The sequence below is a fragment of the Arachis ipaensis genome, chromosome B9, assembly GCF_059453495.1.
Source record: "Arachis ipaensis isolate K30076 ecotype BB chromosome B9, ASM5945349v1, whole genome shotgun sequence".
In the NCBI taxonomy this organism is placed as follows: domain Eukaryota; kingdom Viridiplantae; phylum Streptophyta; class Magnoliopsida; order Fabales; family Fabaceae; genus Arachis; species Arachis ipaensis.
The window spans coordinates 135,862,453-136,006,631 of NC_142444.1; the positions used below are offsets into that span (position 1 = coordinate 135,862,453).

At 35.1% G+C, this 144,179-nt stretch overlaps 10 protein-coding genes and 2 non-coding genes across 17 annotated transcripts; 5 read left to right on the top strand and 7 right to left on the bottom strand.

Moving 5' to 3' along the window:
• Nucleotides 1-2,149: 2,149 nt before the first annotated feature.
• Nucleotides 2,150-2,257, top strand: LOC148546455 (small nucleolar RNA R71). Its single transcript, XR_015900790.1, has one exon. It is a non-coding gene; the product is annotated as a small nucleolar RNA R71 (small nucleolar RNA).
• Nucleotides 2,258-13,845: 11,588 nt separating this feature from the next.
• LOC107616078 (putative LRR receptor-like serine/threonine-protein kinase At3g47570) lies at nucleotides 13,846-14,721 on the top strand. Its single transcript, XM_016318078.1, has one exon. The coding sequence runs from the start codon at nucleotides 13,846-13,848 to the stop codon at nucleotides 14,719-14,721; it is 876 nt and encodes a 291-aa protein (XP_016173564.1).
• Nucleotides 14,722-28,599: 13,878 nt separating this feature from the next.
• Nucleotides 28,600-28,707, bottom strand: LOC148546456 (small nucleolar RNA R71). Its single transcript, XR_015900760.1, has one exon. It is a non-coding gene; the product is annotated as a small nucleolar RNA R71 (small nucleolar RNA).
• Nucleotides 28,708-50,776: 22,069 nt separating this feature from the next.
• PTAC5 (plastid transcriptionally active 5) lies at nucleotides 50,777-53,661 on the top strand. Its single transcript, XM_021112709.2, has 7 exons — nucleotides 50,777-51,512; nucleotides 51,657-51,752; nucleotides 52,120-52,248; nucleotides 52,449-52,689; nucleotides 53,302-53,339; nucleotides 53,434-53,529; nucleotides 53,624-53,661. Exons 1-6 carry the CDS (start codon nucleotides 50,907-50,909, stop codon nucleotides 53,527-53,529), a joined length of 1,206 nt encoding a protein of 401 aa, XP_020968368.1. The 5' UTR covers nucleotides 50,777-50,906; the 3' UTR covers nucleotides 53,624-53,661.
• Nucleotides 53,662-58,176: 4,515 nt separating this feature from the next.
• Nucleotides 58,177-65,522, bottom strand: LOC107617909 (glutathione reductase, cytosolic). The gene is made up of 17 exons (XM_016319785.3): nucleotides 65,054-65,522; nucleotides 64,544-64,721; nucleotides 63,924-63,988; nucleotides 63,599-63,668; nucleotides 62,871-62,942; nucleotides 62,000-62,203; nucleotides 61,539-61,612; nucleotides 61,375-61,458; nucleotides 61,072-61,159; nucleotides 60,871-60,952; nucleotides 60,587-60,660; nucleotides 59,841-59,948; nucleotides 59,643-59,707; nucleotides 59,431-59,544; nucleotides 58,819-58,918; nucleotides 58,632-58,685; nucleotides 58,177-58,453 (listed from the first exon to the last, which is right to left on the bottom strand). Exons 2-17 carry the CDS (start codon nucleotides 64,685-64,687, stop codon nucleotides 58,358-58,360), a joined length of 1,494 nt encoding a protein of 497 aa, XP_016175271.1. The 5' UTR covers nucleotides 64,688-64,721; nucleotides 65,054-65,522; the 3' UTR covers nucleotides 58,177-58,357.
• Nucleotides 65,523-68,258: 2,736 nt separating this feature from the next.
• Nucleotides 68,259-92,234, bottom strand: LOC107617754 (Beta-glucosidase, GBA2 type family protein). Of its 3 annotated transcripts, none has more exons than XM_088499457.1 (19): nucleotides 92,072-92,234; nucleotides 76,140-76,244; nucleotides 75,686-75,796; nucleotides 75,485-75,541; nucleotides 75,227-75,303; nucleotides 74,750-74,849; nucleotides 74,587-74,660; nucleotides 74,127-74,236; nucleotides 73,930-74,033; nucleotides 73,629-73,682; nucleotides 73,490-73,545; nucleotides 73,348-73,386; nucleotides 71,919-72,060; nucleotides 71,628-71,812; nucleotides 71,439-71,506; nucleotides 71,173-71,245; nucleotides 70,777-70,838; nucleotides 69,367-70,654; nucleotides 68,259-68,826 (listed from the first exon to the last, which is right to left on the bottom strand). In XM_088499457.1, exons 2-19 carry the CDS (start codon nucleotides 76,218-76,220, stop codon nucleotides 68,565-68,567), a joined length of 2,943 nt encoding a protein of 980 aa, XP_088355583.1. In that variant the 5' UTR covers nucleotides 76,221-76,244; nucleotides 92,072-92,234; the 3' UTR covers nucleotides 68,259-68,564. The 3 variants fall into 3 exon arrangements, with proteins under 3 accessions (XP_088355583.1, XP_088355582.1, XP_088355584.1); XM_088499456.1 differs by lacking the exon at nucleotides 92,072-92,234 and adding an exon at nucleotides 76,663-76,797; XM_088499458.1 differs by lacking the exon at nucleotides 92,072-92,234 and adding an exon at nucleotides 76,399-76,486.
• Nucleotides 79,713-88,133, bottom strand: LOC148546457 (uncharacterized). Its single transcript, XM_088499219.1, has 4 exons — nucleotides 88,053-88,133; nucleotides 85,473-87,347; nucleotides 81,554-83,428; nucleotides 79,713-79,814 (listed from the first exon to the last, which is right to left on the bottom strand). Exons 1-4 carry the CDS (start codon nucleotides 88,131-88,133, stop codon nucleotides 79,713-79,715), a joined length of 3,933 nt encoding a protein of 1,310 aa, XP_088355345.1.
• A 5,741-nt stretch (nucleotides 92,235-97,975) lies between the features above and the next one.
• Nucleotides 97,976-100,237, top strand: LOC148546458 (protein FAR1-RELATED SEQUENCE 5-like). The gene has a single exon (XM_088499220.1). The coding sequence runs from the start codon at nucleotides 97,976-97,978 to the stop codon at nucleotides 100,235-100,237; it is 2,262 nt and encodes a 753-aa protein (XP_088355346.1).
• A 6,853-nt stretch (nucleotides 100,238-107,090) lies between these two features.
• Nucleotides 107,091-109,953, bottom strand: LOC107616618 (RNA-binding protein). 2 transcript variants are annotated; one of them, XM_016318573.3, is made up of 5 exons: nucleotides 109,697-109,953; nucleotides 109,451-109,583; nucleotides 108,608-108,848; nucleotides 107,524-107,658; nucleotides 107,091-107,428 (listed from the first exon to the last, which is right to left on the bottom strand). In XM_016318573.3, the coding sequence occupies exons 1-5, from the start codon at nucleotides 109,789-109,791 to the stop codon at nucleotides 107,304-107,306; spliced, it is 729 nt and encodes a 242-aa protein (XP_016174059.1). In that variant the 5' UTR covers nucleotides 109,792-109,953; the 3' UTR covers nucleotides 107,091-107,303. The 2 variants fall into 2 exon arrangements, with proteins under 2 accessions (XP_016174059.1, XP_016174057.1); XM_016318571.3 differs by having other exon boundaries at nucleotides 109,451-109,589; nucleotides 109,697-109,862.
• Nucleotides 109,954-110,609: 656 nt separating this feature from the next.
• LOC107619554 (PB1 domain-containing protein tyrosine kinase) lies at nucleotides 110,610-116,698 on the bottom strand. Its single transcript, XM_016321844.3, has 9 exons — nucleotides 116,421-116,698; nucleotides 113,558-116,242; nucleotides 113,173-113,472; nucleotides 112,667-112,822; nucleotides 112,260-112,423; nucleotides 112,034-112,181; nucleotides 111,653-111,772; nucleotides 111,435-111,522; nucleotides 110,610-110,942 (listed from the first exon to the last, which is right to left on the bottom strand). The coding sequence occupies exons 2-9, from the start codon at nucleotides 115,835-115,837 to the stop codon at nucleotides 110,764-110,766; spliced, it is 3,435 nt and encodes a 1,144-aa protein (XP_016177330.1). The 5' UTR covers nucleotides 115,838-116,242; nucleotides 116,421-116,698; the 3' UTR covers nucleotides 110,610-110,763.
• Nucleotides 116,699-130,519: 13,821 nt separating this feature from the next.
• Nucleotides 130,520-143,365, top strand: LOC107616077 (holliday junction resolvase). 3 transcript variants are annotated; one of them, XM_088498251.1, is made up of 7 exons: nucleotides 130,520-130,667; nucleotides 130,866-130,966; nucleotides 131,690-131,822; nucleotides 131,947-132,036; nucleotides 132,387-132,536; nucleotides 133,176-134,752; nucleotides 134,900-136,070. In XM_088498251.1, the coding sequence occupies exons 1-7, from the start codon at nucleotides 130,614-130,616 to the stop codon at nucleotides 135,801-135,803; spliced, it is 3,009 nt and encodes a 1,002-aa protein (XP_088354377.1). In that variant the 5' UTR covers nucleotides 130,520-130,613; the 3' UTR covers nucleotides 135,804-136,070. The 3 variants fall into 3 exon arrangements, 1 of the variants encoding a protein (XP_088354377.1); XR_015899351.1 differs by lacking the exons at nucleotides 130,520-130,667; nucleotides 130,866-130,966 and adding an exon at nucleotides 143,273-143,365 and having other exon boundaries at nucleotides 131,638-131,822; nucleotides 134,900-135,919; XR_015899350.1 differs by lacking the exons at nucleotides 130,520-130,667; nucleotides 130,866-130,966 and having other exon boundaries at nucleotides 131,638-131,822; nucleotides 134,900-135,919; nucleotides 135,994-136,098.
• Nucleotides 136,241-137,384, bottom strand: LOC107619272 (putative glutathione S-transferase). The gene is made up of 2 exons (XM_016321530.3): nucleotides 136,937-137,384; nucleotides 136,241-136,850 (listed from the first exon to the last, which is right to left on the bottom strand). The coding sequence occupies exons 1-2, from the start codon at nucleotides 137,243-137,245 to the stop codon at nucleotides 136,485-136,487; spliced, it is 675 nt and encodes a 224-aa protein (XP_016177016.1). The 5' UTR covers nucleotides 137,246-137,384; the 3' UTR covers nucleotides 136,241-136,484.
• Nucleotides 143,366-144,179: the final 814 nt, after the last annotated feature.

Sequence of the window (144,179 nt, forward strand, 5' to 3'; positions counted from 1 at the left end):
GGGAAGAGTGTTATGGAAAGGTGTGAAGAGGAGAGAAGAAGAGGTGGAGATCCTGTGGGGTCCACAGATCCTGAGGTGTCAAGGAATTCTGCTCCCTGCACCATTCTGGCGTTTAAACGCCCTCTGTGTGCCAATTCTGGCATTTAACGCCAACTCTGCTACCTTTTCTGGCGTTAAACGCTAGTCTGCTGCCTCTTTCTGGCGTTTAACGCCAGCCAGACACCCTTTTCTGGCGTTAAACGCCCAGAATGCTGCCAAACTGGGCGTTAAACGCCCATTCTGCTATCCTTACTGGTGTTTAAACGCCAGTAAGCCTGTCCTCTAGGGTGTGCTATTTTTTATGCTATTTTTCATTTTTCTTTAATTCTGCAGTTGTTTTTGTGACTTCACATGATCATCAATCTAAAGAAAACATAAAATAACAATGGAAAACAATTATATAAATATAATTAAATAACATTGGGTTGCCTCCTAATAAGTGCTTCTTTAATGTCAATAGCTTGACAGTGAGCTCTTAGAGAGCTTCACAGAGATTCAGAGCTTAATGGTGGCCTCCCAACATCAAACTTAGAAGTTGAGTGTGGGGGCTCTGTTTGACTCTGTATTGAGAGAAGCTTTTCATGCTTCCTCTCCATGGTTACAGAAGAAGATCCTTGAGCCTTAAACACAAGGTAGTCCTCATTCAATTGAAGGACTAACTCTCCTCTGTCCACATCAATCACAGCTCTTGCTGTGGCTAGGAAGGGTCTTCGAAGGATAATGGATTCATCTTCATCCTTCCCAGTGTCTAGGATTATGAAATTTGTAGGGATGTAAAAGCCTTCAACCTTCACTAAGACATCCTCTACAAGTCCATAAGCCTGTTTCCTTGATTTGTCTGCCAATTCTAGTGAGAATTTAGCAGCTTGTACCTCAAAGATCCCTAGTTTTTCCATTACAGAGAGTGGCATGAGGTTTATTCCTGACCCCAGGTCACACAGAGCCTTCTCAAAGGTCATGGTGCCTATGGTACAAGGTATTAAGAATTTTTCGGGATCCGGTTTCTTCTGAGGTAATTTCAGTTGAGCCCAAGCATTCATTTCATTGATGAGCAATGGAGGTTCATCCTCCCAAATCTCATTACCAAATAACTTGGCATTCAGCTTCATGATTACTCCTAGATACTGAGCAACTTGCTCTTCAGCAATATCTTCATCCTCTTCAGAGGAAGAATACTCATCAGAGCTCATGAATGGCAACAGTAAGTTCAGTGGAATCTGTATGGTCTCTGTATGAGCCTCAGATTCCTTTGGTTCCTCATTAGGAAACTCCTTAGTGGCCAGTGGACATCCATTGAGGTTTTCCTCACTGGAAATCACTGCCTTTTGACTTTCTCCAGGTTCGGCCGTGTGGGGTATATTGATGGCCTTGCACTCTCTTTTTGGATTCTCTTCTGTATTGCTTGGGAGAGTACTTGGAGGGAGTTCAGTAACTCTTTTACTCAGCTGACCCACTTGTGCCTCCAAATTTCTAATGGAGGACCTTGTTTCAGTCATGAAACTTTAAGTGGTCTTAGATAGATCAGAGATTATAATTGCTAAGTCAGAGAGGCTCTGCTTAGAATTCTCTGTCTGTTGCTGAGAAGATGATGGAAAAGGTTTGCTATTGCCAAACCTATTTCTCCCACCATTATTATTATTGAAGCCTTGTTGAGGCTTCTGTTGATCCTTCCATGAGAGATTAGGATGATTCCTCTATGAAGGATTGTAAGTGTTTCCATAGGATTCTCCCATGTAATTCACCTCTTCCATTCCAGGATTCTCAGGGTCATAGGCTTCTCCTTCAGAAGAGGCTTCTTTAGTACTACCGGATGCAGCTTGCATTCCAGTCAGACTCTGAGAAATCATATTGACTTGCTGAGTCAATATTTTATTCTGAGCCAATATGGCATTCAGAGTATCAATCTCAAGAACTCCTTTCTTTTGAGTCATCCCATTATTCACAGGATTTCTTTCAGAAGTGTACATGAATTGGTCATTTGCAACTATTTCAATGGGTCTTCTTCAGGCGTCTTCTTCAGATGAAGAGATCCACCAGCAGAGTGATCCAATGATATCTTGGACAATTCAGACAGACCATCATAGAATATACATAGGATGCTCCATTCTGAAAGCATGTCAGAAGGACACCTTCTGATCAATTGCTTGTATCTTTCCCAAGCTTCATAGAGGGATTCACCTTCCTTCTGTCTGAAGGTTTGGACTTCCATTCTAAGTTTGCTCAACTTTTGAGGTGGAAAGAACTTGGCCAAGAAAGCATTGACCAGCTTTTCTCAAGAGTTCAGGCTTTCTTTAGGTTGTGAGTCCAACCATGTCCTAGCTCTGTCTCTTACAGCAAAGGGGAAAAGCATAAGTCTGTAGATCTCAGGATTAACCCCATTGGTCTTAACAGTGTCACAAATTTGTAAGAACTCGGCTAAGAACTGATGAGGATCTTCCAATAGAAGTCCATGAAACTTACAATTCTGCTGCATTAGAGAAACTAATTGAGGCTTAAGCTCAAAGTTGTTTGCTCCAATTGTAGGGATTGAGATGCTTCTTCTATAGAAGTCAGAAGAGGGTGCAGTAAAGTCACCAAGCATCTTCCTTGCATCTCCACCATTGTTATTATTTTCTGCTGCCATAACTTCTTTTTCAAAAATTTCTGTTAGGTCCTCTCAAGAGTGTTGTATTTTAGCTTCTCTTAGCTTCCTCTTTAAAGTCCTTTCAGGTTCAGGATCAGCTTCAACAAGAATATCTTTATCCTTGTTCCTGCTCATATGAAAAAGAAGAGAACAGAAAATAAGAAGAATCCTCTATGTCACAGTATAGAGATTCCTTTATGTGAGTAGAAGAATAGAAGAATGAGGTAGAGAGAAAGTAAGAAGAATTCAAATACAGAGAGAGGGAGAGGGTTTGAATTATAAGAAGAGAAGTGTTAAAAAATAAATAAAATAAATAGAAGGAGATGAGAGATGGAAGAATTTCGAATTTTAAAAGAAGCAGAAGAAAAATATTTTTATTTTTATTTAATTAATTAAGCTAGAATTCAAATATTAAGAAAGGAAATAAAAGTAATATGAAAACTAAGTAAATTAAGTAATTAAAAAGATTTTTGAAAAAGTTGTTAGTTGGTTTTCGAAAATTAGAGAGAGAGAAAAGGAGTTAGGTGGTTTTGAAAAAGATAAGAAATAGTAAACTTTTAAAATCAAATAAAAAAATTAAGTGGTTAATTGAAAAAGATTTGAAAATCAATTTGAAAAGATAAGAAGTTAGAAAAAGCTTTTGAAATTAAAATTTTAAAAAGATATGATTGAAATTCATTTTAAAAAAGATTTGAAAAGGAAATTGAAAAGATTTGATTTTTGAAATTAAAGTTGATTACTTGTCTAAAAAGAAACTAAAAGATATGATTCTAGAATTTAAAGATTGAACCTTTCTTAATAAGCAAGTAACAACTTGAAATTTTTTTACTCAAAACATTAAATGTTAGCAATTAATTTCGAAAATATGAAACAAAAATAAGAAAAAGATTTTGAAAAAAATTTTAAAATTTTCCAAAATATTAAGAAGGGAAATGAAAAAGATTTGATTTTGAAAAAGATTTGAAAAGATAAAATTTTTAAATTAAAATTTTGACTTGACTAATAAGAAACAACTAAATTTTAAAACTTTTTAACCAAGTCAATCAAAATTTCGAAATTTATGAGAAGAATAAGGGAAAGATATTTTTTTATTTTTTTATTTTTTAATGAGGAGAGGGAAAAATAACTAAAAGACACAGAACATAAAAATTTGAGATCAAAACAAAAAATGCATGCAAGAATACTTTGAATGTCAAGATGAACACCAAGAACACTTTGAAGATCATGATGAACATCAAGAACATGTTTTTGAAAATTTTTAAGAAAAGAAAAACATGCAAGACACCAAACTTAAAAATTTTTAAACTTTAGGCATTAAGAATTCAAAAATGCATATGAAAAATAAGAAAAGACACAAAACAAGAAAATGTAAAGATCAAATAAAGAAAATTACCAAGAGCAGCTTGAAGATCAAGAAAGAACACAATGCATGTATTTTCGAAAATTTAAAGAAAAATTAAAAAGATGCAATTGACACCAAACTTAAAATTTGACACTAGACTCAAACAAGAAACACAAAATTTTTGGTTTTTATGGTTTTATTAATTTTTTTGGATTTTTCGAAAATTATTTTGAAAAAGAAAATAAAGAAATTCAAACTATTTAATAAGAATTCCAGGATTCGTGCAATGTTAGTCTAAAGCTTCGGTCCAAAAGAATTAGACATGGCCAAATGGCCAGCCAAGCTTTAGCAGAGCAAGACATATAACAGCCAAATTGATGGGAATCCAAAGGCTCCTGCAATGTTAGTCTAAAGTTCCGGTCCAAAAGATTAGACATGGCTTAATAGCCAGCCAAGCTTTAACATAACAAAGACAGGCATGTCCTTTTTGCAATGGAAAGTGAAGACCTCAGTCCAGAAGATTAGACATGGCTTAATAGCCAGCCAAGTTCCAACATATCTCATGAATCTCTAGAAGTCATTCTTAAAAACTCTGAAGAACAAACATTTTTTTTTGAAGTTTTCGAAAATAAAATTAAAAGCTTTAAACATAAAATAAAGTTACCCAATCTAAGTAACAAGATGAACCTTCAGTTGTCCAAACTCGAACAATCCCCGGCAATGGCGCCAAAAACTTGGTGTACGAAATTGTGATTCACACTTTTCACAACTCCGATGCAACTAACCAGCAAGTGCACTGGGTCGTCCAAGTAATACCTTACGTGAGTAAGGGTCGATCCCACGGAGATTGTCGGCTTGAAGCAAGCTATGGTCATCCTTGTAAATCTCAGTCAGGTGGATTCAAATGATTATGAGGTTTTGATAATTAAAAGATAAATAAAACATAAAATAAAATAAAGTTACTTATGTAATTCATTGGTGGGAATTTCAGATAAACGTCTGGAGATGCTTTGTTACTTCTGAACCTCTGCTTTCCTATTTTCTTCTTCCAACCATGCATGCTCCCTTCTATGGCAAGCTGTAGGATCCTCTCAGTGAAAATGGTCCTCTACGGTTTCTGCACGGCTAATCAACTGTCGAATTTCTCGTCTCGGATGAAAAATACCAGGCACAGCTACCGCATGGCTAATCATCTGTCGATTCCCGCTAGCGTCGGAATAGGATCCATTGATCCTTTTGCACACTGTCACTTGCGCCCAACATTCGCAGGTTTGAAGCTCTTTACAGTCATCCCTTCTCAGATCCTACTCGGAATACCACAGACAAGGTTTAGACTTTTCGGATCCCAGGAATGCTGCCAATGTTTCTAGCCTATATCACGAAGATACTAATCTCACGAACTCGGTCCATGTACTAGATATCCAAGAGAATATACTCCGGCTATCGTCCAATGACTACGTTGAACATCATGTAGACCGCTTGTGGTTGTCAGGCACGCGGATCTTGGCTAAGCGAGTAACGAAGATAATGGGTGATTGTCACGGGTCACCCCTTCATTTTGACTTAACTGAATTAAGTACAAGAGTATATCTTGGAGAAGAAGTAGGCGTGAATTGAAGGAAAAACAATAGTACTTGCATTAATTCATGAAGAACAGCAGAGCTCCATACCTTAATCTATGGGGTGTAGAAACTCCACCGAAGAAAATACATAAGTGAAAGAATGTCTAGGCATGGCCGTGAGGCCAGCCTCCAAACATGTACAATAGTCTATGATAGCATAAAGTCTCCAAAATAAATCTCTAAAAGTAGTTTTTATACTAAACTAGTAACCTAGGGTTACAGAAAATGAGTAACTAAGTGCAGATAGTACAGAAATCTACTTTCGGGGCCCACTTGATGTGTGCCTGGGCTGAGCATTGAAGATTTTTTGTGCTTAGGCTGTCTTGGAGTTAAACGCCAGCTTTGGTGCCAATTTGGGCGTTTTACGCCAGAAAGTTTTAGGCTAATTTTGAACGCCAGTTTGGGTCATCAAATCTCGGGTAAAATATAAACTATTATATATTTCTGGAAAGCCCAGGATGTCTACTTTCCAACGCAATTAAAAGCGCGCTGATTGGGATTTTGTAGCTCCAGAAAATCCACTTCGAGTGCAGGGAGGTCAGAATCCAATAGCATCTGCAGTCCTTTTTCAGCCTCTGAATCAGATTTTTGCTCAGGTCCCTCAATTTCAGCCAGAAAATACCTAAAATCACAAAAAAATACACAAACTCATAGTAAACTAGAAATGTAATTTTTGAATAAAAACTAATAAAAATATAATAAAAAGTAACTAAAACATACTAAAAACTATGTAAAAACAATGCCAAAAAGGGTATAAATTATCCGCTCATCATCTAACTAAGCCTATCACTCAATTATTATTGCTTGATCCATCAATCCTTGTGGGATCGATCCTCACTCACCTGAGGTATTACTTGGTACGACCCGGTGCACTTGCCAGTTAGTTTGTAGTTTATAAATTCCGCACTAAGTTTTCGGCGCCGTTGCCGGAGATTTACTGTGATTAACAACTATCAGTTGTTTGATTGCTTAGATTAAGCGTTGTAATTTTAATTTTATTTAAATTTTGTTTTATTATTTTCAAAAAAAATTAAATAAATAAATAGCACTAATATTTTTCTTAATTTCTGAAATTAAGTTTGGTGTTTCCTAGTTAGTTTTATTTTAATTTTTCTTATTTTAATTCTTAGAATTCTGTTCTTTCTTCTTTGCTTTCCTGTTTACCACATGGTACGTTTAATCCTTTTTGATGTTGTGTGCTAAGGAAGAATAATGGAGAGAGATCACATGGGTTACTACTCACACCCAGTGAGTGATTCTTATTATTGTGGATGGAGAAACTACCCAAATTTTGGTGGGCAAAGTCAAAACCAAAGAAACTTCAATGCTCCATGTTCCAACTATCAAGAACCACCATCTCCATATTCATATCAAGAACTACCAGCTCCATATTCATACCAAGAACCACCACCTCTCTATCCATATCAAGAACCATCATCTTTCTACCCATATCAAGAGCCACTATCTCTCTATCCATACTAAGAACCATCATCTTTTTACTCTTATCAAGAATCATCATCTCCTTCTTATTAATATCAAGAGTCACCATCTCCTTATTCATCTCAAATACCATCAGATCTTGAGCTTCTCATGAAAGAATTCATACATGATATAAAGACGAGTGTCAAAAATGTAGAGAAACATATGCAGTCGATTATCAAGTCACAGGAAGAGGAGCAAGTAAATTCCTTCCCAAGAGATATAATGCAAGATCCTATAGAAGAAAGTGATAAAATCAATCAAAGGAGTTTATACTCCAATGAAATAGAGAACTTTCCACCCGCACACATGGAAGAAGAGGAAGATGAAAAAATAAAGGAGGAAGATGCACAAACAAAGGAGGTTGTAAGGGATGAAAATAATTATGGGAATTTACACTCTAATGAAGCAGAGAGTGGTATAGGGGGTGAGTTTATTGAACCACCAATTCAAGAAGTTCTTGATGAAGGGTACACTCTAACCATCACACAACACCCAAAGTTTGAAATCAATAAAGTGAAGGCAACCAAGGAAAGCACTAAAAAGAGGATTGTGACCAAGAAACAGAAGAAAATATCCATGAAAAAGAGAAGGTTAGAAAAAAACAATCCAACCTCTACACCAACAAGCAAAGCGAATCAAACTAATCACAATAAAAGAAACCTTGTTAGGAGAAAATTATATTAGGGGGCACTAATTTTCACCTCTCCCCCCTTGGAGACATTTCTTTTAACCAACTGGAAGAAAAGGAAGAAACTTCAATAACCAAATGTCAAGCTAATGACGTTAAAGAAGCGCTTGTCGGGAGGCAACCCGATAATTTCGTATCCTTAGTTATTTTTCATAGTAGTAGTTTTCTTACTTATTTGATTTTTATTGAGTTTTTACTATTTTTCTGATCATGTAGCTATTTCAGAACAGGAACCGGATATTTAAAAAAAGGGTAAAGTATATTTTTTGTCCTTGATGTTTGCTAAAAGTTTCAAAAATATCCCTAAGTTTTAATTTGTTTCAATTTTATCCCTTAAGTTTTCGATTTGCATCAATTTTATCCTTATAGTTAATTTTTTGATAATTAATATTTTTCTTTCCAATTATACCCCTCTCCTATCCCATCATCTTCATCATCATCATCTCTTTCTCTTTTCCGTCTTCACCATGAGCTCCACCACCATCATCATCAAACAACTACTATCAACTTCCTTTTCCATCCATACCTCTCTTTTTCCTCCTCCGACTCTCCATTACAACCATTATGTAAGAGTACTCATTCAATTGTATTTAACATTAAGGAGCATTTCTTTTCAAGTTCCCATAGAATATGAAGAGTACTCATTCAATTGGAATAAGCATTATTTTCTCTTTTCTAATTCATGCTCTGTCCTCATGGCTATTGCTGGTGTTAATTATAAAACTGCAAAAATAAATGTAATATTTCACCACCACAAGCCACAATAATATTTATCTTTGTCAGCGTTCAAGCTCAAATTTGTACCCATCAATGACCATTTCAGAAAAAAAATTTTCATTAATTTGAACTAAAAATTGACATGAAATTTTGAAAAACCATACCAACTCCACGACTTTCCCTAACCCTATTGCTCCTCACAGAACGCAAAATTCTCTTCGAAGCTCCGTTTGGCTTCAGTGCTCCTAACCCTATTTCATCTCCGTCCATCTCCTCAGACCTCCTCTGAACGAACGTGACCACTTCAGATCGATGGGTCCCGATTTGGCGAGCCACACGAGTTGTTCAATGAAGTAATAGACTCCCTCGCTGTCGAAGTCGACGACGGAGAGAAAGAAGTTGAAATCGGAGGAGACATGCGGTTTGTGTAGGACTTGGAGTGCGTTGAGGTCTTGGACGAATTTTCCAAGGCAGAAGGACTTGCGGCTAATGTTGACGCTGGTGGAGATGGAGGGTCGGAGGAGAAAGGAGAAAGAAGGAAAAAGAGGGGTATGGCCGACGATGATGGAGAAGGAGGTTGATAATGGTTATTCACGATGGGGGAGATGATGGTGAGAATGGGAAAAAGAGAGAGAGAAAAAGAGAAGGGAGCGTGATGATGATGATGGTGGGGGGATAGACGAGGGGTATAGAGAGAGAGAAAAACAGAGGGGAGTGTGATGATGATAATGATGGTTGGGGGATAGACAAGGGGTATAATTGGAAAGAAAAATATTAATTATCAAAAAATTAACTATAAGGATAAAATTGATGCAAATCGAAAACTTAAGGGATAAAATTGAAACAAATTAAAACTTAGGGATATTTTTGAAATTTTTAGCAAACATCAAGGACAAAAAATATACTTTACCCTTAAAAAAAAATGAACACACGACGCGCAAGCATCGCTGACGCGTACGCGTCATATGTGTGTGCGTGAAAAATAAAAAGTGAACAGAGAATTGCGCGGGAGTGGCGCGGGAAGTGTGCTTCGCGCACAAACATGCTCACGCGTACGCGTCATTTGTGATTTTGGCACTCCACGCGTACGCGTCAAGCACGCGCACGCGTGGATGAGTAAAATCGGCGTAAAAGGTGTTTGGCCAGAGAGTTATGCTGGTGTGGGGCTGGAACTATGCTGGGCGCACAAGCCCCACCACGCGCACGCGTCCCTGACGCACTCGCGTCGTTTTCCCATCCTGGCCGTCCACGTGTACGCGTCGCTTGAAATTCGCATGATCCATGTGTACGCATGCCTTACGCGTACGCATCACATGCGACGCCCAATCAAACCACCTCAGCACCTGATTTCAAATCATCCACCCCCCAATCCTAATTCTCTCTTGTTCTTTTATCCTTTTATTCTTCTTTCATCATAATATTTATTTCTTTTTGTTTTCAGTTTTTCTTTGCTTGAGGACAAGCAAACCTTTAAGTTTGGTGTTGACGCTTCGCTTATGGGTTTTCTGTTTATTCTTATGGCACCAAAGGGAGGCGAATCATCTTCACGGGGGAGCACAACCTGAAGAATAAAACGACCGCTAGGATAACTAAGGTGGTTGAGTTCCTTTCATTTTTTATTCATTCCCACTTTTACTATGTTATGTTCTGGTTTTCTGCTATCTTGCTTTGTTTACTACATGATCCTTTATTAGTTAGATTCCTAGATTCTAGTTTAATTTTCTATTAATTTGCTTTAATTTTGAAAGATGCCTCATGTATAACCCGCTGAGCTTGAAATCAAAAAGAAAGAAGAAAAGGGGGGTGTAATGCATGAGAAATTGAGTTAATTTTAAGAGTAGTCTTATTTACTTAAATGTGGTGGTATTAAGTATAATTTTGAATGCATTATATGAATAGTGCATAGTTCAATTTGAATAAAAGAATGTTAATGTATAAGGAACAGAAATTTAGAGAACTATTATGACTTCTCTGAAATTAATAAAAGTTTAATTCTTGAAGCAAAAGAAACAGCAAAAAATAAAAACAAGGTCCAAGGCTCTGAGCATCAATGACTAGGGAGGTCAGACATGATTAAAAGCTCAAAGAGTTGTTTCCCTAGTCACATGCTTGTGGTATTCTTGTGTCAAGTAATCCTTGAGACAAAACATTTAGACTCGAGATCAATTGCAATTAAACAGAGTATGCCAAAGACTTTGAGCACCACTGTCTGGGAGTAACTAAAAGGAAAATTAGAACTTAAAGAGAGTTCCCCAGTTAAGTGCTTGTGGTGTTTCTGTGTCAAGTAAAGCTTGAGACAAAGCATTTAAAGTCACGGCTAGGCTCAAGGTACAAAGCATAAAAAAAATTTGATGTGTTCAAGGGTTAAATTGAGTTACAAAAGATCAGAGAATTCATAATATTATCCATATTCTAATTCTGAATGACAGTGACATCCTTCTGATTCAAAGGAGAGTGAGATGCAAAAATTATTCAGGATTGCAGTTGTAAACCCCGCTTCAAGAAGAGACATGAGCTAATTGAACTCTCACTCTCATGCAAATTCACATCCTAAGCTTATATTATTTTTGTTGCTTGAGGACAAGCAACAATTCAAGTTTAGTGTTGTGATGCATGAGCATCTTTCCTATTTTTTCCTAGCGAATTTACATTTAAATTGTTGAGTTTAATCAATAATTAATTATCTTTTAGCCACTATGGATGCTACTTTGAGTCTTGTGTAATTTTGTTTATTTTAGGTAGCATTCTGGATTTGATGGAGTTTCTACAGCACAAGAACTAAAGGATATGACCAGTGAAGAGCAACGCGTGCGCGTAACTGACGCGTACGCGTGATTTGAAGATTTCCATGGCGACGCGTGCACGTACCTGACGCGTACGCGTAAAAAGCGAAGAAGACCATCGACGCGTACGCGTGACTGACGCGTACGCGTGACATGCGCCACGTGTAGAAAATGCAGAAAACGGTGGGGGCAATTTCTGGGCTGTTTTGACCCAGTTTCCAGCCCAGAAAACACATATTAGAAGCTGCAGAATGGACAAAACAAGTGGTCCCCATCCATTAATTGAAGACTTGCTGATTATTTAATTAATTCTGATTTAAATTCAAATCTGATTTTAGGAAAAGATATTATTTTAATTTTAGAAATTAGATTTTAAATTTATTAGGATTAGATATAAAAAGAAGAAACTTTTCTTCTGTAAGGGGGAATTAGTTAACTTTTTATTCCACCTCAACCTAATTTACAATCCTAGTTTTTTCACTCTGAAACCTTAACTGTTTCTCTATATTTTATTCCCAACTTATTCACCTACCTGTCTTCAAACTCTGAATTTATTATTTAATACTTTTTGAACTCTCAAACACTATTTTCTGTTTGTCTAACTAAGCCTATCACTCAATTATTGTTACTTGATCCATCAATTTTCGTGGGATCGACCCTCACTCACCTGAGGTATTACTTCGTACGACCCGGTGCACTTGCCGGTTAGTTTGTGGTTTATAAATTCTGCACCAACGGATCCATCCAACATCTCATTCATTAGTTTTAGTTTATTTTTCTATTTATCATGAGTCACTAAACCCCTTTTGTTAGGGTTAGAAACTCTGTTTGATATTTATGGATTAGTAATTTGATTGTTTATTTTATTTTGATTAATGCATTGATACTTTTTCAAGAATTGAGTTTCGTTCTTCATCTTAATGGTTAGAAGTATTGAGAAATATTCTATTTCTGTTTTGGATCTCTTTATTCTCTTTTGAGAAAGTTAATATCAGGATAAGCTTGAAACTCTTATAATTTTTGAAACTGACTAGGGATAGCTTTCGAAAGGTTGTGTGACATTAAATCGGAATTGTGCTTAACCTCTTTTTCTTAAGGGTAAAGTATACTTTTTGTCCTTGAAGTTTGGCAAAAGTTTTAAAAATACCCTTAAATTTTATTTTGTTTCAATTTTGTCCCAGAAGTTGTTTATTTGCATCAAATATACCCTCGACGGCTAAATTTTCAAAAAATTTAAGACCAATCTAACAATAATGCATGAAAATTATGCTTGATTTGCTTGTGTTGAGGGTTATTTTTATAAAATTATTGTTAAATTGGTCTTAAATTTTTTTAAAAATTAGCCGTTAGGGGTATATTTGATGCAAATCGAAAATTTTTGGTACAAAATTAAAACAAAATAAAACTTAAAAGTATTTTTAGAATTTTTGTCAAATTTGAGAAACAAAAAGTATACTTTACCCTTTTCTTAATTAATTGACCAATGAATTAGCGATTAAATAAGATAAAGAGAAATTGAATTACTAAGAAATTGGAGTTTAATTATATATGATTTGTCGTGAAATTATCTTGCATGAATCAAAGTAAGTAAAAACAATACCTTTTCTAGAAGTTAAACATTTCTAAAACCTTAACATTTCATTCCACTGTTTATTTCTCTAACTATTTCATATGCATTTGTTCACACCAAACACTACTTTACTGTTTTATGATTCACATCCTTCCTCCTATAAAAATTCGGTTGATTTAATTAAAATATTCGATTAAAAATTATTTGCCCAATCTTTTAATTGTTGTGGGAACTATATCCACTCACTGCAATATTACTTAAAGTGATTTGCTGCACTTGCCAAAATTAGTGCCATCAAATTTCGGCCCTATCACTGATCCAGATTTAAGCATCATAGATTCTTTGTCTAATTGTAGATACTTCCAATGGTTGACCTTCTTTAAAAATCCATTGAATTCCATCCTTCCAATTTCAATAGGCAACCTTTCTACTTCTCTTTACAAATTGAGACTCAACAAATGTTCTCTGAGAGGTATCATTCCACTAAGCATTGGTAACTTAAGTAGCTTAATAGACCTTGCACTTCAGAAAAATGAATTTGTTGGAACTATTCATACTCAAATAGGAAAATTACAAAGGCTACAAGGTCTAAATTTGTTTTTAAACCAATTGAAAGGATTTGTTCCTCATGAACTATGTCAACTAAAGAAGAAATAGGTTCTCTGGTCCTATACCATTTTTCTTTGGTAATCTCACATCATTAAAAAAATTTACTTTGTATTCGAATGTAATCAGTTCAATACCTTCCATATTGTGGGATTTATCTTATTTACTATATTTAGATTTGTCTTCCAATAACCTAAGGGGATCTCTACCTTTAGATGTAGGCAATAATCTAAAATCAATGTCTTGGATGTACTTATCAAAGAATTAATTATCTGGTAGCATCCCAAGCAGCATTGAGAATCTTGACCATTTGATCGAAATCTCTTTGACAAGGAATGGATTTGAAGGGCCTATCCCATAATCCTTTGGTCATATGGTAAGTCTTGAATTTCTTGACTTATCAAAAAACACTTTGTCTGGGGTTATTCCAAAATCATTAGAGGCACTTGTCCATCTAAAATATTTCAATGTGTTTTACAATAAGTTGACAGAAGAAATTTTCTACAGGGGACCTTTTGTAAACTTCTCATCTCAATTGTTCATGGAAAATGGAGAATTGTGTGGTGCTCAAAGTTTGCATTTTCCAAAATGCAAGGCGAAAGAAGGTAGATCTCAGAAAACAATTACATATATTATAATGGTGTTGAAATATATTTTACCAGTCATAGTAGCGACCATTCAGTCCATTCTTGCTTTGGCATTCCTATGCATCCTAAAATCTCGAAAGTACAAGCTTCTTAAGAAATCAGAAATGGATCAATCCATGGCTTGGTGGAAAAGAATTTCATACTATGAGATTCAAGAAGCAACAAACAGATTTAGTGAAAGCAATTTACTTGGCATTAGAAGCTTTGGAAAAGTGTTCAAAGGAGTTCTCTCAGGTGGGATGAATGTTGCCATAAAAGTTTTTCACTTGGAATTTGAAGAAGCATTTAGGAGTTTCGACGCTAAATGCGAAATATTATGCAATGTCCGCCATCGAAACTTAACTAAAATCATTAGCAGTTGCAGCAGCATGGATTTCAAGGCATTGGTTCTGAGCTACATGTCTAACGGGAGCTTAGAGAAGTGGCTACATTCAGAACATCATGGCTTGAGCATGATCCAGAGGTTAAACATAATGATAGATGTTGCAGAAGCAATAGAATATCCGCATCATGGTGGCTCTGTACCAATTGTGCATTGTGATTTAAAACCAAGCAATATATTGCTAGATGAATATATGGTTGACCATGTTGCAACGCCCTAAGTTTTTATTTCGACACACTGTTTTCAAAATTTATTTTTCAGTAATTAATTTTATTTTGAGGAGTCGATTCCAGATTTCGAAAATAAAATAAATAATAATGTAATATTATTGTTATGTTATTATTTTATTTTATATGCTATAAGTAAAATAGAGTTTTGGTAATAATATTATTATCGGTTCGATATCCATCGATATAAGTAAATATTGGTATTTTTTGATGAACTTAAAATTATTAATGTTTTATCATATACTTTTATTTATTATAATCATTATTACTAATATCATTTATATTAGTAACTTATATATATTTATCTCCATATATATTATTATCTAAAAATAACGCTCATAAGGAGTCTTATTGAAACCAAGAAATAACTCCTCAGGTGCGAAATTATAGAGGGTCCCCTTTAAGATCAAATAATTCCATCGAATTGAGTATGATTGTATGTGTGATAGCATCTACTATACCAGGAATATCAATGAACCCGATTATTGAAATTGCTCAGGATACCCTTTTCTAGCTTCTAGAATCTATTTCTTAGTTCAAGATCCGACCCCTCTTATCTTACTAACTGGAATCAAAGAATTAGTAGATCTGTTCTGCCCAAAATGGAAATGAGCTAGGGTTATGAACTTATTAATGTTTTATCATATACTTTTATTTATTATAATCATTATTACTAATATCATTTATATCAGTAACTTATATATATTTATCTCCATATATATTATTATTTGTGTTTTAATATATTTACTTTTGTAATTATCCGTTTAAGATATTTATAACTTGAACCGCCGATTCAGCAGCCCTAATGCTTGACACCAAACCCCCACTCTTGCCACCTAATCATCAAGTAACCATTAATCATCAAGCCATGCATGATCCACTTTGAAAAAAAAAAGGAAACCAAGAGAGAGAAGTGGAACAGTGACTCCCTCTAAGAACTTCTATCTTCGATCTCTTGAGTTCCGTAACTTTAATAAAAAATTTAATTCGATTAAAGTATTCGTATCTTCCTCTTCTTCACGTTGATGTCATTTTTATTTGAGAAAAATTGACGGTGGAGTTTTTCCCAAGCTTGCATGGTTCAGCCAAAGTGAGGAGAATGTGGAGTAGCCAATTTTCGACCTTTTTTTTTTCAATTGTTCGATCAGAAATCTTTCCTGAAGTTTCAGTTGTGATTTTCGTACGGAAGTAAGGTTTGGTAAATTAATTAAAAATTAATTATGTTCTTGAAGTTTTATTAATGATTGGTTGTTTGGTGATTGAAATTGAGTGTTTATATGTTGATTTGATCAATTTTTTTATAAAATTAAGTTTGGAACTCAAGTAACTTGAAAGTCGTTGTTGTTGTTGCTGATGATGAACCGTGAGCTTCCAAGGCTTGAATTCAAGCTTAATTGATATATTTTGATGTGTTTACGATGAATGAAATGTTGCTCTTTGGTTTGAGAAAAATCAGGTAAAAATTAGTAACCAAAAAGCTCGAAAACGAATTTAAAATAAAGTATATATATTTTGAAAGATCACAAGAGAAGATTTCGGCTTTGAGAAGGAGTGTTTATCACCAATACAAATATTATTTTTGAATATAAAAATATAATTTAATAAAAGATCGGGGTAAAAATAGTAATTATATAAGTTTTGGGGTATTTTGAGTAATAAGTAAAAGTTTCAGTGTAAAAAAATATTTTATAAAAGTTTAGGATTATTTTTAGAAATATAAAATTAAATTAGTGATTTATAAAAATATTAGAGTTAAAAGTAAATATATTTAAAAGTTTAGAGTTAAAATATAATTTCTATGAGTTTAAAAAAATAAAACTTTAATAAGATAAGTTTTTAATGATTAAAATAAAAAATTGTTAATACACTTTGTTTACTAATACTATTTTGTTTATACTAAATTAATTATTATCTTTCTTTACCGATATTATTTTATTTAGTAAAGATATTATTGCTATTAATAATATAAGATAGAGAAAAGTAAAATAGAATTGCTCTTTAAAAGCTTTAGAGATACAAACTTGATTTAAGAATCTTATGATTCTCTTTCCATAAAATACTTAGAGAAAGATGAGACAAGAATGCAAAAATAAATTAGAATATTAGAAGTAAGATATTAAAAGAATAACGAAAAAAAGAAAAGAAGAGTTAAGAAGAAAGAGAAAAGATAAGAAACAATTAAATAGTTATCTGCTGCGAAGGGTGCAGTAGAGATATTGGTTGCTTTGGAAACGAGCAAAGATATGGTGGTAATTCTATTGAGAGTTGCTTTTCATAGATACATTAACTCAAGAGAACCTGATACCTGTAAGGTGATGTTGCTTACAGAGGTTATCATCACATACATCAACTCAAGAGAGCTTGTTACCTGTAAGGTGAGGTCGCTTATAGAAGTTATGTGTGCGTACATTGGTTCAAGAGAGCCTATTACCTGTAAGGTGGGGTTGCTTACAGAGGTTATGTTCGACATTTAATAGCTAGAGAAAGCTACTTTGTAAGGCGAGGTTGCTTCAGAGGCTATGCAAGCTAGAAAGCCATATCCGACTAGAGTGAGTCGGATTATATCGAGAGCGGATAGAAACCGACAGATGAACTCATTACCTGCGATAGGAATAGACATACATCATTCTTATTTGCGCATATTTGTTTGTGATTGTGTGTATGCTTGTGATTGAATTCTATATTCTGTAATTGTTGAATTTGATTGTACTTTGTTGATTGTTGTTACTGACTGAGAACATAATAAAATGAATCTAACTAGCTACTTCGATTCTACTAAGAACTTTCTAGTTCTTACCCCTTCTTTTCTCTCTTAAGATGGTGTTAAACCAGTGATTTCAGAGAATGAGAAAAAATGATTTCATTTCATTGAGTAATGAATAGGTGAAGAACTGAAGATTGATGGTTTAGAAGTTATAATAAACTCTCGTTGTAAGTATAGTTACTAAACCAAGCAATCAACCTTTCTTACAAACGTTTTGGTTGTCACAAGTAACAAACCCCTTTAAAATTGATAACCGAGTATTTAAACCTCGGGTCGTCTTCTCAAGGAATTGCAGGGAGGTGTTCTTATTATTGATTATGAAAAAGTGTGTTTTGGGGGAATGTTGAGTTTGGGCAATGGGCACAGATATATTTAAATGACAAGTAAAATAAATAAATAACTGTAAACTAAACTCTTGGCAAGGTAAGAGAAATTGGAAGTCCAGACCAAGTTATCCTTATCAATGATAATGAAAATTGAATCTTAATTCCACTTAGTCAACCTTTACTAAAGTAAAGGAAAGTCAAGGGACTAATTAGTTTGATCTTCGAATCCTATTTATTTCCTAAGAAAAGATTGGGATTATTGAAGTTCAATTCAATTGGCAAGATAACAATTAATAATTATGCTGTTGAGTTGGATAACTCCTGAGTTATTGATTTCTTAACCAAAACCAAAAGGGAAAAAGTAAATCTATTGGAATAAAAATGCCTTCAGATGTAAAGCAACAATAACAGCAATCATAAATTGAAATACCTCAAATAACATTAATTAAGAAAATTATATGTAACATGGAAGAGTTCATAAATTAAATAAAAATAAAGAACCTGGGATTGAGAGTCACTCCTAAAACTAAGAGAAGTCCTAAATCCTAAGAGAGAGAGGAGAGAACCTCTCTCAAAACTAATCTAAATCATGGGAAGTGAATTATTAGAGCCTGTTTATGAATGGATGCATTCTCCCACTTTATGCCTCTAATCTGTGTTTTCTGGGCCGCAAACTGGGTCAGAAACAGCCCAGAAATCGCTGGAGAAGAATTCAAATACGCTGATTTCCATCACTGCGACGGGGCCGCATGGATCACGCGGTCGCGTCATCTAGCGTCAGAGAAACTATAGGATATTATATATCAAATCGAAGCCCCGGACGTTAGCTTTCCAACGCAACTGGAACCGCGTTATTTGGACCTCTATAGCTAAAGTTATAGTCATTTGAGTGCGAAGAGGTCAGGCTGGACAGCTTAGCAATTTCTCCAACTTCTTGTATTTCTTCCACTTTTGCATGCTTCCTTTCCATCCTCCAAGCCATTCCTGCCTTATAATATCTGAAAACACTTAACACACATATCAAGGCATCTAATGGTAATAAGAGAGGATTAATAATAAGCAAATATAAGATCAAAGAAGCATGTTTTCAATCAAAACACATAATTAGGAAGAAAATATAAAACCATGCAAATAGTATGAATAAGTGGGTAAAGAATTAATAAAAACCACTCAATTGAGTACACGATAAACCATAAAATAGTGGTTTATCAATAGGAGAGGTTAGTTTTTATATACAAGTGATTGAAGGGTAAAACTTATTCTAACTGGCTTTTGTAACTACTATAACTAATCTAATTACACATAAATAATTGGTAAATACGAGTCTAATATCCTCCCTCAAATTGGAGCATACAAATTGTATGTTCCTAACTTGGACATGAGAAAAAGAAACTGAGGTTTTGAAATGGCTTTGGTAAGGATATTGGCTAATTGATGTTTGGTTGGAATGTGCACTAACTTGATGAACCCGGTTTCAACCTTCTCGCGAATGAAATGACAATCTATCTCAATATGCTCAGATCTTTCATGGAAGGTCGGATTAGAGGCTAATTGGATAGCTAAATGGTTGTCACAAAGAAATATGGCAGAGTCAATGGTGATGTCCATGAACCTCAGTAAGTTGGTCAGCCAAACAACTTCACAAGCAGCATTGGCCATAGCCCTATACTCAGCCTCAGTTGAGCTTCTTGACACGACAGATTGCTTCTTGCTTTTTCATGAAACTAAGGAATCTCCCAAGAAAGTGCATCCAGTAGCTGGTAGTAGACCTCCTAGTATCGAGGCAGCTCCCCCAATCTGCATCAGTGTAGATTGACAAGTTCAACTTCGAGCTTGAGGAAAAAAGAATACCTTGGCCTGGTGCCGGCTTGAGGTATCTTAAGATTTGGTGAACTGCATTTAGGTGTTGAACTCTTGGGTCAAACATAAACTGAGCTAGTTTTGTCACTGCAAATATTATGTCCAATCTGGAGATTGTGAGATACATGAGTCATCCAATCAATCTTCGATAAGCTCATGCATCATCAACCTTGTCACATTCTTTGGCCCTCAATTTAATGTTTTCTTCCATTGGAATCAAAGTTGGCTTGCAGTGTAGGAAATTGGTGTCTTCGAGCAGAGACAAAGTATAATTTCTCTGTGTAAGTAAAATTCCTTTTCTAGATTTTGCAATCTCTAACCCTAGAAAAAATTTTAAATCTCCCAAGATTTTTAACTTGAAAACTGATTGAAGCCTTTGCTATATCTGTTGCACTATATCATTGTTTGCTCATGCAATGATTATGCCATCAACATAGACAAGTAAAAAGGTGATTGAGGAGCCTTCTCCTATAGAAAATAAAGAATAATCATTCTTGCATTGGCAAAAACTATGTTGCTTGAGACTACAATAGAATTTCTTAAACCACTGCCGGGAAGCTTGTCTTAGGACATAAAGAGATTGAGTAAGTCGACATACAAGTCCTTGGTTCCGTTTTGGGTGCCCAAAGAAATCTCCATGTAGACCTCTTCATCCAAACTCCCATTTAAAAATGCATTATTTATGACCAATTGCATGAAATTCCAGTTTCTCACTGCTGCAATGGAGAGTAAAACTCTAATTGTCGAGACCGTGGCTACTGGACTGAATGCGTCTTTAAAGTCAATGCAAGCTTGTTGCGTGTAACCTTTGGCAACGAGCCTGGCTTTGTATCTCTCCAAACTACCATCAGCCTTAAGCTTTGCTTTGTAAACCCATCTACAATCGATTGCCTTTTTGCTAGGAGTAGAGGAACCAACCCCCAAATATGATTGGATTCCAAAGCATCCATCTCTTCCTTTATTGCCTGCCGCCACTCATAATGATGTACTGCTTGGTGATAGAATTGAGGTTTAGGGATAGTACTAGCTTGATAGATTGCTGCATGGTAGATGTGGTGGAGTCTGTGGTTACTTATATAGTTAGTAATATGATAGGGTGTATTGAGGTTGCACATATAGTCATTGAGATATCTTGGTGGTTGAATGGTCCTGGTGGTTCTTCGGGGTAGGTCAAAATTGGTGGAGGAGGGAGCTGTTTGAGGTGAAACAATTTGGTGGGAGCTAGAGGAGTTTGTTGAAAGACGTTGTGTGTTCTTTATGGTAGGAATATTAGGAAGTGTTATGTCATCAGTGGCTTTTGAAAGTGGAATATGATCAAAGGGGTCAGGGAGTATAAAGGTGTGAGAACTTTTAGTGAAGGGTAATGTCTCTTTTTGAAAGATGACATCTCTAGAGATAAAGAATTGTTTTGTTTTGAGATTGTAAAGCCTGTAGCCTTTGTAACCAATAGGGTATCCCAAGAAGACTGTTGGATCTGCTCTAGGATTAAACTTAGGTCTGGAGTCTAATTTTGTAGCAGCATATGCAAGGCAACCAAAAACTCTTAGAGCTTGATAATTTGGTTGTTTTTGAAAAAGTTTCTCAAATGGGGACTGCATGTTGAGAAGTGGAGTTGGGGTTCTGTTTATTAGAAAAACAGCAGTGTAAACACATTCTCCCTAAAAAGCAATGGGGACTTGGGATTGAAAATAGAGGGCTCTGGCAACATTCAACAAGTGTTTATGCTTTCTTTCCACTACTGCATTCTGTTGAGGTTTGTATGGACATGAAAATTGATGGAGGACTCCCTGTTCCTGTAAAAAATTAATGATTGCTAACTTTTTGGCATTATCAGACCTGAAGTACTTGATCTTGCTGTGAAATTGAGTTTCTATTAAAGAGTAAAACTGTTTCATACATGCTACAGCTTCAGATTTGTTAGTTAACAAATAAAGCCATGTAAATCGAGTAGCATCGTCAACCAATGTAAGAAAATATCTCTTGCCATTATAGGTTGGAACATGGTAAGGTCTCCATACATCACAATGTACAAGATCAAAAGGACATGAAGACAAATTATTGGATTCAAAAGGAAGTTGCTTGAATTTTGCTAATGGACATACATGACAATTAGACTCTTTTGTAAGTAAACTATTTTTATTTGAAAATTCTAGAACCGAAGTGAGGGAGTTCAAAACTTTATTTGAAGCATGGCCTAAACGAGTATGCCATAGCTGTGAATTATTGCACAAATTTATGCTATGATTATCTTTATGTATTCTCAATTGGTTGGAGGGAATTGAAGCTTTTAGGATGTATAAGCCTCCATCGAACTCACCCTTCCCAATCTTTTTCTGTGACTTGTTGTCCTGAATGGTGAAATCACAAGAGTTAATTATTTTCGTGAGTGTAGTGACTTTAAGGAAGGAAGACACTGAGAGCAAATTGACACTAAAATCTAGCACATATAAAACATTTTTCAAGATGATGGTTGAACTGACAATGACAGTGCCGATGAATTTGGCTTGGAATTTGGCATTATTGGGGAGGAAAACAGAATAATGTTGAGATGTGTAAATTGAATGAAAAAGGGACAGATCACAAGCAATGTGGATAGTGGCTCCACCATCAAGAATCCAATCATGTTTTGATAGTTTTGATCTTGAAATTGAGATGTTGAGGACAATACTTGCTGAAGTATACACTTCAGTTGCTGCATTTGCTGGTATTTCTTGAATCTTGTGACTATTTAACAAGTTCATTAATTGCTGGATCTGTGTTGCATTCAGAGTCAGGTTTGAATTGGCTTCTGGACAGTGTGCCTCAGTGGTGTTATCAGTAATATTGTGCGCAGTTTGTCTTGTTCTTCTGCCTTTGCCATAACTTGGTGGATAACCATGTATTTTGTAACATTTGTCCACTGTATGTCCAAGAAATCCACAGTGTGAGCACAAGGATCTATCCTTCTTCATGAATCTCCTTCCTTTTTCAAAGGAATTTGGTGTGTTCTGGTTTCTTGCTAAGAAAGCAAGTTGATTCGGGACTGATAAGCTCCCCAAAGAGCGATATTTTTCTTCTTGAACCACTAAAGACAAGACTTTGTTGATTGTAGGTAAGGGCTCTATAAGCAAGATCTGGCCTCTAATTTGTGCAAAAGAATCGTCCAAACCCATGAGAAAATAGTGCACATACTCAGCTTGCAAGAATTCTTGAAGTGGTTTAGCATCTCCACAATTGCATTGAACTGGGCGATACGAGTTCAATTCCTCCCAAAGGACCTTGATCTTCGTGAAGTATTGCGAGACTGTTATGGCACCTTGGCATAAATTCATCAATTCTCTTTTGATTTCAAAAATTCGAGGGCCATTTCCATGCTGGAATCTTTCTTTAAGATCATTCCAAAGCTCTTCAGCAGAATCAGCATATACAGGGGAGGTAGCAATCTCTTTGGACACAGAATTTAAAATTTAGGTACTTACCACATCATTAACACATTGCCAAGTCTCAAATTATTCTGGATCAAGCGCAGGATCAGGTCGAGGAACGATTCCAGTAACGAAACCGAGTTTGCGTTTTGCATTTAGGGCTTTCGTCATGGCACGGTGATGAGAAAACTTTTGCATGGTCTAGAAAATTGCGGATAAATTCTCGTTGCAAGTATAGTTTCTAAACCTTCAAAAGTCCTTTCATACAAATGTGTTGGGTGTCACAAGTAACAAACCCCTTTAAAAATTGTTAACCGAGTATTCAAACCTCGGGTTGTCTTCTCAAGGAACTGCGAGGAAGTATGTTCTTATTATTGGCTATAAAGGTTGTAATCGGGGTTTAGAAGGTGAGAAGCAAGTAATTTAAATGACGAGTGAATTAAATGGCAATTAAGAATAAATAATAACTGTAAAGCAACTTTTAGCAAGGTAGGGAAATTAGAGGTCCAACTTAGTTATCTCTCTCAACAATAATGAAAGTTGAATCTAAACTCCACTTGGTCAACCTTCACCAGGGCAAAGGAAAGTCAAGGGACTAATTAAATTGACATTGAATCCTAATTATTTCCTCAGAAAAGGTTGGGATTATTTAAGTTCAGTTGAATTAGCAAGATAACGATTATCAATTATGTTGAGTTTAATAACTGTTGAGTTACTAAATTCTTAACCAGAACCAAAAGGGGAAAAGTAAAATTGCTGGAATGATAAAGAGGTCCTTAGATGGGAAGCAATGGTAACTTAAATCAAAGAGAACAATCATAAACTGAAAATACCTCAATTATCATTAATTCAAATAACAGTCTGTAACATGAGAGAATTCATAAATCAAATTATAATAATCAATTCAAATGTTGGAATAAATAAATAAAAGTAATACTAAAAGAACATTAAACCTGGGATCCAGAGTTACTCTTAAAACAAGAAGAAATCCTAAATCCTAAAAGAGAGAGGGAAGATCTCCCTCTCAACTAAATCTAAATCATTGAAAGGTAAAAATATGCAAGCTCCCTTTTAATGGAAGCATTTCCACACTTTATAACCTCTGGTCTATGCTGTCTGTACTTGGATCTGGGCCAAAAAGGGCTTCAGAATTCGCTGGGGGCGTATTCTGTAATTTCTGGTGCGTGGCCTCTATCACGCGTCCGCGTGGGTCACGCGGTCGCGTCCTTTGGAGCTTTTCCTTGCCACGCGGTCGCGTCAGTCATGCGACCGCGTCATATGCGTTCTGCTTAAGGCGCGTGATGAGCGGATAATTTATACGCTTTTTGGCATTGTTTTTAGTATGTTTTTAGTAGGATCTAGTTACTTTTAGGGATGTTTTCCTTAGTTTTTATGTTAAATTCGCATTTCTGGACTTTACTATGAGTTTGTGTGTTTTTCAGTGATTTCAGGTATTTTCTGGCTGAAATTGAGGGACTTGAGCAGAAATCAGATTCAGAGGTTGAAAAAGGACTGCTGATGCTGTTGGATTCTGACCTCCCTACACTCAAAGTGGATTTTCTGGAGCTAAAGAACTCTAAATGGCCCGCTTCCAATTGCGTTGGAAAGTAGACATCCAGGGCTTTCCAGCAATATATAATAGTCCATACTTTGGCCAAGAATTGACGACGTAAACTGGCGTTCAACGCCAGCCTTCTGCCCAAATCTGGCGTCCAGCGCCAGAAAAGGATCCAAAACCAGAGTTGAACGCCCAAACTGGCACAGAAACTGGCGTTCAACTCCACAAATGGCCTCTGCACGTGCAACACTCAGGCTCAGCCCAAACACACACCAAGTGGGCCCAGGAAGTGGATTTATGCATCAATTACTTACTCATGTAAACCCTAGTGACTAGTTTATTATAAATAGGACCTCTTACTATTGTATTTGACATCTTTGGATTACCTTATGATCCTTTGATCACGTTTTGGGGGCTGGCCATCTCGGCCATGCCTGGACCTTCACTTATGTATTTTCATACGGTAGAGTTTCTACACTCCATAGATTAATGTGTGGAGCTCTGCTGTTCCTCAAAGATTAATGCAAAGTACTACTGTTTTCTATTCAATTCTTCTTATTTCGCTTCTAAGATATCCATTCGCACCCAAGAACGTGATGAAGGTGATGATTATGTGTGACGCTCATCATCCTTCTGCCCTATGAACGCGTGCCTGACAAACACTTCTGTTCTACATGAATTAAAGCTAGAATGAATATCTCTTAGATCTCCTAACCAGAATCTTCGTGGCGTAAGCTAGAATGATGGCAGCATTCAAGAGAATCCGGAAGGTCTAAACCTTGTCTGTGGTATTCTGAGTAGGATTCAATGATTGAATGACTGTGACGAGCTTCAAACTCGCGATTGTTGGGCGTTAGTGACAGACGCAAAAGGAGGGTGAATCCTATTCCAGCATGATCGAGAACCGACAGATGAATAGTCGTGCCGTGACAGGGTGCGTGAGCATATTATTCACTGAGAGGAGGGGATGTAGCCACTGACAACGGTGATGCCCTTGCATAAAGCCAGCCATGGAAAGGAGTAAGACTGATTGGATGAAGATAGCAGGAAAGCAGAGGTTCAGAGGAACGAAAAGCATCTCCATTCGCTTATCTGAAATTCCTACCAATGATTTACATAAGTACCTCTATCCCTATTTTATTATATAATATTCGAAAACACCATTATCACTTTATATCCGCCTGACTGAGATTTACAAGGTGACCATAGCTTGCTTCATACCAACAATCTCCGTGGGATTCGACCCTTACTCACGTAAGGTATTACTTGGACGACCCAGTGCACTTGCTGGTTAGTTGTATCGAAGTTGTGACAATTATGAATTAAGGTCAAAGCACCAAGCTTTGGAGCCATTACCAGGGATTGTTCGAGCCTGGACATCACAATTTCGTGCACCAAGTTTTTGGCGCCGTTGCCGGGCATTGTTTGAGTCTTCGGCAAGCTTTTGGTCCGGTAACATCAGTGCCAGATTCCCTTTTTGATCCGGCAACAGCACCAAGTTTTTGGCGCCGTTGCCGGGGATTGTTCGTGTTTGGACAACTGACGGTTCATCTTGTTGCTCAGATTAGGTAATTTTCTTTTCGTTTTCTTTTCAAAAATTTTTCAAAAATATTTCAAAATTTTCTCACATGTTTTCGAAAAAAAATGTTTTCAAAAATTTATTCAAAATTTTTAAGAATGAATTCTAGTGTTTCATGAAGCATGTGAAGCCTGGCTGGCTGTAAAGCCATGTCTAAATTCATTTGGACTGAGGCTTGCAATTTGTTATCAAGAGCAAGCTAGTTGGAGCTAATCCACCTGCTACTGTTCCTGATCTACCTGCTGAAGCTTGGCTGGCCATTGGCCATGTCTAGTGTTTTGGACTGGAGCTTTCTTTGAAAGCTTGGCTGGCTAGTGAGCCATGTCTAATTCCTGGACTGAAGCTTTAGACTAAGAATGCAAGATTCCTGGAATTCATATTAAAAATTTTGGAATCCTTATTTTTTCTTTTTTCATATAATTTTCGAAAAAAAAATCCAAAAAAATTAGAAAATCATAAAAATAAAAAATAATTTTCTGTTTCTTGTTTGAGTCTTGAGTCATATTATAAGTTTGGTGTCAATTGCATATGCATCTTGCATTTTTTCGAAAATTCATGCATTCATAGTGTTCTTCATGATCTTCAAGTTGTTCTTGGTAAGTCTTCTTGTTTGATCTTGATGATTTTTTGTTTTGTGTCTTTTCATGTTTATCATATGCATTCTTGAATTCTTAGTGCGTAAGCATTAAAGAATTCTAAGTTTTGTGTCTTACATGTTTTCTTTGCATTAAAAATTTTTCAAAAATATGTTCTTGATGTTCATCATGTTCTTCATAGTGTTCTTGGTGTTCATCTTGACATTCATAGCATTCTTGCATGCATTCATTGTTTTGATCTAAAAATTTCATGCATTGCATCCTTTTAGTGTTTTTCTCTTGCATCATAAAAATTCAAAAATAAAAAAAAATATCTTTCCCTTTTTCTCTCCTCAAATTCGAAAATTTGGATTGACTTTTTCAAAAATTTTTAAAATCAAATTGTTTCTTATGAGTCAAATCAAATTTTCAATTTGAAAATCTTATCTTTTTCAAAATCTTTTTCAAAAATCAAATCTTTTTCGAAATTCTTAGTTATTTTCGAAAATTCCAAAAATATTTTTCAAAAATCTTTTTCTTATTTTATATCATAATTTTCGAAAATAACATAATCAATTAATGTTTTGATTCAAAAATTTGAAGTTTGTTACTTGCTTGTTAAGAAAGATTCAAACTTTAAGTTCTAGAATCATATCTTGTGATTTCTTGTGAATCAAGTCATTAATTGAGATTTTAAAAATCAAATCTTTTTCAAAACTAATTTCAATCATATCTTTTCAAAAATATCTTCTTATCTTATCTTTTTCAAAAATATCTTTTCAAAATATCTTCTCTAACCTCCTAACTTCTTATCTTTTCAAAATTTGTTTCAACTAACTAACTAACTTTTTGTTTGTTTCTTAACTTTTTCAAAACTACCTAACTAACTCTCTCTCTCTAATTTTCGAAAATATCTCCCCTCTTTTTCAAAAATTTCTTTTTAATTAACTAATTATTTTTATTTTTATTTTTATTTCAAAAAAATTTTCGAAAAATACTAACAAATTTTCAAAAACCAATTTTCAAAAATCACCAACTCCTTTTCAAAATAATTTTCGAAAATTATACCTCCCCCATCCTATTCTATTTATTCATTCATATCCTAACATCTCATCTCACATCTCTTCCATTCGTACAGTTGTGTTTCGTCCTTTACATCACATTCTTTATCTCCCCCTCTTTTCTTCCACTCACACAGGGATCCCTATACGGTGGTATAAAGGATCTCTATTATTATTATTATCATTTTTCTGTCCATTCTTCCTTGTCATATGAGCAGGAGCAAGGATAAGAACATTCTTGTGGAAGCAAATCCAGAACCTGAAAGGACTCTGAAGAGAAAATTAAGAGAAGCTAAAATACAACAATCCAGAGATAACCTTTCAGAAATTTTCGAACAGGCAGAGGAGATGGCAGCCGAAAATAATAATAATGAAAAGAGGATGCTTGGTGACTTTACTGCACCTAATTCCAATTTACATGGAAGAAGCATCTCCATTCCTGCCATTGGAGCAAACAACTTTGAGCTGAAACCTCAATTAGTTTCTCTGATGCAGCAGAACTGCAAGTTTCATGGACTTCCATCTGAAGATCCTTTTCAGTTCTTAACTGAATTCTTGCAGATATGTGATACTGTTAAGACTAATGGAGTAGATCCTGAAGTCTACAGGCTCATGCTTTTCCCTTTTGCTGTAAGAGACAGAGCTAGATTATGGTTGGATTCTCAACCCAAAGACAGCCTGAACTCTTGGGATAAGCTGGTCATGGCTTTCTTAGCCAAGTACTTTCCTCCTCAAAAGCTGAGCAAGCTTAGAGCTGATGTTCAAACCTTCAGACAGAAAGAAGGTGAATCCCTCTATGAAGCTTGGGAAAGATACAAACAGTTGACCAAAAAGTGTCCTTCTGACATGCTTTCAGAATGGACCATCCTGGATATATTCTATGATGGTTTATCTGAGCTATCAAAGATGTCACTGGACACTTCTGCAGGTGGATCCACTCACCTAAAGAAAACGCCTGCAGAAGCTCAAGAACTCATTGACATGGTCGCTAATAACCAGTTCATGTACACTTCTGAAAGGAATCCTGTGAGTAATGGGACGCCTATGAAGAAGGGAGTTCTTGAGGTTGATACTCTGAATGCCATATTGGCTCAGAATAAAATATTGACTCAGCAAGTCAATATGATCACTCAGAGTCTGCATGGAATGCAAGCTGCATCCAACAGTACTCAAGAGGCATCTTCTGAAGAAGTAGCTTATGATCCTGAGAACCTTGCAATAGCAGAGGTAAATTACTTAGGTGAACCTTATGGAAACACCTATAACTCAACATGGAGAAATCATCCAAATTTCTCATGGAAGGATCAAAAGCCCCAACAAGGCTTTAATAATGGTGGAAGAAACAGGTTTAGCAATAGCAAGCCTTTTCCATCATCAACTCAGCAACAGACAGAGAACTCTGAACAAAATGCTTCTAATTTAGCAAATCTAGTCTCTGATCTATCTAAGGCCACTGTAAGTTTCATGAATGAAACAAGGTCTTCCATTAGAAATTTGGAAGCACAAGTGGGCCAGCTGAGTAAAAGGATCACTGAAATCCCTCCTAGTACTCTCCCAAGCAATACAGAAGAGAACCCAAAAGGAGAGTGCAAGGCCATTGACATAAGCGCCATGGCCGAACCTGTGAGGAGAGGAGAGGACGTAAATCCCAAGGAGGAAGACCTCCTGGGACGTCCAGTGATCAATAAGGAGCTTCCCTCTGAGGAACCAAAGGACTCTGAGGCTCATCTAGAGACCATAGAGATTCCATTGAACCTCCTTATGCCCTTCATGAGCTCTGATGAGTATTCCTCTTCTGAAGAGAATGAGGATGTCACTGAAGAGCAAACTGCCAAGTTTCTTGGTGCAATCATGAAGCTGAATGCCAAATTGTTTGGCATTGATACTTGGGAAGTTGAACCTCCCTTGTTCATCAATGAACTAAGTGATCTGGATCAACTGACATTGCCTCAGAAGAGACAGGATCCTGGAAAGTTCATAATCCCTTGTACCATAGGCACCATGATCTTTAAGGCTCTGTGTGACCTTGGTTCAGGGATAAACCTCATGCCCCTCTCTGTAATAGAGAAACTGGGAATCTATGGGGTGCAAGCTGCTAAAATCTCATTAGAGATGGCAGACAGCTCAAGAAAACAGGCATATAGACAAGTAGAGGACGTTTTAGTAAAGGTTGAGGGCCTCTACATCCCTGCTGATTTCATAGTCCTGGATACTGGAAAGGAAGAGGATGAATCCATCATCCTAGGAAGACCTTTCCTGGCCACAGCAAGAGCTGTGATTGATGTTGACAGAGGTGAAATAGTCCTTCAATGGAATGAGAACTCCCTTGTATTCAAAACTCAAGGATCTCCCTCTACAACCATGGAGAGGAAGCTTGAAAAGCTTCTCTCAAAGCAGAGTCAACCAGAGCCCCCACAGTCAAACTCTAAGTTTGGTGTTGGGAGGCCACAACCAAACTCTAAGTTTGGGGTTGAACTCCCATATCCAAACTCTAAGTTTGGTGTTGAAGAGTCTCAACAAAGCTCTGCACATCTGTGAGGCTCCATGAGAGCCCACTGTCAAGCTATTGACATTAAAGAAGCGCTTGTTGGGAGGCAACCCAATGTTTATCTAATTCTCATTTTTAGTGTTTTTCATGTTTTCTTAGGTTCATGATCATGTAAAGTCACAAAATAAACAAAAAAATCAAAAACAGGAATCAAAAACAGCAGAAGAAAAATCACACCCTGGAGGAGCATCTGTCTGGCGTTCAAACGCCAGAACAGAGCATAGTTCTGGCGCTGAACGCCCAGAATGGGAGCATTCTGGCGCTGAACGCCCAGAACAAGCATGGTTCTGGCGTTCAACGCCAGAAATGGCAGCAAATGGGTGTTGAACGCCCAAAATGGGCACCAACCTGGCGCTGAACGCCCAGAGTTGTGTGCAAGGGCATTTTGCATGCCTAAATTGGTGCAGGGATGTAAATGCCTTGACACCTCAGGATCTGTGGACCCCACAGGATCCACTCAGGATCTGTGGACCCCACAGGATCATCTCAGGATCTGTGGACCCCACAGGATCCCCACCTACCTCCACTCACCTCTTCTCACCACTCTCTTTCACACAACCCCATAAACACTCTTCCCAAAAACCCTTCACCAATCACCTCAATCTCTCTCCCCCACTAAACCCTTCACCACTCACATCCATCCACTCTTCCCCATAAACCTACCTCATAAACTCCACCTACCTTCAAAATTCAAAACCAATTTCCCACCCAAACCCACCCATATGGCCGAACCAATAACCCCCCTCCCTTCCCTATATAAAGACCTCCATTCTTCACCAAATTCACACAACATCTCCCTCTCCCTCTCCATATTTCTTCTTCTTCTTCTTCTATTCTTTTGTTTATTGCTCGAGGGCGAGCAATATTCTAAGTTTGGTGTGGTAAAAGCATAGCTTTTTTGTTTTTCCATTACCATTGATGGCACATAAGACCGGAGAATCCTCTAGAAGAGGGAAAGGGAAGACAAGAGCTTCCACATCCGAGTCATGGGAGATGGAAAGGTTCATCTCTAAAGCCCATCAAGACCACTTCTATGATGTTGTGGCCAAGAAGAAGGTGATCCCTGAGATCCCTTTTAAACTCAAAAGAAATGAGTATCCGGAGATCCGACATGAAATTCAAAGAAGAGGTTGGGAAGTTCTAACAAACCCCATCCAACAAGTCGGCATCTTAATGGTTCAAGAGTTCTATGCCAATGCATGGATCACCAAGAACCATGATCAAAGTAAGAACCCGGATCCAAAGAACTATGTTACAATGGTTCGGGGGAAATACTTGGATTTTAGTCCGGAGAATGTGAGGTTGGCGTTCAACTTGCCATACATGGAAGAGAACGCACGCCCCTACACAAGGAGAGTCAACTTTGATCAAAGGTTGGACCAAGTCCTTATGGACATATGTGTAGAAGGAGCTCAATGGAAGATTGACTCCAAAGGCAAGCCGGTTCAACTAAGAAGATTGGACCTCAAGCCTATAGCTAGAGGATGGTTGGAGTTTATTCAATGCTCAATCATTCCCACTAGCAACCGGTCTGAAGTTACTATAAGACCGGGCCATCATGATCCATAGCATCATGACTGGAGAAGAGGTGGAAGTTCATGAGATTATACCTCAAGAACTCTACAAGGTGGCTGACAAGTCCTCCACCATGGCAAGGTTAGCCTTCCCTCACCTCATCTGCCACCTATGCAATTCAGCTGGGATTGACATAGAGGGAGATATCCTCATTAAAGAGGACAAGCCCATCACTAAGAAAAAGATGGAGCAAGCAAGAGAGCCCACTCATGGAGCTCAAGAGGCGTATGAAGCTCATCACCATGAGATTCCGGAAATGCCTCAAATGCACTTTCCTCCCCAAAACTATTGGGAGCACATCAACACCTCCCTAGAAGAATTGAGTTCCAATATGGGACAACTAAGGGTGGAACATCAAGAGCACTCCATCATGCTGCATGAAATAAGAGAAGATCAAAAGGCAATGAGGGAGGAGCAACAAAGACAAGGAAGAGACATAGAAGAGCTCAAGGACATCATTGGTTCCTCAAGAAGGAAACGCCACCATCACTAAGGTGGATTCATTCCTTGTTCTTGCTTTCTCTGTTTTTCGTTTCTATATTATGTGCCTATCTGTGTTTGTGTCTTCATTACATGATCATTAGTAGTTAGTAACTTTGTCTTAAAGTTATAAATGTCCTATGAATCCATCACCTCTCTTAAATGAAAAATGTTTTAATTCAAAAGAACAAGAAGTACATGAGTTTCGAATTTATCCTTGAACTTAGTTTAATTATATTGATGTGGTGACAATGCTTCTTGTTTTCTGAATGAATGCTTGAACAGTGCATATGTCTTTTGAAGTTGTTGTTTAAGAATGTTAAATATGTTGGCTCTTGAAAGAATGATGACTAGGAGACATGTTATTCGATAATCTGAAAAATCATAAAAATGATTCTTGAAGCAAGAAAAAGCAGCAAAGAACAAAGCTTGCAGAAAAAAAAAAGGGGCGAAAAAATAATAATAATAATAGAAAAAAATAGAAAGAAAAAGAAAAAGCAAGCAGAAAAAGCCAATAACCCTTAAAACCAAAAGGCAAGGGCAAATAAAAAGGATCCCAAGGCTTTGAGCATCAGTGGATAGGAGGGCCTAAAGGAATAAAATCCTGGTCTAAGCGGCTAAACCAAGCTGTCCCTAACCATGTGCTTGTGGCGTGTAGGTGTCAAGTGAAAACTTGAGACTGAGCGGTTAAAGTCAAGGTCCAAAGCAAAAGAAGAGTGTGCTTAAGAACCCTGGACACCTCCAATTGGGGACTTTAGAAAACCTGAGTCACAATCTGAAAAGGTTCACCCAATTGTGTGTCTGCGGCATTTATGTATCCGGTGGTAATAATGGAAAACAAAGTGCTTAGGGCCACGACCAAGACTCATAAAGAAGCTGTGTTCAAGAATCATCATACTGAACTAGGAGAGTCAATAACACTATCTGAACTCTGAGTTCCTATAGATGCCAATCATTCTGAACCTCAATGGATAAAGTGAGATGCCAAAACTATTCAAGAGGCAAAAAGCTATAAGTCCCGCTCATTTGATTGAAGCTATGTTTCATTGATAGTTTGGAATTTATAGTATATTCTCTTCTTTTTATCCTATTTGATTTTCAGTTGCTTGGGGACAAGCAACAATTTAAGTTTGGTGTTGTGATGAGCGGATAATTTATACGCTTTTTGGCATTGTTTTTAGTATGTTTTTAGTAGGATCTAGTTACTTTTAGGGATGTTTTCCTTAGTTTTTATGTTAAATTCGCATTTCTGGACTTTACTATGAGTTTGTGTGTTTTTCTGTGATTTCAGGTATTTTCTGGCTGAAATTGAGGGACTTGAGCAGAAATCAGATTCAGAGGTTGAAAAAGGACTGCTGATGCTGTTGGATTCTGACCTCCCTGCACTCAAAGTGGATTTTCTGGAGCTACAGAACTCGAAATGCGCGCTTCCAATTGCGTTGGAAAGTAGACATCCAGGGCTTTCCAGCAATATATAATAGTCCATACTTTGGCCAAGAATTGACGACGTAAACTGGCGTTCAACGCCAGCCTTCTGCCCAAATCTGGCATCCAGCGCCAGAAAAGGATCCAAAACCAGAGTTGAACGCCCAAACTGGCACAGAAACTGGCGTTCAACTCCACAAATGGCCTCTGCACGTGCAACACTCAGGCTCAGCCCAAACACACACCAAGTGGGCCCAGGAAGTGGATTTATGCATCAATTACTTACTCATGTAAACCCTAGTGACTAGTTTATTATAAATAGGACCTCTTACTATTGTATTTGACATCTTTGGATTACCTTATGATCCTTTGATCACGTTTTGGGGGCTGGCCATCTCGGCCATGCCTGGACCTTCACTTATGTATTTTCATACGGTAGAGTTTCTACACTCCATAGATTAATGTGTGGAGCTCTGCTGTTCCTCAAAGATTAATGCAAAGTACTACTGTTTTCTATTCAATTCTTCTTATTTCGCTTCTAAGATATCCATTCGCACCCAAGAACGTGATGAAGGTGATGATTATGTGTGACGCTCATCATCCTTCTGCCCTATGAACGCGTGCCTGACAAACACTTCTGTTCTACATGAATTAAAGCTAGAATGAATATCTCTTAGATCTCCTAACCAGAATCTTCGTGGCGTAAGCTAGAATGATGGCAGCATTCAAGAGAATCCGGAAGGTCTAAACCTTGTCTGTGGTATTCTGAGTAGGATTCAATGATTGAATGACTGTGACGAGCTTCAAACTCGCGATTGTTGGGCGTTAGTGACAGACGCAAAAGGAGGGTGAATCCTATTCCAGCATGATCGAGAACCGACAGATGAATAGCCGTGCCGTGACAGGGTGCGTGAGCATATTATTCACTGAGAGGAGGGGATGTAGCCACTGACAACGGTGATGCCCTTGCATAAAGCCAGCCATGGAAAGGAGTAAGACTGATTGGATGAAGATGGCAGGAAAGCAGAGGTTCAGAGGAACGAAAAGCATCTCCATTCGCTTATCTGAAATTCCTACCAATGATTTACATAAGTACCTCTATCCCTATTTTATTATATAATATTCGAAAACACCATTATCACTTTATATCCGCCTGACTGAGATTTACAAGGTGACCATAGCTTGCTTCATACCAACAATCTCCGTGGGATTCGACCCTTACTCACGTAAGGTATTACTTGGACGACCCAGTGCACTTGCTGGTTAGTTGTATCGAAGTTGTGACAATTATGAATTAAGGTCAAAGCACCAAGCTTTGGAGCCATTACCAGGGATTGTTCGAGCCTGGACATCACAATTTCGTGCACCAGCGCGCGGTCGCGTCAGTCATGCGGCCGCGTCGCTGCTGATTTGTGCTTGGCACGCGATCACGTCATCCATGCGATCGCGTGGATACCAGTTTCCTTAAAGCTCCGTTTTGCTCTCTCCTTCCATTCTAGTATGTTTCCTTTTTCATCCTTTAAGTCATTCTGCCTTAGAAAATCTGAAACTACTCAACACACTAATCACGGCATCGAATGGAAATGAAGGTAATTAAAATAATTAATTTTAAAGCTTAGAAAATATATTTTTCATTATATGACATAATAAGGAAGGGAAAGTAAAACCATGCAATTAATGTGAATAAGTAGGTGAAGAGTTGAATAAATCACTCTAATTAAGCACAAAAGAACTCATGAAATATGGGTTTATCAACCTCCTCACACTTAAACACTAGCATGTCCTCATGCTAAATCCAAGGTAAATAATTAAGGTTAAAGTGATGGAATGTTATGAAATGCAACCTATGCTAAATGCATCTACCTAATGGGTCATGCAATTCTAATTCATCTACTCATATATAAAGCTTACATGTAGCTAAGTTAATTCACATTCTCAAGGAGTTATGTATATATATATATAGCTAACCCTTAAATAATAAAGCATTTTAGCAAATGAGATGGGAAAGAAAATATTGTACAAACTTGCAAAACAATTAGTAAATTTTAAGCACAGATATATGTTGATGAGTTGTTGAACCCTCACTGGATTTTGTGTTTACTCTCTAGTCACTCAGTGTTTATTGGGTTTATTCACTCTATTTTTCTTTTTATTCTCACTTTCTATAACTTTGTTTTTCATCTAACCAATCAATAATTATAGAATATAGTCATACCAAAAAGTCATGAGGTCTTAATTAAGGTTGTAATGGGGCCAAGGTAAAGGTAAGGATTTATGTATAGGTTTAAGTGAGCTAATAAGCGAATCCCTAATTAGACTAAGATCTCACCTAACATACATATTTAGTAAAATAAAATCCCTTTACCTATTTTTCCATATTTCCCACTTATTGTTGCATGCTCATGTTTCACTTTTTATTTTTATTCCATGTGCATTGTTTTCATCGGGGAATTTCTTTTTGTATCCCCCTTTTATTTAGATGCTGAAAAATAATTTTTTTTTAATGCACATGATAATTGAATCACTTAGATTTTCTCATGAGTATGCTTCCCAAATTTTATTTTATTCCCTTTTACTTCTCTACCTTTTGTTTCTATCATCCATGTTCCCAAAAGGTTTCCCACATTTAACTCTATTCATGATTTTCTATCTTAAGCTAACCAAGGATTCACTTGAGATTTTCTTTTGTTTTTCTGCTTAAGGCTAGTAATTTGGCTAAATAGAATAAAGGGGTTTTAAAAGGCTCAAGGGGGCTAACAAGGGTGATGTAAAAGGTAGGCTAATTTGGGGTGAGTGAGCTTAAGATCAAATGATGGCCTCAATCACTCTCTTGGTATGTATCTATTCTATATTCTATAATTGGACATATAAATTAAAGCAAAGGAAAGAACATCAGAATAAAAAGAAATGTAACACACAGAAATGAAATTATGGTTTGAATGCAACCATATAATTTAAGCTCAAGACTCACAGGCTGTGTGTTCTCTAACTCAAGCATCATATATCATTCATATATTGTATGCAGGTTTAGTTAAAAATTCCCATTATTCTCTTGAAAAAAAATTATTTAGGGTAGCTTTTAAAGTTTTAATGTTCCTCCTTGATGAAATGTTGTCAACTAACATGTAATGCTATATATACAAGGTGTGGGTTGTTTTGATTCTGTTAAAGTTTCTAGTTTACTCCCTTTTATATTTTTCTATTTAAACTATACTATCTTATGCTAAAAAGGGTAAACTATACTAATTAATCCACTAATAAATCAGAATTGCAAACTAAACTAAATGACTAAAATGAGCTAAATAACTAAAATATGAACAAAAAAATACAAAATGCAGAAAATAGAGTAAAATACACAAGTAGCAATGTATAAGTACTCAGAAAATAACAATAAAAGAAAAATACAGAAAAATACAGAAAAATATCCAAAATAAAAGAAAAAGTATGTAGTAGTTCACCAAAATAAACGCCAGAGATGGCGACCTCCCCACACTTAAAATGAAGCATCGTCCTCGATGCTTAATCAAGCCGGGTGTGAAGGAGTGTCATCACTGGTAGGGATAGTAGCTAGGGTCTCTGTGGCGGTGGTGGGCTGAGAGTCTGGCTGCTGTAGAGGGGAGACTGACTGGATCGGGATCTCCGGATCGTGAGTACTTGGCATCACAAAATTACTCAAGATCTGATGCCATAGCCAAGCCTCATCATTTAAGTACACTCTCTTGATCCCTCTAGGCATAGTGGTGTTCTGACCCATCTCCCAAGGAACAGCAGGGTCGAGAGCTATCCTTGCCTTCACAGCATCCCAGTCAAACTGCATCTGGCCCATGTTTTCCTCAGCCTGTGCAAAACCATCTGGCTGATCGGACTTGGCTGGGAGCTGGAGAATGGTCTCTATGGCCTCCTCAGTGACCAGAATTTGCTTTCTCCTCAGGTTCACTGCATCTAGGGTAGTAAGGTAGTAGTTGCAATAGAATTTCCGGACCCAAGATGCATTGACCTCTGTCAGTGATCTCTCCAGAAAGAACCAGCCCCTTTGCTTGATTTGCTCAGTAGTGTATTGCTGGAGGGCTTCTGGAATCTTCAAGGTACGTTCCAGGTATAGATTTCTGGAGTTTGCAAAAGTCGGGTACTTCAGCTCACAGTACCGGTTTGCAAATTTTATAGGTTCAGTCGAAGGGAACAGCTGGTCAGCTTTTTCCTGCTGTGTGAAATTCTTCTCCCGCCATGAGGAATCGTGCATTAGAGAAATGATGGACTGGGAGGAATCTCCTCTCTTACGCTTGCCAATAGCCTTGCCTTTACCTTTCCTCTGTGAGGCAGACATCCTGAAAAATAGAAAACCAGGAATGGATAAAAAAAATAGGAAAGCAAATAGGCAATTTAAACAAAGGAAACTCAAAGCGCTAAGGGAGGAATAGAATAAGGAAAATGAGTATATGAAATGTGATTGAATTTATGTTAAATGGAAAAAAATAAGCAATATGCCATGGTTAGAAAGTTAGAGGAAAGTGAAAATAATCAGAAAAGAGATCAAAAGGGTTAGTATGGTTAGGATTTGAAAAAGTAATTAGTAAATTAAAATTAGTGAGTTAGGAAGGTAAGTGGCATAGAAAAATTCCATATAACAAGGATTCACAGGTAAGAATAGAAGTACTCATAATAGAATAAAGAAAATAGGGTGATGCTGATTCGAATAGAAATAAAGAAATCAGAAATTGGAATCAGTGAATCACAAATGCATGTTATGAACCAGGAAAGCAAAAGAGGATAAGAAAGTGGCCCTTAGCATTCATGAAATGGTTTGGGAGAAGTAGAGTAAAACAGAGTTGCCAAACCAAAACAAGAATGAAAACAATTTTCAAAAAATTTGGGCAGCATTCCGGCTAAAATTGGACTGTCCCGGAAAATAAACAGCAATCAGATCAGTTCATATGAATTAAAAGAAAGCAAGCTGCATGTACATAGATATAAAATAAACAGAAAAACTCAATGTAAACAGCAGCAACATACAAGAAAGCAGCATATGAATCATGATTATAGCAGCAACAGATTTGCACATAGGATAAAACAGAAGTAAGAACAGTGCAAGTAAACAGATCTAGATCCACTAACCACAGCCTAAGCTACCTAACAACCTAAAAATCCACTACAACATGCAAGTATAGCTATCCTAATTATGAACATAAACGGAATAAAAAATACAGAAAAGTGACGAACGTATAAAAAGGTTGCGTGTTGCGGAACCTGGTAAGCGGAAGGGGTGGAACAAGGAAGAAGGTGGTTGCGGCGGCGTCCAGCGCGGTGGTGGTGCACGGCGACGTGGTGGTGGCTGAGGGAGCAGTGGCGGCGAGGGTTTTGGGTTGGTGATAGAAGAAGGGGGTGTGGTTGGGTGGCGGAGAGGGAGCGGGCACGGCTGGGTGGCGGTGGTCGCGGAGGCAGTGGCGGAGAGGGGAGAGGAGGAAGGGAGAAGAAGAGAAGGGAGGGGGTTGGGGTGGCGGCGTACGGGGTGGCGGCGGCGTCTGGGTGGCCGGCGGTGGCGGCTGGGTGGTGCTAGGTGGTGGTTGGAGGGAGAGGGAGCAGAGAGGGAGAAGAGGGTTGGGGGTGGGAGGGGGCTCGCGACTGATAGGGTTCGCGGGCTGGGGGGTTATATTTTTGAATCCACGCGGCCGCGTGGGGCACGCAGTCGCGTGGTTGGGACGAGAATGGGAGTGACACGATCGCATGGGGTGCGCGATCGCATGAGAGGGGGGAAAGAAGGGTGATGCGATCGCATGGGTCGCGCGATCGCGTCGCTGGAAGTTGTGCTAAACGCACGACTCCAGCGCCGTTTTAGTGCAACTCTCTGTCTCCTTTTGGGGTGATGTGCAATCCATGCGACGCGATCGCGTCGCTCACGCGGTCGCGTGGGATTGGTATTGGGTAAGTGATGCGATCGCATGGGGCATGCGATCGCGTGGGCTAATTTGTGCGAAACGCACAAGGGCCGCACAATTCCAGCCCAACTTTCTGTTCGTTGGATCCTTACGCCGATATATATATCACGCGGCCGCGTGGGTCACGCGGTCGCATGGGTGGTGTTTTTCGCGATATGACGCGATCGCATGGGGCATGCGGTCGCGTCGTGCAACCCTTTTTTTTTTAACTGAAAAATGCAGGATGCAGTGATGGACATGAATGCTATGCATGATTCCAGGTTTAATAAATTAAAATGAAAAAGGAAAAATGAAAGCAATTAACAGGAAATAAGTTGAAAAAGATGCGACCATACCATGGTGGGTTGTCTCCCACCTAGCACTATTAGTTAAAGTCCTTAAGTTGGACATTGGAAGAGTATCTTGTTATGGTGGCTTGTGTTTAAATTTGTCCAAAAATCTCCACCAATACTTGGAATGCCAATAGCCTCCGGGGTCCCAAACTAGGCATGTAAAGCTTCTGAGCAGCTTCAGACAAATTTTTAGGCTCCTGGGGTAACAAATGTCAGAATAAACCTCAGGATTCCAAGCCTTCCGTTTAAATCCGCCTCCGTCTTGGTCTACATGTCTCCATCCGGGCGGCTTAAAAGGTAGAATCTCACCGTGGTGACCAAACGTTCTCTGTGATCCATGCAATTGAGCATGATACCAATCCGTGTACTTCGAGGTGAAGCGTGGAACCTTATTGAACCTGGTGCACCAGCTCTGAATACGAGCCATTTCCCTCTTACTCTTAAAGCCGCAGAGAGCTCTAAGTTGGCCATCTGTTTCTAGCAAACCATATTCAAGTGAATAAGTAAAATTATAAGTTAAGGATTGTACCCACTTGAAGCTTGTATTGGGTGGTAATGGCCTTGGGATAGGTGTTTTTGGTGGTTCTTCAAGTTCCGTTTCCTTGTGCTCTTCTGTGAATTCTTCCACTTCCTTGCAAAGATCTTCAATTGTATCTGTATCCTGGTCAAAGTCTTCTATGTCTTCCTCATCACTCGAGTCATAGATTGGAGGTTGAGAGAAATCTACCTCCGCATCATCTTCATATTCACTTGGGGAAGATTCTTCGATCTCAGAGAATTCACTTGCGGACGCAAGTTCATCACTAGGAGAACTAGACTTGTGACTATCATCATCAAGAAAATTTGCTTCTTGGATTATTCCGTCTGATTCTTCATAAACGACTTGCCTTGGAGATTGTACGGTATCCTCCTTAGCATCAACTGTGGCATCTTGGATGGAGTTTTCCTCAATTCTGGATTCCCAAGGAAGTTCAGCATCGCCTAGATCTTCAACCAACTCTTCTTCTTGAACAATGACAGCTTCTTCCACTTGTTCTAGTACGAATTCATTCTCTGTCTTGTCCACTGGAGTCTCTAGTATTTCTTTCATGCTACGCTCTTCATCGGGCTGTCCACATGGGGCTGTGGTTGATCCTTGTATATTTGAGCACCTAGTGGCCCATTGAATTAGTGCTTGCTCCAGTTGTTGAATGGTTGTTTGAAATTTAATTACTGTTTCCTTTAGGCGATCCTTTGCTTCGCGGTTTGCCAGACTTGGACATGATACAAAGGAAAGTGGTGATGATTGGGAACGATTGGATTGGTATTGGGGTAAGGAAGGATCATATGATGGCGAATGGTGAAGAAAAGCTTGTGAATGTGGTGGTTCGAGGTTATGTTGAAAGGATGGTTCATATGCACGGGGTGGAGCTTGTTGGTAATTACAAGGTTGTCCACCATGTCTCTCAGCTGGGTATGCACGGTAGAATGGTCTCTGTCCAGGATATCTCGGAGGGTGTTGCTGCCAGAAGGGTTGATTAGATCCTCTTGGTTCCATCCATCCTTGATTGGTCAGACCTTGATGCACATTCCTGCTGTAACTTCTATTTCCTTTAATAATATTAGAACCAAACTCAAAGCGAGAGGGGTGAGAGTTCATAGTAGCAAATAAAGATAAAAAAGGAAAAACAAAAGTAAATAAACAAGCAAAAGAAAAATATTTACAATAACCAATAATAAGGCACACGTTAGCAGTTCCCCGGCAACGGCGCCATTTTGATGAGAGAACTTTTGCGTAGTCTAGAAAATTGCGGGTAAATCCTCGTTGCAAGTATAGTTTCTAAACCTTCAAAAGTCCTTTCATACAAACGTGTTGGGTGTCACAAGTAACAAACCCCTTTAAAAATTGTTAACCGAGTATTCAAACCTCGGGTCGTCTTCTCAAGGAACTGCGAGGAAGTATGTTCTTATTATTGGCTATAAAGGTTGTAATCGGGGTTTAGAAGGTGAGAAGCAAGTAATTTAAATGACGAGTGAATTAAATGGCAATTAAGAATAAATAATAACTGTAAAGCAACTTTTAGCAAGGTAAGGAAATTAGAGGTCCAACTTAGTTATCTCTCTCAACAATAATGAAAGTTGAATCTAAACTCCACTTGGTCAACCTTCACCAGGGCAAAGGAAAGTCAAGGGACTAATTAAATTGACTTTCGAATCCAAATTATTTCCTCAGAAAAGGTTGGGATTATTTACGTTCAGCTCAATTAGCAAGATAACGATTATCAATTATGTTGAGTTTAATAACTTTTGAGTTACTAAATTCTTAACCAGAACCAAAAGGGGAAAAGTAAAATTGCTGGAATGATAAAGAGGTCCTTAGATGGGAAGCAATGGTAACTTAAATCAAAGAGAACAATCATAAACTGAAAATACCTCAATTATCATTAATTCAAATAACAGTCTGTAACATGAGAGAATTCATAAATCAAATTATAATAATCAATTCAAATGTTGGAATAAATAAATAGAAGTAATACTAAAAGAACATTAAACCTGGGATCCAGAGTTACTCTTAAAACAAGAAAAAATCCTAAATCCTAAAAGAGAGAGGGAAGATCTCCCTCTCAACTAAATCTAAATCATTGAAAGGTAAAAATATGCAAGCTCCCTTTGAATGGAAGCATTCCCACACTTTATAACATCTGGTCTATGCTGTCTGTACTTGGATCTGGGCCAAAAAGGGCTTCAGAATTCGCTGGGGGCGTATTCTGTAATTTCTAGTGCGTGGCCTCTGTCACGCGTCCGCGTGGGTCACGCGGTCGCGTCCTTTGGAGCTTTTCCTTGCCACGCGGTCGCGTCAGTCATGCGACCGCGTCATATGCGTTCTGCTTAAGGCGCGCGGTCGCGTCAGTCATGCGGCCGCGTCGCTGCTGATTCGTGCTTGGCACGCGATCGCGTCATCCATGCGATCGCGTGGATACCAGTTTCCTTAAAGCTCCGTTTTGCTCTCTCCTTCCATTCTAGTATGTTTCCTTTTTCATCCTTTAAGTCATTCTGCCTTAGAAAATCTGAAACTACTCAACACACTAATCACGGCATTGAATGGAAATGAAGGTAATTAAAATAATTAATTTTAAAGCTTAGAAAACATATTTTTCATTATATGACATAATAAGGAAGGGAAAGTAAAACCATGCAATTAATGTGAATAAGTAGGTGAAGAGTTGAATAAATCACTCTAATTAAGCACAAAAGAACTCATGAAATATGGGTTTATCACACGGCTCCAAGAATGATAGTTCTCCTCCGTAAGTTGTTGTGTTACTAACACCAAGCTCGGTTGATCAGCCAGAGCGAGAAAGAAGGGGTCCGTCATGGATGCAGAAATTGGCAGCAAGAAAAGGAAAAGAAAAAGTTTTGGAAGAAGCTTGAAGAGGACAGAAGAAATGGTGTTGAGAGCGAAAGTGAAAGGGAAGGTTAGAAAATTTCTTCTGATAATATGTTAAACCAGTAATTTCAGAGAATGGGAAAAAATGATTTCATTTCATTGAATAACGAATAGGAGAGGTTAGTTTTTATATACAAATGATTGAAGGGTAAAACTTATTTTAACTAGCTTTTGTAACTACTGTAACTAGTCTAATTACACATAACTAATTGGTAAATATAAGTGAGTCAAATAGATAGAGACGGGAGTGATCTTCTACGAGCTTAACTATCCGTATATCTACGTAGACCCGATGAATCATAGTTTATATGTAGTGTTAGCTGAGCCTCAAGTACGTATATATGTATTACGTAATCATCCTTTCTAGCACCCGATAAACACCTCGCATTTCAATCCTAATGCACCATATGAGTTTCCACTATCATGGCTTTACTCAGACGCAACTGACTATCCTTTTCCTGACGGACCTATACACCATCTAGGGATATTCGCGATGCAGTTTGAATCGGTTTTAAGTAAAAAACTCATCTGATTTGAACACTAATTTTACTTGCGGTGCGGTTTGGATTGGATGATTTTAAAAAAAAATCCGATCTGATCCGATCCGATCTAATTTTAAGCAGTTTGGATTGGATTGCATTTGCGGTTTTGTAAATTAAAAAATTAAATACATATAACAAATCTCAAATTCAAATTTTAAATAATCAACAATGGCATAACAAGTCTCAACAATATCTTAAAAAGTCAACGATAACATAACAATAGAAATAAAATTATAGGTTAGTTAAAATAAATAAATAACATTTTGAATATAAAATATTTATTAAACAATAATAATACATGAATAATATAAAAATATATAACAAATTAAACATGTTGTAAGTATAATTGTAAATATAATAATAAAATAATAATATTATAGCACATAGTGCGGTTTGGATTGAATTGGATCAATTATGAAAAGTAGATCCGAAATTCAATCTGATCCAACATTTTGCAAAAAATAGAATCCAATCAAATCTGAATCAGTGCGGTTTGAATCAATTTTTGGTTTTAATTAGATTAGATGAACAGTTTAATTTGGATTGGTTTGAATTTAAATACCCCTAGCACCATCATCCAGCATAGCTAGGAGATCAGGTAGTCCCTCAGCCTAATGAGGATCTTCCTTCTGAGCCGATTGCATCACTTTTGTCGGGGGCGCAAAGAGAGAGAAAGAGAGAGAGAGAGAGAGAGAGAGAGAGAGAGAGAGAGAGAGAGAGAGAGAGAGAGAAGTATTGTAGAATTAGCCACTAAAAAAGACTGCATATTGTCTCTCATGAAACTTGCTTTGAATTGTATTGCTTAGCTGAATCAGCTAAGGAACGGACAACCATGAAAGATGTTGCAGTTGTGTGAGTTAATATTCAATTTGGCCCTTAAAATTTAAAGTCGAACTCAATTTGACCCTTTAAATTTTAATGGACTTAAATTAAACCACGAAATTTATAATTACAACTCACATTAACCCTTGAACTAATCTCCATTAACAAGTACATTAACTTGTTGTAATTTGGATTTTCACTAAAGTTCCATATGATCAAGATGTATTAGATCCCTTAAAGTTTGATTATTGCTTCCAGAACTGCAAAATTTTTAAATTGAACTTATTATTATCGTCTTCTTGAGGATGTTGGAGAACCAATCAAGTTTTTAGAAAGTCTGGTAGGTCTTAGTCATATAGAATCTTAGGCGATAAATCTAAATCTTAGCAAATTAACATGAAAAATCAATACACCATTTATGGAAATTAATTTAAGAGCTAATATGAGTTACTATTGTAAATTTGGGGTTAAATTGAGTCAATTATAATTTTAGAGATCAACTTGAATCCGACCTCAAATTTCAAAAGTGAGTATTATCAAGAATATTAAAATGTCTTTTTTTTTTCTTTTTCAAATAATATCATGTGTTTATTCATTACAAACTGACATTGTATTCTATTATCTTCTTTTTTTTGTGACTGAAATAAACTAAAAAAAGAAAAACTAAATAAAGGATCTTCTTAAATAGAGGGACAATCCTTTTTAAGACTACTCTTAAACTCCTTCCAAGGTGAAGGAAGTTTCACATGAGAAAGTTGTAACTTCATTGCCATCTTTGCCATAGTATCTGCCACCGTGTTTGCATCTCTCATAATCAAACGAAAGTCAACACGCCAATTCCAATGCATGATATCTCTTATTTTGAGCACCAATGGATCAATAAACCCAAAACCATCTTGGTGATTAGTAACAAGATTAAATGCTTCCACACAATCCGTCTCACAAATAACACCTCGTTGACCCACATCCCAAGCTAAGAGATATCCTCTCCAAATAGCAAACAATTCTCCCTTGAAGAATACTATTACTCTCAATCATTCCCAAACACCCCATTTGCCAACTCCCATTACAATCTCTAATAACACAAGCAAAACCAACACTATCACCCGAACCAAGATAACTAGCATCACAATTAATCTTGAAAGTACCAATGGATGGAGGATTCTAAAAATCATTTAGAGTAAAGGGAAGGGACATACGTTGTAATTCAAAAATATTCCTAAGCTCCTTTTCTGAAGTTAATGCCAGACAAATCACTTTTTTCGGAGGCCAAGTTTTATGAGGATTAAAGATGTCATTATTCCTTGCTCGCCATATCCACCAAAGTCCCGAAAAGAACTTGAACGGATGCTCTCTGCTATGATACAAGAACCAGATCTTCAAAACCAAATGATGACAGGAAATATCCAACCTGTGTCATACAAACTGAGCTTTTGGGCAATCCCGAATACAATGTAAAACTGATTCCTGGTTAGAAAGACATCTTGGGCACCTATCCGATGATGACATCCCTCTTCTAAAGCAAAAACTTGCAGTAGGAAGAGCCTCCTTAAGACACAACCAAGTCAAAAACTTATGCATTTCCGGAACAAGCTGACACCAAAGCCAAAGCCAATTCTCCCACTCCTCCCAACCAAAAAGCTTCTTACACAACCACAAGTAACCATTGCGTGAGTAATAGACTTTTGTAGCAGACCCAAACTAATACCAACCCACTTCCGGACCTGCTTGCACATCTGGATTGTAAGAGAGAATATTACCTTTCAGATTTTGAGATAAAGGAGAATAAAGAGTATCCAAATGCCACCTACCAACCGACCAAATATCCTGTATCTGGAGATTCGAATCAGAAATGTGAACATAATCCATCTCGTTAGATAACCGTCCTTCTCTCCTCCAGCTAGAAAACCAAAAATTCTGGTTCAAATCCCCAATACACCAAGCAAACCCATCCTTCAACACTTCCCAAGCCTTGCAGAGACTCCTCCAAATGGGAGAGCCCTTATTTTTAGGACAACTAAAACAGTTATATAGAGATGATCGGTATTTGGCATCCAACAATTGGACCCATAACTTATTTGGCTACTAGAAAAAAAGTCCAAATTAACTTTCCAAGAAGAGCAATATTCACACAATAAGGATCTCTAATCCCCAACCCTCTATATTTTTTTGGAGTAACCAGTACCTTCCAACTAACAAGATTCAATCCTCTTCTATCAACTTGTCCTTTCCAAAGAAAATTCCTCATCATAGACTCCAATTTACTAATGATTCCTTTGAGAAAAATGAAGACCTGCATCTGGTACATTGGAATAGCGGCTGCAACAGAATTAACCAAGCAAAGTCTACCAGCCCGATTGAGTAAACTAGCTTTCCAGCTTGCTAGTCTACTTCGAATCTTATCCAGGACACCATTGAAAGCTGAACGGGTCACCCTAGAATGGCTAAGGGTAACCCCAAGATACTTGCCCAAGTCCTGGACAAATCTGATAGAAGATACCCCAGTAAAAACCTCTTTCCTTGTTGCAAAGACATTCTTTGAGCAAACCGCTTTAGACTTCTCCACATTAATCTTTATCCCAAGTGCTTTGCAAAATGTCTCTAAAACCAACATCACATTTTGCACTTGTCTCTTTGTAGCTTTACAGAATAGAAGCAAGTCATCCGCAAACATTAAGTGGGATATCCTTAGTCCCCCTCTAGAAACAGCAACCGGCTCCGACAAGCCCAAATCAACCTGATGACTAATAAAGCATGCCAATCGCTCCATACACAACACAAAAAGATAGGGTGACATAGGGTCTCCTTGTCTAAGACCCCGGCTAGGAGTAAAGCCATTCAAACGATTACCATTCCAAAGAATAGATAAGGAGGAAGCAGTGACACAATTCATAATCAAATTAATTGTAGGAATAGGAAAACCAAAGCTCTTAAGGGTATGAGCTAAAAACCTCCAGTCAACTCTGTCATAAGCTTTCTCTAGATCAATCTTAAACGCCAGTATGCCTTTCTTTGATTTACTCTTCTTCATAAAGTGAAGGACTTCTTGAGCAATAATAATGTTTTCAAGAGTTCCTCGTCCCGGAATAAATCCTCCTTGAAGCGGGCCAACAATCTCCGCAAGATGAGGACGGAGCCTATTAACAAGGACCTTCGTGATGATCTTGTAAACTACATTGCAAAGACTAATTGGCCTGAAATCTTTCATAGATACCGGTGATTCAACCTTTGGAATAAGAACCAGTAAAGTCTCCATCATTCTCGAATCAAGAGTAACACCAGAGAATGCCTGCTTCACCATCTTCCAAACATCAAGACCAATGATCTCCCAATATTCTTTGAAGAAGAAAGCTTGAAACCCATCAGGACCCGGAGCTTTGAAGGAGTTCATGTGAAAAATAGCTGTTTTGACTTCCTCCATAGTAACTGGTGTCGTAAGATTATTGCAAGCTTCCTCATTCAAAGAAGGAAGAGGCACATCACCAAGGCAACCCAAATCAACATCATCCAAATGACAGAATAAGCTTTTATAGAAAGACTCTGCTTCTTGACTCAGAATCTCTGGATCAGTTTCCCACACTCCATCCTTGAGAAAAAGGCCATGAATTTTATTATGCTTCCTTCGCACAAGAGTTTGAATATGAAAGAATCTTGTATTCCTATCCCCGAACCTTACCCACTGCTCTCTGGACTTTTGGAACCATAGGAGCTCTTCTTGCAGTAGAGTATTATTATAATCATCAAGCAACTGTTACTCTTTCTGATGCAAATAAATGCTATCCACCACTTCCAAAAACTTTTGTAAATAATTAATCTGCTGCTCTAATTCACATTTCTTAACAAAAATGTTACCAAATACCTTCGAGTTAAACTCTAGTGAATTCTTCTGTACTTCCGAAAGCTTGCCATGAATCCCTCTATTACCAGACCACCATGACTGATTCACAATATCCCTATACCCTGGATGAGTAGCCCAAGCAGCAACAAAACGGAAAGGTTGATTCCCTTTAGGCTGAGGACGACCTTTACAATGCACCAGAATAGGGCAATGATCAGACTGAAGCCTATTTAAAACTTCTGCATAAGCCTCAGGAAAGATAGATAACCAACTACTATTTATACAGACTCGGTCAAGCTTTTTTGTCACGTCAACATAATTTTTCACCCTCTTGTACCAAGAAAACCGCCTCCCAATAGTCTTCAGATCAAACAAACCACTATCTCCTAATGAAGTAGCAAACATGTCTGCTCTTTGATGAGAAAATTGACAGCCCTTAAATTCACGAGAAAAATTGACTTCATTAAAATCACCAAGAACAATCCAAGGTCCTTGAAATACCATGGATTGTGCAACAAGATAATCCCAAAGGAGAACCCTTTTTATTAAATTAAAGACTACCATAAATACCACTACACCTCCAAGCTAAATTATCAGATTGAACCTCAATAGTAACACCCTGATCAAAAGCATCAATGAACTTACAATAAACACCCTTCATAGAGGATAGAAACTAAATACCCCTTATGCCCTCTGCTTCCACTATACCAACAGAGTGATACCCAACTTTTCCAAAACAATTTTAAATGCTAAAAAGGAGAGTGAGTTTCAACCACAATAAAGAAAATAGGTCTAAATTTTCTAACTAGTTCCTTACAATGCACTCGGGCTAACTTATTAGAAGCCCCCTAATGCTGCACCTGCCATGCTTCCATCTACTAAGGTTTCCTCCGTTACGCCACCATTTTTATCAACTGGCGAGTTCTGCAGGGAGAAAGGCCACGGACGCTTCCGTAGAGAAATTCCACAACGTGCAGGAGTTCTACGCGATGGAGATGGCGCAATTTCATGTTTTTCTCGCTTCCCCATCCTAATGCCAATTGATTTGCCTCCATTACCATACAAATTGGGTCTTGGAACCCTTCTCGAACCATACTATTACCTTCTTTGATTGTTTGTATTATTTAATAGTTAATTCTCAGATTAAATTCATAAAATTATTAGTCACAAAAAAAATTATAAAATTATTACCATACCAAAATAATCACTTTTTGGTTATAATTATAAATTTTAAAATATTATTTTAATTTATGAACTATTTTTTACATAAAATATTATATATTTTTATTATTTTCTAGAAATTTGCAGGATTTTAAATAATTTTTAAAGACAATTTTTTTTACTAATATTTTTTTATTAGAATAAAATATATTTTTTGTTATTGTTTGTAATTTTTTAAAATATTTTAATTTTTATTTTTAATATTTTTTATTTGTGTCAAAATCATTTTTGAATTTATTTTATTACTTAACTTATTAGATGAAGTTAACATTTTAAAATAAATCGAAACCGTTGTGAATAGAATTAAATAAAATAAAGTTTTAAAAATATTTTTAAAAAAGTTTATAAAAGTTAGATAAAAAATCATAATTTACCATTTTTTTTATAAAATATATATGTATACGCACACGAATTAACGAAATGAAATTATCAAGTTTAAGTTTAACCTATTTAATATATGAATTTGAATTCGAACTAAAATTCAATTCACAAGCTTATGTACTGAGTTTATCTACTATATTTTTGTCAGCCTATACTGAGTTTATCAGCCTATATCCAACAAATTACAAATATCTATTACCTCTAGATTAAAAATTTTAAAAATATTATTTATATATTAAAATTAACTACTATATTTTTGTATTAATATATATTTAATTTAATTTATTTTAATATATATTTTATACTTTAATATATATTGTACACAAATAATTAATTTTAGTGTTATGTGATTGAAAAAATTTAAGTTAGAAAAAAAAAAAAAAAGAAAAGCGCCTTGTGCTAGAGATAATCGATTAATCGCAATTAGCAACGAAAATATCTTCGTTCCTGAGTTCCACTTACCCATCCATCACTATTACGGGAGCATCCATGGCCACCTCACTCAAAGCACACACTCTTTCTCATCAATGTCTTCTTCTGCCTCCCTACCTCTTCCATCTCTCTCCCTAACCACCAAATGCCACTCCCCGCTCTTCTCTCCTAAATCCCCCACTCTACTCCTCCTTCTTCCCTCCAACAACTTCTCATCCCTCACATGCCGCTGCTCCACCTCTTCTCCTTCCAGTTCCGACCGCGAGGAGCAGCGGTGGCTCCGCGAGGAGCAGCGTTGGATCCGCGAAGAGCAGCGCTGGCTCCGGGAGGAGCAGCGTTGGGCGCGTGAGCGGGACGCTCTGCTCCGGGAGATTGCCGAGCTCAGGATGCAGGTTCAGGCCCTGGAGCGACGGCTGCTGGCGCAGGAGGTTTCTTCTTCGGAGGCGGTTCCGAATGTGGCAGCGCTGTTGCAAGCTTTGAAGGATAAGAACCTTGTTTTGGAGAGTGGATCGAATTCGCAGCAGCAGAGGCTAGTACTGGTCGAGAAGAAGAAGGAGGAACTCGATGCAGAAAAAGAAGAAGAAGAAGAGGTTCTTGAGCTTGAAAAGGAGGTTGTGCTTATTGAGGACGCTGCTGCTAAGGTTGAGAAGAGGATCACTCTGCGGATGGGTTCTGAAGGAGAACAAGTTCGAGAGATGCAGGTTTGTTGCAATTTTCTATTATTGTCATTATTAGTTATTACAATTATTGTTATTAATTCCCTCCTTACTTGGTTTTGCTGGGAATCGGTGTTTTTGTGATTATTTATTTATTTATTTATTTTGTGGGGAATGAAATAATGATAGGAAGCGTTGCTGAAATTAGGATTTTACTCAGGCGAGGAGGACATGGAGTTTTCCAGCTTCTCCAGTGGCACTGAACGAGCTGTCAAGACTTGGCAAGTTAGTCCCCCATTTTTCTATTTAAAAAAAAAAATCGTTAATGGTGTTGTTAACTTGTTATTGATATTATTTTGCATAAAGTTTTTTTTATGTTAAATTGTTAAAAGAAGATTATTGTATTTTTGTTATAAACTTATTGTACTAAAAGAGTTAAAAGACAGCTTGGTGCAAAGCATCCAGCATTATATGTTATGTAGGAACGTAGGCCTCTAAACCTGATTTGAACTCAGTGACCTTGTGGTCTCGTGGACAACTCAACTATTGTTTCAAAGCTCACTTTCAAAAAATGTTTTTCTGTATATCACGCCCTGTTGACTTGTTTTTCATCGGTTTTTTTCATATAAGGGTAATGACATTTTATTGACAGGCTGCATTAGGTGCCTCTGAGGATGGTGTTATGACATCTGAACTTCTTGAAAGGCTTTATTTGGAGATACGAACCAAGGATTCAGGCAATGCCAATGAAAGCAGAAAATCCACTAGTGTTTCATCGCATGTATGCTGGTTATTAATTTATAGCTTCTTGTTTACGTTAATCTTCTATGTTGCTTTTATTAAATTTCTGTCTGAAAACTTGGTTTCTGATAGTGCTTAAATGCTCTTCACTCCTATGATTGGTTATATATGTATAAAACAATGATGAGAGAAAATATAAGAATGGTTTTGAATTGAATTTCTATTCTCCATGTGTTCTAGGAAGGGGAAAATGGAGCTGTGGTTGCTTCTGTGACAGAAATTTCAGAAGTTCAGCAGAAAGTTGTGAAGAAAGGTGACACAGAAATAGAAGCCACCCGTCGGGGAGTTTTTCTTCTTGGAGAGAATCGGTGGGAAGAACCCTCAAGACTCACCTCAAGTGATGGACTTGATAAGAGCAAGAAGAAGGATGGAATAACCAAATGCCTTCAATGTCGTGGGGAAGGCCGTTTGTTATGTACAGGTATGTACGGTCCAGTGACTACTGATTAGTCTCTTCCGGAACTCTTAATTCCAACGAAATTTGTTTCAAGAGCTTTCATAATTCATTTGGAATAGAAGAAGTACACAAGTAACTTCTATAAAACACTATTCCATTTCTTAGCTGCCTGATTTTGCAGGATACATGATGGATAGTTTCATTTCTAGTATCAAGTAGAAAATATTCCTTAGAGCTATCACTTGCTATTGTGCCTAGATTACTTGAAAAAAAATTATTGAGATTGTTAAAAAGACAATAATAATGGGAGTAATTAATATTGAGATTTTTGTTTTGCTTTGAAGTGAGAAGATATTTTATTTTTGCCCTGTTCATACTAATGTTTGTTTATTTAACTTCTTTGATTAATACTCTTATTATAAATAATTTTGGTGAGAAAATATTCTATTTCATGTTAGTTTAACTGATACTATTAAACTTCATTCAGGTCTCTTATAATAACCATTACAAGGAAAATCATTGCTTTTTGACTTGCTTATGAGTTATGATAACACTGTCTACTTAAATTACTATTCATGATCAACTCTGAAAATATCCTACTTATCTCCACTCAGTTTTCCATTTCCTTTTTGGCAGAGTGTGATGGAAGTGGTGAGCCAAATGTTGAACCTCAAGTAAGTAATATTATTTATTTCCAAGAAAGCTTTATTTTGTAATTTTCTTGTGTTGAACAAATTTTTGAACTCGCCAATGAATTCCTCAATGCAGTTTTTGGAATGGGTAGATGAGGATGCAAAATGTCCATATTGTGAAGGCCTAGGGTATACTGTATGTGATATTTGTGGAGGGAAAGCTAGGGTATAGGTATGCCATACATTTCCTTATGATTTCAAACATGTATATGATTATCAATATCAGTGCATTCCGAATTTTGTGTTTCTGAGATTTTCTTCAACAGATAAAACTATTTGATACAAAACAACCTTGGAGTGAAAAGTTAAAAGCAACTATCAAAGAGTTGAGAATGTTAATGATCCATTGAGCAAAAATAAGTTGAATATAAAAAAAAGATTAGGTGCTTTGGAGCTTACTGAAGCTTTACAGAGGCCAACAATTTTATTGCTGTCGGAAGCCTACAATTCCTCTTCCTCCCATGTACGAACTGCGTTTGCTACAGACTTAATATATTTTTTATCACAAAAACAAAATTGCGTAACGCTCTGTTAATTTGAAGATTTTTCACAAGGAGACTTGTTGAATTTATTTTCAAGTCTATGAAGAAATGATACGAGACAGGTAAGACGCGACGTGGATAATAGAATTAAATGTTTCATAGTTTTGTAGAGGACTATATAATATAGGAAAACTTTCAAGTGTGCCATTTACTTTATTGTAACACTAGTATGTCAAGTACGGTCCGGTAAAAGTTAAAAATTTTGTCATGTTGTGTGCCATGAATTACCATAAACATCCCTCAAGTTTTGCTTAAAAGACCAAATTGGTCATGTTGCAGTCGCTGCTGAAAACAATGAGCGCAAAGTTGAAGGCTTGAAGCCATGTCTAGTGCAACGAGACTAAGTCTAGTGCTAATCCAATCATGCTATGAAGCTCCATAACTTTAATTCGTTATATGTGTGTATTTTTTAACATTAATAGTAATTAATAAATATTATTAAATATTAAAATTATACATACTATTATTTTTAATAAAATTTTCCAGTCATTATGTATACATAGTAGAATTATGCTAAATTAATTTATTCCAAATCATATTTATAAAATAGAAAAAATTTTAAATACCAATATATTTTTAAAAAGTTATAATATGTACAGGAAAACAAACTTAATTTAATTTTAAAATTTTATATTTTTATTAAAAAATATAAATAATATTAAGTAAAAAAAAACTAAAATTATTTAGAGTGTATTATTAATTTAATTATAAAAAAATAAGTAAGTGACATTTCAAAACATGTAAAAAATGAACCTATATTAAATATTACCATATAAAAAGTGCTAAGAAATATAAAACAAGAAAAGGAAATAAAATAGAAAAGTACAAAGTTTTTTTTAATAAAAAAACCCAAGAATTTTAGTTATATAAAATAAATTTATTTTAAATTGTGTAATTTTTTTGTTGAATAACAATAAAAGAATACAAAAATTGAGTTTCATAACACAAAAAATTATTTTAAATAGTGCAAAGACTTTTTTATATCTTTTTTCTTCTTCTCTTTTATATGTTTTATTATTGACATAAAATAATTTATGTGTCTTCATATATTTCTCTTAAAAATAGTAAATTTCATTCAAACAAATTAGTTTTGAAGTTAAATTATATAAAGATATAATAAAAAATAATACAATAAAATACATAAATTTATTTGAAAATCATACAAATTATTTTAAATTGTACAAATTTTAAAAAGGAGGTAAAAACAGAGAAAGAGAGAAAGACTAGAGAAAGAGGATGAAAAAAAAGAAAGAAAAAAGACACTTACGTATATTCAAAATTTATTAACTAATTACTTTTGTTAAAAATATTATTATATAATTGTTCATACCCTAGTCCAATGTCCAGGCCCAGACCCAAACACCTTAAGAAGGCCCCATCAGTAAGGTTGGCCTTCCCCCGCAACTGACATCCGCATAGGAGGTCGGTTCCAACGCTAGGAAGTCGGTAAAGAGTGTTAACTGGCAGATAACACTCATTCAAATAAGTAACTGCCTCTAAAATCTTTTAACCCACTCCCCAAGTCAAATCTCAACCTTCCTAAGATAAATGGACGGTTATCCTCCTTAAAAGGTGGAACCATCCCAACGGTAGCTATGGGTTTACCATTATAAGTACACTGACAATCCTCAGGTAATTAGAAGTCCCATACTCTTAAACTTGCTTAGACCCTTGCTGACTTAGGCATCGGAGTGTCTTTCCAGGTACCACCCCCGTTCCCTTGCACATACATAAGTCGGACGAGGACTCTTGATCGGGAGTCGGATCAAAAGCCTCCTCATTCACCCGATTGGGCCAACCTTGTGAGTCTAGCCCATCAATTTTCGGTTACCCAACGTAACAATAATATATTTTTTTATCAAAATATTTTAAAAAATAATTTATCTAAAATATTATATATAAGTATATAACACATAGAGATATTAACTTTTTTATTTTTTTTAAATTAAAAAAAGTATAATAAGTATTAAAATTATATACAAGTCGGACTATTGCAGAAATATAATTACATAAATGCAACGTGAATCACCCTAATCACATCTCTATGTAAATTAAATGAGTCAGACTAGATTTAGCTTTCTATATAAATCAAAACAGTCTGGTTCGATTTATACATATTTGCATGTTATCCTAGTAAATCTAATCAGGTTGTTTCGATTTATGCATGCGTGCATGCTATCCTAGTAAATATAAACATAGTGATTAGATTTACACATGCATAAATCAAAACAGGGTGATTAGATTTATATAGAGAGCTAAATCTAGTCTAGGTCATTCGATTTATTTAGAGAAGTGATTGAGGAGATTCATATAACATTTTTTAATAACCATATTTTTTTATTCATTTGATAATTTAAATAATTATTAATAACTTTATACTATTCACATACGGTTTCTACCTTCTTCGATTCTCTATATTTATAGTTGCACTAAATTTTCGTATCTTTTTTTTTTTGTTTTAGTTAAGTTTAAAATTTTAAACATTATTTTAGATTAGTAACATACACGAACAAAAAATTATTAATTTCTAAAAAAATTGATGTAATTTAAAATTATTCATTTGAAATTAACACATTATTTTTATAAAAACCAACACATTTAAATTAGTATTCAAGCAAAAAAAAATTAGTATTAAAAAAGAATAAAAAATTAAAAATTTTAATAAATTTTATTTGAACATATATAATTAAAAATTTAAATGTGTTGGTTTATATAAATATAATGAGTTGGTGGTTTTAAATGGACAATTTTAATTCACTAATTTTACGTAAATTCATATATTTTTCTAAAAATTAGTAATTTTTTACGTGTACACTAATAATTTAAAATTGATGTTTATCTCTATTGTAATTTGAAATCATTTATTTTGAATTGTTCAATACAAATAAACATGAAAAAGTTATTAATGGGATCAAATATTATTTTCTCCAAGAGAACCTTATTTAGTTTATTTCATGGGATAAAATATTATTTTGGTTCTCAATGTTTTGGCCAAATCCTAATTTAGTCCTTAACATTTCAAACGTCATACTTCAATAAAAAAAAATTTAAATCTCCTATTTCAATCCCAAAAAATATTTAAGCAGGTTTAATGTTGTCCTACCATTAAATTTGACACAAGCAATTCGCATATTGAATAGCCAATAACATTCGATTTCAGTATATAAGTAATATCGATCCACCAACTGTCACTAATATAAAAATTTTTTCTTTTGATTTTGAAGCGTTCATAATTAATTATTAAGATTTAAAATTTTGTACCAAAACAATGAGAAAAATGTTATAAAAAGATTTTGACTATATATATTTTTTTAATATATAGAAGAAGATATGACTTAATTAGTAATATTATTAACATCTATATCAGTCATTTTATTAACTATTAGTGTTAAATTTAATAGTAAGACTATATTAAATTTGTTTAAAATTTTTTGGAATGAAAATAGTATTTAAAATGTTAAAGACTAAATTAAAATTTGTTCCAAATATAAAAAATCAAAAATACTACTTTATAAAGAAAAGAGAGTGTGGCACATTTTTTTACTATATTATATTAATACTAAATAGATGTATAAGACTTAGTTCCATTTGTTATCTGTGGGTCGGATTTCTCAGCCTAAATAATAAACCAAAAAAATAAAAAAGACTGTAAATTTAACAATTATGGTTTCAGAGTTTGTAATCTCATAAAATAATGCTAGCCAAAAATCATACAAAAATGATGCACTTAAAAATTATTCATTATCCTTAAATTAATATAAGAAAAATCATGTACCAAAAAGGTCTATTAACCGTTCAATAAAGAAATCAGCCAAACCAAAACAAAAGGTCATGACAAAAAAAAAATAAAAAATATAAGATAAGCCATCCAAAAAACCAACGACTAAGCCACCAAGCCACGCCACCAACAAGAGAAGCTTGTGTCAAGAGGCAGCAGGATGTAATTTCCATAAATCATACCTCGTGGAACGTAAAATTTGATACACACCTCACAATGTTTTCCATTATAAACACATGTTACATAGAAAATCACAACCATTTGTTTAATTAATTATTAAATCCAATGGACACTTTACATGGACCATGAGAGTTCCAAAAAAGTACTTTGGACCATTTGAAAACTTTCCTATAATATAATGCCTTATTTCATATACTCTTAATGTCAGTTATCGTCAAACAAACAATATTTGTCATAGCCACTCATAAGGAAGGGGACTCTGCAAATTTAGCAGGACCATAGTGAAAAAATGACTAAGAGAACGCATCAAAGACGAAAAGGCAGTGAATTGAGCAGCTCTCATGTGAAACTTTTAATGAAATGCATTTTACAAATACTAAATAATAACAAAGAACCTCCATATTGGTACATTTAAGATAGATATTTAATATATAAAATAATACAAGTAATCCTTTGGGGGGGGGGGGGGGGAATAAGTTAAAGTTCAAACTTGGCATAGTTCATAGGTTTGTCTTAGGTGTGGTACCAACAGGGATGCGCCTTGTCACGGACCTCATGGTAACGAATTCTTCTGCAGAAGATGGGTGTATTCCCACCTAGAGAAAAAAAAGTCAAGTCATGCAATTAGAGAAATATATATTTATAAATGGAACTTGCACAACTATTTGAAATGTGTTAGTAAATGCGTTTAGGAGTGGCAATATCATTAAAGCCACTAGTACCTAAGAAAATATTAACAAAAATAATACAAGATTCATGAAGATGTGAACTTACTGTGGTGTCAAATTGAGCCTTTGTAGCACCGCATTTCAGGGCAATAGCAATACCCTATTGATCATCAAAATGCATATCAGGAATCATAACTATAAACCATCATGAGGAAATGAAATTTATCAGATAGCCAAGGATTCCTTCATAACTAACAGCCTGTGTGAGGGCATTAAGATGGATAGATAGATACCTGCATGATTTCAGGTGCATCTGGTCCACACATGGATGCTCCAAGGACCTTATCTGTCGCAGCATCCACAACAAGCTTCATAACAGTTTTTTCTTGTCGCCTATTTCAAAATTTTAAGCATTTTGAGATGATTATGAAAAGGGCACACATAGACAAAGGATGTAGGAAAAATATCCGATATTGAAGAGCTCGAACTCAGAAAAAAGCTCACGACTAGCCAGGGCTTTTTCTTTTTTTTTTTTTTTTTTTTTTCCATTTAAAATAGATTGATACCGATTTCCAAATGTGGTGGTTCTATGTAAATCAACATGGGGTGTCTGATATAATCTTCGAATTTCATTCTGACTTCATGTTAATTTTCATTCAGGCTCCTATTCAATGTATTGATATATAAATACTTGAATCAAGGTAAAATTGTTTTTACCATTTCCTTCACAAAGCTTTGAAAATAAGACACAAAATAACATATTTTGTAACTATTAAGGAAAACACTATATGAAAAAAAGAGTTCCAAGGATCGGGCTATCATGAATTCTGTAAGTCATTGCTCTTCAATAAATGACAAATGGCTGAAAACTCTATAATCACTACACATTCACAGTCTACGCATACCCGGAGATGGTGTTTTTCATAGGATTAAAGGATGATGTGAAAACCAACACATCTCCATTTGCTTGCTTTATTGCCTGCTCCTCGCTGAGACCAACACAAGAAAGTGGTGGATTACTGCAGAAGAAAAATGTGTTAGTGAAATATTCAGCCGATAGAATAATTGAAAATGAAAAAAGAGTAACACTGAGAAGTAAGGAGAGAGAAAATCATACCAGAACACTGCACAGGGGATATTACTGTAGTCCGGCTTCGATGGTCTGTTACCAAATACCGTATTCTGCATAGAGTAGCAAGTAAATTGATATACTATACCTCACTATGTTGGTGTAATTGGTGACACAGACAAACACCAAATTTAAAACGAAAAAACAAATGAAAGGGGATATTACTTCAGCAAGAGGAACACTTACTGCAAAGTATGTGCCTTCCATCAAGGCCACCGGAGTAAGATTCATTCGATTCGTCACGTCACCAATTGCCCATATGCTAGGTACATTAGTGCGTGAGTATTCATCAACCTGGAAAAAAAATTAAAAACACAGAAAATGTATGTTATATGAATATCGCAATCATTATTTACCTATTTACTAATCATCCACTCACAAAAGCATTGCATAACATGAAGATCATGGAATTGATGGGGGTGAAGGAAGAAAATAAATACTAGAACATACAAAGCAAAATACTAGATAATTTGGACCTTAACTTCTCTGTAATGTGTATGTTCTGTATGTATAACAATATAAGATAGAGCAGACATGGGTCTGTCTTATACTTCATATGTATGTAGACTAGATTTACAAATTCCTTATAAATATAATTTATCCGGAGTTAACGACAAACTAGAGCAGCATCTAATCAACGTTATAATAATCTTACGGGATTTTTAGCTTTATTCACTGTATTTCCTTGTTGCAAAACACAATTCCAATAGAAAATATCATACTTAAGTTTGGAGATCATGACATTAGTAATACATAATCAAACTGGATTCATATTTTTTTTAACCTAAAATAAAAAGAAATGAATTAACATATTACAGATACTGACATAACATATGGATGGCACTCATTCTCAGCTCATTTCAACCTGAAAAACATAGTTGAAGTTCAACTTTCAAGATATTAACAAAACATAGAAAGATAAAGCTGCAAACCTTGATGGCTCCAATCTTGTCAACTTGCACACCTACAGCTTCTAAATTTAACCTCTTGGAATTAGGAGCCCTACCTGTAGCCAACAAAAGAACACTTAAATACCACCAGAAAAAATTGCTTGCAGAAAGCATTATTTATCACTTAAATTAGTATATTGCTGAACCGAGTGACTAACTTAAAGACAGAATAACTGATTTGAGCCCTATGGCATTTGTTGTTGCACAATATGTATATACTAACTTGTCCGGCTCTTCATCATTTGAGAATTAGTATGTATCCTTACCAGTGGCAAATAGTACAGTATCGGCCATCAGCTCCTCACCATGGTCTGTGATGACTTTAATACCATCCTCCGTTTTGATCAACTAGAAAATAAGTGTATCGAATTTGCAATCAGGGAAGTCTTAAAGACAGGGATGAAAAAATAATTTATACTTCTTAGAAGTTACTTCAACATGAGTTGCAAATTCCCAAAAGGGAATACCTGAGCCAAATTTGTCGACGGGTGTAAAACAATCCCCCTGCCTTCAAGATTTTTTGCAACCACTGCTCTCATTTCATCATCAAAACCTCTGCGAAAAAACATTATTCAGAATGCGAGTATGCAAAAACATACAGAGCAAGAATTCAAGCTAACACAATTTGGAAGCTATGCAGCTTAAAATGTATGTTTGGTCTTATTTTCACTTGGTGTATACCCATAGCTTGTCTTTCCATTTTTTTCCCACTCTGTCTAGAAGATTTCACAATAATGAAGTTTAATAAAATAAGAGCCTTATAGTCCAACCTCAATGGAAGTTCCTTCCTGTAGACTAGATGGACTTCAGAACCCATCCCACGCCATATGGATGCAAACTCAACTGCAATATAACTGAAAACAACATAGCACAAATTAATCATAGGTATGCAGGTTAACCGATATTTACATCTTAAGAAGATAGAGACACAGACCCAGCGCCATGAACTACCACCCGCTTTGGAATTTCCTCCAAACTTAATGCCTCATCAGATGTTATACCGAGCTCCTGTATATACAAAAAGTCACGACATTCATATTAGTTGGCGCATTCCACATTAAACATTATGCATCCCTCTAAACAAAACAAACCTGACAAGTTTTTTGTCATTTCCATCTTTCAGTTTTGGAATGATAAAACAAGACAAAAAAAATTTTCACAGAGAGATACTTTCCTTCAATAAGGAAATTTAAATATTCAAACTTAGCTAAAACAGATTTGCACGTAGAAATTCACAAGTATCACGTTTTAAAGTAAGTAGCTTATTAAGTAATACTTCATAATATAGGTATCACAAGATCAAAGGTATATGCCTATGATAATCAGATAGATTGGTAAACAACTGCACCTTGGTTGCACCATTTTGCAGTGGTATTCTGAAAGAGAAAAACTCACCTGTCCAGGAATATTTGGGAATTGGGCCCTGCTACCAGTTGCAATCAGTATGTGCTTCGCTGTATAGGACAACTTTGTGCCATCAATTTGGGTCACCTCAACTTCATTTGGACCCGTTATCTTTCCCTGGCCTTCAAATGTTTTAACTCCAGCACTGGATAACAACCGCTTGTATACTCCATTTAATCTGCTTATTTCGTCTGTCTGCAGTTTTGCAACACAATTTTTTAATATTGAGTGACATATAGATAAACAGTTTCCTAATTTCTCCAGTAATTAGTAGATTCCTTTATGCTTCCGCATATAAGCATAGTTAAGAGGACAAACATTAAGATTTTATAAACGAATCAGCATCCAGAAAAGCAAAGATAATAAAAGGTTCACCTCATGAAGGTTCTTAGGTACAGCGATATCAAGCAATACATAACATAAAAGAGATATGCTAATCTCTCATCTCAATTGGCCAGTCTCATAAAAGTCAATAGAAGAACCAAATTTTCCAATTACATTTCATCGGAAGTTAAAATAAATGTAAGTTGACAAGTTTATACATATAATCAGAAAAAGGCCAGTCAGAACCTGGATGATATAATATCTTGAAATAGTTTCCTTGTTCAACACTTTACTGGCACTATTTTGTAGATAATACAATTACGGGAATAAGGTGGAATGCTATACCGATGTTAAGTTATTATCCCTCCTTATAATTTTTAATCTTTTTGTGAAATTTCACTTTCGTATTTTGATTTGATAATAACATCTTCACAGAAAACAATTAATATATTTCTAATCTTGGTAGAAGTAACTACAAATAACATGAATAGAAGATTAAAAATTCTACTCAAATAAAATCATAAGATACTTGAAATACCTTCTTTTGCAAGAGCTTCTTCCAGTTGAAATCAATTTTCTCACTCAATTCCCAACCAAAATTTCTGGCATCCTACCACAGTCAATTTTCTTAAATCATTATAACAGGTGAACAAAAAAATGAAGATACAGGAAGTACTGAAAGTCTGAAATAACAATTATCTACTGATGATTTGAGTATACCGGTGTACACACACACACACATACACACACACTCTGATAGATCAACTAGAGAAAATCAAATATGGATTCCATTTGCATCGCATACTTCATGAGAAATTGAACCAATCGTACAGAACAGCAACAGATCTTATCTAATCTTATGAACCTAGTGTAAGAAGTCCTGCAAAAGCTTAGAAGAATATATAGGGCTGTACTTAAACCTAGACTTCCTAGAGTTATTCATAGGTAACAGAAAACCTTCTGTTTATTTGTTAATAACTGAATAATTTTGGTTGCTTGCTGCTATCAAATTAATAGTTATACTAATTATAAAATATGATTTGTTTTCTAATTTGATTATCAAATACTCTTCTGTCCACCAAATTGTACTGTTTTCCATTTAGTTCCAAAAGATCAACTTTAATCAGCAAGAAAAGACACACCAATTGAGCAAAGTATGTCAATCGGTCTACATATACAGCTGAGCAAAATAATGCATCATGTAAACTGAGAAACTCAATATAATGGCTGGCATTATAAGCTTTATATTGATTATCGAATACTTACCTCAAGATCACCTCCAAAAGTTCCTCCATAGACTAAAATCTTTTTGGGAACACAACCACGAATCACACACCTTTGAAATGAAAAATAAAATAATTAATTACTTAAAAATTATAAGATTTTTGAAGAACTGCTCAGTACTTGAAGTGATATTATTGAGCAGCAAGGAGAATGAGGGACAATAACACAACAGAAGCATAAAGCCAAATTAATGTATATCTACGAATGCAGCTTAAAGAAGTCGCAAAACAAAAAATAACCGTAAAAGTAACTGCTTGGAGCTAATGTAGATGGTAGCACAGAATGTACAAGCTTATAATGAACTTACGTTCCACCAAAGCCTCCATGCTTGTCCGAGCTAATTGGATGATACGGAAGCTCACAAATTCCAACCTTTTTAAAGCAAGTTTTAGAATATTATTAGATGATCCAATAAAAGAAGAATAATATGGAGGTCGAAGGGGAGGATAAACTAGAATTCTACTAGCATTATATGCCTCCAATTTTACTATTCCCTGTTACTAAATACATCCATGTTCCAAGCTGAAAAACTTCACAACTTAAAATCTGTTGTTAATGTCAAGACTCTCATACACTATATTACATTCATCAAAAGATAAATTCTTGAGTGGTCATAACTCATGAGAGCAGCACTTCGGATATGCTTCTCGACCACTTACAAAATTGCATTCCCTATTTTAGTGTTGACTCACAACGAAACGTGATTTTACACATCTCCAAATTGATAATCTACTATCACCTAATAACTTCACGATTACTAAGTTTCATGTACAAATAGTTAAAAGTTGAATAATAATAATAATAATAAAAAAAGAGTAAACGATTTTAGAATACAGATTAAATATTATTTGAGAGCATACAGGTATTTGTCACTTAATTACAAATTGTTTCAGTATAAAAACGGTGTTATGTCAGTAAATTTGATACCTTAGCTCCAAAATTAGCTGAGAACCTAGCGGCACGAACGCCACCACTTCCACCACCAATAACGAACAAGTCAAAGTCAAAACTGGCCACTTGATCCGCAGATTTATTAGTCTCAGCCTCGCTAAGCATCTTCCTACTTTCCATCTCAATCGCTTAGGTACAAAGTCGGAAACTGAATCTACATAAACACATACAGGTATATCTCCCTCATCATCATCAATTCATTCATTCGCACACAAAAATATATATAAATTAAAGCAACTAACAATCAAACACTGATAATCGGTTGCACAGAGTGATATGGAACGAAAATTCAAACTTCGACACGATCAAATAACAGCAAAGTTCATCGCATATATAAACACCATAAGTTCATAACTAATTCATCAGGAAAAGAGAAAAGAAGTTATTGCGATATGTGTATGTGTGTGAGAATTCATCAGAGGAAAACACGAGAAATCGAAATAAGAGAGTGATTGAAGCGTGAACTGGAATGGAAGATTCTGTTACCTGTGTTTTGTTTAGTTCAGTACAGAACGTAGCTCAGAAGAGGAAGAGAAAGAGAAAGAGAAAGAGAAAAGAGAAGAAAATAAAAAATGAATATAGATCCAATCAGAGAGAGAGAGATATATGAAATTGAATTGAATTGAATTAAATGCGATGACGGAGGTGATGATATTGCCGAATGCCGATTGCTAACTATAAAATAAATATAAATAATTTTATAAATAAGAAAAAAGGACGAGGTTGGCGCGAATGGTCAAAAGAGTTCCACTTCTACTTCTAATACGAAAAACAAGGAAAATGGGAAAAAGAAAAAAAGAAAAAAAGAAGGTTTATTAACAATTGGCATATTCACGTTCAGATGCATGAGAATGGTTGGTCAATCACGTCTCTATTGTGAATGTCAAAACTTAAAACATGGAATCATTTGCAATCAAAATTTGCTTCGGCCTCCGGATCTTCCCTTCAGTTTGCTGTTTTCCTCTGCTCTTGTTAATATAAACACCATAAAAATCTTACTAAAAATTATTAAGAATATATATATATATATCGGTTCCGCTACGTTACCAACAACATATCTGCCAACTTCTGCCAATTCTTATTTATAATTGTGTTTCATAAAAGTGTGTTCGTGGATATGTTTAATAAAAATGTCTTTTTTATAGCTGTGTTTAATAGAAGTGTCTTTATAGATATATTTTCTGGATGTGTCTCTTTATATATGTATTTAAAATATATTAATTATTAGACACATCTACGAACACACTTCCATGAAACACAATTATAAATAAGAGTTGGGAGAAGTTGGCAGATATGCTGTTGGTAACGTAGACTTTTCCTATATATAAATTCAATGTATTAAAAATATTATCAACAATAAAATATTCTTTTGAATGATTATTAAAATAATAAAATATAAAAATTAATAAATTTTAATAATATAATAATACATAATTGGATATTCTTGTTTATATTTTTCATAAATAACAAATTAAAAGTAAATAAAAAATATATTCATAACTTATGATATTATTGTAGAATTAATTTTTTTTTTTTTAAATGAAGAGGTTAGTAAAATAAAAAATAAGAATTAATGATTTTTTTAATCAAGATAATTAAATTTATATATAATAAAAATGATAAATTTAATAATAATGAAATTATTACTTCTTCATTTTTATTAATGTTTTTAGCCTAGAAAAACCTTTTTTTATGGTAAAATATTTGCACTTAATGTTGTATTACGACGTAATTACAACGGTTTCACTCAATGTGTCAAACTTTAGCTCCAAAAAGGAGGGAGGGTTTGGGGGAATTCATCACTTAAAAAAAAGGTTGCTCTGCGCTAAGCTCTAATCAGTGCATTACTTAATTCATGTATAATTGGGGCTAGCAACTAGGGATGTATACGGGGATGAAATTAGGTTGGTTTTGATTCGGATCCAATCTTAAATAATAATGACCGAGTTGATTTTTGAAATTTTTATCCAACTCTAAATTTAGTGAAATTACATTATTTTCAGGTCACACTAAAATCGAGTCTAAACTGTTAAAATTCGAGTTTTGATAAATTTTATGTTAAAAATTATGATGCATTTATTTATAAAGAAGAAAAAAATATATTTTTACCGAAAAATTGATATCCATATTTGAATTAGAATTTATTTATAAATTTTAATTTTATATTTCTTTAATTTATTTTTTAATTCAACAAGTGTGATTAAAAATAAAATAATAAATTTATAATTAATTAATATAACATAACATTAGAATTAATTTAAAATATATATACATTTTTTAGTTTCTTTAAAATGTATATGAAGCCGAGTAAAATTGGATTCGTATTGATCCGAACTCAACCCTAAATACTAATCGAATATGTTTTTGAGACCTTTATCCAACTCTTCGAATCAGACAGGATCATATACACCCTTATCCGCAACACTCCTTTTTAGTTGTGAGTTGTGCCAATGTATTAAATTTTCAGACTCCGAAGGAAAAAAGCACCACTTCTGAAAAGTTTCTCTAAAACAAAGCTCTAAATCAAGCTCCAACCAATGCACTACTTAATTCACGAATCTTAGTGGGGGTTAGTAGCAGTGTAGTACTCTTTTCTATCTATCCCCACTCCTCATTATTTTTTTCTTTTTTTTTTGAAAAAACACTCCTCATTATCATTATACCATTAGTTTTATAATTCAAATTGCCTACACGACTCTTATTTAAATAGTAGTCTTGTCTTATTATAACTTAAAAGTAAAGTTTAATTAATCACATCACTACTGTATGTCTGTTAACGCTTCTCTTAGCGTCAAATCCTTACTTCCACTCCATTGATTTGTCTATCGAGAGAAAGAATAACCGGGTTTTTTAAGGATCAGGAAAAAAACATACAGTTTTTGTGGTTGTGATTATTTCTGTACACAATTTTTTAATATTGCATAGATGGTTTTTAAGTTGATCAAATTATAATGAATAAATTGGAAAATGCCCCAACTGATACGGTGTAATAAGAGGTGGAACAGCTACTATGACCAGTAATTAAGGTGTACAAAAACGTGGGATAGGTGAGCTTATTGGGCTGTGCTTTTGATGAGACTGATAAAATAGATGGATTCAAATTTTAAAACTTTTAATTTAGTGAAAAATAAAATGTGAACTTGTTTGGGATAAACATATATTTAATAAAGTTAATTTATTAAAAACAATATATATATATATATATATATATATATATATATATATATATTAAATTTAAGTAAAAAAATAATCACTTATAGCTTTTTTTATAAAATTTAATTTTAATATATTTACAATATAAAATATTTTATATAATTATCTAATCACATCTTTTATTTTGAAATACTCTTTACGTAATTAATATGAGTTACTTTTACTAATATAATATTAATATATATATAAAACTATTTTACTGCATCAAAATTAAATTATCTTTATATTAATAAAAAAAGAAACTAATTTCTTTATAATTAATTATACAAAAATACTACTAATACAAAAAAATTAATTATTCACTCGACTACTATATATTTATATATATTAATTTATACATTTTTTATATATATTAATTTATACAATTTTTTTAACTAAATAATTGATTACCAGTATACCTTAGATTGATTTAAAAAAAAATGGAAATTCAAATCGCCACTTGATGGTAGATGGTAGACAGGCTAAACAATTATTGATATTTTATAAATTTAATTGTGGTAAAATCAGATTATATCTTGGGAAAATAAATAAGAATGTTCATGTTACATGCAATTATGCAAAGGTGACCTACATTGTTCAAAAGTCAAAACTAACATGCTATAAGATTACAAGTAAAATGTCCTTATTTCTTCTTCCAAGACACTAACCCCAACCCTGAAAGACGCTTCACCATTACTTAACATCTTTTGTAGAAGATTGGGGGGTAAGGAACAATGTGATAAAGGTTTTTTTTTTTTTAAACCTATACAAAAATTGTGCTTTTTGGCAATATTAATAACAATCATCAGCACGCACAATGAAACACAGAATTTCCGAAGCATTTTGCTTTATTTGCAATTTTTCTTACACCTGTTTCATTATGGGGGAATCCTCCATTAAGAGGAGATAGGTGGATTCTGTCCATGATGTTAATTTTAGGGGCATCAAGAATTGCCTTGGGCAATGTTAATGCATATTGCATACCCCAAATTGAAAGTGGCCTCATGTAGATGAGAGACCTGTAGTGTCCATCCATTGTCCATGCCTCTGGTGTCTGAAACCAGTACCTGCATTATGCCAAACCTGGTGAATTAGTTCATTTCATTTCTTTAGACAAAAGACAAGAAGTTGCTTCACCCCAAATTGAGAGACTAATCAAATGTATGATTTGATGAATTCAACTAATTATCAATTTAAACAGCAAGAATGAAGCCACAGAATTGTAAGTTTGGCGGGAACTTTTTGCACACAAGATGTATGACAAACACCATCACACTTTCAACCTCTAGTAGATGTTGTGACATAAAGTTAAGAACTCAAATTCAATACTTGATGATAGACGTATTTACCAAAATACTATTATTAACAATGATGAGAGAAAAAACAAGAAAGGATTCGCTTATTTGTTGTGCTATAGATATTTTAAAATTGGATACATTAATCATGTCTTTGTAGATCTGAGTTTGGGATAAAATTAGTTCAAGGGAGTAATTTCTAACTACGCATCCAATAATCCTAACCCTATTACGGTAAACGAGATGCAAGAAAAAATGAGAATGCTGGAAAACCACACACAATTATGGAGGATAGATGACAAGAAAGTTTACCCGTATCCATCTTCTGACCAGCCTGCTTGAAATATACCCTCGGCAGTTGCGAATGCCTCCTCTTCCATTCCTGCAAGGATCATCGTAGAAGCAACACCGTAGGTCACACCTGTCCAAATTTCACGAGACTGCATGCAGGTCTCATCCACCTTGCCATTGGGATGCATGCCATTCACGGCCCCCATCTTGCCTCCTTTAACTTTCATTACATTGAAATCATACACCTTCCGGAGAGCACTTTTGATCTTGGACTCATCAAAAAGTGGAGGAAGCCCCGATGATGCCGTATACCATTGCCCAGCCAATTGATCAGCTTGAATTGATTTACTGTTACTACTTGATCCACTGTCATAGTTGAAATAAGAACCATTCCACAATTTCTGTTCAAATGCTGGTTTAGCCTTCAAAAACTTCCTTTTGCATGTTTCTGCAAAATCTCTGTCACCTAGTTGAAGGGCCATTGCAGCTGCGGCTTGAAGGGCAGCAAGCCAAAGGCAACCACAATAAGCACTCACACCATGCACTGTCCATGTATCATATGTTTGATCAGGGAACCCATCATTCTCAATAAGACCATCGCCATCTCTATCAAATTGTTCCATATACTCCATTGCAGCTCGTACAGCAGGCCACACATCAACTCCAAAGGACATGTCCCCTGTTGCAGCAAAATCTCGATACACCTGAAGTACGAATTTGGGGTTCAGGTCCTTCCACTTGCTAGTATCATGAATGTTATAAGCATTCATTTCACGCCATGGATCGTGTGTCCCAAGATCATGAGGCACAGCCCCTCTAACCTTACGAATTCCGCAGTTGCCCTCTGCCAGAAACTTCACTTTTCTTCCATCTTCACACAATACAGCTTTAGCGAAGTCACGCTGTATATTTAATTCAATCCTTGGAAAGAGCTCAAGAAGGGCAAACGAAGCATAGAAGTGCACATCATATGTGCACCACATGATATATTCAACACCTTCCAAGTACAGAAACCTTCCGACATCATCTCTGTCATATTGCTGGTCCATCATTGCCAGAGTAACACTAGCATCACTTTCGTGGGAGAGATCACCACGATGTTTTTCATCCACACCATCTACCATGCAATCAACGTCACTGGCACTATCTGTTGTATACTCAACATCATAGGTGCTATCTGTTGTACGCCCAGCATCTGCACCTTGTCTACGACTCACTTTGGCTTCAGTCACTTTGACTTCTGTATTTTCCAATTCTTTTACCTGATCCCGGCTTTTATTCCTCATATTTGAAGATGGCAAAGGCGAGTCTGGAAGACAGATCAAAGAGTCTTCATTTATTAGACTAATCTGACAATAGCAAGATCCACCAAAAAGCAGATTTTATGCAGGTTACTCAATCACAAAACAATATACTTAAATGAATACATACCAATCCAAATTGTTCCTCCAGCAACAAGAAAGTAGAGTTCATTAAACAATGTGAACTTGTACCTGTAAATGAAAATTTAGTTATATTATTTAAACCAACAGAAGCTTCAAAAGTAAGAGTTGATCAAATGGAGAACAATCTGATAAATATGGGGGGAGGATGATCTAGGAAAGATTGAGAGAAACCTTTCTTAATTAAAATAAATAACAAAAATTTACAGACAGAAGAGCTAGTCATGAACTAGCAAAGAAAAAAAAAAGAAAAGTTCTGTTTTATGTTTTTTGCACATACTGAGAGGCTCTAAGCTAATATTTACCTGGCAATTATCCATAACAAACAAATACACAAGTTGATGCTTAAAAATTAAAATGTCTTCATGCTTAAACAGAGAATTACCATTCTGGTAGTGACTCATCCTGAAGAATAGGATTTTGCCATTTCTCAATGTCTTCTTCCCATCGTTTGTATTCTGTTTGGAATTTAAAACATAACAAGGTTTGTAAATATTACTGACAGAATCTAAAACCACTTAGAAACATTACTTTAGAAGCATTCATATCTTTTATCCCTTTTTCGGTGTGTGAAGATCATAACATATAATACTAATGCAGATAAACCACAGTAAGGAAGAATATCAACTTCAATCCAATCAGACAACATACGAGTTAATGCATCATGGGCCAAGTCCTTTGCAGCTCTCTCAGAAGTCCCATAAAATTTTGTGTATCTCCTGCAGAGTAAAAGAATTGAAATTATTCAAACAAAAGCGCACCACAAAAAAAAAAATGGTCGGCATACTACGTCTTACTAGACATTTACTATATACAATATTCTTACATAATTCTGATTACCTATGAAAAGTGCTGCCTTTTGAGAACTTTACTTTTGGAGATGACCATGCAAGACTAAATGCCACAGTGCATTTTCCATGGGGTTCCACCCACGTCGAAGCTGAAACAGCAGCACATAGAGTCTCTCCAGGTGATGAGGGCATACTAGCTCCAGAAGAGAAATTCTCCCGGTCAAATTGTCCATCCTTAATATGCAACAATTTAACTTAGAATCAACCACATATATTTTGCCATGAAGGTAATGGTGATATAAATATCATTTAGAATCCCCAAAATAGAGGTAATCTGTACCTGCACCATTTTACACCACATGCCTTTTGCTGTTGTGCTACTTTTTTCAGAGAGCCCAAACTTCGGTAAAACAGAAACACTAACATTCTGTGTCTCACATGCAGCTATTGCAAAGGTTACAGGAGGGTTACCTTTTCCTGTCCTGCATTGGAATAATTTCCAGTAAAATCATCAGTTATATAGCAGTCAGGTGCAAATCGTACATAGATGGATCTTTCATTGGTAATTTGTTTGTGAAAGGATTAAATGTCATCGTAGGAACTACACGACATTACTTGAATAGCAATAACAATAATAATAATAATAACAACAATAATAATCATCATCATCATCTACACTTCCTCAAAAGCTAAATCACTTCGATTTTTGCATATCTAAGTTTTCAACTTCAGTTACAACAATAACAGAGTCTTATCTCACTAGATTGGGTCGGCTATATGAATCAAACGACGCCATTGTACGCTATCATGTATCATGTCTGTTGTGGTCAACTCTTTTAACCTGATGCTCTACTGGTCTAGAAACATAATATATATACAGAAGATGGTTGTTGGACTAGTATTCTGTTCTGGATAGCCTTTTTTCTCTCTCTCAGATATTTGGCCTAAAAATCATTTCTCATGAAAATATACCCTTTACCATCCAGCAAATCACCTTTTAAATCATGCTTACCCCTTTCAGTGAAATACTACTTAAAGCACCTTTTAGAAAAATTTTATCCATAATATAAAGTCTCTACAATCCCTTTTCCCTTCTGAATTAACATATCCAAACATAAATTGAGGACTTAGTTTCCTAAAACGGTTTCGTAGATGATCTTTGTTTTACAGCTTCTGAGTATTCCATTTATTATAGAGGACTGTAAAAACCTAAAGTTACATGCTCCTACTTCTACCCATGCAGTAAATCCATATCAATCTATTCTAATTAATACAGAACAGCTACTGAGATCACCTGACTTATGAGTCAACTACTGCACAGAATACTATCTTAACAGAACAAAATTTTAGTAAAATAACAGCTTACATTAAAGTATCCAAACCAGAAAACAAATCCCCTCACAACTAGTTCTTATATCACCTTTTCCTTCCAAGAGATCTAAGACCATCAAAACATATCACAGGTCTCCACGACATCTCGACACCCTGATAATTCTTGACCAATTGTTTCCCCTTTAATCTTATAACACAGCCTTACTCAAAGCATAAGCTCTCACACCTAAACTTAATGATCAAGGAAAAGCATCCTTCTCGGTGCATCTTAAGCACAGCTAGTTAATAGGGATATAGGGAAAATCAAACCTAAGCAGCAATACCCCCTTTGGAATAGTCAGAACTTCATGTCATTGTCCTATTATGGATTTAGGTACAAACTACAGAGAAATATGCAAACCAACCGTCATATATAGCTATAAGGTTTGATAACTTGCTTGTGATGTAGAAGTACTCCGGAGACTCCATCTTCAGCTCTGTGAATGAGAAAAGGTTTTTGAAAATAAAGAAAAGAGTCAAGATAATGTTTTGAGCTTGTGTTATAGATAAGCAAAGATATATCAAGATAGAAGAACTTACATAAACGGCTCATTTACATGACCTCCTGTTAAGTGTGAGTTTCCACCAATGGAATTCTGCAGAAAATTGATATTGATGGTTAATTTAATCGAGTTGTGTGCTTTTTTGTGCAAAATAATTATAATGAAAAAAATCTTACCGCCCAAGTAAATAGAAGGCTGACTTTAGCTCTCTCCTTACCAGTGTTTACCAACTGCAAAAGAAACAAGTATGACTCTCTAATAAGCTATATATTACCCAGCTAGATGAATGTAATATGGATGCAATAGATAATATTGAACAAAGGTGCAATGCAGAATATCAATTCCTTCACTCACTTTGAAAAAAAGGTAACATGAATTAAAATAAATGTTTTCAACTAAGAAAACAAAAACACACCAACTATTCTGTACTGTGGAAATATAATCAGAGAAAATGACAATAGCTGGAGAAATACATACTGTATAAACAAAAACAGCAGCTGGTAGACTGCTTTCTCTATAATTATGCGGTATGAAAGGTGATATCTGCCGGCAAGACACTTTAAGTTCTGGGTCTGGCTCACCTAAGAATTAGAACACCGCTATTACGCCATAATTCACAAGGACCATACGTATCTAGAGAACAGTTGAAAAATAATTAAAACAAATGAAGATACCATCATAAACTGTCCAAGCTCTTGGAAATAAAGCATGGTACGTTGAGTGCTGGCCATTAAGATTCCACCCCCATGATGATATACCCTGATCGTCAGCTTTCTTGTGGGACCTGAAAAAAGAAAAGTAACAAGAAAATTTGAGTTGATGTATGTATTGAGATATATGAAAAGCAACTAATGAGAGTAAAGCACACAATAATTAGAAACCCTCTTTAGGTTTAAACAAAAACCAGACTGATGGATAAACACGCACTGCTAGAAAAACCATAAAACCAAATGAAAAATCCCATCACTGAAAAACAGATGTCAACGAAAGCTTATAATAAACAATAATAAATAAAAACATTTTGAAGTTTGAAAAAAACGCCTATCCCCCTCCCCCACCCTTTCTTTTAATCTTACATTACAGATGTTATATTTATGAACATTGGTTTCTAAAATTTCATAAATTACTCCTTACCCTAAGCCTTCATGCTGTCCAGGCGCCAAAACTGATGCAAAGCTTTTGTTTCCTCCATCTCTACTAACAAAAATCTGCCATTTAGAGTAAATAAATAAGATAATACAAACATAAGAAGCAGTTCAAAAGGTCAATATTAAGCAGAAAGAAAAAATGAACGTACGGAAAACTGGTTGGCCATGACAGGTGAAGCTTCACATAAACCAGGGATAATTTGCCATTGTCGGAACTCACCTCTAAATCCCCTTGATATGCTGCCACTCCTGTGGAGGCATATGAACATTGTACAAATCAGTAACAGAAGAAGAAAGACCTATTTATTACAGAGACTTGCTACCAAAGTTGAACAAGTGACCAATTGAATAAAGAAAGAGTGCCCCATTAACCAGCGGAATGGTTAATCCTATTATGAAAAATAATGTTTTTACACACCAAAAGTTGGTATCCACTTAGACACCTTTTAAATCCAAGGGGTGGAGAATGCACATGTTCGAGACATGAGTAAGGTCCAAAATCAAATCTAATGGTAATAGAGCGAATGTCCTTTTTTGGCGTCCAAATAACATTTTTGTGTAAAGTAACATACAGGACTATCCATTCAGTTGATTAATGATCCTATTTCAGTTGGAATCGAACATACCCCATCCCTCCAAGTGGAACTCCTTGAGTTGCAGATGGCTTACAACTTTCTCGAGTGAAAGGATCAATAGGGGCTTTCTGCAGACACCAGAGAAACAAAAAGTCACTTCTCATGTCTGGAATCTTTAACTTTCTATAGTCTATAAAGTTAATCAACTCTTTTATCATAATATCAGGGAATATTAACAATAATAAAAAATAAATAAAAAGAGAGAGCAATGAATGGCTAGAGAAAATGAAGGATAATTTGAAAATTTACCCTTCCATGAGAAGCCTCTTCCCTTACGTATGACCATATGCGTATGCCTAATCGAACCTGGAATTTTGAAGTTTAATAAAATAAGACACAGGAATATATCCAAGAGGAACAAAAATAATAATTAAAAACAAACTTGAATAACTATATGCAAAGATTCCATGTACTAAATTAATCAATTCCAGTCAGAGAGATAACACTTGCCATCTTAATAGCTTCCATAAAAGTGACACTAAATTCTTTAAGAAGATTGGCATGGCTGTTTAATCTCCTTCTCCAAGCTTGCTCAGGTGGTGCAGCACTATCAAAATCAAACTGCAAAAAGGGTGCAAAGAACACTTCAATTTTATTCAGCTATGATATGATTAACAAATCAAAAACGCATGTAGCACCATAAACAGTTGCCTTAGCAAATACATTCATTCAATTCACTTTTTTCCTTAATCATTAAATGGTAATATGCAACTCAATCATTCCACAGGGAAAATAAAAAATAAAAAAACATAGAGCTTCACATCAAGTCCAGAATTCAAATTTTCAGGCAAACTCATGCTAAACCATCAGAATACTAAGATGCCAATTCACCAGGAACGAAAATTATTGGAAAAAATCAAAAGCTGCAAGACACAGAAAAAAATTAAAAAGTTTAGAAGCTTACCAGCTGTAAAGTGGCTTTATTGATATACTCTTCAGGCGGCCATGAATTCTTTCTACAGTGAAAAATGTTGCCGCTAACCATGATCAACCGAAATCAAAGAACCCTCTTTGGCCAAAAAAAAAAAATCACAAAAAAAAAGTAATCACTTGCAACAGATCCTCATGGAAATTCAAAACCCAGGCACAAGTTCTTTTCCTCAATTGAATCCAAACCAACAATCAAAACTGACTTAAAGCCACAGAAAAACTATTGATCTCACCCTAAAAACCAAAAAAAAAAAAACACTGTTCTGAGTTGTTGTGAGTTGTGCTTGGAGTTGAAGAAGAAGAAGAAGAAGAAGAAGAAGCTGGATAATAATAATAATAATAAGGTTATTCGAATTTATCGGGATATATTGATTAAAACTAAAAATGGATTCCAAGTTTTTTTTTCCGGAAACAGGAGATTCGAATTCTGAGAGAGAATGATGCGTGGCAATAGCAGGAACAGCCGCATGTACCACCGAGTCAGAAAGAAGACTCACTGAATTCAATTCAATTCCAACCAACTCGCTGAGTCGCACACACTCTAACTCGGATCCACAAAAAACCAATTGAATAGATTTGGAATTGGAATTGGAATTGGAATAGAATAGAAAGGAAAAGAAAGAAAAGGAAAGAGTAGAGAGAAGAGTGAGACGAGAGCCACCCCTTTTTATTTATTTAATTATTGCTAATTATTTTGTGAATAAATTGGTGGCGACACAATTTTTGAGTTTTAATTTGAAGTGTGAATGAGGTAATGCGTCGGTCACTTTCTCTCTCTATCAATTTTTTTAATTCCTCTTCATCGCGTCGGTGTTAATTTTTTTTGGTGTTAATGATACCACTAAACAATTCTTTTCTTTATTTTTCTCTCATTATTAATTTCTCAATTTTTTTCTATCAATTTTTTTATCAATTTTTTTAATTTCTCACTAAGGATTTGTTAGACATTATTTTTAGAAAATATCTTTTTTAATATTTTTTTAAAAGATTTTTTACAAAAATAAAAATAATTTTATGTTTAAATATTTCATATAAAAAGATTTTTTTATTTATTAATTATGTTCAGATAAAATAAAATATCTATTAATTATGTTTAGATAAAATAAGATAAAAAAAATTTTATTTATTTATTATGTGAAAAATATCTTTTTTTAATTTAAATAAATATAAATTATAATTTTTTAATAAAAATATTTTTTATTTTTTTAATATTTTTATTTTTATTATTAAAAATTTATCATACTAAAAAACAAAAAACAAAATATTTTTTATTAAAAAATTATCAATTTAATGATGCATAAACAAACACTAAATATTAAGTATTTTTGTACATATATATATAATACACATAAATATAAATATTAATCATGAAATGATAAATAAAATTATATAATAGGTGATTTTTAGCCTGTGATTAGGATAGGGTAAGAATTTTTTATATAGTTGATAATTTGTAAAATTTTGAAAAATAGATTCTGTATATGATTTTTTAGAATATAGAGGAGTCTAAAAAAATTTCTGGCTGCAAATTTTGAACACACAATTCTCCGTGATTAACTGACTTTTTGATGTTTTAAATTTTTTGAACAAAAATGTTACTTGTCTTTTAAAATTTAATTTTTAGTTAATTTTTTAAAAATTTATTATTATTTAATTAATTTGAATATCAACTTTTACGTATTAGTTATTCAAAAAGTTAAAAAATTATTTATTTTTTATTTTCTTTTTTTTTTTAAATTCAATAAAAATAATATTTAAAAAATATCTAATTCTACTGTTTTTTGAATCCGTAACCTCACCTTTTGATTTTTATTTTCATAAATTTAGGAACAAACTCAATTTGTTTGATTTTTATTTTCATAAATTTATTGGAACAAATTCTGGTTGTTTAGGAACAAATTCTGATTTTTATTTTCATAAATTTAGGAACAAATTTTGGTTGTTTTTCCTTTTTTTTAATTTAGAAACACGAAATTTATTGGACAACCACATTATGCTTATATGAAAAATAAACTATCAATTATTTATATAGGATATTAATGAGTTTAGAAAACTTTAAATTAATTTGATGATGATTAAATATTATTAAAATAATTAATTACAAAATTATTAATTTGAATTTCAATTCGCACTTGTTAATTGATAATTTTGTTACTTGTAAATTGTGGTCTGGGCCAAAAAATAACAAACCTAACGTGAAGCTAAAGTTCAGCCTTATACAAAATTGTTTAAAAATGCGTGGTTGAGTTATTTTGTTAGTTGGACCAGAAATTTTGGTAAATAAGCCCAAAAATAAAATCTTTGTTGCAAGATCAAAGATAGGTCCGAAACTAATATTGGAAGAAAGCAAAGTTTCTTGCTTACACGGATACCAGTGCCGCCCCCTCTTTTGATGGATTTCAAAATTAAATTAATTTGCATTAATAGCATTGGAAACATGAAAGAGAAAGTGAAAATTGATTTGATAGCCATCAATTCTATCACGCGCTACTAAGCAAAGGTGGAAACTTAATTCATTTTAATTCTCTTTCTTGGTTCCATTGAAAGTTTTTCAATTTTCTCTCTCTTCTCTCTCAAAGTTTCGGTCACTTCTTTGTTAGGAAGAAGGATGAAGAAGCAAGCCATCAGAGGTAGAAGCAGAAAAGCTATGTACAAGCAAGAAGCCATTGTGATGATGGCATTAGCAAAAAGAAGATCTACAGTAGGGTGTGGTTGAGATCGTTGCCACTTATGATAAGAAGTGGTGAGGAAAGCTCAAGCTCTCCATACCCGAAAATGGAAGAAGATCAAACTCGGTCAGAGAAGAATATCCCTTGGGGTATGGCTCGTCTCTACTTTTGATCAATAATCACAGAAGGTAGCTACTGTAGCTACGTGGAGGAAGAGGCAGAAGATAGAGCAGATGGAACTGTCAAGCATCAAGGACTCATCAAGGGTCAGGAATTCTTCTTGGGAAGCAAGTCAAGATGGAAGGCCCGAATTGATGAAATTTGGTGAGAAGGGATGAAGCAAAGGTAATTGCATGTTGGATTTTACATTCGGTTATCTCTCTTCTCTCTCTGGCCGAATCGGTTTTGTGTTGAAGAAGAAGAAGATTAGCTCGGTTCAACCGTTTCAACCTTGGAGGCTTCCCCTTCTATAATAAGGGTAAACAGCTAAGGCTTGAAGCAAGGAGAAAAAGAGCAAAAGCATAGAGTTCTTATAGCTATCCAAACTAACAGAAGTTATTCTCCTTCAATATGTTTCATGTTGTACTTTTCTGTTTAGTTTTGTCTGTCTTGAGTCTCATGGTGGAAAAAGATAAACAGTGAGGTTTGTATGAAAAAAGCCATAGAGCGGAAAAAGGCAGAGTATACAAAATTAAAAGAAAAAGTCATAGATGTTCTAGAGGTCCTTTGTATATCTGTGTTGTGTTTCATGATTCTGTGGAAATCCCCTTAAAAGTTGGGTTAACACTTAGCAGTTGAAAGTTTGGTAGGTGACCAAGTCAAGTTCATGATTGGGGATAGATTCTGGACTTGTCCCGGATAGTGAAATTCCAATTCCATCATTGTTGTGATGGAGACTGGTAGGCTGCACTGCATTTAGCAGCTGAACCAGGATACTTCTGGATGTGATTCTCTCTCTCTACTCTACTCAAATTTTGATTCTGTTCGAAGGAGACAAAATTAAAAAATATCTCCTCATTGGTTACGAGACAAAAAGAAAAAGTCTCTTGACTAGTGACGAAACAAAAAGCAAAACTATCTCCTTAAACGTTTTAAAAGAACAGTAAGATTTACTCAATAAAAAGGGGCTAAGATTCAACCCCCTTCTCTTAACCACTAATAACCATCAAATATATATAAAATTTATAAATATATATTAAAATAAATTAAATAACACATATATAATGTATTTATACACAAAATAATGATTTTGATAGATAATTTTTTGTGTAACATAGTGTATTTTGTTATTTGTTGTGGATTTTTCTCTCTATATAAGTTTTTTTAACTTTTTATTATATAGAAATTAAAAGTGTTAATAAGACGCAATTCTTTTATATGGTCTGATAAGATATAATAATTAAATAATGATGTCAAAAATATTTTATATTATCTACATAATTAAAATAATTTTTTTATATATAACTGTGAATTGAATGTTAATATAATGTCAATTATTAACACTGCAAAATGTCACGGCCTTGGACACACTCCAACGCTACCGTGCCGGCACTCGGACTTACTCAACCTCTTGAGCTAAGACCAAGTCAGCCTAACCCTCAATATTTAGCAAGAAAGTTAAGAACACAAGAGAACACAAGAGAAAGGAAGCTTTGGTGGAAAGAACACTTTATTACTCAAGTGTTGGTTACAAATGATTTACACACCCAAACTCTAACTCTCATCCCTATTTATAGCCATCCACCTCCTCAATGGATGGTTAGGATTAAATCTAATCAACGGTCCAGATTAATCATCCAGAACCTTCTTTACAAATATCTATCCTACCACAACTCTCTAAATGTTTCTAGATTATTCCATATCACCCTTTATACTTCTATATACATCTACACTCTTCTAGAATACTCTATGACCTTCCAGAGTCTTCTAGAACCTTCTAGGGTATTCCGGGACCTTCTAGGACATTCTAGAACGTTCCGGAACCATCTAGAGTATTCTCAAACACTCCAGAAAACTATTCAAACACTGTTAGATCTAACCTTCTAAAATTTTCCGTGACATTCTCCCCCACCTAATGCGCAGACGTCCTCGTCGCGTTCTGTTCATGATAGCGCTCTAGGTGTTCTTGAAATTGCCACAGATCTTCGCGAGTTTCCCAGCTAGCTTCAGTTATCGGGAGCCCTTTCCACTTGATCAAGTATTGGATACTTGGTGGTACTCCTCTTCGTCGCACGACGCGATTAGCTAGGATCTCTTCGATTTCTTTGTCAAAAGATCTAATCACCACAGGCGGAGCACGACTCGAGTTACCTCTACTCGGTTCGTCTTGGTCCGCATGATATGGTTTAAGCATACTCACATGGAAGACCGGGTGGATCTTCATAGAGGGAGGGAGTTGTACTTTATAAGCAACCTCCCCAACACGTCCAATGATCTCAAATGGTCCTTCGTATTTACGGATTAAACCCTTATGAACCTTGCGAAAGGCTTTGAATTGTTGTGGAAGAAGTTTGATCATTACCTTGTCTCCCACTTGATAGCTTGCATGCCTCCTCTTCTTATCTGCCCATTTCTTCATCCTCTTGGCAGCTTTGTCGAGGTAAGAACGAGTGACATCTGCTTGTTCTTCCCATGACTTAATCATATGATAAGCTCCAGGGCTCTTCCCTGAGTAAGAGGAAGAAAGAGAGTGAGGCGTAAGCGGCTGTTGTCCAGTCACAATCTTGAACGGACTCTTCCCTGTAGACTCACTCCTTTGCAAATTGTATGAGAACTGAGCAATGTCGAGGAGTTTTGTCCAATCCTTCTGATTAGCGCTCACAAAATGCCTTAAGTAACACTCGAGTAAGGCATTCACTCTCTCAGTCTGCCCATCGGTTTGAGGATGGAAGCTTGTTGAGAAATGAAGCTCCGACCCAAGGAGTTTGAACAACTCTGTCCATAGTCGTCCTGTGAAGCGTGGATCTCGATCACTAATGATGCTCTTAGGCAATCCCCAGTACTTCACCACATTCTTGAAGAATAGTCGTGCTGCTTCCTCTGCAGTGCAGTCAGTAGGGGCAGGTATAAAGGTAGCATACTTCGAAAATCGATCCACTACCACGAGAATAGATCCAAACCCCTCGGACTTCGGTAAGGCAGAGATGAAATCTAGAGAGACACTTTCCCACGGTCGCTCTGATGGAGGCAGAGGTTCCAACAACCCACTTGGTGTCTTGTTTTCAATCTTATCTTGTTGGCACATAAGACAGGTCTTCACATAGCTCTCCACTTCATCTCTCATTTGAGGCCAATAATAAGAAGATTCAATGAGTGCTAAGGTCCTTCGCTGACCTTGGTGACCAGCCCACTTGGTGTCGTGGCATTCCCTCACTAATTTTCTTCTTAGATTTTTCCATTTAGGGACGTATAGTCTTCTCCCTTTAGTGTAGAGAAGGTCATTTTCTAACCAAAATCTTTTGGTCTTACCTTCTCTAGCCAACTCCACCAACTTCTTGGCTAGTGGGTCGTGATGCAACCCTTCCTTGATGGTATGCACAATATCTCCTTCAACCATAGAAATGGCCGACATCCTGTATGGTTTTGAGATAGGTGGTTTCGCTCCTAACTCCAATTCAATGTTGTCATCCCTCTTTCTTCTAGGTGGTAACTGCTTTGACAACTCGAGAGGTATCACATCCTTATTTTCTTCAAGGACTTCCTTGATTTTAGGGGGAACATCTTCTCCTTTGGCTGTTGACTCCTCTTGTAGTAAAGCCAAAGACATCATCTCCTCCTTCTTGAAACCTTTCTTGAGTTGCATGGTCGAGAGCATCGGAATTCCTCCAGCCTTTGAGATTGTAGGGACCATGCATGGAGACCCTTTCTCCATGACGCATACTATATTGTAGTATGGCATAGGTATTATATTTGCCTTCCTTTGCAAATCGAGCCCGATGACTATTTTAAAATCGTCCATGGGTGCTACTGAGAAATCCACAAGGCCCTTCCAAGAACCAAGAGTCATCTCAATCCCTTTTGCTACTCCCTTAAGGGGTTCACCCTTGGTATTCACGGGTTTGAACCAGCCATTCTTTTCGGTGATCTTCAACCCAAGCCTCTTTGCTTCATCAGGCGTGATGAAGTTGTGTGTAGCACCAGTGTCGATCATAGCCATGACGGGTTTTTCATTGATAAAGGCTTTGACATACATCACGCCTTTCTTTTCTGCAGTGCTTGCCTCTTTGCCCTTCACAGCATTCATGTGTTGGATAGATCCAACACACTCAGTTACTTGAGTTTGAGCTTCTCGTTCCTCAGCGATAGATGCCAAAGTCCCTAGCTTGGGACAATCCTTCATTTGGTGCGGTCCCTTGCACACGAAGCATCCTCCTTTGGGCACGAAAGCCTTCTTTTTTTCTTCGTACTCTTTCTTTGAAGAGTATTTTCCTTCCTTCTTGGTTGAGAAGCTCTTCCCCTTGTCTCCCCCACCTTTAGCAGAACTAGGCTTGGAGGAAGACTTAGGTTTAGAGTCTCCCCTATGATACTCAGTGAGTGATTCGGCCACCACGATGGCCTCATCGACATCCTTAACATTCCTTCTTTGTAATTCTTGCTTTGCCCAAGGTTGGAGTCCATCAATGAAGAAGAACAATGCATCCTCTGATGCTAAGTTGGGGATTTGAAGCGTGAGAGTAGTAAACTCCTTTACGTAGTCGCTAATCGTACTCTTGTGCTTCAACTCCCTCAACTTCTTCCTTGCTTCATAAACCACATTCTCAGGGAAGAATTGTCTTTTCAATTCCCTTTTGAAATCTTCCCATGTGGCTATGTTGCAAGAGCCCTTTTCCATATCTACGCACTTTCTCCTCCACCACAAAGTAGCATTATCAGAAAGGTAGAGAGCTGCAGTGCGTACCTTTATTGCTTCTTCGACCACCCCTTGGCCTTCGAAGTACCTCTCCATTTGCCATAGGAAGTTCTCCACCTCGCGAGCGTCCCTTACGCCCTTGAACTCCTTTGGCTTGGGGAGATCAATCTTTGTCGTCTCCCTTATAATGGTTGGTCGAGATTTCGCCTCCTCGAACCAAACTCGAACTTCCTCAAATAGCTTTAAGGAATTCTCAAGCTTCTCTTCAATTTGGAGCATGCTTTCTTTGAAAGCATCTAGTTCTCCTAATACGTGAGCCTCGAGGGTCTCCTTGTCATGTTCTATCCTTTGGAAGCGCTCATCCATAGAGGATAGAACATTTTCCAACATAGAAACTCTTTCTTTTAAGAAGTTAGAGTCCTTACCTCTAGGCTCACTTGAAGAACGGACCTTCTTGCCTCCCCATTGAGAAAGAATAGTATCCCTTCCCCTTTGAGACTCAACATGCTCCATGGTGATACTAGAAGCCATTCCCACAAGCGACTTGTGCTCCCTCTCGAACCTTGCTCGGATACCAAATTGTCACGGCCTTGGACACACTCCAACGCTACCGTGCCGGCACTCGGACTTACTCAACCTCTTGAGCTAAGACCAAGTCAGCCTAACCCTCAATATTTAGCAAGAAAGTTAAGAACACAAGAGAACACAAGAGAAAGGAAGCTTTGGTGGAAAGAACACTTTATTACTCAAGTGTTGGTTACAAATGATTTACACACCCAAACTCTAACTCTCATCCCTATTTATAGCCATCCACCTCCTCAATGGATGGTTAGGATTAAATCTAATCAACGGTCCAGATTAATCATCCAGAACCTTCTTTACAAATATCTATCCTACCACAACTCTCTAAATGTTTCTAGATTATTCCATATCACCCTTTATACTTCTATATACATCTACACTCTTCTAGAATACTCTATGACCTTCCAGAATCTTCTAGAACCTTCTAGGGTATTCCGGGACCTTCTAGGACATTCTAGAACGTTCCGGAACCATCTAGAGTATTCTCAAACACTCCAGAAAACTATTCAAACACTGTTAGATCTAACCTTCTAAAATTTTCCGTGACATTCTCCCCCACCTAATGCGCAGACGTCCTCGTCGCGTTCTGTTCATGATAGCGCTCTAGGTGTTCTTGAAATTGCCACAGATCTTCGCGAGTTTCCCAGCTAGCTTCAGTTATCGGGAGCCCTTTCCACTTGATCAAGTATTGGATACTTGGTGGTACTCCTCTTCGTCGCACGACGCGATTAGCTAGGATCTCTTCGATTTCTTTGTCAAAAGATCTAATCACCACAGGCGGAGCACGACTCGAGTTACCTCTACTCGGTTCGTCTTGGTCCGCATGATATGGTTTAAGCATACTCACATGGAAGACCGGGTGGATCTTCATAGAGGGAGGGAGTTGTACTTTATAAGCAACCTCCCCAACACGTCCAATGATCTCAAATGGTCCTTCGTATTTACGGATTAAACCCTTATGAACCTTGCGAAAGGCTTTGAATTGTTGTGGAAGAAGTTTGATCATTACCTTGTCTCCCACTTGATAGCTTGCATGCCTCCTCTTCTTATCTGCCCATTTCTTCATCCTCTTGGCAGCTTTGTCGAGGTAAGAACGAGTGACATCTGCTTGTTCTTCCCATGACTTAATCATATGATAAGCTCCAGGGCTCTTTCCTGAGTAAGAGGAAGAAAGAGAGTGAGGCGTAAGCGGCTGTTGTCCAGTCACAATCTTGAACGGACTCTTCCCTGTAGACTCACTCCTTTGCAAATTGTATGAGAACTGAGCAATGTCGAGGAGTTTTGTCCAATCCTTCTGATTAGCGCTCACAAAATGCCTTAAGTAACACTCGAGTAAGGCATTCACTCTCTCAGTCTGCCCATCGGTTTGAGGATGGAAGCTTGTTGAGAAATGAAGCTCCGACCCAAGGAGTTTGAACAACTCTGTCCATAGTCGTCCTGTGAAGCGTGGATCTCGATCACTAATGATGCTCTTAGGCAATCCCCAGTACTTCACCACATTCTTGAAGAATAGTCGTGCTGCTTCCTCTGCAGTGCAGTCAGTAGGGGCAGGTATAAAGGTAGCATACTTCGAAAATCGATCCACTACCACGAGAATAGATCCAAACCCCTCGGACTTCGGTAAGGCAGAGATGAAATCTAGAGAGACACTTTCCCACGGTCGCTCTGATGGAGGCAGAGGTTCCAACAACCCACTTGGTGTCTTGTTTTCAATCTTATCTTGTTGGCACATAAGACAGGTCTTCACATAGATCTCCACTTCATCTCTCATTTGAGGCCAATAATAAGAAGATTCAATGAGTGCTAAGGTCCTTCGCTGACCTTGGTGACCAGCCCACTTGGTGTCGTGGCATTCCCTCACTAATTTTCTTCTTAGATTTTTCCATTTAGGGACGTATAGTCTTCTCCCTTTAGTGTAGAGAAGGTCATTTTCTAACCAAAATCTTTTGGTCTTACCTTCTCTAGCCAACTCCACCAACTTCTTGGCTAGTGGGTCGTGATGCAACCCTTCCTTGATGGTATGCACAATATCTCCTTCAACCATAGAAATGGCCGACATCCTGTATGGTTTTGAGATAGGTGGTTTCGCTCCTAACTCCAATTCAATGTTGTCATCCCTCTTTCTTCTAGGTGGTAACTGCTTTGACAACTCGAGAGGTATCACATCCTTATTTTCTTCAAGGACTTCCTTGATTTTAGGGGGAACATCTTCTCCTTTGGCTGTTGACTCCTCTTGTAGTAAAGCCAAAGACATCATCTCCTCCTTCTTGAAACCTTTCTTGAGTTGCATGGTCGAGAGCATCGGAATTCCTCCAGCCTTTGAGATTGTAGGGACCATGCATGGAGACCCTTTCTCCATGACGCATACTATATTGTAGTATGGCATAGGTATTATATTTGCCTTCCTTTGCAAATCGAGCCCGATGACTATTTTAAAATCGTCCATGGGTGCTACTGAGAAATCCACAAGGCCCTTCCAAGAACCAAGAGTCATCTCAATCCCTTTTGCTACTCCCTTAAGGGGTTCACCCTTGGTATTCACGGGTTTGAACCAGCCATTCTTTTCGGTGATCTTCAACCCAAGCCTCTTTGCTTCATCAGGCGTGATGAAGTTGTGTGTAGCACCAGTGTCGATCATAGCCATGACGGGTTTTTCATTGATAAAGGCTTTGACATACATCACGCCTTTCTTTTCTGCAGTGCTTGCCTCTTTGCCCTTCACAGCATTCATGTGTTGGATAGATCCAACACACTCAGTTACTTGAGTTTGAGCTTCTCGTTCCTCAGCGATAGATGCCAAAGTCCCTAGCTTGGGACAATCCTTCATTTGGTGCGGTCCCTTGCACACGAAGCATCCTCCTTTGGGCACGAAAGCCTTCTTTTTTTCTTCGTACTCTTTCTTTGAAGAGTATTTTCCTTCCTTCTTGGTTGAGAAGCTCTTCCCCTTGTCTCCCCCACCTTTAGCAGAACTAGGCTTGGAGGAAGACTTAGGTTTAGAGTCTCCCCTATGATACTCAGTGAGTGATTCGGCCACCACGATGGCCTCATCGACATCCTTAACATTCCTTCTTTGTAATTCTTGCTTTGCCCAAGGTTGGAGTCCATCAATGAAGAAGAACAATGCATCCTCTGATGCTAAGTTGGGGATTTGAAGCGTGAGAGTAGTAAACTCCTTTACGTAGTCGCTAATCGTACTCTTGTACTTCAACTCCCTCAACTTCTTCCTTGCTTCATAAACCACATTCTCAGGGAAGAATTGTCTTTTCAATTCCCTTTTGAAATCTTCCCATGTGGCTATGTTGCAAGAGCCCTTTTCCATATCTACGCACTTTCTCCTCCACCACAAAGTAGCATTATCAGAAAGGTAGAGAGCTGCAGTGCGTACCTTTATTGCTTCTTCGACCACCCCTTGGCCTTCGAAGTACCTCTCCATTTGCCATAGGAAGTTCTCCACCTCGCGAGCGTCCCTTACGCCCTTGAACTCCTTTGGCTTGGGGAGATCAATCTTTGTCGTCTCCCTTATAATGGTTGGTCGAGATTTCGCCTCCTCGAACCAAACTCGAACTTCCTCAAATAGCTTTAAGGAATTCTCAAGCTTCTCTTCAATTTGGAGCATGCTTTCTTTGAAAGCATCTAGTTCTCCTAATACGTGAGCCTCGAGGGTCTCCTTGTCATGTTCTATCCTTTGGAAGCGCTCATCCATAGAGGATAGAACATTTTCCAACATAGAAACTCTTTCTTTTAAGAAGTTAGAGTCCTTACCTCTAGGCTCACTTGAAGAACGGACCTTCTTGCCTCCCCATTGAGAAAGAATAGTATCCCTTCCCCTTTGAGACTCAACATGCTCCATGGTGATACTAGAAGCCATTCCCACAAGCGACTTGTGCTCCCTCTCGAACCTTGCTCGGATACCAAATTGTCACGGCCTTGGACACACTCCAACGCTACCGTGCCGGCACTCGGACTTACTCAACCTCTTGAGCTAAGACCAAGTCAGCCTAACCCTCAATATTTAGCAAGAAAGTTAAGAACACAAGAGAACACAAGAGAAAGGAAGCTTTGGTGGAAAGAACACTTTATTACTCAAGTGTTGGTTACAAATGATTTACACACCCAAACTCTAACTCTCATCCCTATTTATAGCCATCCACCTCCTCAATGGATGGTTAGGATTAAATCTAATCAACGGTCCAGATTAATCATCCAGAACCTTCTTTACAAATATCTATCCTACCACAACTCTCTAAATGTTTCTAGATTATTCCATATCACCCTTTATACTTCTATATACATCTACACTCTTCTAGAATACTCTATGACCTTCCAGAATCTTCTAGAACCTTCTAGGGTATTCCGGGACCTTCTAGGACATTCTAGAACGTTCCGGAACCATCTAGAGTATTCTCAAACACTCCAGAAAACTATTCAAACACTGTTAGATCTAACCTTCTAAAATTTTCCGTGACAAAAAGCTCTTATATGCTCTAATGATTTAGGGTAAATCTGGACCAATAGTTCAAATTTCAAGCTATTGTCTCAGTCCACATCACTAAGAAATAGTCAAAAAGGATTAACTTAAAAACGAAAATTGTCAAAACATAATATAGATAAGCATATGTTTAATAAGTTTTATTAAAAATAATATAAATGTGAATGTTTTATTTATAAGAAGCGCGTGGGAAATGGAAGTTGCAGCTGTAAAGTATGGAATGCCAAATTGGAGAGAAAAAAGTCAATTTTTACATAGCAAGTAGCAACCAATAGCTTCTTTAGTAAAATGGATGGGCATCTCATTCATACATACTCCGTTATATCAAATTTAGCCGAGCGCAAAGCGCAGAAAATTAATATTATAAAATTTTTGTACATAATTTTTTAGATAATAAAAAATAATAGATGAATTTTTATTTTATAATTAATTATAAAATAATTTATATAACTCTTAAAATAAAAAAATATATCATAATAAATTTTGAAATATTAATTAAATTTAATTACTCTGTTGGTCTCTATAGTTTCGCAAAATTTTTAATTAGGTTCTTGTACTTTTTTTTCTTTTTGAGTCCTTACACCAAAATTTTTGTTTAATTGACTCTCTACACTTTTTTTTCTTTTATTTGAGTTCCTGCACTAATTTTTTTTAGTTGGATCCCTATAAAATTAAGCCAATTATTGTTAAGAGGGACCTAATTGAAAAAAAAAATTGTTGCAGGGACCCAATTAAAAGGAAAAAAAGTATAGAAACCTAATTGAAAATTTCGCAAAACTATAGGAACCAACAAAATAATTAAATCTATTAATTATAATAAAAATTAATTTATTAATTTATATTTTTATATATTAAAATATTTATTTTAGTAAATATTTAAATTTGTAAATTGTATTTTTCTGAAAATAATTCTTAAATTGTTATCGAATCATAATTAAAAATGAATAATCAAAGTTGTTCATATGTAATTTTTTGTAGCTATTTTTTAGTATTATTATATTTGATTATTTGTACATTTAACACTAAACAAATGTACAAAGTAAATACAAATATTGGTCTGTTTGCTTAATAATATTCTATGGTGCAATTTTGATGTTATATATTGTACCAAAGTTGAAAAGATTGGAGAGATTTTTAATAATTTATGTGAAAGATTATGAGATTGATAAAGTAACAGTAATAAGAGTGTTGTTATATATATATATATATATATATATATATATATATATATATAAGTAGATTATAACACTATGTAATTTGAATATTTATAATTTAAAATTATTATTATTATTATTGTTATTATTATTATTATTATTATTATTATTATTATAATAGATGATAATTGTATTTAATCGTTATTTTATAATTAAAATTATTAATGACACGTAGTAAATTTAATTAATTAAGGGTATTGATTAAGTGAATATATTTTTTTATTGTAAAAAAATACATACAAGAGAATTTTTTTTTTAATGATTATCGGTTTATCACCTATTTAAAATAGATGACATAGCCTAATGACAAGAGAGCTTTCTTAATAATTGTCATTTATACAAAATAGTTGATAGATACGATAGAAAGAAATTAAATGGTATAAGTTTATTTTACAATAATTTCATATCAAATTTTATATAATAAAATTAGATAGATAAATGGATAGATAGATAGATAGATTTCCCGTGTTCAAAATAAAAGAAAGATTCGCATGTTTTTTTAGAGTATTAAATGTAGAGAAATGCTAGGTTAAAAATTTAAAGGTGTTCGATAAATATGGGTTTAACTGTTTAAGCAATAAAGACATGAGTTGAGAGATATAAGAACGTGGAACTTACACAAAATATGTAAAATTCGCATCTTTGATTGTTATGCGTACTTACTTGAGTGACATAGTAAATTGGTTCGATTCATTTTGGGCTATTGGATACAATCAAATATTAAGACTCTAATCATAGCCAGATTTAATGGACTTTGATAAGATAATGGAATTTCAATGACTCAATACTAGGCCGGCAATATATACTCTATTCGTGGATATCTAACTTGAATCAACCCGTTTGAGTAGAGTTGTCTATTTTATCTGCTGTGAGTAGGGTAGGATAAGGTGCAAATTTGTCTGCGGATAGGGTAGGATACGAATTTAGGGTATACTCTATCCTATCCTACTCGCATCCTTAATATATTATATAATATATATGTAAAAGTTATATATATGTATAGTGAAAAAAGTGAGTTTTGTACTCACAATCTTCTTCTTCTAAAAATTTGAAATAATCACTAGGCTAATTGATGATTATATTATTTGTAATTTTATGTTGAAATTCTTTAAAATTTTATTGTTTTTAATTTTAATTTGAACTTAGTTTTTAATTTTCTATTTTATTAATACGTATGAAATTTGAAATGGTTGAATTTTATATTTATTTAATATTTTTTTTGTTTCTGTGAGTATGGTCGAGTAAGGTAGAGTTTAGAACTTTAGGGTGCGGGTAATTGGGTAGGGTTAGGGTTGAGAGATTTTCAACCCACGGTTAGAGTAGGGTAGAATTTTAAGAAAGTTTTTAACCCGCGAGTAGAATTAGGGTAGAATCTAAACTCTACCCTACCCTACCCATTGCCAGTCCTCCTCAATACCCAACTTGATAACTCGATTAGACACATATTCTTTAAAAGAAAAATATTCAAGTATTTATTTAATTGTAGTTATACTCTATTCAAATAGAGATTATAAATATTAGTTTTTTGTTTTGGTTCCTTAATTAATTTGTGTTTTGTGAAATTTTTATTTATTTTATTTTTTTAATTTTGAATTATTAAAAATATAAAATCAATATAATCCGATACCAAATTATCAGAACCAATCAAAATTGATTGATTAGGTGTTTTTTCCCTCCCATTTTCCCCCTCTAATCCCGAACTACAACAATCCTATCATGTATCCTTTAGAGAAATACTTTAAAGACCTTTCAAGTTTCAACCATGTTGTTTGTTTCGAATGTACCCGTATCAATCGGCGTGTCTATTTTGTATTACGTTTTTGGAGACATCCTAATATCGTTATCTATGACTGTATGAAAGGCTGAAAAGTGAAAACTTCTATTTTCCCCCCAAAATCCACCTTTAAATTTGTATCAAAATATTTGGTAATTTTCCTAACAATTGAAAAAATAATTAGAATGCGTATTTGTGGACCAGTGGCTTCCATTGCTTTTCGGTGACAGAAACTTCTAATACTTCAACAGAAGCTTAAAGACAAACCAAGAAAAGGAAATGTGCAAAAAAATTACAAAATATGTATTAGATATAAATAATATAAATACCTCGAAGAACTTTACTTATCGGCAAAACTTTTTTGCTTAATTGTACAAAGCTATTGTGTTCTCAGCAGACCAATCCTTTACTATCAAGAATTTGATGAAAGAAAATTGTAGAACTAAAGAAACTTTAGAACTGGAGGGGTGTTTAACTCAATGGTGTTGTCCCTCTATCTAATAGATGTTGCAAATATATATAAAACATAAATTTGATTGTTTAACCGTGGATAAAAATTGAATTATATTACTTATGAAATTTTGGACGATGTTTACAAACCCTTAAAGAAAGGCATAATTATTTACTTATGTTACTTTATTTTATTTGTTTTAGTCCCTTGAAAGAGACACTTATCTTTGTAATTTTTTTCTCCCCGAAATGATATTACTTCCCTTTCCAGTTAAGGGAGGAAGAAGGGTACTTGAGTCCCTTTCCAGTTAAGGAAACAAGAGTATTAAGGTAAAATTCAGAGGGGTGTGTGTGTGTGTTGAGGGGGGTCTCCTATCATAATGTCTAACTTTCTATCAGATCCATTATTTGTAATTTGACTCGGTTAAAATAAAAAAGTTTGGAAAAACTTAAACGTGAATACTAACATTAGAATTATCATCATGACTTCGCTCACATTTGTTGCTTAGGAAAACAGAAGCTAAAATTAGTATCTATTTAGGGCAAACACCAAAAAGTTACTTTTTTTTTTTACTTTTAACTTATAGAAAGTTACATTAATGGGTTTGGTACAAATTTTTAGATAAATTTTTAACTTTTCAAAAAGTTATTTAAGAGCTTTTAAAGAAGTTAAAAAATGTGACTTCTCCTATTTTCAAAAGCTATTTTATCACTCTTATTTAATGCACAACTTTAAAACAATGACTTCCATAATAACTTTCCAAACACAAAATAACTTATTTAAAAGTTAATATTAATAAAAGTCCTTATATTTTAAGCTCATTTTTTAAAAGAACTTATTTAAGAAGTTTAGCCAAACTGGCCTTAGTTTTACTCCACAAATTACTTCTAAAAGCATTAAGTAAACTAATATTATTTATATCAATAGTTATTATATAAAAAAGAGATTAAAAAAAAATTGATGTTTAATTCTTTTTATTTTTGTGAATTTCAAATACCTTTATTCATTAAAACACACAAACATTTTTCATTCTTAAGAGTTGAATGCAAAATTACTCATTAAGGGACGAAACTACTTACTCTAATCAATGTCACATTTATTACTTATACATGTTTAATAAAAAGGTTTATTTATTTTGTTGTCTTAGAAGGGCTCAGGATTCGGTGGTCCAAGAACCTTTGGACCACTTAGTGGTCCAAGTAAAAAAACATGTTTCTTAACTTTTTTTAACAACTGTTACATAGGCCTTTAACTAATTTTAATTATAAATTGACCCTATATATTTTATATAATTATAAAAACGATTTTTTATTTTATAAATAATTAATTTATCATAAATTTATCATGTTCATTAACAATCAAATACAAAAACAACAACAATTATATCTTCCATGGATCCCAATTTTCTTAAAATATTACATTCGATCCGAGACATTCTTGAGCATTCATGAAATCGTGTTTCGCTGAAATCCAATCGATTGGAATATCAAACCAATCGATTGAAATTTAACCCAATCGATTGGATTTCAGTTTATCACTAAACAATCGATTGTATATTGCTGGTAAGCATGGTTTTGCATAAATCAATCGATTGGTGAAAGTAACCAATCGATTGAACAATGAATTAAATGTTAAATTTATGTAATTCAATCGATTGGTCTCAATATTCAATCGATTGGTTACGGCTAAAAATCGATTGAACTTTGCACGTAACTTCTAATTCAATCGATTGGTTTGAAACTCCAATCGATTGGAAAGTGTCCTAAATGTGTTTTTTTCAGCTTTCAATCGATTGGTATTGTAATCCAATCGATTGAAATTTCAAAATCGCTATATATTAAAATTAGAAGTTACGTTTTTTATTGATTCCAACCCCCATTACCCCCATTACCCCCATTTCTGCACCGCTCTCTTCCCTCATCGAACCAGAAAGCTTCATCTTCTTCTCTCTTCTTCTCCAATCAATTCCAACATCCACTCCCCCTACCTACAGATTATTAAACCTCAACCAATTCCTTACAAAACCCACCAAATCAATTTCCCCAAAATGGCCAGAACTAAGAACACCAAAAGAGCCAGGGTTGAGGGAGAAAGCTCTGCTCCCGCCAGACTGGTTGCTTCATCACATTACATGGCAAGGTGGCTGCCGTCTCAAAGGGCACTGAAAAACTATGTGGAGAAGTTCGAGTCAAGGCCAATTGTTCCTCCCAGGTACATAACCGGCCAGTTCCTTCAGGATAGACATTTTAATGTGGTGTTGAATGCATTGCAAACACAGCACTTAGTTGATTTTGTACAAACTAGGGATGAGTATTACCCGCACTTGGTTAGGGCTGTTTATAGTACTTTGAATTATGTTGTTCCTGAACCTGACGAAGAGGGCGAGGTAATGCCGCTGATTGAGTTTGATTTAGGGAAACAGCATTATAGAGTTACTTTGCAAGAACTAGCTGAACAATGGAGTCTAGGTTATCATGGGGCAAAATTTATTGGAGGTATTGCGGCAGATGAGGAATGGGGAGAATACAACAGATTAGTTGGTTTGCAGAGTTTACAATATGAGAATCCACACATGGATGCTAGAGGTAACATAAGTTGCAGTGGGTTGGGGATTGAGCAGCGTATATTGATGTATTTGTTTTCATACATATTGATTCCAAGAAAACATAATCATGGAATCTTGTTTAACGAAGATATTTTAGTGCTTTGGGCTATGGTGACTGGAAAGGAGATAAACTGGCCTTATTTTATGGTTCATCATATGCTTGAGATGAAGAAAGGAAAATCAAGTGTTGGTTTAGGATATGCTTGCCATTGGACCAAGATTTTCAAATGGCTTCAAATTGACTTGACTGAAGAGAAGAGTGTTGTCTTGACTAATGTAGCCAAGATTGATGACAGCACTCTAAGACAGATGGGAAGAGATCCGGATGCCCAACAACCTCAGGCTCAAGGGCAACCACAAGACCAGGTGCAAGCACAAACAGAGCCACCCCCACCACCACCCCCTCCTTCGCCAACAATGCAAGATTTGATGGATGAATTGCGAAGCATGAGAGTATATATGGAGGAGCAATTTGCTGATATGAGGCAGCGTCAAGACAGGCAAACGGAAGCTATCAATCGTCAAGGAGAAGCAATTGATAGTCTATGCACTAATCTTGGCATCACAAACCCAAGGGGCATCATCCCAAGGCCTGGACCATGAAGAAATTGTTTTATAGCAATATTCTTGTACAAGCATGCCTTGCTTTGATTTTTACAATTCATGTATAGAGTTCTTAAAGGTACTAGGTTTGTTTGAATTGTAAGACCTTCTTGGATGATGGAATGAATTTAGCTAACGCTTTTTTAAGTTGATCTATTTTCTTAAGATGCAATCAGGTCCTGAAAACAATGTGTTTGGATAGATTCAATCGATTGTTTTTTTATCGCAATCGATTGAAGTACACTTAAACACTGTTCCAATCGATTCATTTGTTCTAGCAATCGATTGGATTACACTTAGTTACTTCTTTAATCGATTGGTTTTGAATGCAATCGATTGAAGAATGGGTGCAATCAGGTGTATGGATGGATTCAATCGATTGTTTTTTTATCGCAATCGATTGAAGTACACCTAAACATTGTTCCAATCGATTGTTTTGTTCTAGCAATCGATTGGATTACACTTAGTTAGTTCTTTAATCGATTGGTTTTGTGGGCAATCGATTGAAGAATGGGTGCAATCAGGTGTAATTATGGATTCAATCGATTGTTTTCTTATTGCAATCGATTGAAGTACACCTAAACACTGTTCCAATCGATTGTTTTGTTATTTTAATCGATTGGAGTGCACTTAATTACTGTATCAATCGATTGTTTTCTAAGTACAATCGATTGAATTATCATCAATTTCAATTTCAATCGATTGCATATAAAACCAATCGATTGATACTGTAATTATATGTACTCCAATCGATTAAAATAACAAAACAATCGATTGAAACATTGTGTTTAAGTATACTTCAATCGATTGGTGGGGGCTTGATTTCGTTTAATCTATCTACCAATTTTGAAACTTCTTCTTTAAATATGATCCGTCTAAGATTATTATTACTATTAGTTGCCAAATTGACGGACTTTTGTTAATTTGTTTTTTCCTGCTATTATTATTATTATTATTATTATTATTATTGTTATTATTATTATTATTTTGAATTTCATTTGAGTATTTAGCTAATTAATGATAATTATCATCTATCTTTAAAATTCTATCTTGTTTTTGTAAAGTTTTATTTTGATTTAGATACTCTAATCTTATCTTTTCCTTAATATTAAAATTATAAATTGGTGAATAATCCATCACCAATTATTCAATCCCACCATTAAAATCGTGTATCACTCTCTTTATAAAAAATCTCATTGTTTTTCTTTCGAACATCCATCCATCTACTAAATATCCAATTTTTTTTATTTTTTATCAGTCTATTTAATATCCACCTTTTGTTCATCGTTAATCGACAATCACCGTTGCACCAATCAATCACCGTTGCACCAATCAGCAAAGATCCAATCAATTTTTTTCATTGTAGTGTTCAGAAAACAATCCATCGTTTTGATTACAAAATCGAGGTAAGTGGATAGAATATCTAATTTTCCTATTATTCGTTTCGATACTTTATTCGTAAAATTGATTGTGTAATGAAAAAATATTTTTTTATCTTTTATTAACTGACAAGACATTGAGAATTACTAAAAAGTAAATAGATGTTATTATTTTTTATTACTAATTGGCTAGCAATCAGAGACGGACCTAGAGGGGGCGAGTAGTGGCCTGAACCCCCCAAAATTTTAAGAAATTATACTTATATATAAAATTTGTGTTTAAAAAATAAAAACAAATATTAGGTAATTTAATAGTTTTATATGTATTATTTTTCACTATGTAATAGATTTATGTCTTAATTGTTAATTCACTAATATCTTTACCTAACTAATTTAATATCATACCCTCAAGTCTTTGTACCTTTCAAATTAGTTTTTTATATAATAATTTCTATATTTATTTTTTTTAAAATCATTTGTTTTTTTATATTAATATATTTAACATTCATATTTTTTATATTAATAACAACTTAAGTAGTTATGTTTTGGTAATCACATTATGTACTGTAGATATTATTTTCTTGTAAAAAATATTAATTCTTCTTCTAAATTCACATTGGTAAAAGAAAATTTTATAAAGATATCTTATATATTGTATTCTACAATGGTACCGTGTCTTTCAATTAATTAATAATTTATAATTTATTTTCAAATTTTTTTAAAACTTTTGAAAGAATGAATTTTAGTTAATAAGGTATGTGATCATTTTTAACAAACCCCGTTATAAATTATATGGTATTTTATAAATTTGTAATGTACAATTGTTAAAGTTATATTTTATTTATGTAATTATCATATTAAAAATAAATTTGTTGGAAAAAGTTATAATTATATGTATCTTAATAAATCCATTAAAAAACTAACTCCAATAACTATATGTTTATTATTTTTATAGGTTAAAAAAAATTATATAAAAATTGGCACCTCAATATTAAAATCTCTGGATCCGTCCCTACTAGCAATATACGAATCTATCTATTGTATATAATGTTATAAGATGGAGTGTATTGATTTTTTTTTTTTCATTGGACATTTTAAGATGTCAGGTATATTTACGGACACTGAGATGAATGAGCAATACCAGGAGGACGATGACTTTAACCAACAAGAAGAGCTAGTAACTGACCAAGATATGATGGATGAACAGAGTGAATTCGAACAAGATTTCAGAGATATCATAACCGAGGGAGCATTTTTTTCTGAATCTGATACGTTAGATTATATCGTTGAAGCCGCTTATGCGGTTGACTCCGTGCAAGACATTACATCTGTGAAATTTAGTGAGAATTTTGCGGAGGACATTGGCAAATACCACTTTTCTACTTTGCAGCTTGCATTTGATTTTTATATGAAGTACTCAAAGTCGAAGGGCTTTAGTGCAAGGAAGAGCAAGACCTTCAAGAATAGTAGTGGCGATATTTACAGACAACTGTTTGTATGCCACAGGCAAGGATTCAGGATGGAGAAATATTACACGATGGAAAAAAGGAAGAAGGAGCCTAGGTTGGAAACAAGAACTGGATGTGAAGCCCGAATGGATGTTAAATTTGTACCAGAAAGTGGAAGGTGGCATATCTTTTATTTCTCTGACGAACACAACCATGATCTATTGGATACACAATTCAGTGCTATGTTGCCTGCCCACAGAAAAATGTCAGAGGCAGATATTATGCAAATGATGAACATGCTAAAGTCAGGGATCAGCACCTCGCAGATATTTAGTCTTCTAGCTAGCCAAGCAGGCGGATACGAATTTGTTGGCTATGGTCCCCGAGATATGTACAATAAGATTGCTCGGGAGAGGCGTCAAATTCCTGGTGATGCAGCACGAGTGTTGAAGAAGTTGGAGGATATGCGGTTGAAGGATCCACAATTATATTTCAAGGCATGTCACGATTCAAGAGGTCTGTTACGTAATTTGTTCTGGTCTGATGGGATTAGCCAACTAGACTACCGACTCTTCGGGGATGTTATTGCTTTTGATGCTACGTACAAGAAGAACAAGTATAGTTGTCCGTTAGTAATATTCAGCGGGGTTAACCACCACAACCAAACAACTGTTTTTACTGCTGCGTTAATCGCAGACGAAACTACTGATACATATGTTTGGCTCCTGCGTCAGCTCATGTTTGCAATGAGGGGCAAGACCCCGACCTCAATCATAACTGATGGGGCCATGGCGATTAGGAATGCAGTGAGAGATGTATTTCCCGAAGTCAGACATAGATTATGCGCTTGGCACCTTATTCGAAATGCAACTAGCAATGTTGGAAATCCATCGTTTACATCTAAATTTAGAAAAATCATGACAGGAGACTACGAGATTCCCGTGTTTAAGCGTAAGTGGGTTCAGCTTATTGAAGAATTTGGCATTGAGGATAAGCCGTGGGTGATCAAGATGTACGAAGAGAAGCATATGTGGGCTACTGCATATCTAAGAGGAAAATTCTTTGCTGGCTTTAGAACTACATCAAGATGTGAAGGTTTACACTCAGTTGTGGGAAGGTATGTGGGGTCGCGGTATGATTTGACAAGTTTTGTAGAGCATTTTCAAAGGTGTGTAGCACACATGCGCTTTAACGAATTTAGTGCTGATTATGAATCTACACGTGGGGTGCCCGTCATGCAAACTTGTATAGAGCTGCTAGAGAGATATGCTGCTGAGTTATACACTCATGAGATATTTCTTTTCTTTCGGCCATTTCTCTCCAGAGCTGGATCAATGCGAGTTCTGAACATAGATAATAACGATGATTGCATAAAATACATTGTGTGTAAGCATGGGAGGCCCGATTTTACGTGGACCGTTGATTTTCGTCAAGAAGAAATGATCTTCATGTGTACCTGTTTACGAATGGAGTCATTTGGTATTCCGTGCGAACATATTGTGAAAGTTCTGGTTGACAGAGACATCCGTGAGATTCCCCGGTCATTGGTATTGGATAGATGGACAAAAAAGGTTAAATCAGCACTCAATGATCCAAATGGGTTCACCAGGGATGCTGTTGTTATTAGTCGTCAAAGTGCTTTGGTGGAATTTTCTAAACAACTGGCTGCTGTTGCTGCTAAAATACCAGAGAGATATGAAGAGACACGTGATTTAATTATGGAATTGTACTCATCTTACAAGGCTGCATACGAAGGAGATAATCAACCTCACTCAGGTGTTGCTAGAAGTATCAATCCGTATGTGCATCCAACCACTGGAGGCTCAGGACAGCCATCTAAGAGGAAGAAGCGGCAACGTTGTAGTGTTTGTCAAATGGAAGGACATAAGAAGACAACATGTCCTTGGCAAAAGGACATTGACAACAACGTTTTAGAAAATGAAGCAATCGGTTCGGACGATGGCGACATGTGTACCGAAGCAACGGCTGAGTTAGATAGTGATAGTTAGCAACCTCCATAATCTTTAATGTTTTTGGGCAGAAAATCAGTTCCGTATTTGTATTTTTTCTTTTTCACTATATTAATGAGATTTTATACATTCTTCCAATATTCGTGCTTATGCTTTCTATGTGTAATGAGATTTTATATATTATTTTATTCTAAAATGGTTTTTTTGGTTAGACCACGATTGGACCGGTTCAACCAGTGAACCAGTAATTATGTCGGTTCGATGACCGGTTCGGTTTTCTGAACCTTGCTCATAATACATTCATATACCTAATACGTTAGATTATAATATGTTTATTTCTTTGTCTTTTTTATATATATGGAACTAATGATTATTTTTTCACTGCCATGTGTAGAAATAATTATTTTAGAATACTATATCATTAATTCCTTCGAATAAATAATACTATGTGTAAGTTGATCTTCGATGAATAATAAGAAGGGTAGAAAAACGGCTGATGATATATTTTTAATATTGTACATACATGTTCCACAATATTTCACAATAATAATATACTTGAATTAATCATTCTACTTATATGACAAGATGAATTTGCTTTCTTGGTGGGATTAGCAATTGGTTGCTTACAATTAATGACAATCTAGCTAGGTAATAATCCTAGACTCCTAGCTGTTAGTATGTAGTTAGCTTCTTTAGTTTTTCCATTTCAATTGTAATCCACTAATGTTCATTAAATTGAAGTAGCTAAGTATGAAACTAATTCGGTTATAATTCGGTTGTAACGAACTAAGATTCGGGTTTTAAAATTAAGTAGTTACAAATATAAATAACGATTACAAGAGTTTATTTTCATAAACACGATTAAGATGGATAAATTTAACGTTTGAGTAGAAAAAAAATGTGTTTTCATTTTTTCTACTTTAATTTCTTTTCATAATTTTAGAAACAAGTTGTAACATACAAATATTATTTTCTTAATAAGTAAGAGAAAATCGTCATGGTTTTATTTTGCTTTATTTATTTACAGATTTATCACTTATAGTTTGAAATAATATTTGTATGGGATGGTGGTTGATCTAATGTTTGTATGAGCTGGTGGTTGAAATAATGTTTGTATGAGCTGGTGGTTGAAATAATCAATGGAAATGACATTACTTCATGATAAAAATATGTGTTTTTAAAATAAATTAAACTAAAACTCCATACGGTGCATAGAAATAAAGTAAAATTGCGAAAGATAACGAAGCAATACATTTCTATTTAAGAAGTCATTTAAAGAAATATATAAAGAAGTACATCCACTAACTCTAACAAATAAATACGCACTAACCAAAGTATTACAGTCTATCTACATTAATTATAAGAACTGTGCATATTCCAAAACTCCTCGACCGATGCTATAATCTGTGGCTTCTTATGGTTGATCCGACTCCGGAGTATATGCACCGCGGTTATCATGCGAATATCGTGATCATCAAGCTACATTTTATACATTATGAATTAGTACAAAAAAATAGGGATTAAGATTTAGAGATTTATTTTATAAATGCTCACCTTATTGTTACCATATAGCTTAAATTCATAAGTCATATCCATCCACTTCATCACCCAAGTTGCAGAGTTCAAGCTTGAAGAACATTGAGGTATATCTTCTGGTCTTTCAATTCTGTAGTCATGAAATTGTTTATTATACTCTTGAATGCCATCATCCTTGTAAAAGTACGACGTGATGACTTGCTCCAGTACGTGTGCCTGATTTCAATTCACTGGTTAAATTATAAAAAACAAAATAAGATCTAATAAGCTTATATAAAATTTTCCACGGACTTACTAGTGTCTTCATAACACGTTCACGATGACGAATTCTGTCATCATTAAAATGGGTGTCCATGTGATAGATTGTATGCTCGCAAACCGATATTACCATTAGATACCAGTGGTCATCCTCTTGAATAGGAACATATATCTAAACCATAAAAATTTGCCCCTCGGTTATGTATGCTGATAATGAAAAACTGTATCCAACAATGAATCTTACGAAAAAATTCTTACAAATTTTAAATCAGCTTGCATAAATTTATAAATGTAGTCTTCCATCTTCTTCTTTAAATCTTTCTTGTTGAAGACATCCACCTAGTTCATTAATGCAAACCAATATAGTCTTTAGTACATGATAAAGAAGTATAGTTCTATATTAGCATTACATTTGTTACGAAAGATAAATGAACTTATCTTTTCAGGGGTTATAGAACATACCGCAAATCTCGGTGGAAGTTGCCATGTTGTCTTGAAACTTACATCAGATTGATTATCAGTGCAGTTCAATGCCGCTAATTCAAAAATCTGGATCACAATCCAAATATATTACGAGATTATGCCCAGAACCAAACGTAGATTAACTAGTAGATTACTTGTGTACCTTATCAGTAATGGGTCTGCCAGGTATGAAATGTTCAAAGTCTGATCTAGTTGCTCTGATTGTATCTGTTACGACAAGCTCTTCACTGTATCAAATAAAAACCGAAACTCATTAGACTGGCCCTCATTCATCGACAACAAAGATAATATTGAGTTAACTTACGATGGATCTAGCGATGCTGAAAATATATATGCACAGGCCTTTATCTGATCTTCCAAGAGACGCATGGTTGGAGTTGGCTTAAATTGACACTGCATTGACTACAAATTTTAATACAAAAGTATTAGCAATTCATCACTAAACGTAATAATTAGCCGTGCCCATAAGTAACTAGATAATTTAAGTGGTAATTACGTTGGTAATGGAAAAGAAATAAACAGGTCTTCTATAGTCTTTTGTGGGTTGGCTCAGTGCATAAGACGCCTTCGATTTATTGACTGATTTGGGCTCAATCTTTGGCTTTCTAATTCCGCCTGGGTGAGTGAACGGTAATTTTTTCTGCGTCCCCATAATGCTCTTACCCTAAGGAAAAAAATAGAGACAGTATATTAATATTATCATGTTAAGAATATCAAATAATAAGAGTTATGAAATTTTACTACACATATCTATACCTTTGACATATTTTTCTTTTTTGATGCGGATCTTATAGTTGGAGATACTGGTTTGTCCATATTGAGCTTGATGTGGAACGGATCATCGTAGGTGAAAGACGTATGATCCAGTACAGTAAGATCATCATCATCGTCTGATATAGCCGTATCAATATCAATAGCCGAACACTTAGCCTTCAATCTTGAGATTGGATGTCTGTTTTGTACAGAGAACTTGGTCGGAGTTACTGAATCATTGTTCAGACTGAGTTGTGATATCATTGTCTCAATGCGACTTACAGATTCAAAGATTTTATCAATTATTTCGTCCCGAGCCATGTTTACAATTTTCATTAACTGCAAAAAAGAATGGTAAAAAGGTTATAATATCTAAATTATTTTACGTAATATATATTAGTTACTGTTTGTCACATCAAATTACCTCCATGTTAGAGAGGACCTTATCCACTTTACTAGACAATTCTTGAACTTTATTTAGATCCTCGCTTTGAATAACATCGTCATTAATAACTTGGTCATCCTGTAGAAAACAAGAAAAAATTAAAGTTTAAATTACTCGTAATACGTTATACTAGATATTAAATACCCATTAAGGATTACCTTTGCACTAGGAATTGTAGTTCCAAGTTGATCACCAAAATCAACTTTGATAAAATCACAGTCCAGTGACATATTCTGTGTGTTGGTAGCATCATTTGAGACCCCCACTATATCTTCGTTAGAAGGAATATCCATGATTATTATCAACGGAAGAATATATTAGGGGTAGACTTGGTTGAAAGGCAAATAGTTAAAATAGTTTGTGAACGTATACAAAATTAGTCGGATTGAACACGTATATATACCCAAAAAAGATAACAAAATTTAAATTCTATCTTTTAAAAAATTTGCGAAACAGCCGAATAATCTTAAAACTGTTTAAGATATCTTATCTTTTAATTAAAACCAAATACTTTTCAATTTCAACTTAAGAACATATTTTCAATTTAAGAAATTAAATTTGATCAATTTATCTAATTATATCTTATCTATAATTATCTTTAATTAGCTAAATACTCAAATGAAATTCAAAATCATAATAATAATAATAATAATAAACAACGTAACTTCTAATTCAATACGCATGGTTTGGGTTTAATATATAGCGATTTTGAAATTTCAATCGATTGGATTACAATACCAATCGATTGAAAGCTGAAAAAAACACATTTAGGACACTTTCCAATCGATTGGAGTTTCAAACCAATCGATTGAATTAGAAGTTACGTGCAAAGTTCAATCGATTTTTAGCCGTAACCAATCGATTGAATATTGAGACCAATCGATTGAATTACATAAATTTAACATTTAATTCATTGTTCAATCGATTGGTTACTTTCACCAATCGATTGATTTATGCAAAACCATGCTTACCAGCAATATACAATCGATTGTTTAGTGATAAACTGAAATCCAATCGATTGGGTTAAATTTCAATCGATTGGTTTGATATTCCAATCGATTGGATTTCAGCGAAACACGATTTCATGAATGCTCAAGAATGTCTCGGATCGAATGTAATATTTTAAGAAAATTGGGATCCATGGAGGATATAATTGTTGTTGTTTTTGTATTTGATTGTTAATGAACATGATAAATTTATGATAAATTAATTATTTATAAAATAAAAAATCGTTTTTATAATTATATAAAATATATAGGGTCAATTTATAATTAAAATTAGTTAAAGGCCTATGTAACAGTTGTTAAAAAAAGTTAAGAAACATGTTTTTTTACTTGGACCACTAAGTGGTCCAAAGGTTCCTGGACCACCGAATCCTGAGCCTCTTAGAAGTTAGAACACATGTTAAAATTATAAAATAAGAAATTTTTATTAGAAATATAAAAAATTTAAGTTTTCAATATATTTATTTTATATTTATTAAATAAAAATATTTAAAATTTTTCACTAATAAAAAACTTATCACATGTATATTAGCTATGCCCTTAATAAAAAATATTAATAAACAATTAAACACATAACTACCTATTAATCTTTCAGTATTTACTATGTAGTAATCATGAAATAGAAAATTAGCTATAAGCTAAATTAGTCCACTAATGTTTTAAATGAAATATATAAAATAGTAGTCATCTACCAAAGAAATTAGGAGTATTCATAAATGAGATCGGATTATATATGCAAATTCGTAATATTTATCCATATCCGATTCGCAATAATTAGATCCACATGATTAGATCCAATTGATTCTGCACTCTAATCGAATCAGATAATAGATATCACATCTATATTCACAAATCCAATCCGTATATCCACATATCTGCATCAAATAATATATTTTTTATAATTTATTTTAATTAATAATTATTATTCATATATGTTGTATTATTTTATTTTTATTATTTAAAAAAATTAATTTATTAATATTTTAGAAATAAACATGTTTAAAAGTGTTAAAAAAAAGAATTTCATTAGAGTGAAACAATAGATTTTGTTGACCTTTTTCATAAAAATAAGTTTTTTTGATATTTTTTATTTTGTAGATATATCTGATCCACACATTTTCGCAAATGTGCAGACCAAATCGGTTCAAACATAAAAAGTGCAAATATTTAATCCAATTTGATGAGTTTAATGCGGATCAAATCAAAATTTTAGTCATATCTAATCATATATGCAAACACCCCTAACTATTGTAAATGTTTCTTTTCTCGAGTGAATACAAAAAATTTTGATAATTAAAACTACTTAAAAAGGAAACATTAGGAATTAGGGTTTAGCAATTGGAGACAAATTAGGAATCTCGAAATAAACTAGGGGAAGGTTAGTTAAAGCCTTATGTCCAAAACTACCTTGCATATAGAATTAGGGATCTCAACTTTTGAACTTTGATGGATCCTTTATTTTCTTGATAGATCCTTTATAATCTACTTTATCTTAAAGAGATAAAAAGATGCTTTTGTTTTTGGACTGGAAAGAGATGGCTAACAACTCAATATATTGCAAATTTCCTTAATCCAAGTAAAGTTTGCTAAACTTGTTTACTTTTTATTTTTATGCCCATCTGGCTTTGCAGTTAGGAATGAAAATAAGATTGTACAATCTACACGTTTATTTTTGTTTTCGAACCTTTTTCATGCAACAAAACATATTTTGAAACAATTTGAACAAAATTATACAATTATATCAGTATACTGTAAGTATTAACAACTAAAAGTAACTTTATTTATCTTATTTAAGTTTGGTTTGGTAAAACTTTTACTTTTTAAAAGTAGCTTATAAAAGCTGTCTTTTAAAAGATAACTTTTTAAAAGCTACAGCACTTGCGTTTGGTAAAATCAAATTAAAAATGACTTTTAATAAGTACAAGCACCACAATTATGTTTGGTAAAACAGTTTTTAAAAGTTGAAAAAATTTATTTTATCCTAAATATTATCACTAAAAATAAAAAATAAAAAAATATATGAAGATTAGGTTGAAAAATAAAAAATATATGAAGATTGTGTTAGAATTTGTGAAGGTTAGGACGAAAAGTTAGAAATATATGAGAATTTCAATGGCAATATAATAGCAAGAAATATGTGCGGGAAAATGAAAAAAATTTGGTAAGCATAAGCCAGCTTTGAAAAGCTCCCTCCTAGGTGCTTTCAAAAGCACCCCTAACTTTTAAAAGCCTTAAGCACAAGCATTTGGGCTTTTTAATTTACCAAACGCAAAATAACCTCCTGAAAAAGCTTTAACAAACTCAGCCTTAAACAACAGATACTTCTACCAAAAAAAAAAGTATACATGTTCTACAAACATTATAATGATTTACTTTCAATTATAATATTTAAAAATTATATATATAATAAGTAATAAATAATTATAAATGTTCATATATCACATTAAATACATTCTAAGAGCGTACAAATATTGCTCCACTTTGAGTTACATAGTCATTTCAATGAAGTATAACTTGAATCAATGCATTGATGTCAAAGGTATTTTTTTTTTCACTCTACAGATAATGTCAAATGTAAAGTTAAGCTAGGGATAGTGGACATAAACTTACATACACATACATAAAATTAATGCCAATCTACTATACCTCCAAGTGTGGTGGATCCAACTCCTTCCCATACTTCACTGAAACCTAATTCCTCATTGTCAACACCTTCCATGTCATAGTCCCACCAGCCGCGACCATTTGCATCTGCTCATAAAAAAATGTGAATAGTATGAATACAATATATTTCAAACATATTTTTCTAAATTCAATATATTAACATGCACTTGTGAAAATCATACAGTGATTATAGAGAGGTTTTGGCTTTTTGTTGCTAGAATTAATTTCAATTTGTGCTTTCTGTCCCTTCTGCTTGAACTTTGATTCACCTCCAAGAACCACTACATTATTTCGAACAGTTTGGCTCTGAATTCCACCTGTTAACATACAGAGCTAAGTAAAGTATTGAGAGCAAACAAAATTGCTATTAATTATTAAAACAGGAAAACTTTAAAATTACATAAACGCATCCACGAAAATCTCGGATCTATTTATTCCGTCCAACCAAACATTTCCTTAGGAGGAAAGAAAAAGTACTAGCAGTTTAGCATGTCCTTATTTGATCAAGAGTTCTACAAATATTTGACTTTTCACTTGGATACTTTATAGTGGCTTAGTCATCTTTTCATGGCAGTGCTTCTAATAAAAGCAAACAGAGCAAGGTGGCATATATTTCTCTTCATATTTCTAATTTCTGACCATTCAATTAACCTAGAACACTGAAATCATATGGGTAAAACTGGTTTAAAAATATGTGCATATAACCAAACGCAGTTAATTAGGTGATTTAGATGTCATATTAATGTCATGTTTAGGGTTTTACCATAAGATAATGTCATGCTAGCCACTAAGAAAAGGTGTACTGGTAATAGACAGCCTTCCTTAAATAAGACCAAATTACTGTACATCTGACCCGTGAAAGAGACATTTTTGTCCTCTAATTTGTTAGTCAGAATTGGTTGCCAACTAACAAAGTTCTTATCAAGAAACATGAAACTAAAACCAGGATAAGGCCCTCAACAAAATCAAAGGAAGCCCATGAAAAATGAAATTATGCTATTTGTGTTCCATATGAATTCAAAGAGATTGTCACAATAAATTATTTATACAAAATTTCAAGCAACCAAATACAGAACATCACATCTTATTAAGACATTAATCACTACTTTATGCAAAAGAAGCTGGTGGGCAATAAGTCAATAACAAGTTAAGAAAGTGGAATAACATTACGGAATTGAATTGTTTGCCTTAATGATGGTTTGAAACTTCAAGCCAGTCAATAAGAGTGCTATGCTCATATTTATTAGGATGTTTAGGAAGACAAACCTTCAAATGGATTTTTCCTTTTCCTTGACTCCTGACTTTCATCTGCCACTGAAACTGAATTTTCTAATTCATCAGCACAAAGAAAACCCACAAAGTCTTCCTTTTCTTCAGTTTGCTTGAACCTTTCAAAAACCCTTTGGTCATTGGCATTACCACACCTCTTTTCTTCAACTACAGGAATCGTCTGCTCCACCGTGGGTATTCTTAGACCCAGAGGTGACAGAAAAGGTGTTGACTTGCCCTTATTTTTCAAAATAATAATAAGATAAGATAAGAGAATAGCATCAGAAAAACAAACATGGTTTACGATTTAAAAAATGAATAAATCAACTGCCATGCTTTAACTTTCTTTGACAAACCTGTATTATGCAATTTTAGGAAGAACACTTGTTACGGAAAGAGTTGAGTTATTTGTACTTATTTATATACCATGTCTACAGACATTGGAAACTTTGTGTCTAAATAAGTAGAATTTCAAGTTTATGGTTGGAGAACTGGCGAGACTGTAATTGATAACACTATCAGTTAAAGTCCACTTCAAATCCCTACTATTTAAACATGAAACTCCCAATTTCAACGGACACACTAAATAAGCAATTAAAAATAAGTGAGTTTCTGAGGTCAACTCAGTTGGTGATTCTCTTTTTTGTCTTTTTATTTTGGTGGCTGGTAAACTGTTAATCAAAGCTAAACTTTGGATACTAGTACTCATGCCAAAAAAACAAAAATAAAATCAAATAAAAGAAAATAAAAATGAAGCTATCAAAGGACTATCCATAAAATTAAAACTGGAAGGAAAAAGGAAAAAAAAAAAAAAAGAAAACGATGATGATAGAAAATGACCTGAACTGTTTGGGAAAGAATGGAAGAAGATTTTGGCAGCTTCCGGTCTAGGAAGTTGGAGAGAGAAACATGCGCGTTCTGGCTCTTTCGTGAACCTAATTCATTCCTCGCATTTCTTTCAGAATCATTAAAGCTGGTTCTTTCACCAACAATTAATTAATTAATTTCACCGTGAATTCATCAAGTTCCTTCTCACACCTAAGAATATCATCAACAAGAAGAAGAAAATGTCATTATGTAACTTACGGATTGGATGGGAGAGAATGGAAAGTTGAATCTATGGATCGCTGTCCGAAAACCCTAATCGATGTGGATGCGGGTTTCTTCGACTTCGAGTTCATTCTTTCTTTCGCAGCTTCAGAATTTGAATCAGTGAATATGTGAAATGCATCAACGGAATTTGTTTTTTGACCTTTTGTTTACTGTGGAAGTGGTGAAATTTTTTTTCCCGGGGAAAGGAATGGATATATCGTTTTCTATGATTCGAAAATTTTATTTCGCGCCAAAAAAAAAATATGAAGTGGTTTTACTATGCTACCCTTCGTTTCTTTCTTCGCGGGAAAAGAAAAGTATATTTTGACAAAATTAATTAAGTAAAACTTTTAAACTTGTAAACAAATGAAATTGACAAGATATAAAAATGGTGAAAACTCAAATACAGTTAACTTTATACGAAGTTAATAGTTGAAAGTCATTAAATGATTTGACAGATTTGACTAAATTATTATTTAACGACTCTCAATCATCATGAAGTTAACTATATCTGAATTTTACCTATAATATTTTATTTTGAAAAAATGATATACAATTAAAGACAAATAGTCAAATAGTATTACTAATATTCTCACAACTCCAAGTTATTACTAAGAAAGGAAAAAAAAAAAGGAAAAGAGTATGCAATAAGAACGTTATTTCATAAAATGAATGAGATTGTGATTTATTTAATTTTTTTAAATGATGAGATTGTCACTGTTGATATAGGAACCAATGTAATACTATACATATCCATCAAATTTTGTCATATAGAAATTCCAGCCACTTTGCATGATATTGGCCGCTGACACTAAATGTGTCTGTTCAATATCTACACTCACTCTTTTTTTTTTTTTAACAAAAGCTTTGATTGCATAACGTGAAGCTATTTATCACAAAAATGCTTGCCATGTAAATGGTCTTTTTTTGCTCATTTTCATATTAAATATATACACTATGATTGCTATACAAACAATGCTAACTGATATAAACAGTTTTTTTTTTTTTTCCCATCTTTTCTGTCACAGCTACAATCATCATCAAGAACGAAATTCGAGTTTTCATCGGATATGCCGCTTATTTTGAAGTGCAACTGACATGCTTCGAAGCCTATTTTTTATTTCTGTAAAGGATGGCCTGACTTCAGGGTCAGGATTCCAGCACTCTTCCATAAGCTTCTTCCACTCGGAATCGCAGCGTTTCGGAATAGAAGGCCTGAGCGTATTATTGACAATTCCTCCTTCATTAAATGATTTGTAATAAACAAAACTCTCCATCAGAATTCAAACAAGGCTTTGCAAAACTTTTTTTTTATTTATTTTCTAAGTGACAGAATGGTTCAATGATGAAGCAACATGCTGATTGATCACACCACATGCAGCTAGAAAATCACATGTAACATGCACATAGGTGTATATATAACTTGAACTTGAAACTACTGGGAGGGGGAAGTATGTCTACTACTCCACTAATCCAACACTGGTAGATAAAATAGATTTTGTATACTAATGGTTTACGCTAGAAAGAGAATGATGTGGTGACATCTAAAATAAGAATAGTATTGTGCTATTGGCTAATTTTGGCAGATTATATTGGCATTTCTACTTCAAACATTGCTAACAATGATAATTTGATAGGTGTGACAAAATAGACAAGGCTCCAGACTCCAGAGGAATTCGGTAATAAAAACTCCAACGAAAGATGGATCTCAAGTTAAACATGAAATTCTTACCAATTATAGCACCACAGTGCATGTTAGCATATGGCTCTTCCCCAGTTAAGATCTCCCACATTGCAATGCCAAATGAGAAAACATCAACCTGCAGAAAGCAAGAAGGGAAAAGTAATCTTCAAGAGTGCACTTACAAGCAATCTCTTCACCAGTATGTGATTGGTCATATTTTTGTCAACCAAAAAAGGAGATAGAAACACCAAGACGAAGTTTCAAACCTTTTCAGATACCCGATTGTTACCATCTAGCAATTCCGGTGCCATCCAAGGAAGGGTTCCTCTGACACCACCCGAAATAAGTGTGTTGCGTTTAATTCTTGATAGGCCAAAATCTGAAACCTATTGATTGGAAAAACCACCAAGGAGTTCAGTTCAACAGAACACATTTGTTCCTATATGAAAATGAAGAACGTATATCTAGGAAAACGTAAACTACAAAACAGATGAAAATGAAAAAAGAATAAGAAAGCCTAATAATGTCTTCGAAAATTATAAATAAAACGTGCAGTTACAAACCAAATGTTTTGGACATCTTTCCATTCAAAGCCACGGAGTCAAAAATAAATAAATAAACAGATTCTTGTTTCTGTTACAAAATACCTTACATACTGGTCGCTCAGGATCCCCCAGATTAACAAGTAGATTATCACACTTCAAGTCAAAATGAACAATATTTTTCAAATGCAAATATTCCATGCCAAAGGCTGCATCCATTGCAATCATGATCCTTTTGCGACGATCAAGCACTCTGCAAGAAGCATATATGAGTGATAAGCTCTAAATTCGTGTGAAGTGTTTTACGACACAGATATGTGTGTTAGCTTACCTCTCCTTCTTCACGAGAACATTTCTTAGCGATCCATGCACCATGTATTCTGTTACTGTTGCCAATGTTCCATCTGGGCCATTTGGAACTACCCCATAAAATGCTACCACGTTTGGATGATGAAGAGTAGATAGAATCTGTGCCTCTCTCCAGAAATCTTTTGTCTGCAGGGAGAAAAAAAAGCAATAAACATATAAATATCAGAAAAAAGAGGTTATGTGAATAGCTTAATGGCCAGTAAGATGGATATTTTTCAAGCTAATGAAATCTAATTCTTCATTAAACTTGGCAGCATATTTCCTTCCATAACTTTTGCAAGTAACTATTCAAAAGATAAGCATAAGAAGAGTAGCATGAAGAAAGGATACCAGAAAAATTCAACTTTCTTATAATTTATAGAGACTTACCATCCGTTCTTGCTCGGATAATCTACCAGAGAAACAACTACTTTTTTTAATCCTCTTAATTGCAACATCAGTTCCCCTCCACTTTCCAAGATAAACAGTTCCAAAGGTTCCAGATCCTAGCTCTTGCAATTCTTCAAGATCAATATTCTCAATAATCTGCATTTTTGCAACTGAAAAATAGGTTACACAAAGAAAGAAGTTGGCTCTAATCCACCAATAACAACTGAAGCTGGTAAAAGTAAGAAAATTAGGATAAAACAAATTGTGACAACTATTGGATTAAGGGTGGAACAAGTCCCTACTTATAATTGTCAAGCTCATGCTAAAAGAATTTGTAAGCAAATTCAATATACCATTTCATCAAAAATAGAAGCAAGAACTTATATTTTTATTTTTTATTTGAAATAATACTTTACCTAATTATGTTAGATGAAGTTTGAATACTCATGAAATCATGATAGTATTGAAGATGGAAAGACAGCAAGCATCAATAAGTAGCTCCATACCTGTAAACCAAACTGTTCAGCTTCTGTTTCAGGAGTTGTATCACCAGGAGGCTTATTGATGTTTTCGCTGTCAGTATTTACAAGGCCATCTACCCTTTCCTGTGTAGGAGATGCTGATGCAACTTCATCCTCTTTGTCTAAATTTGAAGCAACTTGGGTGCATGACCGAAAACCTGTAGAACTACAATCATTGATGCTTCTGGAAGATTCTTTGTTAATGTCTGTGCTTCCTTCTTTGTAGTCAGGATCCTCGTGAGGTATAGCAACCTCTTTCATGGAAGAAGCACTCATGACCGGATACTGAATTACAATTTTGTAAATGATACAATTCTTATCTGCATGCTATTGTTAAGAGTTCAAAGTTTCAACAGAGATAGATACTTACAGAGATAGGCAGTACAGACTCTTGGCTAGCATGGGAGTCAATTGGCTGTAACTCAAAAGAGACAAGGGAAAGTGGTCGATTGTCTGCCTCTGGTGTTGCATATTGGTTGTGCAATGACGAATCTTGGCTCCTAATGGAAAACTCAGAAGCAGTTCTGTCTAATGGTGCACCATGTGGTTGATCCCTCCAGTTGCGTGGAGATTCTAAAGAGCTAAATGGTGCCACAGATACATTGCATTCACTGCTTTGCAGATCGGGCGAAGATGAGCAAAATCCATGTTGGTAGTTGATGCACTGTTCATCAAACTGAGCATTGTTTTTACCGACATGTTGCAGGTTCTCTTTACCAATATGTGTCAAGCCTTTTCTACAATGACTCATTCCTGAAATGGGTAAATTATGATACTTAGGTTCATGTTCCTGCCAATCAACTCGTGGCTGTGATGGACATTCTTCCAAATGACTTGAAGTTTCTGGTGATATCAATTTATCTCTCTCTACACTGGGTGGGAACTGCAAGTGGACTTTAAGGTTCTCTTCACTTTCCAGAAGTGATGATTCAGAATTAACATGTAACATTCTATAATGAGGTCCCGCTCTATCATCACACACAGGCAATAAACTTGACTTATGCGGATGGGAGACAATCTTGTCAAAATGATATGAACCTTCATTGGTAACCGAAGGTCTCTCGAATATCATATCATTTTGACCACTTATTGCAGAATATAACAACTCATTACTGTGAGTTCGTCTGTGAAAATGAAAATTATCACTAGGCTTCCTGAATTGGTCAGCATCCACTGTGTATTGATTAATGGGATGGTAATTCACATACGGAGGCCCTTGACCATGATTGTTATAGTATGCAATTGGATCAACATAATTGGTATTTTCGGTATACAAAGAATTGTCATGTGGAGCTTTTTCCATGACAAAGGGGAGAATGCTTTCATTAACAGCAATACATGGATGATCCATAAAATGCTGAACATCAGAAATTTTGGGATCTTTAGGTTGTAGGAAGCTGGGAGATAAAGAAGGCATTTGATTAAATTTGCTTGCTACCTGCATTGCAGTTAGAAACTGAGAAGGCTTTGGGGACTGGCCTGGCATATTTGTGGTGGTTGGGTTGCAATCCTTGGCCTCTAAAGTAAATGCAGCTGGGTGTGAGTCCCTATGGAAACCTGGACTATTGTAATCAGAGTTGTTTCCAAATGGGCTTGCCAAATTCTGCCCGCTAGGGTTCCTTCGTGGACTTGGATTGTGCATACCATTTACAGCAACAACATAATGATAATCAGTATCACTTGCCTGATTGACCCTTGCTTCATTAGAGCCTGGAGTCTCAGCTTCTGTTAATGGTATGAGAAAGATCCGTAGTCGGTTAGAGCCTCCAGCTCTTTCTAACTCTTCATACTCCTCAATCATATGATGAAGATCCTCATCAGAACAAACGGAAATGAGAGCATCAAGGTCCTCTCCAGGAAGCTGGTACCTGATAGTGTGAGTTTGATTGCAAATTGCAGAAGTCTTGCTCATAAGTTCCTCCCAAGTAATGTTCTTCCTGATGGATATGATCCGTGTCTCACCGCCCATATATCTGAGCTTCCCATCATTTGGCCTTGGAAGAATTCTTCCCCCGAAACTACAGAGAAATTTTATCTTATTGAAAAAACCTTCTGAGAATGCTGTTCCATATGCATGGCTTGACTGAGGAGAATCTACAACATAAACTCGATCACAACAACCTCCCTCCAAAACTTTACCTGAGAGTTGTCTTGTAAATTTGCCTGAGACTTGTCGAGAAAAATGACCAGATCCTTGCCTAGAAAAGTGACCAGAACCTTGTCTGGAAAGTTGACCTGATACTTGTCTGCTACCGCCAGGGTCAAAATGGAGCACGTTAAAATTATTCGGATAAGTCCTGTTGTCAACCTCAGCAACATATCCCCTTGGTACATAATACTCTGACATATCTGAGTTACAATCAGACTCTGATCTTATTAATCCAAAACCATGATTTAGATCCTCATGAACCATCTGATAATTATTATTGATATTGAAATCTGTTCTATTCGGAAGGCGCTGGTCTGCATCTGTTATGATAGGAAGTCTCCTAAAACCAACCCGATCGCGCAAGAAGTCAGCAGAAAATTCTTCACCAGTTAGTATACACACATTATCCACATCAATATCAGAAGGGATTCTTTCACCTGAACCAACAAATACCGTTTCTTTGTGTCCTGCACCTGAATTGCCATGAGCCTCATTACTCATGGTGGAAGATCTAATAATAAACTCCACAAAACCACCAGTTACAGCAGTGCATTGAGCCCTCAACGCCTTCTTCACATTAAACAAAGTTATTCATCGCCAAGTCACATATTCACACGGATAAATCCTTATGCTCTTGTCACCCCAAAGCAAAATCCTTGGATAGCAACTTATCCTATACAAGGAATTTCAAACCTTGAACCAAAAGCAATTTCTCACACATCATTTACCGTCTTAATACGCAAATTCATAAGGTGATACAACCACAAAAGTCCTTCTTAAAAAAATTAAATTCACCATTGACACATAGATAATTGCATTCGCCCACGATTAATTCAAGACAAAGAACCAACAAATTCCCAAGGCACTCTACGCTTAAAATGAACCTGCAACTTTGCCCCTTCACCTCTGCAACAACATGATTACACAACACAAATAGGAATAAAAAATAAACCTTTTTTTTTTATAAATCGCAAATGCATGAACATCAAACCAATATAGAATCACAATTCTTCTTTTTTAAAGAAAAAAGGAAGCTAGTGTCCAAATCTACAAATAAAAGCAAGAATGTATGTTAACAATGTACCCGTTGATGTACCGAAAAAGTGAAATTGGAGCTCGGAAGATTGGTGCAATGGGGGAAAATGGAAGGTTTTTGAGGATTGGAGAAAAATGAAAAGAGATAAAAGGAGTTGAAAGTGGGTTTTTGTTGGGAAGAAAGAGATTGGTTTGTGAGGCAATGGTTGAAAGGGTTGTTCCATGAGGGTCGGAATTTCAAAGGGATATGTTGGAGGACGCAGCATTTGCTTAAAATGGCACACTGTAGTATGGAAAGAGAGAGAGAGTTACACACAGAAAAACGAGGAATAACTCTAAATAACCCATTTCTAATTACTATTAATCTTAACTCCACAATCCACATCATCTATTGCATTTACAAATTTAGTACACACACACAATTTACCTATTTTGTATGGATAAATTATTTATACCTTTGTCAATTTTAATTGTTACTAGAGTGAGACCAGGTAAATTATTTATACTATACAGTGTATAAGTAAATGTTATATTATTTAGAGATTAATTAAGTTATATATAAACTGATATTAAATTTAAATTATTTATATTAAAATATTTTATAAAATATTTATTTAATCATTTGTATATAATTCTATATATATATATATATTAAAATATAGTTTATTAGTTTAAAAATTTAAATTTATTTATTTTTAAAATAAATCATAGACTTTTTATATTAGAATTGTACAAAATTATATTTTTACTTGTTGTTTCTATTTAATATAAATAATACATAGGCCTTTTATGAAAAAAATAAATAAATAATTTAATTATTTTAATTATCGAAAATATGTAATTTGAAATTTGTAGCGTATTTACCAATTTATATCGCATTGATTTATCTCGTTTACACTATAAACGAAATATGTGTATTTTTTAAAATTCCATATATTAAGTTTATAATTATCTCGTTTACAGTGTAAATGAGATAAATCAATGCAATGTAAATTGGTAAATAAACTACACATTATATATTTTGGTAATTAAAATATATAAATTATTTATTTAAAAAAAATTCCCAACCTTTTTATATTAGAGTTGTACATAACTATATTTTCATTTGTTGCTTCTATTTTTATATTTACTTTAGTTGTCATAATTTGTCTTCTCGTATGGTGTTTTTACCTTATAAATAATTAAAGAAAAAATTGCAAAAAATGAATGAAAATGAGAAAATAAAAAATATAATATTAAATTATAAATAAATTTTATAATTACGATATATTTAAAAATATACCTAATAAGAAAATGTGCCAAATTTAAACTTACTTTGGTTTAGAAAAATAAATAAAAATAAAAAATACTAAAAATATAATATAAAATTATGAATTAATTTTATAATTATGATATATTTAAATGTATTTAGTAAAGAAGTGTGCCAAATTCAAACTTACTTAAAAGAGTAAGATAGATATATTATTAATATATATAAGTTGTAAAATTTTAATATTTGTAACTGAAATTTTTATAATTATTATTATGATATTTTTAATGTATGTTTATTTTATCTAATTAGTATTTTATATTTTAACAAATAATAATAAATAAGAGTTTTTTTATTTTTTTTTAAATTTTACTAAAAGATAATTGATTCATTTTTAAGTTTTGTCAAATCATCAAAGTTACTTATTTGACATCATTAAAAGAGAAATACATGACTTAATTTTATTATATAAGAAGTTATATCAACTTGTATATAATAAAAAAAGATAAATAGATAAATAGATAGATAAATTGTGAATATTTTTAAAAAGAAACTTATCATTTATAATTTAATGTGCATGTAAAATTACGTTATATTGTTATATGTATCAAAATTAAATTTTTTGTATTATTAAGTCATTAGTTTTTTTATCTGTTATTTCATCATATTCAAATTTTTTGAGGTGCCAAAATACTTTTAAATTATTTTTTTTTTGAAATAAACAGCTCAAAACACAAGGCGGAGCATACAGAATTCAGAAGCCATAAGTACAACTAAAAATAAAATTTCACTAACAACTGAAACAAGTAAAGCAACCCCTAATCATCTTCGGCATCGCCATCAATAACCAAAGGATGCACCACCAATCCACTCGTCAGAAAGCACAAAAGACCTGTTAGTGATTTCCTGTAGTCCTGATCCTTTATTCTGGAACACACTATTATTTCTTTCCAGCCAAATTGCCCAGATTACAGTAAAGAATCCAATCAACCACCTCTTCCTCTCATCCTTTCGTGGTGCAGCAATCGTCCAGCTCTCAAAATGTTGCTTTAGTGTACCTGGTACGGACCATTCTCTTCCAAGAGCGTATAGCCAAGCACCCCACACCTGCCATGTGATCTCACACCTAAGAAACAGATGAAAAGCAGACTCAACAGACTTACAGCATAAAGCACATAGATTATCAAGCGGCTTAATGACTCCTAATCTGCAAAGTCTTTCTTTGGTATTCACCCTCTCAATCAGAACAAACCAAGAAAATAATTCGACCCTTGGTGGGACGAAACCCCTCCAAATAGCACTAGTGAAGCTATAGCTTGTTACTTCCTCCGGAAAAGGCTGCCTCCTGCATCACCTGCACAAAGGATTTAGTAGAGAAAATACCAGTTCTATCAAATTTCCAAACCACCATATCCTCTCTTTCTTTTACTAGCTTAACTAAACGTAGTCTCTCATGGAGTTGGTTCAAAAGTTCCAGCTCCCATTGAAATAACTCTCTCCTCCACTGGAAGCTCCGTATCCACTCTAACCCATCCCAAAACCCGCAGTCACCTATAACAGATCTTTTAAGGTTTCAAACCGAGAAGAGTCTAGGGAACAAATCTTTCAAGACACCACCAGTTAACCAGTCATCTTCCCAGAACCGGATTGTTCTGCCGTTTCCCACTTCCATTGACAAGCCTCTAATTATCTGCTCTCTAATTTGCAGCTGACAAATGTCTCTTCACGGACCCCCTCTTGAAGGAATAGGTTGACCATGCAGCATCTCAGAAGGATTCATGTTATTACAAGAGCACACTACTTTCTTCCATAAGGGACAGTCCTCTTTCGAGAACCGCCACCACCATTTGAATATAAGAGCTGTATTTCGAATCACAGCATCTCCCACTCCAACCCACCCGCCTTTTTAGGGGCCATCACTACCTCCCATCTCACTAGTGGTATCCCGCTCCTCCCATCCTATTTACTCCACAAGAATCGTCTTTGTAAGAAAATCAATTCCTCTGCTACTGCCTTTGACATCTTGTACAAACTGAGATAGTAAATAGACAGGCTATTAAGAACCGATTTAATGAGTACCAGGTTGCCCAATTTATTAAGGGTTTTGCAATTTTTTAACACAAACATAAAAAAAATTTAAAAATACACAAAATAATCTGCAACATATATCTTTATTAGACAATACAGTTCCTCTTTAATTTGATCTGTTAGTCACTAAAGATGACTAATGACATGGAATATTAACTCATGCATGTAGTTGTTAAGTATCCATACATGCAAGTTAGATAAATCAGTCTCTATAATGAAGTACAAAATAGCTGCCAAAAGAGTTTAACAATTTTTAAAATAATCTTTCAAAAATTTTAAAAGTTCAAAAATAGTTCCTTAGATGTTAGTTTATATATACAAAAAGTTTTTTTTATATATTTTCAAAACAAATTATAAAGTAATTTTGAAAATACATTATTTTTTAAAGAGAAAATACTAGACGTCCAAGTATTTTTTGAACCAAGTTTTAAACTAAGTAGTTCATGTGCTTTTTCTTTTTTGTAGAACCAAGTCGGGTGGGCAACCTGCAAGACACTCCGATACTAAAGTCAGTAGAGTGTGAGATTGTAAAGTGAGTTTCTTGTGTGTTTTACCTGGTGGTTGCCTCTCTCTTTTAGTCTTTGCCCTTTGGAACTGCCGTTTTTTTGGTATTTAGTGCTCATTATCGCACATTATTTGCTGGAATTTGGTGGTTACGGAATTTGGTGGTGTATCCGTTGTGGTATAAGGCCGTTATCCCATGAGATCGGTTGCGGCCTTAATCACTTGGTCAGTTATGTTCTCTTTTGTCCGGAACAGTGCCTCCAACTCGGATTCCTGAGCCTGGGCCCTCAAGTCGGGGGCATCCGAGTTCATGAGTTAGGTCTTTCCTTTAGATAGGAATCTCAAAGAGTTTATTGAAGGAAACTAAATAGTTTCCTTTAATTTAAAAATGGTTGTGATTTCCTCATTCTACGAACTGTCAGTTCTACTCTCTCTGCAATAAATGTAGCATTAGTTTGAAATTAAATAACATTTATTTTTTCACTTTATCTTTCATTTCTATCCTTTGCCAAAGTCTTTCACTTTCATTTCACAAAAATTCTCTCTCTCTCTTTCTCTCTCTCTCTCTCTCTCTCTCTCTCTCTCTCTCTCTCTCGTACAAACAGTCTCTCTCTCGTGCCAACAGTTCGTTCCCCTTCTTCATACGCGAAAACTTCTTTGCCTTCCTCAGCATGCTTCTTCTTCACCAAGATCATTGCTGGTGATTCTTCTTTCATCGACACATTTGAGGTTAGTGATTTTGGTGCCTCTTTGTTTTTTTTTTTTTTTTGCATGTAACCTCCTGAAGCTTAGCTTTTCTTCTATTATGTGAATTTTTGTTCACATTCCTTGTTTTGTGGATACCGTTTGATGATTCTTGTAGTTTTTCATGCTTTTGTTTCGTTTGTTTTCCTTTTAATTAGGCTAAATGTAGTTGGGGATACCATTGTTTGGGTATTTTTTTTGTATGATTGATGATTCGCTTGCCCCCACTTTGTGCTTCCTGATTTTTGCTTGGTATTTTGAACCTAGCCAAGTATTTGTGGTCTTAGGATTTTGTTTTTTGATAGTGATAGTGACGTAGTGGTGGTGCTCCTATAGGTGATGGCTAGAAAATGGTAATTGCGAGTTGTGGGTATGGCGGTGCGAGTTTGCCGAGATCTCGAGCTGCTCCTATTCAAAGGATGAATAGTGAACTCGAGGTGGTCATTTACACTTGGATATCCGAAGAGATTCAAACCACTCGGTCCACCATCATGTAAGAGGACCTCGATACTCTTCGAGAGGCCCAAATTATTTTCAACTTCGATATTAGTAATTTATATACTTTCTCTATCCCAAGATCCGGGAATTGTTTGTGTCACATAAACAAACACACACAGTTCCGTTATGGATGTATGAAACTCCGTTCTCCTGGATTGTGATTCGTTTGCCTTTTTCTGATTTTCAAGTAAGTGTATTGACTTATACTGGGTGTGCTCCTTCGCAGCTTATCCCAACACTTTGGCGATTATCCGAGGTTTCGAGCTTTTGTTCTCGTTCTTGGATATCGTGCCCTCACTTAGTTTTTTTTTTTTTACTTTTTCACTTTGACAATTCCTCATAGGTCACAGGGTCGCAGGTTCATCTCTTTCCAAAGTGTCCTGAATAGAAGAATTTTTACTTTATTTGAGGAATCCTATCATGAATTAAAAGAAAAGTTTTTTAAGATTAAGGGAGTTGACGACACCACTCCTTTCTTCCTGACTTTGGAGGGTGCTAAGAAATTTAACCTTTATTGGAATTTTAACATCTCTTCTCCAAAAATCTGATTTTCCGCCACGAACGCTCACAAGCTCTTTAGTATCAATTTATTAATAATGCTATGGAAGGAATGTCCTTTAATCCTAAGGGACATTCTTATAAACGAGCAGGATGCTTGAAAATGCCATTAGTAAGTCTTCAACTTTTAGCGTTTTTGTTTCATTTTTTACTTCTCCATCTTACGAGCTGTCCTCTTTGTTGTTTTTCAGTTGACATGGTTGGGGGACTTGCCTCTATTTTCGAGATGAAGAGGAGGTTGGCATCTCAACCTCCCATCACAGTTGGTGGAGACCGAGTTTCGGCTTCTGATACCATAAGCCGTTAGCTACAATCTCGGGGAGTAGAAAGGAGTAGAGAGGGGCAAGGCCTCGAGGTACTCGTTGTGGAGAAAAATTCTCCTACCAACTCTCCTTCTCGGAAGCAACCCCGAAACGTCGACCAAGATGATGCAGCTGTTTTTGCCTTGGACGTCTCCGAAGTCGATGCCTTCAAAAAAGTTGTGGATGGAAAGATTGTTTCCATTTTGTAGTTTTCATACAACTTTCTTTACTTATTTTTTAAGTATTCTGACGTTGGTACCTCGGTATTTATGACACTTTTTTGTAGTATATTTTCTGTTTTACGAGATTTAACATTTATTTATCCCATTCTGCCGGGTTTATTTAATGCTTAGCATTTTATTTTGTACTCCTCATTGTATGCCTTTTTCTTCGCTAAATCATTTGCTTCAAACTTTAATTTTAGTTCATTTGTGACTTTAAATGAGTAAGGTGATGCTTTTCACGCGTGATATTGCATTCCTAGTGGAACTTAAAGTTCTTTCCAAAACATTTATATATAGAAAATTGAAAAAAAGGGATTTTTTAAATAGTACAAATGGGGCCTCATAAAAAACATAGTTTTCTAAGAAAAGAGTGCCATTTATTTCATAAAGTGAAAGAAAATTATTCGAAAGTGTTACCATCACCTAAGAGAAGTACTTCTTCAAATGGGTTGCATTCTAGCTTATCGGTATCTCGGAGCCGTCCAAAATTTCTAGCTTGTACGCTCCTTTTTTCAATACCTCCTTTACTTTGAATGATCCTTTTTAGGTTGGAGCTATCTTACCCCGAGTTCCCGGTATCCCAGCATCGGCTTGCCTTAGAACCAAATCCCCCACTTGGAAACTTCTGGATCTAACTTTTGTGTTGTATCTCTTGGGCACCCTTTGCTTCAGAGCTTGTTTTGCTAAGTTGGTCATACTTCTGACTTCATCAATTAAATCCAAGCTTTAATGGCTTACCGATGTCCCTAGAAGCATTCTTGAACTTGGCTCTCCGAGTTCCACCAGAATTACGGCTTCTTCACTATAGGTAAGTCTGAATAGAGTTTCGTTGGTGGTGGAGTGTACTATAGTTCGGTATGACCATAGTACTGACCACACCTCGTCAGCCCAAAAACTAAGATGTTCATCTAGTCTCTTCTTTAATCCATTCAAGATTACCTTGTTTGCTGCCTCGGCCTGTCCATTTGCCTGAGGATGTTCCACCGAGGTAAATATTTGCTGGATTCCCAAGCCAGACAGGCATTCCCAGAATCTCGTGTCTGTAAACTATGTTCCATTGTCTGTGACAATGGATTTGGAAATTTCAAACCTTGCTATGACATATTTTCAAACAAACTTTTGACATTGGGCAGACCTGATACTAGACAATGGTGCAGTTTCGATCTATTTGGTAAAATAGTCTATAGCGACTATGGGGTATTTAACCTGCCAAGGACCTTGTGGGAAAGGTCCCAACAAGTCCAACCCTTATTTGGCGAATGGTCGAGTTGGTATGACGGATATGAGTTCATGGGGTGGCGCTTGATGAAGATTGATGTGTTGTTGACACTTATCACATTTCTTTATGTATTCTATGGCATCTTTGATGAGCGTCGGCCAGTAGTATTCGGCTCGAACGACTTTCCATACCAACGATTTCTCCCTAAGTGATGTCCACAGTATCCTTCATGAACTTCCTGCAGCACATACATCGTTCGTTGGTCATTTAAGCATTTCAAGAATGGTTGGGACATGCCCCTTTTACATAATAGACCATTTATCATAGTGTACTTGGATACTTTAAGCCGTAATTTCCTTGCTTCCTTAGGATCACTAGGAAATCTCTCGTGTTCTAAATATTCACAAATTGGGTTTGTCTAAGTGTTGATAGTAGATGAACACATAGTCATAACATTAGGTTTCATTACAGTGGGCTCTTTAAGCACCCCCTATATTAGACTACGATTTTTCGAGCCGGGCTTAGTGCTTGCAAGTTTGGACAATACATCAGCACGAGTATTTTGTTCTCTAGGTACATGTTCGATTGAAAAAGAATCAAAGGTTTTTACCTCTTGTTGTACTTTTTTCAAATATTGTTGTAGTAATGGGTCCCGTGCTTGGTACTCCTCATTGACTTGAGAGGTTACCAACTGTGAATCACTGAACATGGTTATATCCATTGCTCCGATATCTCGAGCTAATGCCACTCCTACAAGCAAAGCCTCACACTCAGCTTGATTCTTTGTAATAGGGAAGTCGAATTTAATGGAGGCTTCAATCACCATGTCTTTTCCTTTGGCTAAGACGAGGCTTGCTCCCCCAAATCGGACATTGGAGGCTCCATCCACATGAAGCTTCCATGTCGGTATATCGGGATCAGGGTGCGTCATTTTAGCTAGAAAATTGACCATCGCTTGAGCCTTAATGGTTGAGCGTGGTTCGTAACGCACATCAAATTGAGACAACTCAACAGAACAATTCATTATTCGACCCGCAAGGTCGAGCTTTTGCAAAACCTTTTTAATCCACTGGTCGGTGCGTACAATTATTAAATAACTTTAAAAATACTGGTGCAACTGACGTGCCGATGTAAGTAATGCGAAAGCGAGATTTTTTAATTTTTAAGTATCGTAGCTCAGGTCCTTGGAGGACCTTGCTAACAAAATATACTGGCCGGTGATGTTTGTCCTGATCTTCTAAGACCAAGGCAGAAGCCAGGGTCTCTTCAGTCATGGACAAATATAAATATAAAGGTTAGCCATGCTTGGGTTTTGCCAAAATAGGAGGAAATGAGATTAAGTTTTTAAAATGCTGGAAAGTATCCTCACATTCCTCCGTCCAAGCAAAGTTGAAATATTTTCTCATTAAATTAAAAAATGGTTTAGTTTTAGTGGCAGAAGCTCCCAAAAACCTTGACAGCGCAGCCAGTCGACCTGTCAGCCTCTGAACCTCTTTGAGGTCCCAAGGACTCGACATGTCCAGGATTGCCTGACATTTTTCGAGATTGGCCTCTATGCCTCTTTGGGTAACCATGAACCCTAGGAATTTACCTCCCCAAACTCCGAAAGCACACTTTTCTAGGTTCAACCTCATCCTGTGAAGTCGGAGGCAATCAAATACTATTTTGAGGTCCTTGATCAGATCGGAATCTTTATTGGTTTTGATAAGCATATCATCAATGTATACTTCCATGTTTCTTTTGATTTGCTACTTGAAAACTTTCGCTGTTAGCCTTTAGTATATTTTTCCTGCATTTTTTAAACCAAAAGGCATTATAGTATAACACTAAATCCTCTTCAGAGTAATGAAAGCTATTTTTTTCTCATCATCCTTGTGCATCAGAATTTGGTTATAGCCACTATAAGCATCCAAGAAGCTTAGTACGTGATATCCTGAGGAAGAATCGATCATGTTATCTATGTTCGGTAGAGAAAAACGGTCTTTTGGGCAAGTTTTGTTTAAATCGGTGTAATCTACACACATTTGTCATTTTCCATTATACTTTTTCATTGTCACGACATTCGACAACCAAGTGGAATAAATTAATTCTCGGATGAATCCCTGTACTTGGCTTTTGACCTCGGCAGCTCGGTCGAATGACATCTTTTGACGTCGTTACGCAACTAGCTTGAAGGTGGGGTCAATAGCCAATAGATGGGACATGAATGCAGGGTCTATCCCTAGCATATTAGCAGGTTTCCACACAAATAAGTCTACATCACCTCTCAAGAAACTCTGAAGTTCCGATTTCATGGGGTAAGGTAGCTCTTTATTAGTCATAGTGTATTTTTCTGGCTTGTCCCCAATTTGAAATTTCTCGAGCTCTCCGTTAGGCTCTGGCCTCGGGTTCTCTTGAATTCGGGTATCTAAGTCGACAAGGAAGACTCCCGTAGACTCTTTAGCCTTATTTCAGAGTGTGAGACTGGCTTTGCTATACTTGACTACGGACACTTGATATCCATGAATCGTTGCAACCCGATTTTCCGCCGTCAGGAACTTCATGACCAAGAATTTGGTCGAGATGAACGCGCACAAATCATTGAGCGTTTTCCTATCCAAAATAACATTGTAGGATGTAGAGTCTTGGAGGACAACAAACTTGGCTTTTGCAGCCCTTATATTAAGTGCTGATCCTTTAACCCCAGGGCATCAAACACATTCATGAAAAAGAAGGTTTGAGTCCGCGCCGGTATCAACGAGGATCCTTTTTACAATGCGATTATGCAGCCTGGCCATGATAACTAGGGGCTCATCCTCTTTCGATGTGGAGATCTGAAAGTCTTCCGATGTGAACTGGACTACTGGGACGCTTATTACCTTGAGAACTTCCGAGGTTGCGGCTTTAACATCTTTTTTTATAGCATTGTTAGACCTTGGCAACCTATTCCTTTCCACTACTACATTGACCACGACCTAGCTGTGTCTTCCATGCTCTCTGGAGGTCAGGAGGTCCTTGGATTTCTGGTTTTTCGATCTTCATCCTTGTTACGTCGTCTTGGTGGCTGCATGTGTTGAACAAATTCAGGAAGCTTTCCATCTTAGATTGCTTGCTCTAGGGCATCTTTTAGATCAATGCAATCCTCGGTCTTGTGACCATGGAACTTGTGTTAGTCACAATATTGGGATTTATTTAACGAGGTCCTTAGTCGGATCTGTCTTGCTTTTGACAAGATGCCTCTATGAGAGACTTGCTGATAAACTTCGGCAAGTGAGGCTACCAAGGGAGTGTAGGAGGTGAATTTTCCAACTCTGGGAACTGAGGGTTTCAAGTTTGAGGTCTGTCCCGAGTATTTGCTTTTCTGAGGAGACAAAGATGGGTTCTTTTGTTTAGTGGAAACTACCTTTGACACGTCTTCATCTCGCATGTACTTTAATGCGATCTGATGGATTTCCTCCATGGATTCTATATCCGTTGAGGTTAGGTGTCTACGATAATCTCCTTCCAACAGTCCAGTAATTAAGCACAAGCACATGACCTCAGGGTCCACGTGTTTACCTCTAAAAGTGATTTCTTGAATCGATCTAGGTAGTCTCAAATGCTCTTACCCACCCTTTGTTCTACCCCAACAAAGAAATTGGGTGTTTTGCTTCAGTTCTCTTGGTAGTGAAGTGAGCTAAAAACTTGAGCTTAATATCAACAAAAGAGGATATTGACCCAGTAGGTAGGGTGTTATACCATACCATGGCAGGTCCTGATAGTGTTATCGGAAAAGCCTTACATCAGATTGCGTCTTCTACTCCCTCCAAATTCATCTTGGCCTCAAACGAATCGATATGCTCATGAGGATCCATTTTTCTGTCATACTTCAAGTCCGTCAGTTTGTCAAAATGTTTTGGCAATCAAATTTGGAGAACATGGAAAGAAAATGGGGGTCTGACCCATGATGATGTGTTCTCGGGATTCCCTATGCTTTTTAGGAGTTGGACTCCTTTGTGGAGTTCTCTTCCATTTAGACTGGGTAGATTGTGACTCCTCCCTTGTCCGAGAATCGCCGTGTCGTCTGGGTGACCTTATTTCATCTTTACAACGTGGGGGAGAAGGTGAAACTTGTCGATGCTCCCTCCCATATTCCTAGTTTCCAACGCGAGGTTGTTCCCGTTTCTTAGTTAGGCGACTTTGAGAATGGGACTGCCTGGATAACGAGCATTCAGCCAAATGCTGTTGAAATTTCAACTGGTATTGTTCCAACTCTTGTACCCTATGTTGCATTTCTTGCATAGCATGGTGATAGTCATCTCCAAGGCCAGCGAAATGACGAGCCTCTTGATTGATGGGTTCATGGTTTTCATAGCTCAGAGGAAATTTTCATGACTTCGCGTTACATCTGTCTCGTGTCCATCTTCCATATGTTGGCTCTTCAAGGGAATTTCTAAATTGACGGTAGATTGCCCATCATTCAACCATGATCCTTGATAAAGTGGGATTCCCACATATGGCACCAAATATTCGTGCTTGGAGTGAGATCACGACCTGAAGAGGTGGAGACAAGAGTCCCAACTTCATCAAGTGTAGAACCAGGCCAGGTGGGCAACCTGCAAGATCCTCTGATGCTAAAGTCAGTAGATTGTGAGGTTATAAAGTGAGTTTCTCATGTATTTACCTGGTGGTTGCCTCTCCCTTTTAGTCTTTACTCTTTGGGGCTACCGTTATTATGGCACATTATTTGCTTGAATTCGGCGGTGATGGAATTCGGTGGTGTATCCGTTGTGATATAAGGCCGTTATCCTGTGAGGTCGGTTGCAACCTTAATTACTTGGTCGGTTTTGGAATAGATACATAATATCTAATTTTAGTATACAACATACAAATTTTAGTGTATAGTACAAAATATTTTCAAAGACTACATGTCCAAAACATTGACATTCAACTAATGAAATATACACAACACATAAAATTTTGGTGTGAATCACAAAAATTTTGGTACATAGTACATAAATTTTGATTTGTAGCACATAAATTTTTTGAGGACTATATATTCAAAACATTGATTCGCCCGACAAACAAATTACATTTGCAGCAAATTTTATGTGCCATGTATAAAATTTGCTGTGTTATATGCAAAAATTTGTGTTATATGCAAATATTTATGTGCTATATGCAAAATTTGTATATTATATCAATGAAATATACATAACACATAAATTTTGGTGTACACCAAAAAAATGTTGGTGCATAACATATAAATTTTGATTTGTTGTACATAAATTTTTGAAAGACTACATACCCAGAATACTGACTCACTCAACTAATGAAATATATTCACAGCAAAGATTTGTGTGTCATGTGCAAAAATTTATATATTATATCGATAAATTTGTGTTATATGCAAAATTTTGTGTGATATATTTCAAAAATTTGTGTATTATATCAATAATTTTTTGTGCTCTCTGACAAAAATTGTATGTTCGATGTATGCTCGCATTTTCTTTTTTATTGGGCTTGTACCAATTTAGTTGGATTTAGTTATAAAAATACTTATATATATAACATCACTCTAAATATTAGATAATTTAAAATAAATGAGTCCATATTTAATTTTTACCATATAAGATATTACTTTAATTTAATTTATAGGTATTTTATTGTAAGATATTTTTTTCAATGAAAAAAAAGAGCTATTATTCTTTTAAGAGATGCAAAAAACTCAATTAACATTAAAATTTGTAGAGTAACAATTGAGAATATTTGTAGTTTTATACAAATGATTATGACGTTTTGACATGAATAATGAAAATCAAGTGTCCAATCAAATTTGATAATTTTGGTCAACTACAAGATCGATATGAATCATTTAAAACATTCTAATATAAAGCTCCTATTACATTGCAATACTTGAAGAATAACTTAGCAAATCCAAGTGATATGCTCATATTTTAAAGAAAATATTGAAATTCACTAACTGCAATGTTTAATAAAATAAGTTTGTTGTTAAAACTATTTGTGCTGCTATAGTTAATAATTTTGCCAAGCAAAAATAAATCTTTTAACTTAAACAAAAAATATTTTTTTAAGTTTATTTGGTGTTGATATTTTTAAAGTTTAAGTATATAAATAATAATATAATTATTTCTTAGATTTAATTATTATTATTATGATTCTTCTATCACTTTAACATAAATATCATATGTTAATAATTAAATAATATTATTTTTATGATATTTTAATATTAATAAATACAGATATTTTTAATATATATTTTATTATTTATTTATTATATATTTTTAGTAATTTTTTATTATTTTAATTAACAAGAATATTATAAGACGTTAATTTTTGAAAAAAAATTAAAAATATTCAAAAGGGTTGTTTTGAAATTTTTAAAATTTTTAAAAACTGTTTTGTGATTTTATAAATTTTTCTGAAATTGTTTTATATTTTATTATGGGAATTAATTAGTCCGATTCATATAATAAAATACTTAATGGTCACATGTGCTAATGTTATATATTAGTAGTTATTGTTAATGACTTACGAATTAAATTTAAAAAAGACTATATTATTTAACTAAGACAAATATTAAAGATTAATTTATATATATATTTCAAAACATGAGAGACTCTGCTTTTTCCAAAAATGTAAATGGATATATTGGATAATGGATACGGCAGAAGAGGCGAGATCCGATCATCCGAATTCCGAACACAAAACAAAAAGAGTGAGCCATACCTGAAAAAGGCGGGAAAACCCGGGAACCAAAGCAAAACACTCATTTGAAAAAAATAACATATATACATACGGAGATAGATATAAAATAAATTAAGATGAAAAAATAGCAGTCGGAAGAAAGAAGAGAGTCGGAGAGTGGAAAATATCAATGGCGGAAGGGAACCGTTTTCAAACCATACTCGATTCCATTAAATCCTCTGAGGTAACCTAATCCCTCTTATCTCTCTCTCTCTCTCTCTCTCTCTCTCTCTCTCTCTCATCTTAGATTTTGGTTTCTTATGCTATTGTTACTATCATTGTTATTAAACTGTCTAGAACTAGTAGAACTAGTTAGTTAATATAATGCGTGATTAAGTAGAGATTTAATTTATTTGTTTGTGATAAACTGGATTTGGAACAGACTGTGGAGGATCGTATTCAGTTGTTCAACGATCTCGTAACTCTAGAAATGAACGGTGCATCCGATTCTGAATGCACTTCCCTCGTCAAATGCCTCACAGTATCCTTCAATTTTATATAATATTATGTTCTTGTAAATAAGTAGCTTTGTGACTGTTAATTTATTGAGTGTTTCCAGCCAAATGAAATCAAACGGATGACTATGTATTTGGATTGATAGGTGAATGGAGGTTTCTAATGAACAAATTAGTTTCTCTCTGGTAAAGAATTTTGGATACTTGTGAATGTTTTGGCTACATTGTTGTGTGAGGATCTCTGTATATATGTATGAAAGCACATGAAGCATGCGACATATGTTCAAACTCTCTAGCGAACTTCTGAACTTTTATGAGTTTATAAGTTCCGGTCTCGGTTTCCATGATTGAGTTTACTATTTTATGAGTAAACACTGCAAGTTTAAGAGTTGAGCATTAGGGTAAATTCATGTAAGCCACAAGAGTTTAGGTTTGATTACCTCATTGATGATCAGCCTGTAAGATTACGTTGTTTAGTAATAGGTATATTCTCATAAGATATATTTAAGTTAGAATTCTAACTTTACTTGAGTTTGTTGGTTGTCCTCGATGCTTAGGGTTAAAATGACAAATTTCATGGTGACCAAGCGTTATATAACTTACAATATTTATTTTAAGAAGCATATGGAAGAGAAGTTACTCACTAGTAAACTTTTGTTACCTTGTCTGTTTTATTTATTCGACTTATATGCTATTTCAGAACTCTATTAATTGTTTATATTGTTGCTTTTACCTTAACTGCAAGCTTGACATTTTGGGAGGATTTCACATGCTTGGATGTGACCCAGTGCATGCTAAATGGAAGCATTCTACAAGTGGCTTTAAAACACATGGATATTTGCCTTTCCGGATGTATGCCACAAATTCTGTCTCTTGGAGCCAAGGTTTGTCTATTCTTATCTGTCTTTTTAATTTGTCTTCATAAGTGAATATACTTTCAACACCTCCTTACATCTTAACTTTGCTGGGATGATATGTGTATTCTCATAATATGATCTCATTAATTAGGCAAGTGTCTGGTGTGGCAAGCATTTAAAAATGAGTCTTTTGTCAACAGAAGAGTCTCAGGAGGAAGAACATAGCTCTGTATTTTACAAGGTAGGAGTTACTTGTCAAATTCCAAGCCCTTAACCTAAAGTCATGTAAAAAGTTGATTTAAGTACACAGAAAAATTGCTTACCTGGTTTCATTTTTTTTAAATAATTATTTATTGTCTATCTGAATCCGTTTTTTTCTCTTTTGTAGTTTCAATGAAATTAAAATTTTTTTCTTCTCATTGCAATAAAAATAACTCCCACAATATAGGTTTTTCTTGATTATTATAATAATCTCTCTATTCGTAAAGCCCTTTGAAGAGTTCTCAATTTTCAGTCTTGTTGAGACATTGATTTGAAAATTTTCTTAGCGATATCAAATTTCTTTGAGCTAATTATATTTATATTGTGCAGCTTCTTCTGGAGATCCTAATGTTTACTGCATCAACCTTTTCAGCCTTGTTGAAATTCCTTGATTTTGGTGACAAGGAGTTGATGATCGTTGTTGAAACCTTCACAATAGAAGCATTAAATCTAACAAAAGATTCAATATCAGAGGCAAAGGTAATCAGTTTATCTCTGAATATGAAGCTTGACATTATGGAGCAGGTTAAACACACATTTGTATAAACATTTGTGTGGTAAATGATTTAGGATTGAACTGCAATCTACTGACACTGTAAAATTGGGTACTGGTCATATTTTAATAAGTTTTTGACATGCACAACCCTAAAGAAGTCTAACTCTTTTATTATCAAAATATGGTAGTGTGGTAGTGTCAAAATAACCTTCAGGCTCAATGAAAGATTTATTTCATTGACTTGTTAGTTATTAACTTATTATCAATCCTATGGTGTATCTCTGGAACTTTGACCCTTATGAGATGTTCTATGTATAAGGGATAAGAATGTTGAGGTGGAGGAGTGCACATACCGGAAAACGTAGGGTCAGGAACAAACTTATGCAGGGAAATGTTGAATTTATTAAGATAGCTGGAATTTGCCTAACTTGGTTTTATAATGTCAGTACAACAGTGGAAATATATAAGAGTGAGTTTAGAGGGTAGAGGAATACCAAGAAGGTAAAACCTCAAAAGAAAACAATTTAGATAACACCTAATTCTAAATGAAATTTCTCCATTTGATTTTACTCTCCAACATTTTTACCTTTTGCTAAAGATAGCTCTTTTCTGTCCTTAAGCAGAAAATCCAATCATTTGGACCCGACATATTGAAGGTTGCACATACCCTCATTGATGCTGTCATAAAATTGTGCAAGGTGCGTTCTGAATTGGTAAACTGGGATACCAGTGATGCAAATGTATCGAGCCTTGATAGGCCTACTGATGTTAAACATGCCATCAACATAACAAAATGTGCCGTAGACAAGCTATCTCAGATTGGTGTCATTGCTGCAAATGATGGTGGCAATTCAGTCAACATTCTTAACGTATCCTGGAAAGGGGTTGTTTCTCTGCTTCAAACTGGTGGGGGGCGTTTTGCTGACATGAATGTGACAAATATAGTGTTAACTTTGCTTGCATTGATAACCGAGCCTTTGAAGTGTGCTGCTGAGTCTTGGTCCTCATCACTGAAGGAAACAGTTTCCGTGACTGAAGCAAAAAGGGTCTTTGTGCCTGTGAAATTTTTCCTGATTAATGCTGTTAAAATCTGTTCGATGTATCCTCATCAAGCCTACACGGTGTACAAGGAGATTACACACTCTGTCCTGATGATCACTTCGTTTAGGATCTTTATAGGTAATGAAAATCTTCTGAAATGTGCATCTTCAGTAATTACTGACCTACTGGAGGAAACAACTTTGGATTTGGTACTGTCTCTGCTTCATTCTGATCAACTAAAACTGAAACAAAAGATTGAGGTACTGGATTCATTGTTCACTACTGAGGGGGTTTCTGTCCTTGAAGGTCCAATTTTTGCTGATTGTAACATAGCATGGGTTAGTGAGATCTTCTGCAGTTCCTGTGAAGGTATGAACAGAGCAAGAATACTAATCATAAGCCGAGTTGCATTGTTCATTAACTTCCTCAGGTATTCGTTTAGGCTTGATGAAGATATCAAAGTGTCGATAGTTCAGAAGCTCCATTGGATCTTGGATATCTTAAGTGAGGAAGATGTGTACTGTCACATGCTTGTTTTGCAACTTCCTTTACTGTATGGATCTGGAAAGACTGCACATCTGGTGTGGCAGCCTATGTTTAGTTCCCTCTTGCAAGCATTCAAAACCTTCATGATTGTGATCTGTTCAAGTACAGCTTGGGGAGAGTTGGAGTCTTTCTTATTAGAGAATTTCTTTCATCCGCATTTCCTTTGCTGGGAGGTTATTATGGAATGCTGGTGTTTTGTGCTGCGACATGCTGAAACACAGATGGCAAGTAGCATCATTACCAAGCTATGTTCATTACTTAAGGTGCTAGCATCCTCAAAATCAGTTTTCCTTTCTTATTCTTCCTTCCGAAAGTTGGCAAGATCAATATGCTTGCTTCTTACACATGGCGCAGAATCAATGGTTAACCAAGTGTACATGTCCCTTGTGGGAGATGGGAGATCACAGTCTTCACTAGTTCTGTGTTTTTCTCTGTTAACTGAAGGTTTTCCATTTGATTTACTGACAGATGAATTGAGAAACAATTCCATACAAAGAATTTTGTCTGATTATTTTGACTTCATCGACAACTTTGATGAAACAACATTGTTGGGATGCCCTTCTGGTTTGTTCGGCATTCCAGTTTTTATTCTTTCTGCTTGCCTGCAATCTCTGTGAGTATTTCATTTCCACTAGATTCCGTTGTTTAATTTTTCATTTATTATTAGTTACACACACACACATTTAACAAATAATTCGTTTCTCTTTCACTGAACCAGGATGTTATACAGCTTTAACACTATTCTTGCCATTTTCTGCAGCCAGGTTGGACTATCTGATATTGATGCAAGGACCTTAAAATTTTTGGTTTCAATCACTTGTAACTATAAGAGTTCAGAAGACAAAGCAATCAAGGATCAATGTCTACGGCTTTTCAGCGAAACTCTAGGGATCATCTCATATCTGAAGCATTTGTATGCATCAAATGATATTGGACAAGTCATCAAGGCAGTTGAAAATATCTTTATCTCTGACTCTGAGCCTCCTGCAAATTTATACATATGCAAACCGAATTTGGCTCATTTCATGTCAGGACTTATACACATGGAAATGTTGGAAAGCGATGATGATGCAAAGAGCCGTGCTGCTTGGGAATTATATCACTTTCTTCTGAGAGAGCGGCACTGGGCATTCATTCACTTGGCAATGACAGCATTTGGATATTTTGCCGCTCGCACAAAGTGCAATCAGCTATGGAGGTTTGTTCCACAAGATGCAGCACTTGCATATGATATAGTTTCAGGAGTGGAGGCAAACAAGGAGAGATTCATGGCTGCATTCAGAACATTTCTTAATAAGGAAACAGCTCTTCTCACTGTTGCACCTTGCCCTGATCAGCTTGAGTTGCTGATAAGAGAAGGTCTTATGTTGAAACAGATGGTTCGTAAGTTTTCAGCCATTGCTGAAGAGAGACAGCGATTCGAGAGCATGGAAATCGATGACAAGAACCAATCAAATAAGAAAAGAAAACTTCCAGATGGAATTAGCAGAGGAGTGGAATTGCTGAAAAGTGGTTTGAAGATTCTTGGGGATGGTCTTTCCCAGTGGCAACCAAATCAATTTGACACCAATGAACTGCATGTCAAGTGTATGACTCAGATTTCTCAACTTGAAGATGTCATTAGTCACTTTGAGGAATTAGCTGGAAGCAGTGAGGTACAATAATCTTTCAGATATGCTGATGTTGATTACTCATCAATTCGGGTTCCATGCAACAAAATCTTATCAATCAAACACATGACAGATCAGCCTATCTGGCTTCTTTAGAACAAAACAAAAAGGTACCTCCTTATCCCCTATCTAGTACTTGATGTTTTTTTTTTGTAGCACTCATACTCTTTAAGTATATCAACAGCAGGTGATGTAACATCAGAATACAGAACTAATGTATTATGTTCTTGTAAAGGCTTGTGGCAATGCAAAATGGCGCAAGTAAAATGTAACCATGAGAGTTTAATCTCACTGACTGGTCCAAGAAACCTAGTGGTGAGGAAAATGCAGTATGGCAATAGTAGGATTATCAAGAAAGAGGGAGAATAGAGGGGGAATTTGAGAAAAGAATCGGAAGAGAAAATAATTTGTGAGGGGAAACTCCAGTCATATTTCATATAATTTCAATTATATTGAATATATAAGTACTAATTTTATAACTAAGCCCAATTTTCCTTGTTGGACTTTATTTCATATTGAGGTTAGAAGGTATTGCAAACAAAGTTACAAGTTCTTTGGCAAACCTTACAAATTATCGAAATCTCTACATGTAGGAGTAGACAAAGCATTACTATTATAAGACAAACCCCAAAGGTTGGTGTTTGGTGATATTAAAAATCACATACTGATGACTTCTCAGGAAGATGCCAACGCCTTCTCTATGATAGATTTTATAGTAGCTGACATTTTCTCCCTATCAGGGAAGTTTTCTTTGATCACTGTGACATTCTTGAAATTATTGAACCATGAATGCAAGAGAGGGAACTTCTCAGCATCTCTGACCTTCACTTCATTCACATCTTCTATAATGCCTAAAACTTTGAAAAGTGACCCAAAAGCTATGTCCACAATATTAATAGTGTCCCCACCAAAGAATTTTCTCTTATCACCTAGGCATCGATCTTCAATAACTTTGAGATGTTCCCAGATCTTCTCTATTGGGTTCTCTTTTTCTTCACCAGCACCGCATTTGAAGTAGAGTGCCGCAAATAATGCAGGAACCTGTAAACATTTATTCCATCATTCTTGACATTTTGAACCGATAATATAAATTCAATCTTACAGATTATGTGTTTCGAAAAACTTACCATTTGATCAGCATAGTTAACCCAAAACCTTGCTTGAGCTCTCTCATACGGATCATGAGGAACCAATGAATTATGTGGCCATATCTCATCAATATATTCAACAATGATCATGGATTCACATATGGGTTTTCCAGAATGAACAAGCACTGGAGCCTTCTTATACACAGGGTTGTATTCAAGAAGTTCAGGACTCTTGTTGACCCAGTCTTCCTCTATGTTCTCATATGCTATACCCTTCAGCTTTAGGGTCCATACCACCCTCATAGTAAAGGGGCTGAACCAAAACCCATGTAACTTCAAATCTTCCATTATTGTGATTTATGTTGTGTTTTGTCTCACCTCGCTCATGCACATCTTATTAAGTAGTGATCTGGCTTGTTCAACAAGTTCAAACCTAAGAAGTTTAATAAAATATCTCAGGTGGTAGTAATGGTCAAAATGAATCAAAATACAAGTTTTTAGAGCTTAAAATATTAAATGTTCAAAATATATTTAAGAAAAATAGATTTCAATGGATTTAGTTAATTATTTAATTAAATAGTATCTTAAAGAATTTTGATTATTTTAATGCAATAAAGCAGGCTAAATTTGAGTGCTTATTATTAAGATTCTTTTGTAAAAAAAAAAGAGAAAAAAATTCCATGATTTTGCTTGCTGTCGTAAGTGCTTGCATCAAGTATTTCGATTTCTGCAAACCCAGATTTAAGAAGAGATATGTTCTCCAAACAATCACATAACAGTTGATATTATGATATATATCACTTTAAATATGGTAAATTCTTTGCTGTTTATAAAATATTTAAAATAAATAAAATAAGACTTACTTTTTTATTTTGAATCTTATGAGTAAATTTTAAATACTATAGAAAACACTTTTAAATATTTTTTTTTGGTTGCCAAACATTCATTCAAGTCTAAAAAAAAAAAATAAAAAAAATAAAACATTCATTATTTACGTTTTTTTCCAAATTGAGATACTTATGTATTTCTGTATTAAGGGTACCAGTGGAACGAGAAATTAGTATAGAACAATAAGAAAATATTTTTATTTAGAAAATATAAAAAGTTAAAACTAAGAACAGAAATCTGAATTTTATGTTTAAAGTCAGATTTAGAAAAACTTATGCTTTCTTTTTCATTAATTTATGAAACTAAAAAGGAACAATTAATATTTTTTAAAATTTATTTAAATTATTCTTTAATTCATTACTAAGGTTTTTTATTTTGAAAAAATAATCTAAGTATATATCAAACCTTTTGAATTTGATTGTGTTGTTTGTTATTTCAAATTTTGAAAAATTCTAAATTTGAGATTATATATCATTTTAAAAGGTTATGTATATATTTTTTAGAAATAAGCATTTTTGATAATACTTTAAATTTTAATGAATTAAAGAATAATTTTTAATAAATTTTGAAAAAAACTATTAATTCTTAAGTTTTAGTTTCATAAGTTTATAAAAATTCAATCTTTTCTAATTTTAAACTAAAACACAAAAAAAAAAAAAAGAAAGTTCTTTCCTTTGAAAGCCATATGGATTCAGTACCTAGTGCCCACTGCCTACTAAGGTAGCGTTTGTTTTGAGGTATTGAGACAGAGACTGAGAGACTGAAACTTAGTATCATGTTTGTTGATTCAGAGACTGGTATTAAAATTTCTGTCTCTGTCCCTAAAATTTTAGTATTTCAGTACCTCCAAAAAGTAGGGACACAGGAGACTAAAATTTTTAGAGATAGAGACTGAAATTTTAATAACGTTTTATACCTAAAATACCTTTATTTCAATTAATTAATTTCAATTTTATCCTTTGTACAAATTAAATTATAATTTTATTCTTGTTTTAATTTTTGTCTCCCATTTTGTACCAAACAAAATATTAAAATTTATTTCAATCTCTGTCTCTTAGTCTCTGTCTCTCAGTCTTAGTCTTTCTGTCCCTGTTTCTCCACCAAACGTTACCTAAGGGTTTGAGAGTCTCTGCCACCTAGGGTCTGAGAGTTTCTTTTTGTGAATGTATATATTGAGAGATTTAAAAGTGAGAAATCAATTCTTATTTATCACAAACATCTTAATTTACTAAATGGCGGGCTGAAGAAACTTGAAAAAATCAAAATCTAAAACTCCTTGGGTCAGATGAAGAGGAAATTGTATGTTTGGGAAGGAGGATGTGCGATTAAGGATTAAAATTGTACCAGGAGTTTAGTGGAAAAATTCATGGCAGATAAGGGATTTAATGCTGGTACAGTGGAGGCAGCGTTCAATACTATCTGGAACCAACTAGAGGGTTTCAGGATAAAGTCTCATGGTGATAATGTCTTTCAGTTTTTCTTTACTAAGGAGGCTGATATGATTAGAGTGAAAAGAGGTCCTCATGACTTTTTAAGCAATTTATAATCAACCTAAAGAGATGGAGTCCTACAATGAGAATAGAAGAGGAGGATTATACATGTATCCCGATTTGGGTACAACTTTGGGGTATGCTAAAATATTGCAAGACAAAGGAGGCAACTAGAAAAATAAAAGGGAAGGTTGGAGAAGTTATAGAGGCAGAGACCTTTTCAATGAAGGGAAAAGAAGACAGAATTTTAAAGGTCAGAGTGCTACTTGATGTCACTAAGACCCTGAAACAGAGTATCAAATTATCAGCCCTGATTGAATTGTTTATACATTGCTCTGAGGTATGAGAGGATATGGATTTATTGCTCGGTTTCATAGGCCATAACACAAGAAATTGTAGCAACTATATAGATGCATAAGCAGATCAACAAACAATGAAAGAAAGATGGATGGCAGACTTGGAAGTAGATCAATTTGGATGGAAATTAGAAGAACAGAAGGAGAATATAAATCATTAACAATAGAAGAGAACTAGGAACTACCCAACCAAAAGAAAAAGCCCACACCAGTCAATCTACTTAAATCCTTTGCAAATCTATTAGTTTCTGAAAACAATAACAAACTAAACACCTGACCTTTCATCGAACCAATCGCCACAAAATAGAATCATATCCCTACCATCACACCATTCCTACACCCAAGAAATTAATCCTCTACATACAAAATCACCACAAATCGATCTCATTAACCATAACCAATCAATAACACAAACCAATTAAATTATCAAATATTCTGACCAGCAACCACACATCACATTCCAAACTAAAATTCAATATAGCCAAAACCAACCTTATCAACCACAGGAGAATAAGGGAGAGTTTTTGCATGAGAAGTTTTCAGAAACTAGCAACCAAAAGCCATAAGAAAACGAAACTTAAACATCCAGCCAGTAGTATGGAGGTTGAGGGCAATGTAGAAAGCATTGTTGGCGTTAAAAGGACCTCGGAGCAAAGGGGCAAAAATGAGAAAAATGATAATATTGAAAGTTTAGAGATAATTAATGCTGAAAGGGAGAAGGGTGCCATCCCCAACTTGGCAATCCAACGGCCATGAAGATGATCATGTGGAACTGCTGGGGTTTGGAAAAACCCTGGCAGTTCACAACATCAAAGGGATGAGGATATCCCATTCCCCCAAGGTGCTGTTCCTTTGCGAAATAAAATAGCAGCCCTCGTTTGTGGAAAGACAGTTGCAATAGAGTGGTTTTCCAAAGTTCTATCATGTAGAATCGGTTAGATTGGCGGGAGAATTAACACTAGCATGGGTATAGGAGATGAATGTGGAGGTTATAAGGGGAGAGGGCTTTTGTGTAGTTTTTACTATCACTAATCCAGAGAGAAATATATGATGGAATGTGATTGGAGTCCACTTTCATAGTGCAGATCATATTCGAGTAACACAATACGAGGTGTTGCTGGAAATTATTGCTTCTCTGGATGAAAGATATTTAATTATTAAACATTTCAATACATTTTCAGCAAACCATGAAAAGGAAGGAGGTAGAGAAAAATCTCCCCAATCCATTATTCATTTTCAAGACTTTATCAATAGTGGACAATTAGTAGATATGGGATCATAGGTGGAAAATTCACTTGGTAGAACAGAAGTTGCCAAGACAGGGCAATCCAGGAGAGATTGGATAGGGGGTTGATTTCTATGACACTAAGAGAGGAATATCCAGCTAGAACCATCACCCGTTAGGAGGATACAGCATCAGACCATAAGCCCCTTCTAATATGTGTTAGTCGAAGCTCTACAAAGAGTAAGTGCATATTTCGTTTTCAAGAACGATGGTGTCGAATGGAGAAAGTAAATGAAATAGTGATTGATGCATGGAAGATAACTGTGACCGATTCCTTAATGTTTAGATTATTTTAGAAATTAAAGCAGTGTAGGCAGGAAATAGTCAAATGCAAGCTTTCGGTGCAAATAATTCAAAGAAAGAGATGGGAAGACTTGAGTCAGCACTAGCAGCAGCCAAGGAACAACCATCAACCATAGACAAGGTGTAATACTCTCACTACTAGAATGTCACGCTTTCGGCTGCACCACTCTGATAGCAAGAAGTATTATGACTACTTTATATACTTAATATTAAAATAGGAGCCTTTGACTTGACACCGTGTGGCTGATTTCTTTAAAAACCGGAAAAATACTTTATCTTGAAAACAAACAAGCATATATTTATATACAAGACTTCTTACATAAGTAGCTTATAACTATAATATACATATAAAATATACAACTCCTATCCCTCTTATAATATTATAATAATAAAGGCGAGAAAAAATTTATAACATATATATACAAACAGAACAACATATCTAAGTACTTAACTAAAACTCCACAAGCTTTTTCGTCCGTCCTAAAAAGATAAAGTTGTAAGGGAGGTGAGAACATCGTCCTCGCTAGTTCTTAGTAGAGGATTTTAAAGAATTGTTATAAGAAGATATTTTAAATAAAACTGTTTTCAGTTGCAGTGAACGTTAGTTCATTATCCAAATTTAAAACTTATATTTTTCTAATAAAAATTCGCACAAAACAGCACTCCATACATTTCATCGCTTACTAAGAAACCATTTTAAACAAGCTTACCACTGAGCTAACCAATCCTGGCCTCTGGCCCAAATCAAATCAATCAACTTGGCCTCCGGCCCAATTCAAAACATATCACTGCTATCATCAATCCACCACCAATACTTCAAAATAGAAATCAATCACAAGCACAAACAAATACAAGGCAAACACATTTTAAGAACAGTTACAGCAAGTATCACAGTTACTAGTTAAACAAAATTCATTAGATAGGCAATCCAAAACACTTAAGTACACCCAAACAAAGCAAACAAATGCAATATGATGGATACCTGTTCTACGGCCGATGAGTCTCATCTGTCGGTTATATAGCCAAACTCGATATGTTCAATAGCAAACCCTGGATTGAACACCAAACATTGAGCAAGTGGGACAACGCTGCAACCCTTGCATCTTACCTGTGTACCCGAAGCAAGGGGACCACCTCATCCCTGCCTCTTACCCAGGTGGTGTTACAGTTCTCAACCTGGAGTAAGCGACAACAAAACTCAACCCTTGCATCTTACCCGGAGTCTCGAACTCTTATCCGGAGTAAGTGGATAACACCACTACATCTTACCCGGAGTCTCAGTGGATAATGCCACCGTCTCTTACCCGGTCACACATATCTCAATCAAATTCAATTTCTTTTTCAAATCTATTCCCAATATCATTTAATTCAATTTCATAATTCAAACTCAGTTTTCATCATTCTTCTTTCTCATCTCTTTCTCAGAGTAAGTGGATAACGCTACTGCCTCTTACTCGGGGTTACATGTCTCATTCATTTACAAATCATCGTTTTCGTATTTTCTCAACCACAATTAATTCTTTTCTAAATAAGGCAAAACTCAAAACATAATCCTCTTTTGAATAACTCAAAATCAAATTATATAATTCTTAAAATCCAAATCTTCTAAATAATCACTTCAAACAAAACTTTTTCGATTTTTATAAAAATTTCGGCAGCACCTCCTCTAAAACTTAGACTTTGTCACCCTTTTCGGATCCTAATCAAACCATTCCTCAACCATATTCCAACGGGTTGAAAACCAAATCATTTCTCAATAAAACATATATTCAGATTTTCTAATTGTCAAATCATTTTGATGTCTAACAATGTCAAAATGAAAACAATTCATTTTCCATAACTCAAAACATATCCAATTCTCAGAATCATTTCTGACAAATCAAACAAACCAATTCCAGGAAACCAATCCAACAATGACCAACTAATGCGTGAGCATCTTTTCTATTTTTTCTTAGTGAATTTGCATTTGAATTGTTAAGTTTAATCAAGATTTAAATACTTTTTAGCCACTATGAATGCTACTTTAAGTTGTGTGCAATTCTGTTTATTTCAGGTAACATTCGGATGGATTTGAGAGAGTTTTATAGAAAAAGAGGAAGAAAATGGATGATGTTGTCAACTCTGACCTCATTGCACTCTAACGGACATAACTTGAGTTACATAGGTCCAATTGACGCGGTTTCAATGGCATTGGAAAGCTAACTTCTAAAGTTTTCCAACGATATATAATAGTATACACTTCTTCTCCAATCTGTACGACCATGTTGGCGCCTAACTTGGAAAATCCCAAGTTAGGCACCGGATGAAGCAATTACACTCCAAAGTGTGCTGTCAAGGCCACGCCTAACTTCAATATCTTAAAGCTAGGCACCAGTTCAAAGGGAAACGTTGGTCCCCATGTTTCCTCAAAGGCTAGCTCGAAGATTCCATTTAATTTTGGTTAAAAACTTTTACTTTAATTTCAAATAGAAAAAGATATTATTTAGTTTTGGAAAACATATTTTACATTAATTAGGATTAGATAAAAGGGAAAAGATTCAGCCCTTCGTGCTCCCTTTTCTTTTACACACCTCATTCTACAGTTTACTGTTTTTCTGAATCCTAGTTTTCTCTCTGAGCCATGAGCAACTAAACCTCCACTGTTAATGTTAGGAGCTCTGTTTATTCTATGGATTAATGTTGTTACTTTTCTATTTTAATTAATGTATTGATTTCAATTTTAAGAATTTGTTTTCGTTCTTCATCATAAGGATTTGGGTAGATCGGAAAAATAACCCCTATTCTAATTGAGTTCTTGTAAACCTTGGAAAAACAATTTACTTGAACAACAACTTGAAAATAATTTCTCCTAAATCACTAATTTATCTGGACTTAACGGGATATGTGACATATAATCTTTTTATATTTGGATAATTAGGATTTCTGTGGCTAATGAACTAGAATTGAATCTCACCCTCTAA

Coding starts and splice junctions, on each gene's coding strand:
- LOC107616078 (XM_016318078.1), top strand. CDS start 13,846: ATGGTAAGTCTTGAATTTCTTGACTTATCAAAAAACACTTTGTCTGGG.
- PTAC5 (XM_021112709.2), top strand. CDS start 50,907: ATGTCTTCTTCTGCCTCCCTACCTCTTCCATCTCTCTCCCTAACCACC. Junction 51,513..51,656: donor AACAAGTTCGAGAGATGCAG/GTTTGTTGCAAT, acceptor AAATAATGATAG/GAAGCGTTGCTGAAATTAGG. Junction 53,340..53,433: donor AGCCAAATGTTGAACCTCAA/GTAAGTAATATT, acceptor TCCTCAATGCAG/TTTTTGGAATGGGTAGATGA.
- LOC107617909 (XM_016319785.3), bottom strand. CDS start 64,687: ATGGAAAGTAGGAAGATGCTTAGCGAGGCTGAGACTAATAAATCTGCG. Junction 62,204..62,870: donor AGAAGCTCTTGCAAAAGAAG/GTATTTCAAGTA, acceptor GCAAAACTGCAG/ACAGACGAAATAAGCAGATT. Junction 59,708..59,840: donor TGGAAGGCACATACTTTGCA/GTAAGTGTTCCT, acceptor TACTCTATGCAG/AATACGGTATTTGGTAACAG.
- LOC107617754 (XM_088499457.1), bottom strand. CDS start 76,220: ATGGTTAGCGGCAACATTTTTCACTGTAGAAAGAATTCATGGCCGCCT. Junction 74,661..74,749: donor TCATGGCCAACCAGTTTTCC/GTACGTTCATTT, acceptor TCTAAATGGCAG/ATTTTTGTTAGTAGAGATGG. Junction 73,683..73,929: donor CTGCTGTTTTTGTTTATACA/GTATGTATTTCT, acceptor TTTCTTTTGCAG/TTGGTAAACACTGGTAAGGA.
- LOC148546457 (XM_088499219.1), bottom strand. CDS start 88,133: ATGGCTTCTAGTATCACCATGGAGCATGTTGAGTCTCAAAGGGGAAGG. Junction 83,429..85,472: donor GGAAGAGTCCGTTCAAGATT/GTGACTGGACAA, acceptor CCTTGGGCAAAG/CAAGAATTACAAAGAAGGAA. Junction 79,815..81,553: donor GGAAGAGTCCGTTCAAGATT/GTGACTGGACAA, acceptor TCCTTCGAACAG/AATCAAAATTTGAGTAGAGT.
- LOC148546458 (XM_088499220.1), top strand. CDS start 97,976: ATGGATGAACAGAGTGAATTCGAACAAGATTTCAGAGATATCATAACC.
- LOC107616618 (XM_016318571.3), bottom strand. CDS start 109,791: ATGAACTCGAAGTCGAAGAAACCCGCATCCACATCGATTAGGGTTTTC. Junction 109,590..109,696: donor CATTCTCTCCCATCCAATCC/GTAAGTTACATA, acceptor TGTTGGTGAAAG/AACCAGCTTTAATGATTCTG. Junction 107,659..108,607: donor AAGGAAAAATCCATTTGAAG/GTTTGTCTTCCT, acceptor GTATGTTAACAG/GTGGAATTCAGAGCCAAACT.
- LOC107619554 (XM_016321844.3), bottom strand. CDS start 115,837: ATGAGTAATGAGGCTCATGGCAATTCAGGTGCAGGACACAAAGAAACG. Junction 112,823..113,172: donor CTGAACAGTTTGGTTTACAG/GTATGGAGCTAC, acceptor GCAAAAATGCAG/ATTATTGAGAATATTGATCT. Junction 110,943..111,434: donor GCACTGTGGTGCTATAATTG/GTAAGAATTTCA, acceptor CATTTAATGAAG/GAGGAATTGTCAATAATACG.
- LOC107616077 (XM_088498251.1), top strand. CDS start 130,614: ATGGCGGAAGGGAACCGTTTTCAAACCATACTCGATTCCATTAAATCC. Junction 130,967..131,689: donor CTCGTCAAATGCCTCACAGT/ATCCTTCAATTT, acceptor TGCAAGCTTGAC/ATTTTGGGAGGATTTCACAT. Junction 132,537..133,175: donor ATTCAATATCAGAGGCAAAG/GTAATCAGTTTA, acceptor GTCCTTAAGCAG/AAAATCCAATCATTTGGACC.
- LOC107619272 (XM_016321530.3), bottom strand. CDS start 137,245: ATGGAAGATTTGAAGTTACATGGGTTTTGGTTCAGCCCCTTTACTATG. Junction 136,851..136,936: donor TTAACTATGCTGATCAAATG/GTAAGTTTTTCG, acceptor AAATGTTTACAG/GTTCCTGCATTATTTGCGGC.